Source organism: Schistocerca serialis, unplaced genomic scaffold (assembly GCF_023864345.2).
Source record: "Schistocerca serialis cubense isolate TAMUIC-IGC-003099 unplaced genomic scaffold, iqSchSeri2.2 HiC_scaffold_1393, whole genome shotgun sequence".
In the NCBI taxonomy this organism is placed as follows: domain Eukaryota; kingdom Metazoa; phylum Arthropoda; class Insecta; order Orthoptera; family Acrididae; genus Schistocerca; species Schistocerca serialis.
This window is the reverse complement of record NW_026047617.1, coordinates 21763020-21907198: the sequence shown is the minus strand read 5'-3', so window position 1 is coordinate 21907198 and position 144179 is coordinate 21763020.

Genomic DNA, 144179 nt, shown 5'->3' with positions numbered 1-144179 from the left:
TGCATCGGAAATAAATAGAAAAGGCACAATACCGACTTCAGTACAAGAAGACTGACCCTTATTATTGTCTATGATTTGAACCATTCCTGTGACACTAGTTATAGATTACGATGCTTCACTTCAGGTTTACTGTATCCCTCTGACCTTCTTATTGACGATGAAACACAGAAATTGCATCGCAATTAAATACAAAAGGCACAATGCTGACTTAAGTACAAGAAGACCAAATCATCTTAATGTCTATGTTTGAACAATTCCTGTGACACTAGTTATAGATTTCGATGCGTCACTTCAGGTTTACTGTATCCGTTGTACCTTCTTATTGACGAAGAAAGACAGAAATTGCATCGGAATTAAATAGAAAAGGCACAATGCCGACTTAAGTACAAGAAGACTGACCCATCCTACTGTCTATGTTTTGAACCATTCCTGTGACACTAGTTATAGATTCCGATGCCTCACTTCAGGATTACTGTATCCCTCCGACCTTCTTATTGTCGATGAAACACAGAAATAGCATCGGAATTAAATGTAAAAGGCACAATGCCGACTTAAGTACAAGAAGGCTGACTCTTCTAACTTTCTATGTTTTGAACCATTCCTGTGACACTAGTTATAGATTCCGTTTCTACACTTCAGGTTTACTGTATCCCACTGACCTTCTTATTGACGATGAAACACAGAAATTGCATCGGAATTAAATACAAAAGGCACAATGCCGACTTAAGTACCAGAAGACTGACTCTTCCTACTCTCTATGTTTTGAACCATTCCTGTGACACTAGTTATAGATTCCGATGCTTCACTTCAGTTTTACTGTATTCCTCTGACCTTCTTATTGACGATGAAACACAGAAATTGCATCGGAATTAAATAGAAAAGGCCCAATGCCGACTTAAGTACAAGAAGACTGACTCTTCCTACTCCCTATGTTTTGAACCGATCCTGTAACACTAGTTATAGATTCCGATGCTTCACTTTAGGTTTACTGTCTCCCTCTGAACATCTTATTGTCGATGAAACACAGAAATTGCATCGGAATTAAATACAAAAGGCACATTGCCGACTTAAGTACACGAAGACTGACTCTTCTTACTGTCTATGTTTTGAACCATTCCTGTGAACCTAGTTATAGATTCCGATGCTTCACTTCGGGTTGACTGTATCCCTTTGACCTTCTTATTCACGATGAAACACCGAAATTGCATCGGAATTAAATACAAAACGCATAATGCCGGCTTAAGTACAAGAAGACTGACTCTTCTTACTGACTATGTTTTGAACCATTCCTGTGACACTAGTTATAGATTCCGAATCTTCACCTCATACTTACCGTATCTCTCTGACCTTCTTATTGACGATGAAACACAGAAATTGCATCGGAATTAAATAGAAAAGGCACAATGCTGACTTAAGTAGAAGAAGACTGACTCATCCTACTGTCTATGTTTTGAACCATTCCTGTGACACTAGTTATAGATTCCGATGCTTCACTTCAGGTTTACTGTATCCCTCTGCCTTTCTTAGTGACGATGAAACACAGAAATTGCATCGGAATCAAATACAAAAGGCACAATGCCGACTTATGTACAAGAAGACTGATTCTTCCTACTGTCTATGTTTTGAACCATTCCTGTGACACTAGTTATAGATTCCGATGCTTCACTTCAGGTTTACTGTATCCCTTGGTCCTTCTTATTGAGGACAAAACACAGAAATGGCATCGGAATTAAACACAAAAGGCACAATGCCAACTTAAGTACAAGAAGACTGACTCTTCTTACCGTCTATGTTTTGAACAATTCCTGTGACACTAGTTATAGATTCCGATGCTTCACTTCAGATTTACTGTATCCCTTGGACCTTCTTATTGACGACGAAACACAGAAATTGCATCGGAATTAAATAGAAAAGGCACAATGCCGACTTAAGTACAAGAAGACTGACTCTTCTTACTGTCTATGTTTGAACCATTCCTGTGAACCTAGTTATAGATTCCGATGCTTCACTTCGGGTTGACTGTATCCCTTTGACCTTTTTATTGACGATGAAACACAGAAATTGCATCGGAATTAAATACAAAACGCACAATGCCGGCTTAAGTACAAGAAGACTGACTCTTCTTACTGTGTATGTCTTGAACCATTCCTGTGAACCTAGTTATAGATTCCGATGCTTCACTTCGGTTTTACTGTATCCCTTGGGCCTTCGTATTGACGATGAAGAAAAGAATTTGCATCGGTATTAAATACAAAACACACAATGCCGACATAAGTACAAGAAGAATGACTCTTCCTACTGTCCATGTTTGAACAATTCCTGTGACACTACTTATAGATTGCGATGCTTCACTGCAGGTTTACTCTATCCCTCTGACCTTCTTATTGACGATGAAACACCGAAAATGCATCGGAATTAAATACAAAAGGCACAATGCCGACTTAAATACAAGAAGACTGACCCTTCTTACTGTCTATCTTTTGAACCATTCCTGTGACACTAGTTATAGATTCCGATGCCTCACTTCAGATTTACTGAATCCCTCTGACCTTCTTATTGACGATGAAACACAGAAATTGCATCGGAATTAAATAGAAAAGGCACAATGCCGACTTAAGTACATGAAGACTGACTCTTCTTACTGTCTATGTTTTGAACTATTCCTGTGACACTAGTTATAGATTCCGACGTATCACTTCTGATTTACTGTATCCCTCTGACCTTCCTATTGATGATGAAACACAGAAATAGCATCGGAATTAAATTGAAAAGGCACAATGCCGACTTGAGTACAAGAAGACTGGCCCTTCTTTCTATCTATGTTTTGAACCATTCCTGTGACACTAGTTATAGATTCTGATGCTTCACCTCAGGTTTACTGTATCCCTTGGACCTTCTTATTGACGATGAACCACAAAAATTACATCGGAGTTAAATACAAAAGGCACAATGCTGACTTAAGTACAAGAAGACCGACTCATCTTAATGTCTATGTTTGAACAATTCCCGTGACACTAGTTATAGATTCCGATGCTTCACTTCAGGTTAACTGTATCCGTTGGACCTTCTTATTGACGAAGAAACACAGATTTTGCATCGGAATTAAATAGAAAAGGCACTATGCTGACTTAAGTACAAGAAGACTGACTCATCCTACTGTCTATGTTTTGAACCATTCCTGTGACACTAGTTATAGATTCCGATGCTTCACTTCAGGTATACTGTATCCCTCTGCCTTTCTTAGTGACGATGAAACACAGAAATTGCATCGGAATCAAATACAAAAGGCACAATGCCGACTTATGTACAAGAAGACTGATTCTTCTTACTGTCTATGTTTTGAACCATTCCTGTGACACTAGTTATAGATTCCGATGCTTCACTTCAGGGTTACTGTATCCCTTGGACCCTCTTATTGAGGACAAAACACAGAAATGGCATCGGAATTAAACACAAAAGGCACAATGCCGACTTAAGTACAAGAAGACTGACTCTTCTTACCGTCTATGCTTTGAACCATTCCTGTGACACTAGTTATAGATTCCGATGCTTCACTTCAGATTTACTGTATCCCTTGGACCTTCTTATTGACGACGAAACACGGAAATTGCATCGGAATTAAATAGAAAAGGCACAATGCCGACTTAAGTACAAGAAGACCGACTCTTCCTACTGTCTATGTTTTGAACCATTCCTGTTACACTAGTTATAGATTCCGATGCTTCACTTCCGGTTTACTGTATACCTCTGACCTTCTTATTGACGATGAAACACAGAAATTGCATTGGTATTAGATACAAAAAGCACAATGCCGACCTCAGTACAAGAGGACCGACTCTTCTTACTGTCTATGTTTTGAACCATTCGTGTGACACTAGTTATAGATTCCGATGTTTCACTTCTTGTTTACTGTATCCCTTGGACCTTCTTATTGACGACGAAACACAGAAATTGCAACGCAATTAAATAGAAAAGGCACAATGCCGACTTAAGTACAAGAAGACTGACTCTTCTCACTGTATATGTTTTGAACCATTCCTGTGACACTAGTTATAGATTCCGACGTTTCACTTCAGATATACTGTGTCCCTCTGACCTTCCTATTGATGATGCAACACAGAAATTGCATCGGAATTAAATTGAAAAGGCACAATGCCGACTTGAGTACAAGAAGACTGACTCTTCTTTCTGTCTATGTTTTGAACCATTCCTGTGACACTAGTTATAGATTCAGATGCTTCACTTCAGGTTTACTGTATCCCTTGGACCTTCTTATTGACGATGAGCCACAGAAAATACATCGGAGTTAAATACAAAAGGCACAATGCTGACTTAAGTACAAGAAGACCAAATCATCTTAATGTCTATGTTTGAACAATTCCTGTGACATTAGTTACAGATTCCGATGCGTCACTTAAGATTTACTGTATCCGTTGTACCTTCTTATTGACGAAGAAAGACAGAAATTGCATCGGAATTAAATAGAAAAGGCACAATGCCGACTTAAGTACAAGAAGACTGACTCATCCTACTGTCTATGTTTTGAACCATTCCTGTGACACTAGTTATAGATTCCGATGCCTCACTTCAGGTTTATTGTATCCCTCTGACCTTCTTATTGTCGATGAAACACAGAAATAGCATCGGAATTAAATGGAAACGGCACAATGCCGACTTAAGTACAAGAAGACTGACTCTTCTAACTTTCTATGTTTTGAACCATTCCTGTGACACTAGTTATAGATTCCGTTTCTACACTTCAGGTTTACTGTATCCCACTGACCTTCTTATTGACGATGAAACACAGAAATTGCATCGGAATTAAATACAAAAGGCACAATGCCGACTTAAGTACAAGAAGACTGACTCTTCCCACTCTCTATGTTTTGAACCATTCCTGTGACACTAGTTATAGATTCCGATGCTTCACTTCAGGTTTAGTGTATTCCTCTGACCTTCTTATTGACGATGAAACACAGAAATTGCATCGGAATTAAATAGAAAAGGCACAATGCCGACTTAAGTACAAGAAGACTGACTCTTCCTACTCTCTATGTTTTGAACCGATCCTGTAACACTAGTTATAGTTTCCGATGCTTCTCTTTAGGTTTACTGTATCCCTCTGAACTTCTTATTGTCGATGAAACACAGAAATTGCATCGGAATTAAATACAAAAGGCACATTGCCGACTTAAGTACACGAAGACTGACTCTTCTTACTGTCTATGTTTTGAACCATTCCTGTGAACCTAGTTATAGATTCCGATGCTTCACTTCGGGTTGACTGTATCCCTTTGACCTTCTTATTGACGATGAAACACAGAAATTGCATCGGAATTAAATACAAAACGCACAATGCCGGCTTAAGTACAAGAAGACTGACTCTTCCTACTGTCCATGTTTGAACAATTCCTGTGACACTACTTATAGATTGCGATGCTTCACTTCATGTTTACTCTATCCCTCTGACCTTCTTATTGACGATGAAACACCGAAAATGCATCGGAATTAATTACAAAAGGCACAATGCCGACTTAAGTACAAGAAGACTGACCCTTCTTACTGTCTATCTTTTGAACCATTCCTGTGACACTAGTTATAGATTCCGATGCCTCACTTCAGATTTACTGAATCCCTCTGACCTTCTTATTGACGATGAAACACAGAAATTGCATCGGAATTAAATAGAAAAGGCACAATGCCGACTTAAGTACATGAAGACTGACTCTTCTTACTGTCTATGTTTTGAACCATTCCTGTGACACTAGTTATAGATTCCGACGTATCACTTCAGATTTACTGTATCCCTCTGACCTTCCTATTGATGATGAAACACAGAAATTGCATCGGAATTAAATTGAAAAGGCACAATGCCGACTTGAGTACAAGAAGACTGGCCCTTCTTTCTATCTATGTTTTGAACCATTCCTGTGACACTAGTTATAGATTCTGATGCTTCACCTCAGGTTTACTGTATCCCTTGGACCTTCTTATTGACGATGAACCACAAAAATTACATCGGAGTTAAATACAAAAGGCACAATGCTGACTTAAGTACAAGAAGACCGACTCATCTTAATGTCTATGTTTGAACAATTCCCGTGACACTAGTTATAGACTCCGATGCTTCACTGCAGGTTAACTGTATCCGTTGGACCTTCTTATTGACGAAGAAACACAGAAATTGCATCGGAATTAAATAGAAAAGGCACAATGCTGACTTAAGTAGAAGAAGACTGACTCATCTTACTGTCTATGTTTTGAACCATTCCTGTGACACTAGTTATAGATTCCGATGCTTCACTTCAGGTTTACTGTATCCCTCTGCCTTTCTTAGTGACGATGAAACACAGAAATTGCATCGGAATCAAATACAAAAGGCACAATGCCGACTTATGTTCAAGAAGACTGATTCTTCTTACTGTCTATGTTTTGAACCATTCCTGTAACACTAGTTAAAGATTCCGATGCTTCACTTCAGGTTTACTGTATCCCTTGGACCTTCTTATTGAGGACAAAACACAGAAATGGCATCGGAATTAAACACAAAAGGCACAATGCCGACTTAAGTACAAGAAGACTGACTCTTCTTACCGTCTATGTTTTGAACCACTCCTGTGACACTAGTTATAGATTCCGATGCTTCACTTCAGATTTACTGTATCCCTTGGACCTTCTTATTGACGACGAAACACAGAAATTGCATCGGAATTAAATAGAAAAGGCACAATGCCGACTTAAGTACAAGAAGACTGACTCTTCTTACTGTACATGTTTTGAACCATTCCTGTGACACTAGTTATAGATTCCGACGTTTCACTTCAGATTTACTGTATCCCTCTGACCTTCCTATTGATGATGCAACACAGAAATTGCATCGGAATTAAATTGAAAAGGCACAATGCCGACTTGAGTACAAGCAGACTGACTCTTCATTCTGTCTATGTTTTGAACCATTCCTGTGATACTAGTTATAGATTCCGATGCTTCACTTCAGGTTTACTGTATCCCTTGGACCTTCTTATTGACGATGAGCCACAGAAATTACATCGGAGTTAAATGCAAAAGGCACAATGCTGACTTAAGTACAAGAAGACCAAATCATCTAAATGTCTATGTTTGAACAATTCCTGTGACACTAGTTATAGATTCCGATGCGTCACTTCAGGTTTACTGTATCCGTTGTACCTTCATATTGACGTAGAATGACAGAAATTGCATCGGAATTAAATAGAAAAGGCACAATGCCGACTTAAGTACAAGAAGGCTGACTCATCCTACTGTCTATGTTTTGAACCATTCCTGTGACACTAGTTATAGATTCCGATGCCTCACTTCAGGTTTACTGTATCCCTCTGACCTTCTTATTGTCGATGAAACACAGAAATAGCATCGGAATTAAATGGAAAAGGCACAATGCCGACTTAAGTACAAGAAGACTCACTCTTCTAACTTTCTATGTTTGAACCATTCCTGTGACACTAGTTATAGATTCCGTTTCTACACTTCAGGTTTACTGTATCCCACTGACCTTCTTATTGACGATGAAACACAGAAATTGCATCGGAATTAAATACAAAAGGCACAATGCCGACTTAAGTACAAGAAGACTGACTCTTCCCACTCTCTATGTTTTGAACCATTCCTGTGACACTAGTTATAGATTCCGATGCTTCACTTCAGGTTTACTGTATTCCTCTGACCTTCTTATTGACGATGAAACACAGAAATTGATCGGAATTAAATAGAAAAGGCACAATGCCGACTTAAGTACAAGAAGACTGATTCTTCCTACTCTCTATGTTTTGAACCGATCCTGTAACACTAGTTATAGATTCCGATGCTTCACTTTAGGTTTACTGTATCCCTCTGAACTACTTATTGTCGATGAAACACAGAAATTGCATCGGAATTAAATACAAAAGGCACATTGCCGACTTAAGTACACGAAGACTGACTCTTCTTACTGTCTATGTTTTGAACCATTCCTGTGAACCTAGTTATAGATTCCGATGCTTCACTTCGGGTTGACTGTATCCCTTTGACCTTCTTATTGACGATGAAACACAGAAATTGCATCGGAATTAAATACAAAACGCACAATGCCGGCTTAAGTACAAGAAGACTGACTCTTCTTACTGTGTATGTCTTGAACCATTCCTGTGAACCTAGTTATAGATTCCGATGCTTCACTTCGGGTTTACTGTATCCCTTGGGCCTTCGTATTGACGATGAAGAAAAGAATTTGCATCGGTATTAAATACAAAACACACAATGCCGACATAAGTACAAGAAGAATGACTCTTCCTACTGCCCATGTTTGAACAATTCCTGTGACACTACTTATAGATTGCGATGCTTCACTTCAGGTTTACTCTATCCCTCTGACCTTCTTATTGACGATGAAACAAAGAAATTGCATCGGAATTAAATAGAAAAGGCACAATTCCGACTTAAGTACATGAAGACTGACTCTTCTTACTGTCTATGTTTTGAACCATTCCTGTGACACTAGTTATAGATTCCGACGTATCACTTCAGATTTACTGTATCCCTCTGACCTTCCTATTGATGATGCAACACAGAAATTGCATCGGAATTAAATTGAAAAGGCACAATGCCGACTTGAGTACAAGAAGACTGGCCCTTCTTTCTATCTATGTTTTGAACCATTCCTGTGACACTAGTTATAGATTATGATGCTTCACCTCAGGTTTACTGTATCCCTTGGACCTTCTTATTGACGATGAACCACAAAAATTACATCGGAGTTAAATACAAAAGGCACAATGCTGACTTAAGTACAAGAAGACCGACTCATCTTAATGTCTATGTTTGAACAATTCCCGTGACACTAGTTATAGATTCCGATGCTTCACTTCAGGTTAACTGTATCCGTTGGACCTTCTTATTGACGAAGAAACACAGAAATTGCATCGGAATTAAATAGAAAAGGCACAATGCTGACTTAAGTACAAGAAGACTGACTCATCCTACTGTCTATGTTTTGAACCATTCCTGTGAATTAGTTATAGATTCCGATGCTTCACTTCAGGTTTACTGTATCCCTCTGCCTTTCTTAGTGACGATGAAACACAGAAATTGCATCGGAATCAAATACAAAAGGCACAATGCCGACTTATGTACAAGAAGACTGATTCTTCCTACTGTCTATGTTTTGAACCATTCCTGTGACACTAGTTATAGATTCCGATGCTTCACTTCAGGGTTACTGTATCCCTTGGACCCTCTTATTGACGACGAAACACGGAAATTGCATCGGAATTAAATAGAAAAGGCACAATGCCGACTTAAGTAAAAGAAGACCGACTCTTCCTACTGTCTATGTTTTGAACCATTCCTGTTACACTAGTTATAGATTCCGATGCTTCACTTCCGGTTTACTGTATACCTCTGACCTTCTTATTGACGATGAAACACAGAAATTGCATCGGAATTCAATTAAAAGGCACAATGCCGACTTAAGTACAAGAAGACTGACACTTCATACTGACTATGTTTTGAACCATTCCTGTGACACTAGTTATAGATTCCGATGCTTCACCTCATACTTACCGTATCTCTCTGACCTTCTTATTGACGATGAAACACAGAAATTGCATTGGTATTAGATACAAAAAGCACAATGCCGACCTCAGTACAAGAGGACCGACTCTTCTTACTGTCTATGTTTTGAACCATTCCTGTGACACTAGAAATAGATTCCGATGTTTCACTTCTTGTTTACTGTATCCCTTGGACCTTCTTATTGACGACGAAACACAGAAATTGCAACGCAATTAAATAGAAAAGGCACAATGCCGACTTAAGTACAAGAAGACTGACTCTTCTTACTGTATATGTTTTGAACCATTCCTGTGACACTAGTTATGGATTCCGACGTTTCACTTCAGATTTACTGTGTCCCTCTGACCTTCCTATTGATGATGCAACACAGAAATTGCATCGGAATTAAATTGAAAAGGCACAATGCCGACTTGAGTACAAGAAGACTGACTCTTCTTTCTGTCTATGTTTTGAACAATTCCTGTGACACAAGTTATAGATTCCGATGCTTCACTTCAGGTTTACTGTATCCCTTGGACCTTCTTATTGACGATGAGCCACAGAAATTACATCGGAGTTAAATACAAAAGGCACAATGCTGACTTAAGTACAAGAAGACCAAATCATCTTAATGTCTATGTTTGAACAATTCCTGTGACACTAGTTATAGATTCCGATGCGTCACTTCAGGTTTACTGTATCCGTTGTACTTTCTTATTGACGAAGAAAGACAGAAATTGCATCGGAATTAAATAGAAAATGCACAATGCCGACTTAAGTACAAGAAGAGTGACTCATCTTACTGTCTATGTTTTGAACCATTCCTGTGACACTAGTTATAGATTCCGATGCCTCACTTCAGGTTTACTGTATCCCTCTGACCTTCTTATTGTCGATGAAACACAGAAATAGCATCGGGATTAAATGGAAAAGGCACAATGCCGACTTAAGTACAAGAAGACTGACTCTTCTAACTTTCTATGTTTTCAACCATTCCTGTGACACTAGTTATAGATTCCGTTTCTACACTTCAGGTTTACTGTATCCCACTGACCTTCTTATTGACGATGAAACACAGAAATTGCATCGGAATTAAATACAAAAGGCACAATGCCGACTTAAATACAAGAAGACTGACTCTTCCCACTCTCTATGTTTTGAACCATTCCTGTGACACTAGTTATAGATTCCGATGCATCACTTCAGGTTTACTGTATTCCTCTGACCTTCTTATTGACGATGAAACACAGAAATTGCATCGGAATTAAATAGAAAAGGCACAATGCCGACTTAAGTACACGAAGACTGACTCTTCTTACTGTCTATGTTTTGAACCATTCCTGTGAACCTAGTTATAGATTCCGATGCTTCACTTCGGGTTGACTGTATCCCTTTGACCTTCTTATTGACGATGAAACACAGAAATTGCATCGGAATTAAATACAAAACGCACAATGCCGGCTTAAGTACAAGAAGACTGACTCTTCTTACTGTGTATGTCTTGAACCATTCCTGTGAACCTAGTTATAGATTCCGATGCTTAACTTCGGGTTTACTGTATCCCTTGGTCCTTCGTATTGACGATGAAGAAAAGAATTTGCATCGGTATTAAATACAAAACACACAATGCCGACATAAGTACAAGAAGACTGACTCTTCCTACTGTCCATGTTTGAACAATTCCTGTGACACTACTTATAGATTGCGATGCTTCACTTCAGGTTTACTCTATCCCTCTGACCTTCTTATTGACGATGAAACACCGAAAATGCATCGGAATTAAATACAAAAGGCACAATGCCGACTTAAGTACAAGAAGACTGACCCTTCTAACTGTCTATCTTTTGAACCATTCCTGTGACACTAGTTATAGATTCCGATGCCTCACTTCAGATTTACTGAATCCCTCTGACCTTCTTATTGACGATGAAACACAGAAATTGCATCGGAATTAAATAGAAAAGGCACAATGCCGACTTAAGTACATGAAGACTGACTCTTCTGACTGTCTATGTTTTGAACCATTCCTGTGACACTAGTTATAGATTCCGACGTATCACTTCAGATTTACTGTATCCCTCTGACCTTCCTATTGAGGATGAAACACAGAAATTGCATCGGAATTAAATTGAAAAGGCACAATGCCGACTTGAGTACAAGAAGACTGGCCCTTCTTTCTATCTATGTTTTGAACCATTCCTGTGACACTAGTTATAGATTCTGATGCTTCACCTCAGGTTTACTGTATCCCTTGGACCTTCTTATTGACGATGAACCACAAAAATTACATCGGAGTTAAATACAAAAGGCACAATGCTGACTTAAGTACAAGAAGACCGACTCATCTTAATGTCTATGTTTGAACAATTCCCGTGACACTAGTTATTGATTCCGATGCTTCACTTCAGGTTAACTGTATCCGTTGGACCTTCTTATTGACGAAGAAACACAGAAATTGCATCGGAACTAAATAGAAAAGGCACAATGCTGACTTAAGTACAAGAAGACTGACTCATCCTACTGTCTATGTTTTGAACCATTCCTGTGACACTAGTTATAGATTCCGATGCTTCACTTCAGGTTTACTGTATCCCTCTGCCTTTCTTAGTGACGCTGAAACACAGAAATTGCATCGGGAATAAATACAAAAGGCACAATGCCGACTTATGTACAAGAAGACTGATTCATCTTACTGTCTATATTTTGAACCATTCCTGTGACACTAGTTATAGATTCCGATGCCTCACTTCAGGTTTACTGTATCCCTCTGACCTTCTTATTGTCGATGAAACACAGAAATAGCATCGGAATTAAATGGAAAAGGCACAATGCCGACTTAAGTACAAGAAGACTCACTCTTCTAACTTTCTATGTTTGAACCATTCCTGTGACACTAGTTATAGATTCCGTTTCTACACTTCAGGTTTACTGTATCCCACTGACCTTCTTATTGACGATGAAACACAGAAATTGCATCGGAATTAAATACAAAAGGCACAATGCCGACTTAAGTACAAGAAGACTGACTCTTCCCACTCTCTATGTTTTGAACCATTCCTGTGACACTAGTTATAGATTCCGATGCTTCACTTCAGGTTTACTGTATTCCTCTGACCTTCTTATTGACGATGAAACACAGAAATTGATCGGAATTAAATAGAAAAGGCACAATGCCGACTTAAGTACAAGAAGACTGACTCTTCCTACTCTCTATGTTTTGAACCGATCCTGTAACACTAGTTATAGATTCCGATGCTTCACTTTAGGTTTACTGTATCCCTCTGAACTACTTATTGTCGATGAAACACAGAAATTGCATCGGAATTAAATACAAAAGGCACATTGCCGACTTAAGTACACGAAGACTGACTCTTCTTACTGTCTATGTTTTGAACCATTCCTGTGAACCTAGTTATAGATTCCGATGCTTCACTTCGGGTTGACTGTATCCCTTTGACCTTCTTATTGACGATGAAACACAGAAATTGCATCGGAATTAAATACAAAACGCACAATGCCGGCTTAAGTACAAGAAGACTGACTCTTCTTACTGTGTATGTCTTGAACCATTCCTGTGAACCTAGTTATAGATTCCGATGCTTCACTTCGGGTTTACTGTATCCCTTGGGCCTTCGTATTGACGATGAAGAAAAGAATTTGCATCGGTATTAAATACAAAACACACAATGCCGACATAAGTACAAGAAGAATGACTCTTCCTACTGCCCATGTTTGAACAATTCCTGTGACACTACTTATAGATTGCGATGCTTCACTTCAGGTTTACTCTATCCCTCTGACCTTCTTATTGACGATGAAACAAAGAAATTGCATCGGAATTAAATAGAAAAGGCACAATTCCGACTTAAGTACATGAAGACTGACTCTTCTTACTGTCTATGTTTTGAACCATTCCTGTGACACTAGTTATAGATTCCGACGTATCACTTCAGATTTACTGTATCCCTCTGACCTTCCTATTGATGATGCAACACAGAAATTGCATCGGAATTAAATTGAAAAGGCACAATGCCGACTTGAGTACAAGAAGACTGGCCCTTCTTTCTATCTATGTTTTGAACCATTCCTGTGACACTAGTTATAGATTATGATGCTTCACCTCAGGTTTACTGTATCCCTTGGACCTTCTTATTGACGATGAACCACAAAAATTACATCGGAGTTAAATACAAAAGGCACAATGCTGACTTAAGTACAAGAAGACCGACTCATCTTAATGTCTATGTTTGAACAATTCCCGTGACACTAGTTATAGATTCCGATGCTTCACTTCAGGTTAACTGTATCCGTTGGACCTTCTTATTGACGAAGAAACACAGAAATTGCATCGGAATTAAATAGAAAAGGCACAATGCTGACTTAAGTACAAGAAGACTGACTCATCCTACTGTCTATGTTTTGAACCATTCCTGTGAATTAGTTATAGATTCCGATGCTTCACTTCAGGTTTACTGTATCCCTCTGCCTTTCTTAGTGACGATGAAACACAGAAATTGCATCGGAATCAAATACAAAAGGCACAATGCCGACTTATGTACAAGAAGACTGATTCTTCCTACTGTCTATGTTTTGAACCATTCCTGTGACACTAGTTATAGATTCCGATGCTTCACTTCAGGGTTACTGTATCCCTTGGACCCTCTTATTGACGACGAAACACGGAAATTGCATCGGAATTAAATAGAAAAGGCACAATGCCGACTTAAGTAAAAGAAGACCGACTCTTCCTACTGTCTATGTTTTGAACCATTCCTGTTACACTAGTTATAGATTCCGATGCTTCACTTCCGGTTTACTGTATACCTCTGACCTTCTTATTGACGATGAAACACAGAAATTGCATCGGAATTCAATTAAAAGGCACAATGCCGACTTAAGTACAAGAAGACTGACACTTCATACTGACTATGTTTTGAACCATTCCTGTGACACTAGTTATAGATTCCGATGCTTCACCTCATACTTACCGTATCTCTCTGACCTTCTTATTGACGATGAAACACAGAAATTGCATTGGTATTAGATACAAAAAGCACAATGCCGACCTCAGTACAAGAGGACCGACTCTTCTTACTGTCTATGTTTTGAACCATTCCTGTGACACTAGAAATAGATTCCGATGTTTCACTTCTTGTTTACTGTATCCCTTGGACCTTCTTATTGACGACGAAACACAGAAATTGCAACGCAATTAAATAGAAAAGGCACAATGCCGACTTAAGTACAAGAAGACTGACTCTTCTTACTGTATATGTTTTGAACCATTCCTGTGACACTAGTTATGGATTCCGACGTTTCACTTCAGATTTACTGTGTCCCTCTGACCTTCCTATTGATGATGCAACACAGAAATTGCATCGGAATTAAATTGAAAAGGCACAATGCCGACTTGAGTACAAGAAGACTGACTCTTCTTTCTGTCTATGTTTTGAACAATTCCTGTGACACAAGTTATAGATTCCGATGCTTCACTTCAGGTTTACTGTATCCCTTGGACCTTCTTATTGACGATGAGCCACAGAAATTACATCGGAGTTAAATACAAAAGGCACAATGCTGACTTAAGTACAAGAAGACCAAATCATCTTAATGTCTATGTTTGAACAATTCCTGTGACACTAGTTATAGATTCCGATGCGTCACTTCAGGTTTACTGTATCCGTTGTACTTTCTTATTGACGAAGAAAGACAGAAATTGCATCGGAATTAAATAGAAAATGCACAATGCCGACTTAAGTACAAGAAGAGTGACTCATCTTACTGTCTATGTTTTGAACCATTCCTGTGACACTAGTTATAGATTCCGATGCCTCACTTCAGGTTTACTGTATCCCTCTGACCTTCTTATTGTCGATGAAACACAGAAATAGCATCGGGATTAAATGGAAAAGGCACAATGCCGACTTAGGTACAAGAAGACTGACTCTTCTAACTTTCTATGTTTTCAACCATTCCTGTGACACTAGTTATAGATTCCGTTTCTACACTTCAGGTTTACTGTATCCCACTGACCTTCTTATTGACGATGAAACACAGAAATTGCATCGGAATTAAATACAAAAGGCACAATGCCGACTTAAATACAAGAAGACTGACTCTTCCCACTCTCTATGTTTTGAACCATTCCTGTGACACTAGTTATAGATTCCGATGCATCACTTCAGGTTTACTGTATTCCTCTGACCTTCTTATTGACGATGAAACACAGAAATTGCATCGGAATTAAATAGAAAAGGCACAATGCCGACTTAAGTACACGAAGACTGACTCTTCTTACTGTCTATGTTTTGAACCATTCCTGTGAACCTAGTTATAGATTCCGATGCTTCACTTCGGGTTGACTGTATCCCTTTGACCTTCTTATTGACGATGAAACACAGAAATTGCATCGGAATTAAATACAAAACGCACAATGCCGGCTTAAGTACAAGAAGACTGACTCTTCTTACTGTGTATGTCTTGAACCATTCCTGTGAACCTAGTTATAGATTCCGATGCTTAACTTCGGGTTTACTGTATCCCTTGGTCCTTCGTATTGACGATGAAGAAAAGAATTTGCATCGGTATTAAATACAAAACACACAATGCCGACATAAGTACAAGAAGACTGACTCTTCCTACTGTCCATGTTTGAACAATTCCTGTGACACTACTTATAGATTGCGATGCTTCACTTCAGGTTTACTCTATCCCTCTGACCTTCTTATTGACGATGAAACACCGAAAATGCATCGGAATTAAATACAAAAGGCACAATGCCGACTTAAGTACAAGAAGACTGACCCTTCTAACTGTCTATCTTTTGAACCATTCCTGTGACACTAGTTATAGATTCCGATGCCTCACTTCAGATTTACTGAATCCCTCTGACCTTCTTATTGACGATGAAACACAGAAATTGCATCGGAATTAAATAGAAAAGGCACAATGCCGACTTAAGTACATGAAGACTGACTCTTCTGACTGTCTATGTTTTGAACCATTCCTGTGACACTAGTTATAGATTCCGACGTATCACTTCAGATTTACTGTATCCCTCTGACCTTCCTATTGAGGATGAAACACAGAAATTGCATCGGAATTAAATTGAAAAGGCACAATGCCGACTTGAGTACAAGAAGACTGGCCCTTCTTTCTATCTATGTTTTGAACCATTCCTGTGACACTAGTTATAGATTCTGATGCTTCACCTCAGGTTTACTGTATCCCTTGGACCTTCTTATTGACGATGAACCACAAAAATTACATCGGAGTTAAATACAAAAGGCACAATGCTGACTTAAGTACAAGAAGACCGACTCATCTTAATGTCTATGTTTGAACAATTCCCGTGACACTAGTTATTGATTCCGATGCTTCACTTCAGGTTAACTGTATCCGTTGGACCTTCTTATTGACGAAGAAACACAGAAATTGCATCGGAACTAAATAGAAAAGGCACAATGCTGACTTAAGTACAAGAAGACTGACTCATCCTACTGTCTATGTTTTGAACCATTCCTGTGACACTAGTTATAGATTCCGATGCTTCACTTCAGGTTTACTGTATCCCTCTGCCTTTCTTAGTGACGCTGAAACACAGAAATTGCATCGGGAATAAATACAAAAGGCACAATGCCGACTTATGTACAAGAAGACTGATTCATCTTACTGTCTATATTTTGAACCATTCCTGTGACACTAGTTATAGATTCCGATGCTTCACTTCAGGGTTACTGTATCCCTAGGACCCTCTTATTGAGGACAAAACACAGAAATGGCATCGGAATTAAACACAAAAGGCACAATGCCGACTTAAGTACAAGAAGACTGACTCTTCTTACCGTCTATATTTTGAACCATTCCTGTGACACTAGTTACAGATTCCGATGCCTCACTTCAGGTTTACTGTATCCCTTGGACAATCTTATTGACGATGAGCCACAGAAATTACATCGGAGTTAAATACAAAAGGCACAATGCTGACTTAAGTACAAGAAGACCAAATCATCTTAATGTCTATGTTTGAACAATTCCTGTGACACTAGTTATAGATTCCGATGCGTCACTTCAGGTTTACTGTATCCGTTGTACTTTCTTATTGACGAAGAAAGACAGAAATTGCATCGGAATTAAATAGAAAAGGCACAATGCCGACTTAAGTACAAGAAGAGTGACTCATCCTACTGTCTATGTTTTGAACCATTCCTGTGACACTAGTTATAGATTCCGATGCCTCACTTCAGGTTTACTGTATCCCTCTGACCTTCTTATTGTCGATGAAACACAGAAATAGCATCGGAATTAAATGGAAAAGGCACAATGCCGACTTAAGTACAAGAAGACTGACTCTTCTAACTTTCTATGTTTTGAACCATTCCTGTGACACTAGTTATAGATTCCGTTTCTACACTTCAGGTTTACTGTATCCCACTGACCTTCTTATTGACGATGAAACACAGAAATTGCATCGGAATTAAATACAAAAGGCACAATGCCGACTTAAATACAAGAAGACTGACTCTTCCCACTCTCTATGTTTTGAACCATTCCTGTGACACTAGTTATAGATTCCGATGCATCACTTCAGGTTTACTGTATTCCTCTGACCTTCTTATTGACGATAAAACACAGAAATTGCATCCGAATTAAATAGAAAAGGCACAATGCCGACTTAAGTACAAGAAGACTGACTCTTCCTACTCTCTATGTTTTGAACCGATCCCGTAACACTAGTTATAGATTCCGATGCTTCACTTTAGGTTTACTGTATCCCTCTGAACTTCTTATTGTCGATGAAACACAGAAATTGCATCGGAATTAAATACAAAAGGCACATTCCCGACTTAAGTACACGAAGACTGACTCTTCTTACTGTCTATGTTTTGAACCATTCCTGTGAACCTAGTTATAGATTCCGATGCTTCACTTCGGGTTGACTGTATCCGTTTGACCTTCTTATTGACGATGAAACACAGAAATTGCATCGGAATTAAATACAAAACGCACAATGCCGGCTTAAGTACAAGAAGACTGACTCTTCTTACTGTGTATGTCTTGAACCATTTCTGTGAACCTAGTTATAGATTCCGATGCTTAACTTCGGGTTTACTGTTTCCCTTGGTCCTTCGTATTGACGATGAAGAAAAGAATTTGCATCGGTATTAAATACAAAACACACAATGCCGACATAAGTACAAGAAGACTGACTCTTCCTACTGTCCATGTTTGAACAATTCCTGTGACACTACTTATAGATTGCGATGCTTCACTTCAGGTTTACTCTATCCCTCTGACCTTCTTATTGACGATGAAACACCGAAAATGCATCGGAATTAAATACAAAAGGCACAATGCCGACTTAAGTACAAGAAGACTGACCCTTCTAACTGTCTATCTTTTGAACCATTCCTGTGACACTAGTTATAAATTCCGATGCCTCACTTCAGATTTACTGAATCCCTCTGACCTTCTTATTGACGATGAAACACAGAAATTGCATCGGAATTAAATAGAAAAGGCACAATGCCGACTTAAGTACATGAAGACTGACTCTTCTTACTGTCTATGTTTTGAACCATTCCTGTGACACTAGTTATAGATTCCGACGTATCACTTCAGATTTACTGTATCCCTCTGACCTTCCTATTGAGGATGAAACACAGAAATTGCATCGGAATTAAATTGAAAAGGCACAATGCCGACTTGAGTACAAGAAGACTGGCCCTTCTTTCTATCTATGTTTTGAACCATTCCTGTGACACTAGTTATAGATTCTGATGCTTCACCTCAGGTTTACTGTATCCCTTGGACCTTCTTATTGACGATGAACCACAAAAATTACATCGGAGTTAAATACAAAAGGCACAATGCTGACTTAAGTACAAGAAGACCGACTCATCTTAATGTCTATGTTTGAACAATTCCCGTGACACTAGTTATAGATTCCGATGCTTCACTTCAGGTTAACTGTATCCGTTGGACCTTCTTATTGACGAAGAAACACAGAAATTGCATCGGAACTAAATAGAAAAGGCACAATGCTGACTTAAGTACAAGAAGACTGACTCATCCTACTGTCTATGTTTTGAACCATTCCTGTGACACTAGTTATAGATTCCGATGCTTCACTTCAGGTTTACTGTATCCCTCTGCCTTTCTTAGTGACGCTGAAACACAGAAATTGCATCGGGATCAAATACAAAAGGCACAATGCCGACTTATGTACAAGAAGACTGATTCTTCTTACTGTCTATGTTTTGAACCATTCCTGTGACACTAGTTATAGATTCCGATGCTTCACTTCAGGGTTACTGTATCCCTAGGACCCTCTTATTGAGGACAAAACACAGAAATGGCATCGGAATAAACACAAAAGGCACAATGCCGACTTAAGTACAAGAAGACTGACTCTTCTTACCGTCTATGTTTTGAACCATTCCTGTGACACTAGTTACAGATTCCGATGCCTCACTTCAGGTTTACTGTATCCCTCTGACCTTCTTATTGACGATGGAACACAGATATTGCATCGGAATTTAATAGAAAAGGCACAATGCCGACTTAAGTACAAGAAGGCTGACTCTTCCTACTGACTATGTTTTGAACCATTCCTGTGACACTAATTATAAATTCCGATGCTTGACTTCAGGTTTACGGTATCCATCTGACCTTCTTATTGACGATGAAACACAGGAATTGCATCGGAATTAAATAGAAAAGGTACAATGCCGACTTAAGTACAAGAAGACTGACTCTTCTTACTGACTATGTTTTGAACCATTCCTGTGACACTATTTATAGATTCCGATGCCTCACATCAGGTTTACTCTATCCCTTGGACCTTCTTATTGACGATGAAACACAGAAATTCCATCGGAATAAAATACAAAAATCACAATGCCGACTGAGGTACAAGCAGTATGACTCTTCCTACTGTCTATGTTTTGAACCATTCCTGTGACACTAGTTATAAATTACGATGCTTCACTTCAGGTGTACTGTATCCTTTGGACCTTCTTATTGACGATGAAACACAGAAATTACATCGGAATTAAATACAAAAGGCACAATGCCGACTTAATTACAAGTAGACTGACTCTTCTTACTGTCTATGTTTTGAACCAATCCTGTGACACTATTTATGGATTCTGATGGTTCACTTCAGGTTTACTGTATCCCTCTAACCTTCTTATTGACGATGAAACACAGAAAATGCATCGGAATTAAATACAAAAGGCACAATGCCGACTTAAGTACAAGAAGACGGACTCTTCTTTCTGACTATGTTTTGAACCATTGCTGTGACACTCGTTATAGATTCCGATGCCTCTCTTCAGGTTTACTGTATCCCTTGGACATTCTTATTGACGATGAAACACAGTAATTGCATCGGAATTTAATTGAAAAGGGCACAATGCCGACTTAAGTACAAGAAGACTGATCCTTCTTACTGTCTATGTTTTGAATCATTCCTGTTGCACTAGTTATAGATTCCGATGCTTCGCTTCAGGTTTACTGTATCCCTTGGACCTTCTTATTGACGATGAAACACAGTAATTGCATCCGAACTAAATACAAAATGCACAATGCCGACTTAAGTACAAGAAGACTGACTTCTCCTACTGTTTACGTTCGAACCATTCCTGAGATACTAGTTATAGAATCCCATGCCTCAATTCAGGTTTACTGTATCCCTTGGACCTTCTTATTGACGATGAAATACAGAAAGTGGATCTAAATTAAATAGAAAAGGCACAATTCCGACTTAAGTACAAGAAGACCGACTCTTCCTACTGTCTATGTTTTGAACCTTTCCAGTGACACTAGTTACAGATTATGATGCTTCACTCCAGGTATACTGTATCCCTCTGACCTTCTTATTGACGATGAAACACCGAAATTGCATCGGAATTAAATACAAAAGGTACAATGCCGACTTAAGTACAAGAAGACTGACTCATCCTACTGTCTATGTTTTGAACCACTCCTGTGGCACTAGTTATAGATTCCGTTGCTTCACTTCAGGTGTACTGTATCCCTCATACCATCTTATTGACGATGAAACACAGAATTTGCATCGGAATTAAATACAAAAGGCACAATGCCGACTTAAGTACAAGAAGACTGATTCTTCTTAATGTCTCTGTTTTGAACCATTCCTGTGACACAAGTTATAGATTCCGATGCTTTACTTCAGATTTACTGTATCCCTTGGACCTTCTTATTGACGACGAAACACAGAAATTGCGTCGGAATTAAATAGAAAAGGCACAATGCCGACTTAATTACAAGAAGACTGACTCTGCCTACTGTCTATGTTTTGAACCATTCCTGTTACACTAGTTATAGATTCCGATGCTTCACTTCAGGTTTACTGTATACCTCTGACCTTCTCATTGACGATGAAACACAGAAATTGCATCGGAATTAAATAGAAAAGGCTCAATGCCGACTTAAGTACAAGTAGACTGACTCTTCTTATTGACAATGTTTTGAACCATTCCTGTGACACTAGTTATAGATTGCGATGCTTCACATCAGGTTTACTGTATCCCTTGGACAATCTTATTGACGATGAAACACAGAAATTGCATCGGAATTAAATACAAAAGGCACAATGCCGACCTAAGTACAAGAAGCCTGACTCTTCTTACTGACTATGTTTTGAACCATTTCTGTGACACTAGTTACAGATTCCGATGCTTCACTTCAGGTTTACAGTATCCCTCTCACCATCTTATTGATGATGGAACACAGATATTGCATCGGAATTCAATAGAAAAGGCACAATGCCGACTTAAGTACAAGAAGACTGACTCTTCCTACTGACTATGTTTTGAACCATTCCTGTGACACTAGTTATAGACTCCGATGCTTCACTTCAGGTTTACTGTATTCATCTGACCTTCTTATTGACGATGAAACACAGCAATTGCATCGGAATTAAATAGAAAAGGCACAATGCCGACTTAAGTACAAGAAGACTGGCTCTTCATACTGTCTATGTTTTGAACCGATCCTGCGACACTAGTTATATCTTCCGATGATTCACTTAAGGTGTACTGTATCCATTGGACCTTGTTATTGACGATGAAACACCGAAATTGATTCGGAATTAAATACGAAAGGGACAATGCCGACTTAAGTACAAGAAGACTGACTCTTCCTACTGACTATGTTTTAAATAATTCCTGTGACACTAGTTACAGATTCCGATGCTTCACTTCGGGTTTACTGTACACCTCTGACCTTCTTATTGACGATGAAGCACGGTAATTGCATCGGAATTTAATTGAAAAGAGCACAATGCCGACTTAAGTACAAGAAGACTGACTCTTCTTACTCTCTATGTTTTGAACCATTCCTGTGACACTAGTTACAGATTCCGATGCTTCGCTTCAGGTTTACTGTATCCCTTGGACCTTCTTATTGACGATGAAACACAGTAATTGCATCTGAATTAAATACAAAATGCACAATGCCTTCTTAAGTACAAGAAGACTGACTCCTCCTACTGTTTACGTTTTGAACCATTCCTGAGACACTAGTTATAGAATCCGATGCTTCAATTCAGGTTTACTGTATCCCTTGGACCTTCTTATTGACGGTGCAATACAGAAAGTGCATCGGAATTAAATACAAAAGGCACAATGACGACTTGAGTACAAGAAGACTGATTCTTCTTAATGTCTCTGTTTGAACCATTCTTGTGACACAAGTTATAGATTCCGATGCTTCACTTCAGATTTACTGTATCCCTTGGACCTTCTTATTGACGAAGAAAGACAGAAATTGCATCGGAATTAAATAGAAAAGGCACAATGCCGACTTAATTACAAGAAGACTGACCTTGCCTACTGTCTATGTTTTGAACCATTCCTGTTACACTAGTTATAGATTCCGATGCTTCACTTCAGGTTTACTGTATATCTCTGACCTTGTTATTGACGATGAAACACAGAAATTGCATCGGAATTAAATAGAAAAGGCACAATGCCGACTTAATTACAAGTAGACTGACTCTGCCTACTGTCTATGTTTTGAACGATTCCTGTTACACTAGTTATAGATTCCGATGCTTCACTTCAGGTTTACTGTATACCTCTGACCTTCTTATTGACGATGAAACACAGAAATTGCATCGGAATTAAATAGAAAAGGCACAATGCCGACTTAAGTACAAGTAGACTGACTCTTCCTACTAACTATGTTTTGAACCATTCCTGTGACACTAGTTATAGACTCCGATGCTTCACTTCAGGTTTACTGTATTCATCTGACCTTCTTATTGACGATGAAACACAGCAATTGCATCGGAATTAAATAGAAAAGGCACAATGCCGACTTAAGTACAAGAAGGCTGACTCTTCATACTGTCTATGTTTTGAACCGATCCTGTGACACTAGTTATATCTTCCGATGCTTCACTTAAGGTGTACTGTATCCATTGGACCTTGTTATTGACGATGAAACACCGAAATTGATTCGGAATTATATACGAAAGGGGTAATGCCGACTTAAGTACAAGAAGACTGACTCTTCTTACTGTCTATGTTTTGAACCATTCCTGTGACACTAGTTATAGATTCCGATTCTTCACTTCAGGTGTACTGCATCCCTTGGACCATCTTATTGACGATGAAACACAGAAATTGCGTCGGAATTAAATAGAAAAGGCACAATGCCGACTTAAGTACAAGAAGACTGACTCTTCTTACTGACTATGCTTTGAACCATTCCTGTGACACTAGTTATTGATTCCGATGCCTCACTTCAGGTTTACTGTATCCCTTGGACCTTCTTATTGACGGTGAAACACAGAAATTACATCGGAATTAAATACAAAAGGCACAATGCCGCCTTAATTACAAGTAGACTGACTCTTCTTACTGTCTATGTTTTGAACCAATCCTGTGACGCTATTTATGGATTCTGATGCTTCACTTCAGGTCTACTGTATCCCTCTGACCTTCTTATTGACGATGAAACACAGATATTGCATCGGAATTAAATACAAAAGGCAAAATGCCGACTTAAGTACAAGAAGACTGACTCTTCAATCTGACTGTGTTTTGAACCATTGCTGTGATACTAGTTATAGATTCCGTTGCCTCTCTTCAGGTTTACTGTATACCTTGGACCTTCTTATCGACGATGAAACACAGAAATTGCATCGGAATTAAATACAAAAGGCACATTGCCGACTTAAGTACAAGTAGTCAGACTCGTCCTACTGTCTATGTTTTAAATAATTCCTGTGACACTAGTTGGAGATTCCGATGCTTCACTTCGGGTTTACTGTATACCTCTGACCTTCGTATTGACGATGAAGCACGGTAATTGCATCGGAATTTAACTGAAAAGAGCACAATGCCGACTTAAGTACAAGAAGACTGACTCTTCTTACTGACTATGCTTTGAACCATTCCTGTGACACTAGTTAATGATTCCGATGCCTCACTTCAGGTTTACTGTATCCCTTGAACCTTCTTATTGACGATAAAACACAGAAATTACATCGGAATTAAATACAAAAGGCACAATGCCGCCTTAATTACAAGTAGACTGACTCTTCTTACTGTCTATGTTTTGAACCATTCCTGTGACACTAGTTACAGATTCCGATGCTTCGCTTCAGGTTTACTGTATCCCTTGGTCCTTCTTATTGACGATGAAACACAGAAATTGCATCGGAATTAAATACAAAATGCACAATGCCGACTTAAGTACAAGAAGACTGACTCTTTCTACTGTTTATGTTTTGAACCATTCCTGTGACACTAGTTATAGAATCCGATGCTTCGTTTCAGGTTTACTGTATCCCTTGGACCTTCTTATTGACGATGAATTACAGAAGGTGCAACGGAATTGAATAGAAAATGCACAATTCCGACTTAAGTACAAGAAGACTCACTCTTTCTACTGTCTATGTTTTGAACCATTCCTGTGACACTAGTTACAGATTACGATGCATCACTTCTGGTATACTGTATCCCTCTGACCTTCCTATTGACGATGAAACACCGAAATTGCATCGGAATTAAATACAAAAGGCACAATGCCGACTTAAGTACTAGAAGACTGACTCACCCTACTGTCTATGTTTTGAACCATTCCTGTGACACTAGTTATAGATTTCGATGCATCACTTCAGGTTTACTGTATCCCTCTGACCTACTTATTGACGATGGAACACAGATATTGCATAGGAATTAAATAGAAAAGGCACAATGCCGACCTAAGTACAAGAAGACTGACTCTTCTTACTAACTATGTTTTGAACCATTCCTGTGACACTAGTTATAGATTCCGATGCTTGACGTCAGGTTTACTGTATCCCTCTGATCTTCTTATTGACGATGGAACACAGATATTGCATAGGAATTAAATAGAAAAGGCACAATGCCGACTTAAGTACAAGAAGACTGACTCTTCATACTGTCTATGTTTTGAACCGATCCTGTGACACTAGTTATAGCTTCCGATGCTTCACTTCAGGTGTACTGTATACATTGGACCTTCTTATTGGCGATGAAACACCGAAATTGATTCGGAATTATATACGAAAGGCACAATGCCGACTTAAGTACAAGAATACTGAATCTTCTAACTGTCTATGTTTTGAACCATTCCTGTGACACTAGTTATAGATTCCGATGCTTCACTTTAGGTGTACTGCATCCCTTGGACCATCTTATTGACGATGAAACACAGAAATTGCGTCGGAATTAGATGGAAAAGGCACAATGACGACTTAAGTACAAAAAGACTGACTCTTCTTACTGACTATGCTTTGAACCATTCTCATGCCACTAGTTATAGATTCCGATGCCTCACTTCAGGTTTACTGTATCCCTTGGTGCTTCGTATTGACGATGAAACACAGAAACTGCATCGGAATTAAATACAAAAGGCACAATACCGACTTAAGTACTAGTAGTCTGACTCTTCCAACTGTCTATGTTTTGAACCATTCCTGTGACACTAGTTATAGATTCCGATGCTTCACTTCAGGTTTACTGTATCAATCTGACCTCCTTATTGACGATGAAACACAGATATTGCATCGGAATTAAATACAGAGGGTACAATGCCGACTTAAGTACAAGAAGACTGACTCATCCAACTGTCTATGTTTTGAACCATTCCTGTGACACTAGTTATAGATTCCGATGCTTCACTTCAGGTTTACTGTATCCCTCTGACCTTCTTATTGACAATGAAACACAGAAATTGCATCGGAATTAAATGCAAAAGGCACAATGCCGACTCAAGTATAAGAAGTCTGACTCTTCCTTCTGTCTATGATTTGAACCATTCCTGTAACACTAGATATAGATTCCGATGCTTCCCTTTAGTTTTACTGTATCCCTCAGACCTTCTTATTGACGATGAAACACAGAAATTGCATCGGAATTAAATACAAAAGGCACAACGCCGACTTAAGTACAAGTAGACTGACTCTTCCTACTGTCTATGTTTAAACTATTCCTGTGATACTAGTTACAGATTCCGATGCTTCACTTCAGGTTTACTGTATCCCTTGGACCTTCTTATTGATGATGAAACACAGAAATTGCATCGGAATTAAATAGAAAAGGCACAATGCCGACTTAAGTACAAGAAGACTGACTCTTCTTACTGACTATGTTTTCAACCATTCCTGTGACACTAGTTACAGATTCCGATGTCTCACTTCAGGTTTACTGTATCCCTTGGACCTTCATATTGACGATGAAACACAGAAATTGCATCGGAATTAAATACAAAAGGCACAATGCCGACTTAGGTACAAAAAGACTGACTCTTCCTACTGTCTATGTTTTGAATCATTCCTGTGACACTAGTTATAGATTCTGATGCTCCACTTCAGGTTTACTGTATCCCTCTGACGATCTTATTGACGATGAAACACAGAAATTGCATCGGAATTAAAACAAAAGGCACAATGCCGACTTAAGTACAAGAAGAATGACTCTTCCCACAGTCTATGTTTTGAACCATTCCTGTGACACTAGTTATAGATTCCGATGCTCCACTTCAGGTTTCGTGTATCCCTCTGAACTTCTTATTGACGATGTAACACAGAAATTGCATCGGAATTAAATAGAAAAGGCACAATACTGACTAAAGTACAAGAAGACTGACTCTTCTTACTGGCTATGATTTGAACCATTCCTCTGACACTAGTTATAGATTCCGATGCTTCACTTCAGGTGTGCTGTATCCCTTGGACCTTCTTATTGACGATGAAACACAGAAATTGCATCGGAATTAAATAGAAAGGGCACAATGCTTGACTTAAGTACAAGAGGACTGACTCTTCTTACTGTTTATGATTTGAACCATTCCTGTGACACTAGTTATAGATTACGATGCTTCACTTCAGGTGTACTGTATCGCTTGAACCTTCTTATTGACGATAAAACACAGAAATTACATCGGAATTAAATACAAAAGGCACAATGCCGCCTTAATTACAAGTAGACTGACTCTTCTTACTGTCTATGTTTTGAACCAATCCTGTGACACTAGTTACGGATTCTGATGCTTCACTTCAGGTTTACTGTATCCCTCTGACCTTCTTATTGACGATGAAACACAGAATTTGCTTCGGAAGTATTTAGAAAAGGCACAATGCCGACTTAAGTACAAGAAGACTGACTCTTCTTACTGACTATGATTTGAACCATTCCTGTGACACTAGTAATAGATTGGAATGCTTCACTTCAGGTTTACTGTATCCCTTGGACCTTCGTATTGACTTTGAATCACAGCAATTGCATTGGAATTAAATACAAAATTCACAATGCCGACTTAAGTACAAGAAGACTGACTCTTCTTACTGACTATGTTTTGAACAATTCCTGTGACACTAGTTATAGGTTCCGATGCTTCACTTCAGGTTTACTGTATCCCTCTGACCTTCTTATTGACAATGTAACACAGAAATTGCATCGGAATTAAATAGAAAGGCACAATGCCGACTTAAGTACAAGAAGACTGACTCTTCTTACTGACTATGCATTGAACCATTCCTGTGACACTAGTTATTGATTCCGATGCCTCACTTCAGGTTTACTGTATCCCTTGGACCTTCTTATTGACGGTGAAACACAGAAATGGCATCGGAATTAAATAGAAAGGGCACAATGCTGACTTAAGTACAAGAGGACTGACTCTTCTTACTGTTTATGATTTGAACCATTCCTGTGACACTAGTTATAGATTACGATGCTTCACTTCAGGTGTACTGTATCCCTTGAACCTTCTTATTGACGATAAAACACAGAAATTACATCGGAATTAAATACAAAAGGCACAATGCCGCCTTAATTACAAGTAGACTGACTCTTCTTACTGTCTATGTTTTGAACCATTCCTGTGACACTAGTTACAGATTCCGATGCTTCGCTTCAGGTTTACTGTATCCCTTGGACCTTCTTATTGACGATGAAACACAGAAATTGCATCGGAATTAAATACAAAATGCACAATGCCGACTTAAGTACAAGAAGACTGACTCTTTCTACTGTTTATGTTTTGAACCAATCCTGTGACACTAGTTATAGAATCCGATGCTTCGTTTCAGGTTTACTGTATCCCTTGGACCTTCTTATTGACGATGAATTACAGAAGGTGCAAAGGAATTAAATAGAAAATGCACAATTCCGACTTAAGTACAAGAAGACTCACTCTTTCTACTGTCTATGTTTTGAACCATTCCTGTGACACTAGTTACAGATTACGATGCTTCACTTCTGGTATACTGTATCCCTCTGACCTTCCTATTGACGATGAAACACCGAAATTGCATCGGAATTAAATACAAAAGGCACAATGCCGACTTAAGTACAAGATGACTGACTCACCCTACTGTCTATGTTTTGAACCATTCCTGTGACACTAGTTATAGATTTCGATGCATCACTTCAGGTTTACTGTATCCCTCTGACCTTCTTATTGACGATGGAACACAGATATTGCATAGGAATTAAATAGGAAAGGCACAATGCCGACCTAAGTACAAGAAGACTGACTCTTCTTACTAACTATGTTTTGAACCATTCCTGTGACACTAGTTATAGATTCCGATGCTTGACTTCAGGTTTACTGTTTCCCTCTGACCTTCTTATTGACGATGGAACACAGATATTGCATAGGAATTAAATAGAAAAGGCACAATGCCGACTTAAGTACAAGAAGACTGACTCTTCATACTGTCTATGTCTTGAACCGATCCTGTGACACTAGTTATAGCTTCCGATGCTTCACTTCAGGTGTACTGTATACATTGGACCTTCTTATTGGCGATGAAACACCGAAATTGATTCGGAATTATATACGAAAGGCACAATGCCGACTTAGGTACAAGAATACTGAATCTTCTAACTGTCTATGTTTTGAACCATTCCTGTGACACTAGTTATAGATTCCGATGCTTCACTTTAGGTGTACTGCATCCCTGGGACCATCTTATTGACGATGAAACACAGAAATTGCGTCGGAATTAAATAGAAAAGGCACAATGACGACTTAAGTACAAAAAGACTGACTCTTCTTACTGACTATGCTTTGAACCATTCTCATGACACTAGTTATAGATTCCGATGCCTCACTTCAGGTTTACTGTATCCCTTGGTGCTTCGTATTGACGATGAAACACAGAAACTGCATCGGAATTAAATACAAAAGGCACAATGCCGACTTAAGTACTAGTAGTCTGACCCTTCCAACTGTCTATGTTTTGAACCATTCCTGTGACACTAGTTATAGATTCCGATGCTTCACTTCAGGTTTACTGTATCAATCTGACCTCCTTATTGACGATGAAACACAGATATTGCATCGGAATTAAATACAGAGGGTACAATGCCGACTTAAGTACAAGAAGACTGACTCATCCAACTGTCTATGTTTTGAACCATTCCTGTGACACTAGTTATAGATTCCGATGCTTCACTTCAGGTTTACTGTATCCCTCTGACCTTCTTATTGACAATGAAACACAGAAATTGCATCGGAATTAAATGCAAAAGGCACAATGCCGACTCAAGTATAAGAAGTCTGACTCTTCCTTCTGTCTATGATTTGAACCATTCCTGTAACACTAGATATAGATTCCGATGCTGCCCTTTAGTTTTACTGTATCCCTCAGACCTTCTTATTGACGATGAAACACAGAAATTGCATCGGAATTAAATACAAAAGGCACAACGCCGACTTAAGTACAAGTAGACTGACTCTTCCTACTGTCTATGTTTAAACTATTCCTGTGATACTAGTTACAGATTCCGATGCTTCACTTCAGGTTTACTGTGTCACTCTGACCTTCTTTTTGGCGATGAAACACAGAATTTGCATCGGAAGTACATAGAAAAGGCACAATGACGACTTAAGTACAAGAAGTCTTACTCTTCTTACTGACTATGTTTGAACCATTCCTGTGACACTAGTTATAGATTGCGATGCTTCACTTCAGGTTTACTGTATCCCTTGGACCATCTTATGGACGATGAAACACAGAAATTGCATCGGAATTAAAACAAAAGGCACAATGCCGACTTAAGTACAAGAAGAATGACTCTTCCCACAGTCTATGTTTTGAACCATTCCTGTGACACTAGTTATAGATTCCGATGCTCCACTTCAGGTTTCGTGTATCCCTCTGAACTTCTTATTGACGATGTAACACAGAAATTGCATCGGAATTAAATAGAAAAGGCACAATACTGACTAAAGTACAAGAAGACTGACTCTTCTTACTGGCTATGATTTGAACCATTCCTCTGACACTAGTTATAGATTCCGATGCTTCACTTCAGGTGTGCTGTATCCCTTGGACCTTCTTATTGACGATGAAACACAGAAATTGCATCGGAATTAAATAGAAAGGGCACAATGCTGACTTATGTACAAGATGGGTGACTCTTCTTACTGTTTATGATGTTAATTATTCTTGTGACACTAGTTATAGATTCCGATGCTTCACTTCAGGTGTACTGTATCCCTTGGACCTTCATATTGACTATGAACCACAGAAATTACATCGGAATTAAATACAAAAGGCACAATGCCGATTAACTAGAAGTAGACTGACTCTTCTTACTGTCTATGTTTTGAACCAATCCTGTGACACTAGTTACGGATTCTGATGCTTCACTTCAGGTTTACTGTATCCCTCTGACTTTCTTATTGACGATGAAACACAGAAATTGCATCGTAATTAAATACAAAAGGCACAATGCCGACTTCAGTACAAGAAGACTGACTCTTCCTAATGTCTATGTTTTGAACCATTCCTGTGACACTAGTTATAGATTCCGATGCTTCACTTCAGGATTACTGTATCCTCTGACCTTCTTATTGACGATGAAACACAGAATTTGCTTCGGAAGTATTTAGAAAAGGCACAATGCCGACTTAAGTACAAGAAGACTGACTCTTCTTACTGACTATGATTTGAATCATTCCTGTGACACTAGTAATAGATTGGAATGCTTCACTTCAGGTTTACTGTATCCCTTGGACCTTCGTATTGACTTTGAATCACAGCAATTGCATTGGAATTAAATACAAAATTCACAATGCCGACTTAAGTACAAGAAGACTGACTCTTCTTACTGACTATGTTTTGAACCATTCCTGTGACACTAGTTATAGGTTCCGATGCTTCACTTCAGGTTTACTGTATCCCTCTGACCTTCTTATTGACAATGTAACACAGAAATTGCATCGGAATTAAATAGAAAGGCACAATGCCGACTTAAGTACAAGAAGACTGACTCTTCTTACTGACTGTGTTTTGAACCATTCCTGTGACACAAGTTATAGACTCCGATGCTTCACCACAGGTTTACTGTATCCCTCTGACCTTCTTATTGACGATGAAATACAGAAATTGCATGGGAATTAAAAGCAAAAGGCACAATGCCGACTCAAGTACAAGAAGACTGACTCTTCCTACTGTCAATGATTTGAACCATTGCTGTGACACTAGTTATGGATTTCGATGCTTCACTTCAGGTTTACTGTATCCCTCTGACCTTCTTATTGACGATGAAACGGAGAAATTGCATCGGAATTAAATAGAAAGGCCACAATGCTGACTTAAGTACAAGAAGACTGACTCTTCTTACTGTTCATGATTTGAGCCATTCCTGTGACACTAGTTATAGATTCCGATGCTTCACTTCAGGTTTACTGTATCCCTTGGACCATCTTATTGACGATGAAACACAGAAATTGCATCGGAATTAAATACAAAATGCACAATGACGACTTAAGTACAAGAAGACAGACTCTTCTTACTTACTATATTTTGAACCATTCCTGTGACACTAGTTATAGATTCTGATGCTTCACTTCAGGTGTACTGCATCCCTTGGACCTTCTTATTGATGATGAAACACAGAAATTGCATCGGAATTAAATAGAAAAGGCACAATGCCGACTTAAGTACAAGAAGACTGACTCTTCTTACTGACTATGTTTTCAACCATTACTGTGACACTAGTTATAGATTACGATTTCTCACTTCAGGTTTACTGTATCCCTTGGACCTTCATATTGACGATGAAACACAGAAATTGCATCGGAATTAAATACAAAAGGCACAATGCCGACTTAGGTACAAAAAGACTGACTCTTCCTACTGTCTATGTTTTGAATCATTCCTGTGACACTAGTTATAGATTCTGATGCTCCACTTCAGGTTTACTGTATCCCTCTGACGATCGTATTGACCATGAAACACAGAAATTGCATCGGAATTAAAACAAAAGGCACAATGCCGACTTAAGTACAAGAAGAATGACTCTTCCCACAGTCTATGTTTTGAACCATTCCTGTGACACTAGTTATAGATTCCGATGCTCCACTTAAGGTTTCGTGTATCCCTCTGAACTTCTTATTGACGATGTAACTCAGAAATTGCATCGGAATTAAATAGAAAAGGCACAATACTGACTAAAGTACAAGAAGACTGACTCTTCTTACTGGCTATGATTTGAACCATTCCTCTGACACTAGTTATAGATTCCGATGCTTCACTTCAGGTGTGCTGTATCCCTTGGACCTTCCTATTGACGATGAAACACAGAAATTGCATCGGAGTTAAATAGAAAGGGCACAATGCTGACTTATGTACAAGATGGTTGACTCTTCTTACTGTTTATGATTTGAATTATTCTTGTGACACTAGTTATAGATTCCGATGCTTCACTTCAGGTGTACTGTATCCCTTGGACCTTCTTATTGACTATGAAACACAGAAATTACATCGGAATTAAATACAAAAGGCACAATGCCGATTAACTAGAAGTAGACTGACTCTTCTTACTGTCTATGTTTTGAACCAATCCTGTGACACTAGTTACGGATTCTGATGCTTTACTTCAGGTTTACTGTATCCCTCTGACTTTCTTATTAACGATGAAACACAGAAATTGCATCGTAATTAAATACAAAAGGCACAATGCCGACTTCAGTACAAGAAGACTGACTCTTCCTACTGTCTATGTATTGAACCATTCCTGTGTCACTAGTTATAGATTCCGATGCTTCACTTCAGGATTACTGTATCCCTCTGACCTTCTTATCGACGATGAAACACAGAATTTGCTTCGGAAGTATTTAGAAAAGGCACAATGCCGACTTAAGTACAAGAAGACTGACTCTTCTTACTGACTATGTTTTGAACCATTCCTGTGACACTAGTAATAGATTGCAATGCTTCACTTCAGGTTTACTGTATCCCTTGGACCTTCGTATTGAGTTTGAATCACAGCAATTGCATTGGAATTAAATACAAAATTCACAATGCCGACTTAAGTACAAGAAGACTGACTCTTCTTACTGACTATGTTTTGAACCATTCCTGTGACACTAGTTATAGGTTCCGATGCTTCACTTCAGGTTTACTGTATCCCTCTGACCTTCTTATTACAATGTAACACAGAAATTGCATCGGAATTAAATAGAAAGGCACAATGCCGACTTAAGTACAAGAAGACTGACTCTTCTTACTGACTATGTTTTGAACCATTCCTGTGACACAAGTTATAGACTCCGATGCTTCACCACAGGTTTACTGTATCCCTCTGACCTTCTTATTGACGATGAAATACAGAAATTGCATGGGAATTAAAAGCAAAAGGCACAATGCCGACTCAAGTACAAGAAGACTGACTCTTCCTACTGTCAATGATTTGAACCATTGCTGTGACACTAGTTATAGATTTCGATGCTTCACTTCAGGTTTACTGTATCCCTCTGACCTTCTTATTGACGATGAAACGGAGAAATTGCATCGGAATTAAATAGAAAGGCCACAATGCTTACTTAAGTACAAGAAGACTGACTCTTCTTACTGTTTATGATTTGAGCCATTCCTGTGACACTAGTTATAGATTCCAAAGCTTCCCTTCAGGTGTACTGTATCCCTTGGACCTTCTTATTGACGATGAAACACAGAAATTACATCGGAATTAAATACAAATGGCGCAATGCCGATTAACTACAAGTAGACTGACTCTTCTTACTGTCTATGTTTTGAACCAATCCTGTGACACTAGTTACGGATTCTGATGCTTCACTTCAGGTTTACTGTATCCCTCTGGCTTTCTTATTGACGATGAAACACAGAAATTGCATCGGAATTAAATACAAAAGGCACAATGCCGACTTAAGTTAAGAAGACTGACTCTTCCTACTGGCTATGCTTTGAACCATTCCTGTGACACTAGTTATAGATTCCGATGCTGCACTTCAGGTTTACTGTATCCCTCTGACCTTCTTATTGACGATGAAACACAGCATCTGCATCGGAAGTAAATAGAAAATTCACAATGCCGACTTAAGTACGAGAAGACTGACTCTTCTTACTGACTATCCTTTGAACCATTCCTGTGACACTAGTTATAGATTGCGATGCTTCACTTCAGGTTTACTGTATCCCTCATACCTTCTTATTGACGATGAAACACAGAAATTGCATGGAAATTAAATACAAAAGGCACAATGCCGACTTAAGTACAAGAAGACTGACTCTTTTTACTGACTATGTTTTGAACCATTCCTGTGACACTAGTTATAGATTCCGATGCTTCACTTCAGGTTTACTGTATCCCTCTGACCTTCTTATTGACGATGAAACACAGAAATTGCATCGGAATTAAATAGAAAATTCACAATGCCGACTTAAGTACAAGAAGACTGACTCTTCTTACTGTCTATGATTTGAACGATTCCTGTGACACTAGTTATAGATTCCGATGCTTCACTTCAGGTGTACTGTATCCTTTTGACCTTCTTATTGACGATGAAACCACAGAAATGGCATCGGAATCAAACAGAAAAGCACAATGCCGACTTAAGTACAAGAAGACTGACTCTTCCTGCTGTCTATACTTTGAACCATTCCTGTGAGACTAGTTATATAATCCGATGCTTCACTTCAGGTTTACTGTATCCCTCTGACCTTCTTATTGACGATGAAACACAGAAATTGCATTGGAATTAAATACAAAAGGCACAATGCCGACTTAAGTACAAGAAGACTGACTCTTCTTACTGACAATGTGTTGAACCATTCCTGTGACACAAGTTATAGACTCCGATGCTTCACTTCAGGTTTATTGTACCCCTCTGACCTTCTTATTGATGATGAAACACAGAAATAGCATCGGAATTAAATACAAAATGCACAATGCTGCCTTAAGTACAAGAAGACTGACTCTTCTTACTGTCAATGATTTAAACCATTCCTGTGGCACTAGTTATAGAATCCGTTGCTTCACGTAAGGTGTACTGTATCCCTTGGACCTTCTCATTGACGATGAAACACAGAAATTGCAGCGGAAATAAAGACAAAAGGCACATTGCCGACTTAAGTACAAGTAGACTTACTCTTTTTACTGTCTATGTTTTGAACCATACCTGTGAAACTAGTTATAGATTCTGATGCTTCATTTCAGGTTTACTGTATCCCTCTGACCTTCTTATTGACGATGAAGTACAGAAATTGCATGGGAATTAAAAGCAAAAGGCACAATGCCGACTCAAGTACAAAAAGACTGACTCTTCCTACTGCCTATGATTTGAACCATTGCTGTGACACTAGTTATAGATTCCGATGCTTCACTTCAGGTTTACTGTATCCCTCTGTCCTTCTTATTGACGTTGAAACGCAGAAATTGGATCGGAATTAAATAGAAAGGCCACAATGCTGACTTAAGTACAAGAAGACTGACTCTTCTTACTGTTTATGATTTGAACCATTCCTGTGACACTAGTTATAGATTCCGATGCTTCACTTCAGGTGTACTGTATCCCTTGGACCTTCTTATTGTCGATGAAACACAGAAATTACATCGGAATTAAATACAAATGGCACAATGCTGATTAACTACAAGTAGACTGACTCTTCTTACTGTCTATGTTTTGAACCAATCCTGTGACACCAGTTATGGATTCTGATGCTTCACTTCAGGTTTACTGTATCCCTCTGGCTTTCTTATTGACGATGAAACACAGAAATTGCATCGGAATTAAATACAAAATGCACAAAGCCGACTTAAGTTAAGAAGACTGACTCTTCCTACTGGCTATGTTTTGAACCATTCCTGTGACACTAGTTATAGATTCCGATGCTTCACTTCAGGTTTACTGTATCCCTCTGACCTTCTTATTGACAATGAAACACAGCATCTGCATCGGAAGTAAATAGAAAATTCACAATGCCGACTTAAGTACAAGAAGACTGACTCTTCTTACTGACTATCTTTTGAACCATTCCTGTGCCACTAGTTATAGATTGCGAAGCTTCACTTCAGGTTTACTGTATCCCTCATACCTTCTTATTGACGATGAAACACAGAAATTGCATCGGAATTAAATACAAAAGGCACAATGCCGACTTAAGTACAAGAAGACTGACTCTTCTTACTGACTATGTTTTGAACCATTCCTGTGACACTACTTACAGATTCCGATGCTTCACTTCAGGTTTACTGTATCCCTCTGACTTTCTTATTGACTATGAAACACAGAAATTGCATCGGAAATAAATAGAAAAGGCACAATATCGACTTAAGTACAAGTAGTCTGACTCTTCTTACTGACGACGTTTTGAACCATTCCTGTGACACTAGTTATGGACTCCGATCCTTCACTTCTGGTTTACTGTATCCCTCTGACCTTCTTATTGATGATGAAACACAGACATTTCATCGGAATTAAATAGAAAAGGCACATTGCCGACTTAAGTACAAGAAGACTGACTCTTCTTACTGTCTATGGTTTGAACCGCTCCTGTGACACTAGTTGTAGATTCCGATGCTTCACTTCAGGTTTACTGTATCCCTTGGACCTTCTTATTGACGATGAAACACCGAAATTGCATCGGAATTAAATACGAAAGGCACATTGCCGACATAAGTACAGGAAGACTGACTCTTCTTACTGACTATGTTTTGAACCATTCCTGTGACATCACTTATAGATTCCGATGTTTCACTTCAGGTTTACTGTATCCCTCTGACCTCCTTATTGACGATGAAACACAGGGATTGCATCGGAATTAAATAGAAAAGGCACAATGGCGACTTAAGTACAAGAAGACTGACTCTTCTTACTGTCTATGATTTGAACCATTCCTGTGACACTAGTTATAGATTCCGATGCTTCACTTCAGGTGTACTGTATCCCTCTGACCTTCTTATTGACGATGAAACACAGAAATGGCATCGGAATCAAATAGAAAAGGCACAATGCCGACGTAAGTACAAGAAGACTGACTCTTCCTGCTGTCTATAATTTGAACCATTCCTGTGAGACTAGTTATATATTCCGATGCCTAACTTCAGGTTTACTGTATCCCTCTGACCTTCTTATTGACGATGAAACACAGAAATTGCATCGAAATTATATACAAAAGGCACAATGCCGACTTAAGTACAAGATGACTGACTCTTCTTGCTGGCTATGCTTTGAACCATTCCTGTGACACAAGTTATAGACTCCGATGCTTCACTTCAGGTTTATTGTACCCCTCTGACCTTCTTATTGACTATGAAACACAGAAATTGCATCGGAATTAAATACAAAAAGCACAATGCTGCCTTAAGTACAAGAAGACTGACTCTTCTTACTGTCTATGATCTAAACCATTCCTGTGGCACTAGTTATAGAATCCGATGCTTCACTTCAGGTGTACTGTATCCCTTGGACCTTCTCATTGACGATGAAACACAGATAATGCATCGGAAATAAATACAAAAGGCACAATGCCGACTTAAGTACAAGTAGACTGACACTTTTTACTGTCTATGTTTTGAACCATACCTGTGACACTAGTTATAGATTCCGATGCTTCACTTCAGGTTTACTGTATCCCTCTGACCTTCTTATTGACGATGAAACACAGCATCTGCATCGGAAGTAAATAGAAATTTCACAATGCCGACTTAAGTACAAGAAGACTGACTCTTCTTACTGACTATCTTTGAACCATTCCTGTGACAGTAGTTATAGATTGCGATGCTTCACTTCAGGTTTACTGTATCCCTCGTACCTTTTTATTGACGACGAAACACAGAAATTGCATCGGAATTAAATACAAAAGGCACAATGCCGACTTAAGTACAAGAAGACTGACTCTTCTTACTGACTATGTTTTGAACCATTCCTGTGACACTACTTACAGATTCCGATGCTTCACTTCAGGTTTACTGTATCCCTCTGACTTTCTTATTGACAATGAAACACAGAAATTGCATCGGAAATAAATAGAAAAGGCACAATATCGACTTAAGTACAAGTAGTCTGACTCTTCTTACTGACGACGTTTTGAACCATTCCTGTGACACTAGTTATAGACTCCGATCTTTCACTTCTGGTTTACTGTATCCCTCTGACCATCTTATTGATGATGAAACACAGACATTTCATCGGAATTAAATAGAAAAGGCACATTGCCGACTTAAGTACAAGAAGATTGACTCTTCTAACTGTCTATGGTTTGAACCGCTCCTGTGACACTAGTTATAGATTCCGATGCTTCACTTCAGGTTTGCTGTATCCCTTGGACCTTTTTATTGACGATGAAACACCGAAATTGCATCGGAATTAAATACGAAAGGCACATTGCCGACATAAGTACAAGAAGACTGACTCTTCTTACTGACTATGTTTTGAACCATTCCTGTGACATCACTTATAGATTCCGATGCTTCACTTCAGGTTTACTGAATCCCTCTGACCTCCTTATTGACGATGAAACACAGGGATTGCATAGGAATTAAATAGAAAAGGCACAATGCCGACTTAAGTACAAGAAGACTGACTCTTCTTACTGTCTATGATTTGAACCATTCCTGTGACACTAGTTATAGATTCCGATGCTTCACTTCAGGTGTACTGTATCCCTCTGACCTTCTTATTGACGATGAAACACAGAAATGGCATCGGAATCAAATAGAAAAGGCACAATGCCGACTTAAGTACAAGAAGACTGACTCTTCCTGCTGTCTATAATTTGAACCATTCCTGTGAGACTAGTTATATATTCCGATGCCTCACTTCAGGTTTACTGTATCCCTCTGACCTTCTTATTGACGATGAAACACAGAAATTGCATCGAAATTATATACAAAAGGCACAATGCCGACTTAAGTACAAGATGACTGACTCTTCTTACTGGCTATGCTTTGAACCATTCCTGTGACACTAGTTATAGATTCCGATGCTTCACTTCAGGTTTACTGTATCCCTCTGACCATCTTATTGACGATGAAACACAGCATCCGCATCGGAAGTAAATAGAAAATTCACAATGCCGACTTATGTACAAGAAGACTGACTCTTCTTACTGACTATTTTTTGAACCATTCCTGTGACACTAGTAATAGATTGCGAAGCTTCACTTCAGGTTTACTGTATCCCTCATACCTTCTTATTGACGATGAAACACAGAAATTGCATCGGAATTAAATACAAAAGGCACAATGCCGACTTAAGTACAAGAAGACTGACTCTTCTAACTGACTATGTTTTGAACCATTCCTGTGACACAAGTTATAGACTCCGATGCTTCACTTCAGGTTTATTGTACCCCTCTGACCTTCTTATTGACTATGAAACACAGAAATTGCATCGGAATTAAATACAAAAAGCACAATGCTGCCTTAAGTACAAGAAGACTGACTCTTCTTACTGTCTATGATCTAAACCATTCCTGTGGCACTAGTTATAGAATCCGATGCTTCACTTCAGGTGTACTGTATCCCTTGGACCTTCTCATTGACGATGAAACACAGATAATGCATAGGAAATAAATACAAAAGGCACAATGCCGACTTAAGTACAAGTAGACTGACACTTTTTACTGTCTATGTTTTGAACCATACGCGTGACACTAGTTATAGATTCCGATGCTTCACTTCAGGTTTACTGTATCCCTCTAACCTTCTTATTGACGATGAAACACAGCATCTGCATCGGAAGTAAATAAAAAATTCACAATGCCGACTTAAGTACAAGAAGACTGACTCTTCTTACTGACTATCTTTGAACCATTCCTGTGACAGTAGTTATAGATTGCGATGCTTCACTTCAGGTTTACTGTATCCCTCGTACCTTTTTATTGACGACGAAACACAGAAATTGCATCGGAATTAAATACAAAAGGCACAATGCCGACTTAAGTACAAGAAGACTGACTCTTCTTACTGACTATGTTTTGAACCATTCCTGTGACACTACTTACAGATTCCGATGCTTCACTTCAGGTTTACTGTATCCCTCTGACCATCTTATTGACGATGAAACACAGCATCTGCATCGGAAGTAAATAGAAAATTCACACTGCCGACTTATGTACAAGAAGACTGACTCTTCTTACTGACTATTTTTTGAACCATTCCTGTGACACTAGTTATAGATTGCGAAGCTTCACTTCAGGTTTACTGTATCCCTCATACCTTATTATTGACGATGAAACACAGAAATTGCATCGGAATTAAATACAAAAGGCACAATGCCGACTTAAGTACAAGAAGACTGACTCTTCTTACTGACTATGTTTTGAACCATTCCTGTAACACAAGTTATAGACTCCGATGCTTCACTTCAGGTTTATTGAACCCCTCTGACCTTCTTATTGACTATGAAACACAGAAATTGCATCGGAATTAAATACAAAAAGCACAATGCTGCCTTAAGTACAAGAAGACTGACTCTTCTTACTGTCTATGATCTAAACCATTCCTGTGGCACTAGTTATAGAATCCGATGCTTCACTTCAGGTGTACTGTATCCCTTGGACCTTCTCATTGACGATGAAACACAGATAATGCATCGGAAATAAATACAAAAGGCACAATGCCGACTTAAGTACAAGTAGACTGACACTTTTTACTGTCTATGTTTTGAACCATACCTGTGACACTAGTTATAGATTCTGATGCTTCTTTTCAGGTTTACTGTATCCCTCTGACCTTCTTATTGACGATGAAACACAGTAATTGCATCGGAATTAAATACAAAAGGCACAATGCCGACTTAAGTACAAGAAGACTGACTCTTCCTACTGTCTATGTTTTGAACCATTCCTGTGACACTAGTTATAGATTCCGATGCTTCACTTCAGGTTTACTGTATCCCTCTGAATTTCTTATTGACGATGAAATACAGAAATTGCATGGGAATTAAAAGCAAAAGGCACAATGCCGACCCAAGTACAAGAAGACTGACTCTTCCTACTGTCTATGATTTGAACCATTGCTGTGACACTAGTTATAGATTCCGATGCTTCACTTAAGGTTTACTGTATCCCTCTGACCATCTTATTGACGATGAAACGCAGAAATTGCATCGGAATTAAATAGAAAGGCCACATTGCTGACTTAAGTACAAGAAGACTGACTCTTCTTACTGTTTATGATTTGAACCATTCCTGTGACACTAGTTATAGATTCCGATGCTTCACTTCAGGTGTACTGTATCCCTTGGACCCTCTTATTGACGATGAAACACAGAAATTACATCGGAATTAAATACAAATGGCACAATGCCGATTAACTACAAGTAGACTGACTCTTCTTACTGTCTATGTTTTGACCAATCCTGTGACACTAGTTATGGATTCTGATGCTTCACTTCAGGTTTACTGTATCCCTTTGGCTTTCTTATTGACGATGAAACACAGAAATTGCATCGGAATTAAATACAAAAGGCACAATGCCGACTTAAGTTAAGAAGACTGACTCTTCCTACTGGCTATGTTTTGAACCATTCCTGTGACACTAGTTATAGATTCCGATGCTTCACTTCAGGTTTACTGTATCCCTCTGACCTTCTTATTGACGATGAAACACAGCATCTGCATCGGAAGTAAATAGAAAATTCACAACGCCGACTTAAGTACAAGAAGACTGACTCTTCTTACTGACTATCTTTGAACCATTCCTGTGACAGTAGTTATAGATTGCGATGCTTCACTTCAGGTTTACTGTATCCCTCGTACCTTTTTATTGACGAAGAAACACAGAAATTGCATCGGAATTAAATACAAATGGCACAATGCCGACTTAAGTACAAGAAGACTGACTCTTCTTACTGACTATGTTTTGAACCATTCCTGTGACACTACTTACAGATTCCGATGCTTCACTTCAGGTTTACTGTATCCCTCTGACCTTCTTATTGACAATGAAACACAGAAATTGCATCGGAAATAAATAGAAAAGGCACAATATCGACTTAAGTACAAGTAGTCTGACTCTTCTTACTGACGACGTTTTGAACCATTCCTGTGACACTAGTTATAGACTCCGATCTTTCACTTCTGGTTTACTGTATCCCTCTGACCATCTTATTGATGATGAAACACAGACATTTCATCGGAATTAAATAGAAAAGGCACATTGCCGACTTAAGTACAAGAAGATTGACTCTTCTTACTGTCTATGGTTTGAACCGCTCCTGTGACACTAGTTATAGATTCCGATGCTTCACTTCAGGTTTGCTGTATCCCTTGGACCTTTTTATTGACGATGAAACACCGAAATTGCATCGGAATTAAATACGAAAGGCACATTGCCGACATAAGTACAAGAAGACTGACTCTTCTTACTGACTATGTTTTGAACCATTCCTGTGACATCACTTATAGATTCCGATGCTTCACTTCAGGTTTACTGTATCCCTCTGACCTCCTTATTGACGATGAAACACAGAAATTGCATCGGAATGAAATAGAAAAGGCACAATGCCGACTTAAGTACAAGAAGACTGACTCTTCTCACTGTCTATGATTTGAACCATTCCTGTGACACTAGTTATAGATTCCGATGCTTCACTTCAGGTTTACTGTATCCCTCTGACCTTCTTATTGACGATGAAACACAGAAATGGCATCGGAATCAAATAGAAAAGGCACGATGCCGACTTAAGTACAAGAAGACTGACTCTTCTTACTGACTATGTTTTGAACCATTTCTGTGACACTAGGTATAGATTCCGATGCTTCACTTCAGGTTTACTGAAACCCTCTGACCTTCTTCTTGACGATGAAACATAGAAATTGCATCGGAATTAAATACAAAAGGCACAATGCCGACTTAAGTACAAGAAGACTGACTCTTCCTGCTGTCTATATTTTGAACCATTCCTGTGAGACTAGTTACACATTCCGATGCTTCACTTCAGGTATACTGTATCCCTCTGACCTTCTTATTGACGATGAAACACAGAAATTGCATCGGAATTAAATACAAAAGGCACAATGCCGACTTAAGTACATGAAGACTGACTCTTCTTACTGACTATGTTATGAACCACTCCTGTGACACTAGTTATAGATTCCGATGCTTCACTTCAGGATTACTGTATCCCTCTGACCTTCTTATTGACGATGAAACACAGAAATTGCATCGGAATTAGATACAAAAAGCACAATGCCGACTTAAGTACAAGAGGAGTGACTCTTCTTACTGTCTATGTTTTGAAACATTCCTGTGACACTAGTTATAGATTCCGGTGCTTCAGTTCAGGTTTACTGTATCCCTCTGACCTTCTTATTGACGATGAAACACCGAAATTGCATAGGAAATAAATACGAAAGGCACAATGCCAACTTAAGTACAAGAAGACTGACTCTTCTTACTGACTTTGTTTGTACCATTCCTGTGACACCACTTATAGATTCCGATGCTTCACTTCAGGTTTACTGTATCCCTCCGACCTTCTTATTGACGATGAAACACAGAAATCGCATTGGAATTAAATAGAAAAGGCACAATGCCGACTTAAGTACGGTCGAAACGATTCCGCACTTACGTTTAGTGAAAAATACGTGCTTACGGAATATCGGACCAGGTTTGTGATTGGATTCAGGATTTCCTAGAAGAAAGAACACAACATGTCTTTCTTAACGGTTCAAAATCTGCAGATGTAGAGGTAATTTCGGGAGTACCGCAGGGAAGCGTGATAGGACCTTTATTGTTTACAATATACATAAATGACTTAGTTGACAACATCGGTAGCTCCGTGAGGCTATTTGCAGATGACACGGTTGTCTACAAGAAAGTAGCAACATCAGAAGTCTCGTACGTACTCCAGGAGGACCAGCAGGGGATTAATGCATGGTGCGACAGCTGGCAGCTTTCCCTAAACGTAGATAAATGTAAAATAATGCGCATACATAGGGGCAGAAATCCATTCCAGTACGATTATGCCATAGGTGGTAAATCATTGGAAGCGGTAACGACCGTAAAATACTTAGGAGTTACTATCCGGAGCGATCTGAAGTGGAATGATTACATAAAACAAATAGTGGGAAAAGCAGGCGCCAGGTTGAGATTCATAGGAAGAATTCTAAGAAAATGTGACTCATCGACGAAAGAAGTAGCTTACAACACGCTTGTTCGTCCGATTCTTGAGTATTGCTCATCAGTATGGGACCCTTACCAGGTTGGATTAATAGAAGAGATAGACATGATCCAGCGACAAGCAGCGCGATTCGTCATGGGGACATTTAGTTAGCGCGAGAGCGTTACGGAGATGCTGAACAAGTTCCAGTGGCGGACACTTCAAGAAAGGCGTTACGCAATACGGACAGGTTTATTATCGAAATTACGAGAGAGCACATTCCGGGAAGAGATGGGCAACATATTACTACCGCCCACATATATCTCGCGTAATGATCACAACGAAAAGATCCGAGAAATTAGAGCAAATACGGAGACTTACAAGCAGTCGTTCTTCCCACGCACAATTCGTGAACGGAACAGGGAAGGGGGGATCAGATAGTGGTACAATGAGTACCCTCCGCCACACACCGTAAGGTGGCTCGCGGAGTTTAGATGTAGATGTAGATGTAGATGAAGTACAACAAGACTGACTCTTCTTACTGTCTATGTTTTGAACCATTCCTGTGACACTAGTTATTGATTCCGATGCTTCACTTCAGGTGTACTGCATCCCTTGGACCTTCTTATTGACGATGAAACGCAGAAATTGCATCGGAATTAAATAGAAAGGCCACAATGCCGACTTAAGCACAACAAGACTGACTCTTCTTACTGTTTATGATTTGAACCATTCCTGTGACACTAGTTATAGATTCCGATGCTTCACTTCAGGTGTACTGTATCCCTTGGACCTTCTTATTGACGATGATACACAGAAGTTGCATCGGAATTAAATACAAAAGGACCAATGCCGATTTAAGTTAAGAAGACTGATCCTTCCTACTGGCTACGTTTTGAACCATTCCTGTGACACTAGTTATAGATTCCGATGCTTCACTTCAGGTTTACTGTATCCCTCTGACCTTCTTATTGACGATGAAACACAGCATCTGCATCGGAAGTAAATAGAAAATTCACAATGCCGACTTAAGTACAAGAAGACTGACTCTTCTTACTGACTATCTTTTGAACCATTCCTGTGACAGTAGTTATAGATTGCGATGCTTCACTTCAGGTTTACTGTATCCCTCGTACCTTTTTATTGACGACGAAACACAGAAATTGCATCGGAATTAAATACAAAAGGCACAATGCCGACTTAAGTACAAGAAGACTGACTCTTCTTACTGACTATGTTTTGAACCATTCCTGTGACACTACTTACAGATTCCGATGCTTCACTTCAGGTTTACTGTATCCCTCTGACTTTCGTATTGACAATGAAACACAGAAATTGCATCGGAAATAAATAGAAAAGGCATAATATCGACTTAAGTACAAGAAGTCTGACTCTTCTTACTGACGACGTTTTGAACCATTCCTGTGACACTAGTTATAGACTACGATGCTTCACTTCTGGTTTACTGTATCCCTCTGACCTTCTTATTGATGATGAAATACAGACATTTCATCGGAATTAAATAGAAAAGGCACATTGCCGACTTAAGTACAAGAAGACTGACTCTTCTTACTGTCTATGTTTTGAACCGATCCTGTGACACTAGTTATAGATTCCGATGCTTCACTTCAGGTTTACTGTATCCCTTGGACCTTCTTATTGACGATGAAACACCGAAATTGCATCGGAATTAAATACGAAAGGCACATTGCCGACATAAGTACAAGAAGACTGACTCTTCTTACTGACTATGTTATGAACCATTCCTGTGACATCACTTATAGATTCCGATGCTTCACTTCAGGTTTACTGTATCCCTCTGACCTCCTTACTGACGATGAAACACAGAAATTGCATCGGAATGAAATAGAAAAGGCACAATGCCGACTTAAGTACAAGAAGACTGACTCTTCTTACTGCCTATGATTTGAACCATTCCTGTGACACTAGTTATAGATTCCGATGCTTCACTTCAGGTGTACTGTATCCCTCTGACCTTTTTATTGACGACGAAACACAGAAATTGCATCGGAATTAAATACAAAAGGCACAATGCCGACTTAAGTACAAGAAGACTGACTCTTCTTACTGACTATGTTTTGAACCATTCCTGTGACACTACTTACAGATTCCGATGCTTCACTTCAGGTTTACTGTATCCCTCTGACTTTCGTATTGACAATGAAACACAGATATTGCATCGGAAATAAATAGAAAAGGCACAATATCGACTTAAGTACAAGAAGTCTGACTCTTCTTACTGACGACGTTATGAACCATTCCTGTGACACTAGTTATAGACTCCGATGCTTCACGTCTGGTTTACTGTATCCCTCTGACCTTCTTATTGATGATGAAATACAGACATTTCATCGGAATTAAATAGAAAAGGCACATTGCCGACTTAAGTACAAGAAGACTGACTCTTCTTACTGTCTATGTTTTGAACCGATCCTGTGACACTAGTTATAGATTCCGATGCTTCACTTCAGGTTTACTGTATCCCTTGGACCTTCTTATTGACGATGAAACACCGAAATTGCATCGGAATTAAATACGAAAGGCACATTGCCGACATAAGTACAAGAAGACTGACTCTTCTTACTGACTATGTTTTGAACCATTCCTGTGACATCACTTATAGATTCCGATGCTTCACTTCAGGTTTACTGTATCCCTCTGACCTCCTTATTGACGATGAAACACAGAAATTGCATCGGAATGAAATAGAAAAGGCACAATGCCGACTTAAGTACAAGAAGACTGACTCTTCTTACTGCCTATGATTTGAACCATTCCTGTGACACTAGTTATAGATTCCGATGCTTCACTTCAGGTGTACTGTATCCCTCTGACCTTCTTATTGACGATGAAACACAGAAATCGCATCGGAATTAAATAGAAAAGGCACAATGCCGCCTTAAGTACGGTTGAAACGATTCCGCACTTACGTTTAGTGAAAAAAATACGTGCTTACGGAATATCGGACCAGGTTTGTGATTGGATTCAGGATTTCCTAGAAGAAAGAACACAACATGTCTTTCTTAACGGTTCAAAATCTGCAGATGTAGAGGTAATTTCGGGAGTACCGCAGGGAAGCGTGATAGGACCTTTATTGTTTACAATATACATAAATGACTTAGTTGACAACATCGGTAGCTCCGTGAGGCTATTTGCAGATGACACGGTTGTCTACAAGAAAGTAGCAACATCAGAAGTCCCGTACGTACTCCAGGAGGACCTGCAGCGGATTAATGCATGGTGCGACAGCTGGCAGCTTTCCCTAAACGTAGATAAATGTAATATAATGCGCATACATAGGGGCAGAAATCCATTCCAGTACGATTATGCAATAGGTGGTAAATCATTGGAAGCGGTAACGCCCGTAAAATACTTAGGAGTTACTATCCGGAGAGATCTGAAGTGGAATGATTACATAAAACAAATAGTGGGAAAAGCAGGCGCCAGGTTGAGATTCATAGGAAGAATTCTAAGAAAATGTGACTCATCGACGAAAGAAGTAGCTTACAAAACGCTTGTTCGTCCGATTCTTGAGTATTGCTCATCAGTATGGGACCCTTACCAGGTTGGATTAATAGAAGAGATAGACATGATCCAGCGACAAGCAGCGCGATTCGTCATGGGGACATTTAGTCAGCGCGAGAGCGTTACGGAGATGCTGAACAAGTTCCAGGGGCGGACACTTCAAGAAAGGCGTTACGCAATACGGACAGGTTTATTATCGAAATTACGAGAGAGCACATTTCGGGAAGAGATGGGCAACATATTACTACCGCCCACATATATCTCGCGTAATGATCACAACGAAAAGATCCGAGAAATTAGAGCAAATACGGAGACTTACAAGCAGTCGTTCTTCCCACGCATAATTCGTGAACGGAACAGGGAAGGGGGGATCAGATAGTGGTACAATGAGTACCCTCCGCCACACACCGTAAGGTGGCTCGCGGAGTATAGATGTAGATGTAGATGTAGATGAAGTACAAGAAGACTGACTCTTCTTACTGTTTATGATTTGAACCATTCCTGTGACACTAGTTATAGATTCCGATGCTTCACTTCAGGTGTACTGTATCCCTTGGACCTTCTTATTGACGATGAAACACAGAAATTGCATCGGAATTAAATACAAAAGGCACAATGCCGACTTAAGTTAAGAAGACTGACTCTTCCTACTGGCTATGTTTTGAACCATTCCTGTGACACTAGTTATAGATTCCGATGCTTCACTTCAGGTTTACTGTATCCCTCTGACCTTCTTATTGACGATGAAACACAGCATCTGCATCGGAAGTAAATAGAAAATTCACAATGCCGACTTAAGTACAAGAAGACTGACTCTTCTTACTGACTATCTTTTGAACCATTCCTGTGACAGTAGTTATAGATTGCGATGCTTCACTTCAGGTTTGCTGTATACCTCGTACCTTTTTATTGACGACGAAACACAGAAATTGCATCGGAATTAAATACAAAAGGCACAATGCCGACTTAAGTACAAGAAGACTGACTCTTCTTACTGACTATGTTTTGAACCATTCCTGCGACACTACTTACAGATTCCTATGCTTCACTTCAGGTTTACTGTATCCCTCTGACTTTCGTATTGACAATGAAACACAGAAATTGCATCGGAAATGAATAGAAAAGGCACAATATCGACTTAAGTACAAGAAGTCTGACTCTTCTTACTGACGACGTTTTGAACCATTCCTGTGACACTAGTTATAGACTCCGATGCTTCACTTCTGGTTTACTGTATCCCTCTGACCTTCTTATTGATGATGAAATACAGACATTTCATCGGAATTAAATAGAAAAGGCACATTGCCGACTTAAGTACAAGAAGACTGACTCTTCTTACTGTCTATGTTTTGAACCGTTCCTGTGACACTAGTTATAGATTCCGATGCTTCACTTCAGGTTTACTGTATCCCTTGGACCTTCTTATTGACGATGAAACACCGAAATTGCATCGGAATTAAATACGAAAGGCACATTGCCGACATAAGTACAAGAAGACTGACTCTTCTTACTGACTATGCTTTGAACCATTCCTGTGACATCACTTATAGATTCCGATGCTTCACTTCTGGTTTACTGTATCCCTCTGACCTCCTTATTGACGATGAAACACAGAAATTGCATCGGAATGAAATAGAAAAGGCACAATGCCGACTTAAGTACAAGAAGTCTGACTCTTCTTACTGCCTATGATTTGAACCATTCCTGTGACACTAGTTATAGATTCCGATGCTTCACTTCAGGTGTACTGTATCCCCCTGACCTTCTTATTGACGATGAAACACAGAAATGGCATCGGAATCAAATAGAAAAGGCACGATGCCGACTTAAGTACAAGAAGACTGACTCTTCTTACTGACTATGTTTTGAACCATTTCTGTGACACTAGGTATAGATTCCGATGCTTCACTTCAGGTTTACTGTAACCCTCCGACCTTCTTCTTGACGATGAAACATAGAAATTGCATCGGAAATAAATACAAAAGGCACAATGCCGACTTAAGTACAAGAAGACTGACTCTTCCTGCTGTCTATATTTTAAACCATTCCTGTGAGACTAGTTATACATTCGATGCTTCACTTCAGGTATACTGTATCCCTCTGACCTTCTTATTGACGATGAAACACTGAAATTGCATCGGAATTAAATACAAAAGGCACAATGCCGACTTAAGTACATGAAGACTGACTCTTCTTACTGACTATGTTATGAACCACTCCTGTGACACTAGTTATAGATTCCGATGCTTCACTTCAGGATTACTGTATCCCTCTGACCTTCTTATTGACGATGAAACACAGAAATTGCATCGGAATTAGATACAAAAAGCACAATGCCGACTTAAGTACAAGAGGAGTGACTCTACTTACTGTCTATGTTTTGAAACATTCCTGTGACACTAGTTATAGATTCCGGTGCTTCAGTTCAGGTTTACTGTATCCCTCTGACCTTCTTATTGAAGATGAAACACCGAAATTGCATAGGAAATAAATACGAAAGGCACAATGCCAACTTAAGTACAAGAAGACTGACTCTTCTTACTGACTTTTTTTGTACCATTCCTGTGACACCACTTATAGATTCCGATGCTTCACTTCAGGTTTACTGTATCCCTTCAGACCTTCTTATTGACGATGAAACACAGAAATTGCATCGGAATTAAATAGAAAAGGCACAATGCCGACTTAAGTACGGTTGATACGATTCCGCACTTACGTTTAGTGAAAAAAATACGAGCTTACGGAATATCGGACCAGGTTTGTGATTGGATTCAGGATTTCCTAGAAGAAAGAACACAACATGTCTTTCTTAACGGTTCAAAATCTGCAGATGTAGAGGTAATTTCGGGAGTACCGCAGGGAAGCGTGATAGGACCTTTATTGTTTACAATATACATAAATGACTTAGTTGACAACATCGGTAGCTCCGTGAGGCTATTTGCAGATGACACGGTTGTCTACAAGAAAGTAGCAACATCAGAAGTCTCGTACGTACTCCAGGAGGACCTGCAGAGGATTAATGCATGGTGCGACAGCTGGCAGCTTTCCTTAAACGTAGATAAATGTAATATAATGCGCATACATAGGGGCAGAAATCCATTCCAGTACGATTATGCCATAGGTGGTAAATCATTGGAAGCGGTAACGACCGTAAAATACTTAGGAGTTACTATCCGAAGCGATCTGAAGTGGAATGATTACATAAAACAAATAGTGGGAAAAGCAGGCGCCAGGTTGAGATTCATAGGAAGAATTCTAAGAAAATGTGACTCATCGACGAAAGAAGTAGCTTACAAAACGCTTGTTCGTCCGATTCTTGAGTATTGCTCATCAGTATGGGACCCTTACCAGGTTGGATTAATAGAAGAGATAGACATGATCCAGCGACAAGCAGCGCGATTCGTCATGGGGACATTTAGTCAGCGCGAGAGCGTTACGGAGATGCTGAACAAGTTCCAGTGGCGGACACTTCAAGAAAGGCGTTACGCAATACGGACAGGTTTATTATCGAAATTACGAGAGAGCACATTCCGGGAAGAGATGGGCAACATATTACTACCGCCCACATATATCTCGCGTAATGATCACAACGAAAAGATCCGAGAAATTAGAGCAAATACGGAGACTTACAAGCAGTCGTTCTTCCCACGCACAATTCGTGAACGGAACAGGGAAGGGGGGATCAGATAGTGGTACAATGAGTACCCTCCGCCACACACCGTAAGGTGGCTCGCGGAGTATAGATGTAGATGAAGATGTAGATGAAGTACAAGAAGACTGACTCTTCTTACTGTCTATGTTTTGAACCATTCCTGTGACACTAGTTATTGATTCCGGTGCTTCACTTCAGATGTACTGCATCCCTTGGACCTTCTTATTGACGATGTAACACAGATATTGCATCGGAATGAAATAGAAAAGGCACAATGCCGACTTAAGCACAAGAAGACTGACTCTTCTTACTGACTATGCTTTGAACCATTCCTGTAACACTAGTTATAGATTCCGATGCCTCACTTCAGGTTTACTGTATACCTTGGACATTCTTATTGACGATGAAACACAGAAATTGCATCGGAATTAAATACAAAAGGCACAATGCCGACCTAAGTACAAGAAGACTGACTCTTCCTACTGTCTATGTTTTGAACCATTCCTGTGACACTTATTATATATTCCGATGCTTCACTTCAGGTTTACTGCATCCATCTGACCTACCTATTAACGATGAAAAACAGAAATTGCATCGGAATTAAATAGAAAAGGCACAATGTCGACTTAAGTACAAGAAGACTGACTCTTCCTACTGTCTCTGCTTTGAACCATTCGTGTGATACTATTTATAGATTCCGATGCTTCACTTTAGGTTTATTGTATCCCTCTGACCTTCTTATTGACGATGAAACACAGAAATTGCATCGGAATTAAATAAAAATGCACAATGCCGAATTAAGTACCAGAAACTGACTCTTCTTACTGAATATGTCTTGAACCATTCCTGTGACACTAGTTATGGATTCCGATGCTTCACTTCAGGTTTACTGTATCCCTCTGATCTTCTTATTGACGATGAAACACCGAAATTGCATCGGAATTAAATGCAAAAGGCACAATGCCGACTTAAGTACAAGATGACTGACTCTTCCTATTCTCTATGTTTTGAACCATTCCTGTGACACTAGATATAGATTCCGATGCTTCACTTCAGGTTTACTGTATCCCTTGGACCTTCTTATTGACGATGAAACACAGATATTGCATCGGAATTAAATACAAAAGGCACAATGCCGACTTATGTACAAGAAGACTGACTCTTCTTACTGTCTATGTTTTGAACCGATCCTGTGACACTGGTTATACATTCCGATGCTTCACTTCAAGTTTACTGTATATCTCTAACCTTCGTATTGACGATGAAACCTTAGAAATTGCATCGGAAATAAATACAAAATGCACAATGCCGACTCAAGTAGAAGAAGACTGACTCTTTCTACTGTCTTTGTTTTGAACGATTCCTCTGACACTAGTTATACATTCCGATGCTTCACTTCAGGTTTAATGTATCCCACTGACCTTCTTATTGACGATGAAACACAGACATTGCATCGGAATTAAATAGAAAAGGCACAATGCCGACTTAAGTACAAGAAGAGTGACTCTTCTTACTGACTATGTTTTGAACCATTTCTGTGACACTAGTTATAGATTCCGATGCTTCACTTTAGGTTTACTGTATCCCACTGACCTTCTTATTCACGATGAAACACAGAAATTGATTTCCGAATTAAATAAAAATGCACAATGCCGAATTAAGTACCAGAAGACTGACTCTTCTTACTGACTATGTTTTGAACCATTCCTGTGACACTAGTTATGGATTCCGATGCTTCACTTCATTGTTACTGTATCCCTCTGATCTTCTTATTGACGATGAAACACCGAAATTGCATCGGAATTAAATGCAAAAGGCACAATGCCGACTTAAGTGCAAGATGACTGACTCTTCCTATTCTCTATGTTTTGAACCATTCCTGTGACACTAGATATAGATTCCGATGATTCACTTCAGGTTTACTGTATCCCTCTGACCTTCTTATTGACGATGAAACACAGATATTGCATCGGAATTAAATACAAAAGGCACAATGCCGACTTATGTACAAGAAGACTGACTCATCTTACTGTCTATGTTTTGAACCATTCCTCTGACACTAGTTATAGATTCCGATGATTCACTTCAGGTTTACTGTATCCCTTGGACCTTCTTATTGACGACGAAACACAGAAATTGCATCGGAATTAAATAGAAGAGGCACAATGCCGACTTAAGGATAAGAAGACTGAGTCTTCCTACTGTCTGTGATTTGAACCATTCCTGTGACAATGGTTATAGATTCCGATGCTTCACTTTAGGATTATTGTATCCCTCTGACCTTCTTATTGACGATGAAACACAGATATGCATCGGAACTAAATATAAATGCACAATGCCGAATTAAGTACCAGAAGACTGACTCTTCTTACTGCCTATGTCTTGAACCATTCCTGTGACACTAGTTATGGATTCCGATGCTTCGCTTCAGGTTTACTGTATCCCTCTGATCTTCTTATTGACGATGAAACACCGAAATTGCATCGGAATTAAATGCAAAAGGCACAATGCCGACTTAAGTACAAGATGACTGACTCTTCCTATTCTCTATGTTTTGAACCATTCCTGTGACACTAGATATAGATTCCGATGCTTCACTTCAGGTTTACTGTAACCCTTGGACCTTCTTATTGACGATGAAACGCAGATATTGCATCGGAATTAAATACAAAAGGCACAATGCCGACTTATGTACAAGAAGACTGACTCTTCTTACTGTCTATGTTTTGAACCGATCCTGTGACACTAGTTATACATTCCGATGCTTCACTTCAAGTTTACTGTATACCTCTAACCTTCGTATTGACGATGAAACTCAGAAATTGCATCGGAAATAAATACTAAATGCACAATGCCGACTCAAGTAGAAGAAGACTGACTCTTTCTACTCTCTATGTTTTGAACGATTCCTCTGACACTAGTTATACATTCCGATGCTTCACTTCGGGTTTAATGTATCCCACTGACCTTCTTATTGACGATGAAACACAGACATTGCATCGGAATTAAATAGAAAAGGCACAATGCCGACTTAAGTAAAAGAAGAGTGACTCTTCTTACTGACTATGTTTTGAACCATTTCTGTGACACTAGTTATAGATTCCGATGCTTCACTTTAGGTATACTGTATCCCACTGACCTTCTTATTGACGATGAAACACAGAAATTGATTTCGGAATTAAATAAAAATGCACAATGCCGAATTAAGTACCAGAAGACTGACTCTTCTTACTGACTATGTTTTGAACCATTCCTGTGACACTAGTTATAGATTCCGATGTTTCACTTCTTGTTTACTGTATCCCTTGGACCTTCTTATTGACGACGAAACTCAGAAATTGCATCGGAAATAAATAGAAAAGGCACAATACCGACTTGAGTACAAGAAGACTGACCCTTATTATTGTCTATGATTTGAACCATTCCTGTGACACTAGTTATAGATTCCGATGCTTCACTTCAGGTTTACTGTATCCCTCTGACCTTCTTATTGACGATGAAACACAGATATTGCATCGGAATTAAATGCAAAAGGCACAATGCCGACTTAAGTACAAGATGACTGACTCTTCCTATTCTCTATGTTTTGAACCATTCCTGTGACAGTAGATACAGATTCCGATGCTTCACTTCAGGTTTACTGTATCCCTCTGACTTTCGTATTGACGATGAAACACAGATATTGCATCGGAATTAAATACAAAAGGCACAATGCCGACTTATGTACAAGAAGACTGACTCATCTTACTGTCTATGTTTTGAACCATTCCTCTGACACTAGTTATAGATTCCGATGCTTCACTTCAGGTTTACTGTATCCCTCCAACCTTCCTATTGAAGATGAAACACAGAAATTGCATCGGAATTAAATAGAAAAGGCACAATGCCGACTTATGTACAAGAAGACTTACTCTTCTTACTGTCTATGTTTTGAACCATTCCTGTGACACTAGTTATAGATTCCGATGCTTCACTTCAGGTTTACTGTATCCCTCTGACCTTCTTATTGACGATGAAACACTGAATTTGCATCGGAAGTAAATAGAATAGGCATAATGCCGAGTTAACTACAAGAAGACTGACTCTTCTTACAGACTATGATTTGAACCATTCCTGTGACACTAGTTATAGATTGCGATGCTTCACCTCAGGTTTACTGTATCCCTTGGACCTTCTTATTGACGATGAATCACAGAAATTGCATCGGAATAAAAATCTAAAGGCACAATGCCGACTTAAGTACAAGAAGACTGACGATTCTTACTGACTATGTTTTGAACCATTCCTGTGACACTAGTTATAGATTCCGATGCTTCACTTCAGGTTTACTGTATCCCTCTGACCTTCTTATTGACAATGAAACAGAGATATTGCATCGGAATTAAATTGAAAAGGCACAATGCCGACTTAAGTACAAGAACACTGACTCTTCTTACTGACTATGTTTTGAACCATTCCTGTGACACTAGTTATAGACTCCGATGCTTCGCTTCAGGTTTACTGTATCCCTCTGACCTTCTTATTGATGATGAAACGCGGAAATTGCATCGGAATTAAATACAAAAGGCACAATGCCGACCTAAGTACAAGAAGACTGACTCTTCCTAATGTCTATGTTTGAACCATTCCTGTCATACTAGTTATTGATTCCCATGCTTCACTTCAGGTTTACTGTATACCTCTGACCTTCGTATTGACGATGAAACACAGAAATTGCATCGGGATTAAATGCAAAATGCACAATGCCGACTCAAGTACAAGAAGACTGACTCTTCCTACTGTCTATGATTTGAACCATTCCTGTGACTCTAGTTATAGATTCCGATGCCTCATTTCAGGTTTACTGTATCCCTCTGACATTCCTATTGACGATGATACACAGAAATTGCATCGGAATTAAATAGAAAGGGCATAATGCTGACTTAAGTACAAGAAGACTGACCCTTCTTAATGTTTACGATTTGAACCATTCTTGTGACACTAGTTATAGATTGCGATGCTTCACTTCAGTTTTACTGTATCCCTTATACCTTCTTATTGACGATGAAACACAGAAATTGCATCGGAATTAAATACAAAAGGCACAATGCCGACTTAATAACAAGAAGACTCACTCTTCATACTGACTAGGTTGTGAACCATTCCTGTGGCACTAGTTATAGATTCCGATGCTTCACTTCAGGTATACTGTATCCCTCTGACCTTCTTATTGACAATGAAACACAGAAATTGCATCGGAATTAATTAGAAATGGCACAATGCCAACTTAAGTACAAGAAGACTGACTTTTCTTACTGACTACGTTTTGAACCATTCCTGTGACACTAGTTACAGACTCCGATGCTTCACTTCAGGTTTACTGTATTCCTTGGACCTTCTTATTGACGATGAAACACAGAAATTGCATCGGAATGAAATACGAAAAGCACAATGCCGACATAGGTACAAGAAGACTGATTCTTCTTACTGAATATGTTTTGAACCATTCCTGTGACACCACTTATACATTCCGATGCTTCACTTCAGGTTTACTGTATCCCTCTGACCTTCTTATTGACGATGAAACACAGAAATTGCATCGGAATTAAATTGAAAAGGCACAATGCCGACTTAAGTACAAGAAGACTGACTCTTCTTACTGACTATGTTTTGAACCATTCCCGTGACACTAGTTATTGATTCCGATTCTTCACTTCAGGTTTACTGTATCCCTTGGACCTTCTTATTGGCGATGAAACACAGAAATTGCATCGGAATTAAATACAAAATGCACAATGCCGACTTAAGTACAACTAGACTGACTCTTCCTACTGTCTATGTTTTGAACCATTCCTGTGACACTAGTTATAGATTACGATGATTCACTTCAGGTTCAATGTATTCCTCTGACCTTCTTATTGACGATGAAACACAGAAATTGGATAGGAATTACATAGAAAAGGCACAATGCCAACTTAAGTACCAGAAGAATGACTCTTCCTGCTGTCTAATTTTTGTACCATTCCTGTGACACTAGTTATAGATTCCGATGCTTCACTTCAGGTTAACTGTATCCCTCTGACCTTCTTATTGACAATGAAACAGAGATATTGCATCGGAATTAAATACAAATGCACAATGCGGACTTAAGTACAAGAAGACTGACTCTCCTTACTGACTATTTATTGAACCATTTCTGTGACACTAGTTATAGATTCCGATGCTTCACTTCAGGTTTACAGTATCCCTTGGACCTTCTTATTTACGATGAAACACAGAAATTGCATCGTAATTGAATAAAAAGGCGCAATGCCGAATTAAGCACAAGAAGACTGACTCTTCTTATTGACTATGTATTGAACCATTCCTGTGACACTAGTTATAGATTCCGATGCTTCACTTCATGTTTACTGTATTTCTCTGACCTTCTCATTGATGATGAAACACAGAAATTGCATCGGAATTAAATACAAAAGGCACAATGCCGACTTAAGTACAAGAAGACTGACTCTTCCTACTCTCTATGCTTTGAACCATTCCTGTGACACTAGTTATAGATTCCGATGCTTCACTTCAAGTGTACTGTATCCCTCTGACCTTCTTATTGACGATGAAACGAAGAAATTGCATCGGAATTAAATACAAAAGGCACAATGCCAACTTAAGTAAAAGAAGACTGACTCTTATTACTGTCTATGTATTGAACCATTCCTGTGACACTAGTTATAGATTCCGACGCTTCACTTCAGGTTTACTGTATCCCTTGGACCTTCTTATTGACGACGAAACACAGAAATTGCATCGGAATTAAGCAGAAAAGGCACATAGCCGAATTAAGTACAAGAAGACTGACACTTCTTGCTGACTATGTTTTGAACCATTCCTGTGACACTAGTTATAGATTCCGATGCTTCACTTCATGTTTACTGTATCCTTCTGACCTTCTAATTGACGATGCAACACAGAAATTGCATCGGAATTAAATACAAAAGGCACAATGCCGACTTAAGTACAAGAAGACTGACTCTTCCTACCGTCAATTTTTTGAACCATTCATGTGACACTAGTTATAGATTCCGATGCTTCACTTCAGGTTTACTGTATCCCTTGATGCTTCTTATTGACAATGAAACGCAGAAATTGCATCGGAATTAAATAGAAATGGCACAATGCCGACTTAAGTACAAGAAGACTGACTCTTCTTACTGAATATGTTTTGAACCATTCCGGTGAAACTAGTTATAGACTCCGATGCTTCACTTCAGGTTTACTGTATCCCTCTGACCTTCTTATTGATGATGAAACACAGAAATTGCTTCGGAATAAAACAGAAAAGGCACAATGCCGAATTAAGTACAAGAAGACTGACACTTCTTGCTGACTATGTTTTGAACCATTCCTGTGACACTAGTTATAGATTCCGATGCTTCACTTCATGTTTACTGTATCCCTCTGACCTTCTAATTGACGATGCAACACAGAAATTGCATCGGAATTAAATACAAAAGGCACAATGTCGACTTAAGTACAAGAAGACTTACTCTTCCTACTCTCTATGCTTTGAAATATATCTGTGACACTAGTTATAGATTCCGATGCTTCACTTCAGGTTGACTGTATCCCTCTGATCTTCTTATTGACGATGAAACGAAGAAACTGCTTCGGAATTAAATACAAAAGGCACAATGCCGTCTTAAGTACAAGAAGACTCACTCATATTACTGTCCATGTATTGACCCATTCTTGTGACACTAGTTGTAGATTCCGACGCTTCACTTCTAGTTTACTGTATCCCTTGGACCTTCTTATTGACGACGAAACACAGAAATTGCATCGGAATGAAATAGGAAAGGCACAAGGCTGACTTAAGTTCAAGAAGACTGACTCTTCCTACAGTCTATGTTTTGAACCATTCCTGTGACACTAGTTATAGATTCCGATGCTTCCCTTCAGGTTTACTGTATCCCTCTGACCTTCTTAATGACGATTAAACACAGAAATTGCATCGGAATTAGATACAAAAAGCACAATGCCGACTTAAGTACAAGAGTACTGACTCTTCTTAATGTCTATGTTTTGAAACAATCCTGTGACACTAGTTATAGATTCAGATGCTTCACTTCAGGTTTACAGTATCCCTTGGACCTTTTTATTGACGACGAGACACAGTAATTGCATCGGAATTAAATAGAAAAGGTACAATGCCGACTTAAGTACAAGAAGACTGACTCTTCTTACTGACTATGCTTTGAACCATTGCTGTGACACTAGTTATAGATTCCGATGCTTCACTTCAGGTTTACTGTATCCCTTGGACCTTCTTATTGACGATGAAACGCCGAAATTAAATCGGAATTAAATACGAAGGTCACAATGCCGACTTAAGTACAAGAACACTGACTCTACTTACTGACTTTCTTCGAACCATTCCTGTGACACCACTTATAGATTCCGATGCTTCACTTCAGGTTTACTGTATCCCTCTGACCTTCTTAGTGACGATAAAACACAGAAATTGCATCGGAATTAAATAGAAAAGTCAGAATGCCGACTTAAGTACAAGAAGACTGACTCTTATTACTGTCTATGGATTGGACCATTCCTGTGAGAATAGTTATATATTCCGACGCTTCACTTCAGGTTTCCTGTATCCCTTGTAACTTCTTATTGACGACGAAACACAGATATTGCATCGGAATTAAATAGAAAGTTCACAATGCCGACTTAAGTACAAGAAGACTGACTCTTCCTACCGTCTACGTTTTGAACCATTCCTGTGACACTAGTTATAGATTCCGATGCTTCACTTCAGGTTTACTGTATTCCTCTGATCTTCTTAGTGACGATGAAACACAGAAATTGCATCGGAATTAAATAGAAAAGGCACGATGCCGACTTATGTACAACAAGACTGACTCTTCTTACTGTCTTTGTTTTGAACCAGTCCTGTGACACTACTTATAGATTCCGATGCTTCACTTCATGTGGACTGCATCCCTTGGACCTTCTTATTGACGATGATACACAGAAATTGCATCGGAATTAAATAGAAAAGGCACAATGCCGACTTAAGTACAAGAAGACTGACTCTTTTTACTGACTATATTTTGAACCATTCCTGTGACACTAGTTATAGATTGCGATGCTTCACTTCAGGTTTACTGTATCCCTTATACCTTCTTATTGACGATGAAACACAGAAATTGGATCGGAATAAAATACAAAAGGCACAATGCCGACAAAAGTACAAGAAGACTTACTCTTCCTACTGACTATGTTTTGAACCATTCCTGTGACACTAGTTATAGATTCCGATGCCTCACTTCAGGTTTACTGTATCCCTCTGACCTTCATATTGACAATGAAACGCAGAAATTGCATCGGAATTAAATAGAAATGGCACAATGCCGACTAAAGTACAAGAAGACTGACTCTTCTTACTGAATATGTTTTGAGCCATTCCTGTGACACTAGTTACAGACTCCGATGCTTCACTTCAGGTTTACTGTATCCCTCTGACCTTCTTATTGATGATGAAACACAGAAATTGCGTCGGAATAAAACAGAAAAGGCACAATGCCGAATTAAGTACAAGAAGACTGACACTTCTTGTTGACTATGTTTTGAACCATTCCTGTGACACTAGTTATAGAATCCGATGCTTCACTTCATGTTTACTGTATCCCTCTGACCTTCTAATTGACGATGCAACACAGAAATTGCATCGGAATTAAATACAAAAGACACAATGCCGACTTAAGTACAAGAAGACTGACTCTTCCTACTCTCTATGCTTTGAACCATTCCTGTGACACTAGTTATAGATTCCGATGCTTCACTTCAGGTTTACTGTATCCCTCTGATCTTCTTATTGACGATGAAACGAAGAAACTGCTTCGGAATTAAATTCAAAAGGCACAATGCCGACTTAAGTACAAGAAGACTGACTCATATACTGTCTATGTATTGAACCATTCTTGTGACACTAGTTGTAGATTCCGACGCTTCACTTCTAGTTTACTGTATCCCTTGGACCTTCTTATTGACGACGAAACACAGAAATTGCATCGGAATTAAACAGAAAAGGCACAATGCTGACTTAAGTACTAGAAGACTGACTCTTCCTACAGTCTATGTTTTGAACCATTCCTGTGACACTAGTTATTGATTCCGATGCTTCCCTTCAGGTTTACTGTATCCCTCTGAACTTCTAATTGACGATAAAACACAGAAATTGCATCGGAATTAGATACAAAAAGCACAATGCCGACTTAAGTACAAGAGTACTGACTCTTCTTAATGTCTATGTTTTGAAACATTCCTGTGACACTAGTTATAGATTCCGATGCTTCACTTCAGGTTTACTGTATCCCTCTGACCTTCTTAGTGACGATGAAACACAGAAATTGCATAGGAATTAAATAGAAAAGGCACAATGCCGACCTAAGTACAAAAGACTGACTCTTCTTACTGACTATGTTTTGAACCATTCCTGTGACACTAGTTATAGATTCCGATGCTTCACTTCAGGTTTACTGTATCCCTCTGACCTTCTTATTGACGATGAAACGAAGAAATTGCATCGCAATTAAATACAAATGCACAATGCGGACTTAAGTACAAGAAGACTGACTCTCCTTACTGACTATGTATTGAACCATTTCTGTGACACTAGTTATAGATTCCGATGCTTCACTTCAGGTTTACTGTATCCCTTGGACCTTCTTATTGACGATGAAACACAGAAATTGCATCGTAATTAAATAAAAAGGCGCAATGCCGAATTAAGCACAAGAAGACTGACTCTTCTTATTGACTATGCTTTGAACCATTCCTGTGACACTAGTTATAAATTCCGATGCTTCACTTCATGTTTACTGTATTTCTCTGACCTTCTCATTGATGATGAAACACAGAAATTGCATCGGAATTAAATACAAAAGGCACAATGCCGACTTAAGTACAAGAAGACTGACTCTTCCTACTCTCTATGCTTTGAACCATTCCTGTGACACTAGTTATAGATTCCGATGCTTCACTTCAAGTGTACTGTATCCCTCTGACCTTCTTATTGACGATGAAACGAAGAAATTGCATCGGAATTAAATACAAAAGGCATAATGCCGACTTAAGTAAAAGAAGACTGACTCTAATTACTGTCTATTTATTGAACCATTCCTGTGACACTAGTTATAGATTCCGACGCTTCACTATCAGGTTTACTGTATCCCTTGGACCTTCTTATTGACGACGACACACAGAAATTGCATCGGAATTAAACAGAAAAGGCACAATGCCGAATTAAGTACAAGAAGACTGACACTTCTTGCTGACTATGTTTTGAACCATTCCTGTGACACTAGTTATAGATTCCGATGCTTCACTTCATGTTTACTGTATCCCTCTGACCTTCTAATTGACGATGCAACACAGAAATTGCATCGGAATTAAATACAAAAGGCACAATACCGACTTAAGTACAAGAAGACTGACTCTTCCTACCGTCAATTTTTTGAACGATTCATGTGACACTAGTTATAGATTCCGATGCTTCACTTCAGGTTTACTGTATCCCTTGATGCTTCTTATTGACAATGAAACGCAGAAATTGCATCGGAATTAAATAGAAATGGCACAATGCCGACTTAAGTACAAGAAGACTGACTCTTCTTACTGAATATGTTTTGAACCATTCCGGTGACACTAGTTATAGACTCCGATGCTTCACTTCAGGTTTACTGTATCCCTCTGACCTTCTTATTGATGATGAAACACAGAAATTGCATCGGAATTAAACAGAAAAGGCACAATGCCGAATTAAGTACAAGAAGACTGACACTTCTTGCTGACTATGTTTTGAACCATTCCTGTGACACTAGTTATAGGTTCCGATGCTTCACTTCATGTTTACTGTATCCCTCTGACCTTCTAATTGACGATGCAACACAGATATTGCATCGGAATTAAATACAAAAGGCACAATGCCGACTTAAGTACAAGAAGACTTACTCTTCCTACTCTCTATGCTTTGAACCATTCCTGTGACACTAGTTATGGATTCCGATGCTTCACTTCAGGTTTACTGTATCCCTCTGATCTTCTTATTGACGATGAAACGAAGAAACTGCTTCGGAATTAAATACAAAAGGCACAATGCCGACTTAAGTACAAGAAGACTGACTCATATTACTGTCTATGTATTGACCCATTCTTGTGACACTAGTTGTAGATTCCGACGCTTCACTTCTAGTTTACTGTATCCCTTGGACCTTCTTATTGACGACGAAACACAGAAATTGCAACGGAATGAAATAGGAAAGGCACAAGGCTGACATAAGTACAAGAAGACTGACTCTTCCTACAGTCTATGTTTTGAACCATTCCTGTGACACTAGTTATAGATTCCGATGCTTCCCTTCAGGTTTACTGTATCCCTCTGACCTTCTTATTGACGATTAAACACAGAAATTGCATCGGAATTAGATACAAAAAGCACAATGCCGACTTAAGTACAAGAGTACTGACTCTTCTTAATGTCTATGTTTTGAAACAATCCTGTGACACTAGTTATAGATTCAGATGCTTCACTTCAGATTTACTGTATCCCTTGGACCTTTTTATTGACGACGAAACACAGAATTTGCATCGGAATTAAATAGAAAAGGTAGAATGCCGACTTAAGTACAAGAAGACTGACTCTTCTTACTGACTATGTTTTGAACCATTGCTGTGACACTAGTTATAGATTCCGATGCTTCACTTCAGGTTCACTGTATCCCTTGGACCTTCTTATTGACGATGAAACACCGAAATTAAATCGGAATTAAATCCGAAGGACACAATGCCGACTTAAGTACAAGAACACTGACTCTACTTACTGACTTTGTTCGAACCATTCCTGTGACACCACTTATAGATTCCGACGCTTCACTTCAGGTTTACTGTATCCCTCTGACCTTCTTAGTGACGATGAAACACAGAAATATCATCGGAATTAAATAGAAAAGTCACAATGCCGACTTAAGTACAAGAGGACTGACTCTTATTACTGTCTATGGATTGGACCATTCCTGTGAGACTAGTTATATATTCCGACGCTTCACTTCAGGTTTCCTGTATCCCTTGGACCTTCTTATTGACGACGAAACACAGATATTGCATCGGAATTAAATAGAAAGTTCACAATGCCGACTTAAGTACAAGAAGACTGACTCTTCCTACCGTCTACGTTTTGAACCATTCCTGTGACACTAGTTATAGATTCCGATGCTTCACTTCAGGTTTACTGTATCCCTCTGATCTACTTAGTGACGATGAAACACAGAAATTGCATCGGAATTAAATAGAAAAGGCACGATGTTGACTTATGTACAACAAGACTGACTCTTCTTACTGTCTTTGTTTTGAACCAGTCCTGTGACACTACTTATAGATTCCGATGCTTCACGTCTTGTGGACTGCATCCCTTGGACCTTCTTATTGACGATGAAACACAGAAATTGCATCGGAATTAAATAGAAAAGGCACAATGCCGACTTAAGTACAAGAAGACTGCCTCTTTTTACTGACTATATTTTGAACCATTCCTGTGACACTAGTTATAGATTGCGATGCTTCACTTCAGGTTTACTGTATCCCTTATACCTTCCTATTGACGATGAAACACAGAAATTGGATCGGAATTAAATACAAAAGGCACAAAGCCGACAAAAGTACAAGAAGACTGACTCTTCCTACTGACTATGTTTTGAACCATTCCTGTGACACTAGTTATAGATTCCGATGCTTCACTTCATGTTTACAGTATCCCTCTGACCTTCTTATTGACGATGCAACACAGAAATTGCATCGGAATTAAATACAAAAGGCACAATGCCGACTTAAGTACAAGAAGACTGACTCTTCCTACTCTCTATGTTTGAACCATTCCTGTGACACTAGTTATAGATTCCGATGCTTCACTTGAGGTTTACTGTATCCCTCTGACCTTCTTATTGACGATGAAACGAAGAAACTGCTTCGGAATTAAATACAAAAGGCACAACGCCGACTTAAGTACAAGAAGACTGACTCATATTACTGTCTATGTATTGAACCATTCCTGTGACACTAGTTATAGATTCCGACGCTTCACTTCTAGTTTACTGTATCCCTTGGACCTTCTTATTGACGACGAAACACAGAAATTGCATCGGAATTAAATAGAAAAGGCACAATGCTGACTTAAGTACAAGAAGACTGACTCTTCCTACAGTCTATGTTTTGAACCATTCCTGTGACACTAGTTATAGATTCCGATGATTCCCTTCAGGTTTACTGTATCCCTCTGACCTTCTTATTGACGATTAAACACAGAAATTGCATCGGAATTAGTTACAAAAAGCACAATGCCGACTTAAGTACAACAGTACTGACTCTTCTTAATGGCTATGTTTTGAAACATTCCTGCGACACTAGTTATAGATTCCGATGCTTCACTTCAGGTTTACTGAATCCCTTGGACCTTCGTATTGACGACGAAACACAGAAATTGCATCGGAATAAATAGAAAAGGCACAATGCCGACTTAAGTACAAGAAGACTGACTCTTCTTACTGACTATGATTGAACCATTCCTGTGACACTAGTTATAGATTGTGATGCTTAACTTCAGGTTTACTGTATCCCTCATACCTTCTTATTGACGATGAAACACAGAACTTGCATCGGAATTAAATACAAAAGGCACAATGCCGACTTACATACAAGAAGACTGACTCTTCTGACTGACTATGTTTTAAAACATTCCTGTGACACTAGTTATAGATTACGATGCTTCACTTCAGGTTTACTGTATCCCTCTGACCTTCTTATTGACAATGAAACACAGAAATTGCATCGGAATTAAATAGAAATGGCACAATGCCGACTTAAGTACAAGAAGACTGACTCTTCTTACTGACTATGTTTTGAACCATTCCTGTGACACTAGTTATGGACTCCGATGCTTCACTTCAGGTTTACTGTATCCCTTATACCTTCTTATTGACGATGAAACGCAGAAATTGGATCGGAATTAAATACAAAAGGCACAATGCCGACTTAAGTACAGGAAGACTGACTCATATTACTGTCTATGTATTGAACCATTCTTGTGACACTAGTTGTAGACTCCGATGCTTCACTTCAGGTTTACTGTATCCCTCTGACCTTCTTATTGATGATGAAACACAGAAATTGCATCGGAATTAAACAGAAAAGGCACAATGCCGAATTAAGTACAAGAAGACTGACACTTCTTGTTGACTATGCTTTGAACCATTCCTGTGACACTAGTTATAGAATCCGATGCTTCACTTCATGTTTACTGTATCCCTCTGACCTTCTGATTAACGATGCAACACAGAAATTGCATCGGAATTAAATACAAAAGGCACAATGCCGACTTAAGTACAAGATGACAGACTCTTCCTACTCTCTATGCTTTGAACCATTCCTGTGACACTAGTTATAGATTCCGATGCTTCACTTCAGGTTTACTGTATCCCTCTGATCTTCTTATTGACGATGAAACGAAGAAACTGCTTCGGAATTAAATTCAAAAGGCACAATGCCGACTTAAGTACAAGAAGACTAACTCATATTACTGTCTATGTATTGAACCATTCTTGTGACACTAGTTGTAGATTCCGACGCTTCACTTCTAGTTTACTGTATCCCTCTGACCTTCTTAGTGACGATGAAACACAGAAATTGCATCGGAATTAAATAGAAAAGGCTCAATGCCGACTTAAGGACAAGAAGACTGACTCTTATTACTGTCTATGTATTGGACCATTCCTGTGAGACTAGTTATATATTCCGACGCATCACTTCAGGTTTACTGTATCCCTTGGACCTTCTTATTGACGACGAAACACAGATATTGCATCTGAATTAAATGGAAAATTCACAATGCCGACATAAGTACAAGAAGACTGACTCTTCCTACCGTCTATGTTTCGAACCATACCTGTGACACTAGTTATAGATTCCGATGCTTCACTTCAGGTATACTGTATCCCTCTGATCTTCTTAGTGACGATGAAACACAGAAATTGCATCGGAATTAAATAGAAATGCACAATGCCGACTTAAGTACAACAAGACTGACTCTTCTTACTGTCTTTGTTTTGAACCAGTCCTGTGACACTAGTTACAGATTCCGATGCTTCACTTCATGTGGACTGCATCCCTTGGACCTTCGTATTGACGATGAAACACAGAAATTGCATCGGAATTAAATAGAAAAGCACAATGCCGACATAAGTACAAGAAGACTGCCTCTTTTTATTGACTAAGCTTTGAACCATTCCTGTGACACTAGTTATAGATTCCGATGCCTCACTTCAGGTTTACTGTATCCCTTATACCTTCTTATTGACGATGAAACACAGAAATTCGATCGGAATTAAATACAAAAGGCACAATGCCGACAAAAGTACAAGAAGACTGACTCTTCCTACTGACTATGTTTTGAACCATTCCTGTGACACTAGTTATAGATTCCGATGCCTCACTTCAGGTTTACATAATCCCTCTGACCTTCTTATTGATGATGAAACACAGAAATTGCATAGGAATTAAATAGAAAAGGCTCAATGCCGACTTAAGTACAAGAAGACTGACTCTTATTACTGTCAATGTATTGGACCATTCCTGTGAGACTAGTTATATATTCCGACGCTTCACTTCAGGTTTACTGTATCCCTCTGACCTTCTTATTGACAATGAAACGCAGAAATTGCATCGGAATTAAATAGAAATGGCACAATGTCGACTTATGTAAAAGAAGACTGACTCTTCTTACTGAATATGTTTTGAACCATTCCTGTGACACTAGTTATAGACTCCGATGCTTCACTTCAGGTTTACTGTATCCCTCTGACCTTCTTATTGATGATGAAACACAGAAATTGCATTGGAATTAAATAGAAAAAGCACAATGCCGAATTAAGTACTAGAAGACTTACTCTTCTTATTGACTATGTTTTGAACCATTCCTGTGACACTAGTTGTAGATTCCGATGCTTCACTTCATGTTTACTGTATCCCTCTGACCTTCTTATTGACGATGCAACACAGAAATTGCATCGGAATTAAATACAAAAGGCACAATGCTGACTTAAGTACAAGAAGACTGACTCTTCCTACAGTCTATGTTTTGAACCATTCCTGTGACACTAGTTATAGCTTCCGATGATTCCCTTCAGGTTTACTGTATCCCTCTGACCTTCTTATTGACGATTAAACACAGAAATTGCATCGGAATTAGATACAAAAAGCACAATGCCGACTTAGGTACAACAGTACTGACTCTTCTTAATGGCTATGTTTTGAAACATTCCTGTGACACTAGTTATAGATTCCGATGCTTCACTTCAGGTTTGCTGTATCCCTTGGACCTTCGTATTGACGACGAAACACAGAAATTGCATCGGAATTAAATAGAAAAGGCACAATGCCGACTTAAGTACAAGAAGACTGACTCTTCTTACTGACTAAGTTTGAACCATTCCTGTGACACTAGTTATAGATTGTGATGCTTAACTTCAGATTTACTGTGTCCCTCATACATTCTTATTGACGATGAAACACAGAAATTGCATCGGAATTAAATACAAAAGGCGCAATGCCGACTTACGTACAAGAAGACTGACTCTTCTTACTGACTATGTTTTAAAACATTCCTGTGACACTAGTTATAAATTCCGATGCTTCACTTCAGGTTTACTGTATCCCTCTGACCATCTTATTGACAATGAAACATTGAAATTGCATCGGAATTAAATAGAAATGGCACAATGCCGACATAAGTACAAGAAGACTGACTCTTCTTACTGACTATGTTTTGAACCATTCCTGTGACACTAGTTATAGATTCCGATGGTTCACTTCATGTTTACTGTATCTCTCTGACCTTCTAATTGACGATGCAACACAGAAATTGCATCGGAATCAAATACAAAAGGCACAATGCCGACTTAAGTACAACAAGACTGACTCTTCCTACTCTCTATGCATTGAACCACTCCTGTGACACTAGTTATAGATTCCGATGCTTCACTTCAGGTTCACTGTATCCCTCTGACCTTCGTATTGACGATGAAACGAAGAAACTGCTTCGGAATTAAATACAAATGGCACAATGTCGACTTAAGTACAAGAAGACTGATTCATATTACTGTCTATGTATTGAACCATTCCTGTGACACTAGTTATAGATTCCGACGCTTCACTTCATGTTTACTGTATCTCTCTGACCTTCTAATTGACGATGCAACACAGAAATTGCATCGGAATCAAATACAAAAGGCACAATGCCGACTTAAGTACAACAAGACTGACTCTTCCTACTCTCTATGCATTGAACCACTCCTGTGACACTAGTTATAGATTCCGATGCTTCACTTCAGGTTCACTGTATCCCTCTGACCTTCGTATTGACGATGAAACGAAGAAACTGCTTCGGAATTAAATACAAATGGCACAATGTCGACTTAAGTACAAGAAGACTGATTCATATTACTGTCTATGTATTGAACCATTCCTGTGACACTAGTTATAGATTCCGACGCTTCACTTCTAGTTTACTGTATCCTTTGGACCTTCTTATTGACGACGAAACACAGAAATTGCATCGGAATTAAATAGAAAATGCACAATGCTGACTTAAGTACAAGAAGACTGACTCTTCCTACAGTCTATGTTTTGAACCATTCCTGTGACACTAGTTATAGATTCCGATGCTTCCCTACAGGTTTACTGTATCCATCTGACCTTCTTATTGACGATTAAACACAGAAATTGCATCGGAATTAGATACAAAAAGCACAATGCCGACTTAAGTACAAGGGTACTGACTCTTCTTAATGTCTATGTTTTGAAACATTCCTGTGACACTAGTTATAGATTCCGATGCTTCACTTCAGGTTTACTGTATCCCTTGGACCTTCTTATTGATGACGAAACACAGAAATTGCATCGGAATTAAATAGAAAAGGCACAATGCCGACTTAAGTACAAGTAGACTGACTCTTCTTACTGACTATGTTTTGAAACGTTCCTGTGACACTAGTTATAGATTCCGATGTTTCACTTCAGGTTTACTGTATCCCTCTGACGTTCTTATTGACAATGAAACACAGAAATTGCATCGGATTTAAATAGAAATGGCACAATGCCGACTTAAGTACAAGAATACTGACTCTTCTTACTGACTATGTTTTGAACCATTCCTGTGACACTAGTTATGGACTCCGATGCTTCACTTCAGGTTTACTGTATCCCTCTGACCTTCTTATTGATGATGAAACACAGAAATTGCATCGGAATTAAATAGAAAAGGCACAATGCCGACTTAAGTACAAGAAGACTGACTCTTCTTACTGTCTATGTTTTGAACCGATCCTGTAAATTTAGTTACAGATTCCGATGCTTCACTTCAGGTTTACTGTATCCCTTCGACCTTCTTATTGACGATGAAACACCAAAATTTCATCGGAATAAAATACGAAAGGCACAATGCCGACATAGGTACAAGAAGACTGACTCTTCCTACTGTCTATGATTTGAACTATTCCTGTGACACTAGTTATACATTCCGATGCTTCACTTCAGGTTTACTGAATCCCACTGACCTTCTTATTGACGATGAAACACGGAAATTGCATCGGAATTAAATATAAATGCACAATGCCGACTTAAGTACAAGCAGACTGACTCTTCTTACTGAATATGTTTGATCCATTCCTGTGACACCACTTATAGATTCCGATGCTTCACTTCAGGTTTACTGCCTCCCTTGGACCTTCTTATTGACGATGAAACACCAAAATTGCATCGGAATTAAATACGAAAGGCACAATGCCGACATAAGTACAAGAAGACTGACTCTTCTTACTGAATATGTTTTGATCCATTCCTGTGACACCACTTATAGATTCCGATGCTTCCTTTCAGGTTTACTGTATACCTCTGACCTTCTTATTGACGATGAAACACAGAAATTGCATCGGAATTAAACAGAAAAAGCAAAATGCCGACTTAAGTACAAAAAGACTGACTCTTCTTACTGTCTATGTTTTGAACCATTCCGGTGACACTAGTTATAGATTCCGATGCTTCACTTCATGTTTACTGTATCCCTCTGACCTTCTTATTGACAATGCAACGCAGAAATTGCATCGGAATTAAATACAAAAGGCGCAATGCCGACTTAAGTACAAGAAGACTGACTCTTCCTACTCTCTATGCTTTGAACCATTCCTGTGACACTAGTTATAGATTCCGATGCTTCACTTCAGGTTTACTGTATCCCTCTGACCTTCTTATTGACGATGAAACGAAGAAACTGCTTCGGAATTAAATACAAAAGGCACAATGCCGACTTAAGTAGAAGAAGACTGATTCATATTACCGTCTATGTATTGAACCATTCCTGTGACACTAGTTATAGATTCCTACGCATCACTTCTAGTTTACTGTATCCCTTGGACCTTCTTATTGACGATGAAACACAGAAATTGCATCGGAATTAAATACAAAAGGCACAATGCTGACTTAAGTACAAGAAGACTGACTCTTCTTACTGACTAAGTTTTGAAACATTCCTGTGTCACTAGTTATAGATTCCGATGCTTCACTTCAGGTTTACTGTATCCCTCTGACCTTCTTATTGACGATGAAACGAAGAAACTGCTTCGGAATTAAATACAAATGGCACAATGCCGACTTAAGTACAAGTAGACTGACTGTCTTTACTGACTATGTTTTGAAACATTCCTGTGACACTAGTTATAGATTCCGATGCTTCACTTCAGGTTTACTGTATCCCTCTGATCTTCTTACTGACAATGAAACTTAGAAATTGCATCGGAATTAAATAGAAATGGCACAATGCCGACTTAAGTACAAGTAGACTGACTCTTCTTACTGACTATGTTTTGAACCATTCCTGTGACATTAGTTATGGACTCCCATGCTTCACTTCAGGTTTACTGTATCCCTCTGACCTTCTTATTGATGATGAAACACAGAAATTGCATCTGAATTAAGTAGGAAAGGCACAATGCCGACTTAAGTACAAGAAGAATGACTGTTCTTACTGTCTATGTTTTGAACCGATCCTGTAACACTAGTTATAGATTCCGATGCTTCACTTCAGGTTTACTGTATCCCTTGGACCTTCTTATTGACGATGAAGCTCAAAAATTGCATCGGAATTAAATACAAAAGGCACAATGCCGACTTAAGTATATGTAGACTGACTCTTTTTACTGTCTATGTTTTGATCCATTCCTGTGACACTAGTTATAGATTCCGATGATTCACTTCATGTTTACTGTATCCCTTGGACCTTCTTATTGACGATGAAGCACAAAAATTGCATCGGAATTAAATACAAAAGGCACAATGCCGACTTAAGTATATGTAGACTGACTCTTTTTACTGTCTATGTTTTGATCCATTCCTGTGACACTAGTTATAGATTCCGATGATTCACTTCATGTTTACTGTATCCCTCTGACCTTCTTATTGACGATGAAACACAGAAATTGCATCGGAATTAAATAGAAAAGGCACAATGCCGACATAAGTACAAGAAGTATGACTCTTCCTGCTGCCTATGTTTTGAACCATTCCTGTGACACTAGTTATGGATTCCGATGCTTCACTTCAGGTTTCCTGTATACCTCTGTCCCTCTTATTGATGATGAAACACAGAAATTGTATCGGAAATAAATACAAAAGTCACAATGCCGACTTAAGTACAAGAAGACTGACTCTTCCTTCTGTAAATGATTTGAACTATTCCTGTGACACTAGTTATACATTCCGATGCTTCACTTCAGGTTTACTGTATCCCTTGGACCTTCTTATTGATGATGAAACACAGAAATTGCATCGGAATTAAATAGAAAAGGCACAATGCCGACTTAAGTACAAGAAGACTGACTCTTCTTACTGTCTATGTTTTGAACCGATCCTGTAACACTAGTTATAGATTCCGATGCTTCACTTCAGGTGTACTGCAATCCCTGGACCTTCTTGTTGACGATGAAACACAGAAATTGCATCGGAATTAAATACAAAAGCCACAATGCCGACCTAAGTACAAGAAAACTGACTCTTCTTACTGACTATGATTTGAACCATTCCTGTGACACTAGTTATAGATTATGATGCTTCAATTCAGGTTTACTGTATCCCTCGGACCTTCTTATTGACAATGAAACACAGAAATTGCATCGGAATTAAATAGAAATGGCACAATACCGACTTAAGTACAAGAAGACTGACTCTTCTTACTGACTATGTTTTGAACCATTCCTGTGACACTAGTTATAGACTCCGATGCTTCATTTCAGGATTACTGTATCCCTCTGACCTTCTTTTTGATGATGAAACACAGAAATTGCATCGGAATTAAATAGAAAAGGCGCAATGCCGACTTAAGTACAAGAAGACTGACTCTTCTTACTGTCTATGTTTTGAACCGATCCTGTGACACTAGTTATAGATTCCGATGCTTCACTTCAGGTTTACTGCATCCCTTGGACCTTCTTATTGACGATGAAACACCAAAATTGCTTCGGAATTAAATACGAAAGGCACAATGCCGACATAAGTACAAGAAGACTGACACTTCTTACGGAATATGTTTTGATCCATTCCTGTGACACCACTTATAGATTCCGATGCTTCCTTTCAGGTTTACTGTATACCTCTGACCTTCATATTGACGATGAAACACAGAAATTGCATCGGAATTAAACAGAAAAAGCAAAATGCCGACTTAAGAACAAAAAGACTGACTCTTCTTACTGTCTATGTTTTGAACCATTCCTGTGACACTAGTTATAGGTTCCGATGCTTCACTTCATGTTTACTGTATCCCTCTGACCTTCTTATTGACAATGCAACGCAGAAATTGCATCGGAATTAAATACAAAAGGCACAATGCCGACTTAAGTACAAGAAGACTGACTCTTCCTACTCTCTATGCTTTGAACCATTCCTGTGACACTAGTTATAGATTCCGATGCTTCACTTCAGGTTTACTGTATCCCTCTGACCTTCTTATTGACGATGAAACGAAGAAACTGCTTCGGAATTAAATACAAAAGGCACATTGCCGACTTAAGTAGAAGAAGACTGATTCATATAACCGTCTACGTATTGAACCATTCCTGTGACACTAGTTATAGATTCCTACGCTTCACTTCTAGTTTACTGTATCCCTTCGACCTTCTTATTGACGATGAAACACAGAAATTGCATCGGAATTAAATACAAAAGGCACAATGCTGACTTAAGTACATGAAGACTGACTCTTCTTACTGACTATGTTTTGAAACATTCCTGTGACACTAGTTATAGATTCCGATGCTTCACTTCAGGTTTACTGTATCCCTCTGACCTTCTTATTGACGATGAAACGAAGAAACTGCTTCGGAATTAAATACAAATGGCACAATGCCGACTTAAGTACAAGTAGACTGACTCTCTTTACTGACTATGTTTTGAAACATTCCTGTGACACTAGTTATAGATTCCGATGCTTCACTTCAGGTTTACTGTATCCCTCTGACCTTCTTACTGACAATGAAACACAGAAATTGCATCGGAATTAAATAGAAATGGCACAATGCCGACTTAAGTACAAGAAGACTGACTCTTCTTACTGACTATGTTTTGAACCATTCCTGTGACACTAGTTATGGACTCCGATGCTTCACTTCAGGTTTACTGTATCCCTCTGACCTTCTTTTTGATGATGAAACACAGAAATTGCATCGGAATTAAGTAGGAAAGGCACAATGCCGACTTAAGTACAAGAAGAATGACTCTTCTTACTGTCTATGTTTTGAACCGATCCTGTAACACTAGTTATAGATTCCGATGCTTCACTTCAGGTTTACTGTATCCCTTCGACCTTCTTATTGACGATGAAACACCAAATTTTCATCGGAATAAAATACGAAAGGCACAATGCCGACATAAGTACAAGAGGACTGACTCTTCTTATTGTCTATGTTTTGAACCATTCCTGTGACACTGGTTATAGATTCCAATGCTTCACTTCAGGTGTACTGCATCCCTCAGACCTTCTTATTGACGATGAAACACAGAAATCTCATCGGAATTAAATAGAAAAGGCACAATGCCGACTTAAGTACAAGATGACTGACTCTTCTTACTGACTATGTTTTGAACCATTCCTGTGACACTAGTTATTGATTCCGTTTCTTCACTTCAGGTTTACTGTATCCCTTGGACCTTCTTATTGACGATGAAGCACAAAAATTGCATCGGAATTAAATACAAAAGGCACAATGCCGACTTAAGTATATGTAGACTGACTCTTTTTACTGTCTATGTTTTGATCCATTCCTGTGACACTAGTTATAGATTCCGATGATTCACTTCATGTTTATTGTATCCCTCTGACCTTCTTATTGACGATGAAACACTGAAATTGCATCGGAATTAAATAGAAAAGGCACAATGCCGACATAAGTACAAGAAGAATGACTCTTCCTCCTGTCTATGTTTTGAACCATACCTGTGACACTAGTTATGGATTCCGATGCTTCACTTCAGGTTTCCTGTATCCCTCTGTCCCTCTTATTGATGATGAAACACAGAAATTGTATCGGAAATAAATACAAGTCACAATGCCGACTTAAGTACAAGAAGACTGACTCTTACTTCTGTCCATGATTTGAACTATTCCTGTGACACTAGTTATACAATCCGATGCTTCACCTCAGGTTTACTGTATCCCTTGGAACTTCTTATAGATGACGAAACACAGAAATTGCATCGGAATTAAATAGAAAAGGCACAATGCCGACTTAAGTACAAGTAGACTGACTCTTCTTACTGACTATGTTTTGAAACATTCCTGTGACACTAGTTATAGATTCCGATGCTTCACTTCAGGTTTACTGTATCCCTCTGACCTTCTTATTGACAATAAAATACAGAAATTGCATCGGAATTAAATAGAAATGGCACAATGCCGACTTAAGTACAAGAAGACTGACTCTTCTTACTGACTATGTTTTGAACCATTCCTGTGACACTAGTTATGGACTCCGATGCTTCACTTCAGGTTTACTGTATCCCTCTGACCTTCTTATTGATGATGAAACACAGAAATTGCATCGGAATAAAATAGAAAAGGCACAATGCCGACTTAAGTACAAGAAGACTGACTCTTCGTACTGTCTATGTTTTGAACCGATCCTGTAACACTAGTTATAGATTCCGAAGCTTCACTTCAGGTTTACTGTATCCCTTCGACCTTCTTATTGACGATGAAACACCAAAATTTAATCGGAATAAAATCCGAAAGGCACAATGCCGACATACGTACAAGAGGACTGACTCTTCTTACTGTCTATGTTTTGAACCATTCCTGTGACACTGGTTATAGATTCCAATGCTTCACTTCAGGTGTACTGCATCCCTTGGACCTTCTTATTGACGATGAAACACAGAAATTGCATCGGAATCAAATATAAAAGGCACAATGCCGACTTAAGTACAAGAAGACTGACTCTTCTTACTGACTATGTTTTGAACCATTCCTGTGACACTAGTTATTGATTCCGATTCTTCACTTCAGGTTTCCTCTATCCCTCTGTCCTTCTTATTGATGATGAAACACAGAAATTGTTTCGGAAATAAATACAAAAGTCACAATGCCGACTTAAGTACAAGAAGACTGACTCTTCCTACTGTCTATGATTTGAACTATTCCTGTGACACTAGTTATACATTCCGATGCTTCACTTCAGGTTTACTGTATCCCTCTGACCTTCTTATTGACGGTGAAACACGGAAATTCCATCGGAATTAAATATAAATGCACAATGCCGACTTAAGTACAAGCAGACTGACTCTTCTTACTGACTATGTTTTGAACCATTTCAGTGACACTAGTTATAGATTCCGCCGCTTCACTTCAGGTTTACTGTATCCCTTGGAAATTCTTATTGACAACGAAACACAGAAATTGCATCGGAATTAAATTGAAAAGGAACAATGCCGACTTAAGTACAAGAAGACTGACCCTTCTTACTGACTATGCTTTGAACCATTCCTGTGACACTAGTTATAGACTCCGATGCTTCATTTCAGGATTACTGTATCCCTCTGACCTTCTTTTTGATGATGAAACACAGAAATTGCATCGGAATTAAATAGAAAAGGCACAATGCCGACTTCAGTACAAGAAGATTGACTCTTCTTACTGTCTATGTTTTGAACCGATCCTGTGAGACTAGTTATAGATTCCGATGCTTCACTTCAGGTTTACTTCATCCCTTGGACCTAATTATTGACGATGAAACACCAAAATTGCATCGGAATTAAATACGAAAGGCACAATGCCGACATAAGTACAAGAAGACTTAATCTTCTTACTGAACATGATTTGATCCATTCCTGTGACACCACTTATAGATTCTGATGCTTCACTTCAGGTTTACTGTATCCCTCTGACGTTCTTATTGACGATGAAACACAGAAATTGCATCGGAATTAAATACAAAAGGCACAATGCCGACCTAAGTACAAGAAAACTGACTCTTCTTACTGACTATGATTTGAACCATTCCTGTGACACTAGTTATAGACTCCGATGCTTCATTTCAGGATTACTGTATCCCTCTGACCTTCTTTTTGATGATGAAGCACAGAAATTGCATCGGAATTAAATAGAAAAGGCGCAATGCCGACTTAAGTACAAGAAGACTGACTCTTCTTACTGACTATGTTTTGAAACAGTCCTGTGACACTAGTTATAGATTCCGATGCTTCACTTCAGGTTTACTGTATCCCTTGGACCTTCTTATTGACGACGAAACACAGAAATTGCATCGGAATTAAATAGAAAAGGCACAATGCCGACTTAAGTACAAGTAGACTGACTCTCTTTACTGACTATGTTTTGAATCATTCCTGTGACACTAGTAATTGATTGCGATGCTTCACTTCAGGTTTACTGAATCCCTCACACCTTCTTATTGACGATGAAACACAGAAATTGCATCGGAATTAAATAGAAAAGGCACAATGCCGACTTAAGTACAAGAAGACTGACTCTTCTTACTGACTATGTTTTGAACCATTCCTGTGACACTAGTTATGGACTCCGATGCTTCACTTCAGGTTTACTGTATCCCTGTGACCTTCTTATTGATGATGAAACACAGAAATTGCATCGGAATTAAGTAGGAAAGGCACAATGCCGACTTAAGTACAAGAAGAATGACTCTTCTTACTGTCTATGTTTTGAACCGATCCTGTAACACTAGTTATAGATTCCGATGCTTCACTTCAGGTTTACTGTATCCCTTCGACCTTCTTATTGACGATGAAACACCAAATTTTCATCGGAATAAAATACGAAAGGCACAATGCCGACATAAGTACAAGAGGACTGACTCTTCTTATTGTCTATGTTTTGAACCATTCCTGTGACACTGGTTATAGATTCCAATGCTTCACTTCAGGTGTACTGCATCCCTCAGACCTTCTTATTGACGATGAAACACAGAAATCTCATCGGAATTAAATAGAAAAGGCACAATGCCGACTTAAGTACAAGATGACTGACTCTTCTTACTGACTATGTTTTGAACCATTCCTGTGACACTAGTTATTGATTCCGTTTCTTCACTTCAGGTTTACTGTATCCCTTGGACCTTCTTATTGACGATGAAGCACAAAAATTGCATCGGAATTAAATACAAAAGGCACAATGCCGACTTAAGTATATGTAGACTGACTCTTTTTACTGTCTATGTTTTGATCCATTCCTGTGACACTAGTTATAGATTCCGATGATTCACTTCATGTTTATTGTATCCCTCTGACCTTCTTATTGACGATGAAACACTGAAATTGCATCGGAATTAAATAGAAAAGGCACAATGCCGACATAAGTACAAGAAGAATGACTCTTCCTCCTGTCTATGTTTTGAACCATACCTGTGACACTAGTTATGGATTCCGATGCTTCACTTCAGGTTTCCTGTATCCCTCTGTCCCTCTTATTGATGATGAAACACAGAAATTGTATCGGAAATAAATACAAGTCACAATGCCGACTTAAGTACAAGAAGACTGACTCTTCCTTCTGTCCATGATTTGAACTATTCCTGTGACACTAGTTATACAATCCGATGCTTCACCTCAGGTTTACTGTATCCCTTGGAACTTCTTATAGATGACGAAACACAGAAATTGCATCGGAATTAAATAGAAAAGGCACAATGCCGACTTAAGTACAAGTAGACTGACTCTTCTTACTGACTATGTTTTGAAACATTCCTGTGACACTAGTTATAGATTCCGATGCTTCACTTCAGGTTTACTGTATCCCTCTGACCTTCTTATTGACAATAAAATACAGAAATTGCATCGGAATTAAATAGAAATGGCACAATGCCGACTTAAGTACAAGAAGACTGACTCTTCTTACTGACTATGTTTTGAACCATTCCTGTGACACTAGTTATGGACTCCGATGCTTCACTTCAGGTTTACTGTATCCCTCTGACCTTCTTATTGATGATGAAACACAGAAATTGCATCGGAATAAAATAGAAAAGGCACAATGCCGACTTAAGTACAAGAAGACTGACTCTTCGTACTGTCTATGTTTTGAACCGATCCTGTAACACTAGTTATAGATTCCGAAGCTTCACTTCAGGTTTACTGTATCCCTTCGACCTTCTTATTGACGATGAAACACCAAAATTTAATCGGAATAAAATCCGAAAGGCACAATGCCGACATACGTACAAGAGGACTGACTCTTCTTACTGTCTATGTTTTGAACCATTCCTGTGACACTGGTTATAGATTCCAATGCTTCACTTCAGGTGTACTGCATCCCTTGGACCTTCTTATTGACGATGAAACACAGAAATTGCATCGGAATCAAATATAAAAGGCACAATGCCGACTTAAGTACAAGAAGACTGACTCTTCTTACTGACTATGTTTTGAACCATTCCTGTGACACTAGTTATTGATTCCGATTCTTCACTTCAGGTTTCCTCTATCCCTCTGTCCTTCTTATTGATGATGAAACACAGAAATTGTTTCGGAAATAAATACAAAAGTCACAATGCCGACTTAAGTACAAGAAGACTGACTCTTCCTACTGTCTATGATTTGAACTATTCCTGTGACACTAGTTATACATTCCGATGCTTCACTTCAGGTTTACTGTATCCCTCTGACCTTCTTATTGACGGTGAAACACGGAAATTCCATCGGAATTAAATATAAATGCACAATGCCGACTTAAGTACAAGCAGACTGACTCTTCTTACTGACTATGTTTTGAACCATTTCAGTGACACTAGTTATAGATTCCGCCGCTTCACTTCAGGTTTACTGTATCCCTTGGAAATTCTTATTGACAACGAAACACAGAAATTGCATCGGAATTAAATTGAAAAGGAACAATGCCGACTTAAGTACAAGAAGACTGACCCTTCTTACTGACTATGCTTTGAACCATTCCTGTGACACTAGTTATAGACTCCGATGCTTCATTTCAGGATTACTGTATCCCTCTGACCTTCTTTTTGATGATGAAACACAGAAATTGCATCGGAATTAAATAGAAAAGGCACAATGCCGACTTCAGTACAAGAAGATTGACTCTTCTTACTGTCTATGTTTTGAACCGATCCTGTGAGACTAGTTATAGATTCCGATGCTTCACTTCAGGTTTACTTCATCCCTTGGACCTAATTATTGACGATGAAACACCAAAATTGCATCGGAATTAAATACGAAAGGCACAATGCCGACATAAGTACAAGAAGACTTAATCTTCTTACTGAACATGATTTGATCCATTCCTGTGACACCACTTATAGATTCTGATGCTTCACTTCAGGTTTACTGTATCCCTCTGACGTTCTTATTGACGATGAAACACAGAAATTGCATCGGAATTAAATACAAAAGGCACAATGCCGACCTAAGTACAAGAAAACTGACTCTTCTTACTGACTATGATTTGAACCATTCCTGTGACACTAGTTATAGACTCCGATGCTTCATTTCAGGATTACTGTATCCCTCTGACCTTCTTTTTGATGATGAAGCACAGAAATTGCATCGGAATTAAATAGAAAAGGCGCAATGCCGACTTAAGTACAAGAAGACTGACTCTTCTTACTGACTATGTTTTGAAACAGTCCTGTGACACTAGTTATAGATTCCGATGCTTCACTTCAGGTTTACTGTATCCCTTGGACCTTCTTATTGACGACGAAACACAGAAATTGCATCGGAATTAAATAGAAAAGGCACAATGCCGACTTAAGTACAAGTAGACTGACTCTCTTTACTGACTATGTTTTGAATCATTCCTGTGACACTAGTTATTGATTGCGATGCTTCACTTCAGGTTTACTGAATCCCTCACACCTTCTTATTGACGATGAAACACAGAAATTGCATCGGAATTAAATAGAAAAGGCACAATGCCGACTTAAGTACAAGAAGACTGACTCTTCTTACTGACTATGTTTTGAACCATTCCTGTGACACTAGTTATGGACTCCGATGCTTCACTTCAGGTTTACTGTATCCCTGTGACCTTCTTATTGATGATGAAACACAGAAATTGCATCGGAATTAAGTAGGAAAGCCACAATGCCGACTTAAGTACAAGAAGACTGACTCTTCTTACTGTCTATGTTTTGAACCGATCCTGTAACACTAGTTATAGGTTCCGATGCTTCACTTCAGGTTTACTGTATCCCTTCGACCATCTTATTGACGATGAAACACCAAATTTTCATCGGAATAAAATACGAAAGGCACAATGCCGACATAAGTACAAGAGGACTGACTCTTCTTACTGTCTATGTTTTGAACCATTCCTGTGACACTAGTTATGGATTCCGATGCTTCACTTCAGGTTTCCTGTATCCCACTGTCCCTCTTATTGATGACGAAACACAGAAATTGTATCGGAAATAAATACAAAAGTCACAATGCCGACTTAAGTACAAGTAGACTGACTCTTCCTTCTGTCCATGATTTGAACTATTCCTGTGACACTAGTTATACATTCCGATGCTTCACTTCAGGTTTACTGTATCCCTCTGACCTTCTTATTGACGATGAAACACAGAAATTGCATCGGAATTAGATATAAATGCACAATGCCGACCTAAGTACAAGCAGATTGACTCTTCTTACTGACTATGTTTTGAACCATTTCTGTGACACTAGTAATAGATTCCGCCGCTTCACTTCAGGTTTACTGTATCCCTTGGACCTTCTTATTGACGACGAAACACAGAAATTGCATCGGAATTAAATAGAAAAGGCACAATGCTGACTTAAGTACAAGAAGACTGACCCTCCTTACTGACTATGCTTTGAACCATTCCTGTGACACTAGTTATAGATTCGGATGCTTCACTTCGGGTTTACTGTATACCTTGGACCTTCTTATTGACGATGAAAAAAAGAAATTGCATCGGAATTAAGTACGAAAGGCACATTCCGACTTAAGTACAAGAAGACTGACTCTACTTACTGACTTTGTTCGAACCATTCCTGTGCCACCACTTATAGATTCCGATGCTTCACTTCATGTTTACTGTATCCCTCTGACCTTCTTAGTGACGATGAAACACAGAAATTCCATCGCAATTAAATAGAAAAATCACAATGCCGACATAGGTACAAGAAGACTGACTCTTCTTACTCTCTTTGTCTTGAACCATTCCTGTGACACTAGTTATAGATTCCGATGCTTCACTTCATGTGGACTGCATCCCTTGGACCTTCTTATTGACGATGAAACACAGAAATTTCATCGGTATTAAATAGAAAAGGCACAATGCCGAATTAAGTACAATAAGACTGATTCTTCCTACTGACCATTCCTGTGACACTAGTTATAGATTGCGATGCTTCACTTCAGGTTTACTGTATCCCTTATACCTTCTTATTTACGATGAAACACAGAAATTGCATCTTCATTAAATACAAAAGGCACAATGCCGACCTAAGTACAAGAAAACTGACTCTTCTTACTGACTATGATTTGAACCATTCCTGTGACACTAGTTATAGATTCCGATGCTTCACTTCATGTTTACTGTATCCCTCGGACGTTCTTATTGACAATGAAACACAGAAATTGCATCGGAATTAAATAGAAATGGCACAATGCCTACTTAAATACAAGAAGAGTGACTCTTCTTACAGTCTATGTTTTGAACCATTCCTGTGACACTAATTATAGACTCCGATGCTTCATTTCAGGATTACTGTATCCCTCTGACCTTCTTTTTGATGACGAAACACAGAAATTGCTTCGGAATTAAATAGAAAAGGCACAATGCCGACTTAAGTACAAGAAGACTGACTCTTCTTACTGTCTATGTTTTGAACCGATCCTGTGCCACTAGTTATGGATTCCGATGCTTCACATCAGGTTTACTGCATCCCTTGGACCTTCTTATTGACGATGAAACACCAAAATTGCATCGGAATCAAATACGAAAGGCACAATGCCGACATAAGTACAAGAAGACTGACTCTTCCTACTGTCTATGTTTTGAACCCTTCCTGTGACACTAGTTACAGATTCAGATGATTCACTTCAGGTTTACTGTATCCCTCTGACCTTCTTATTGACGATGACACACAGAAATTGCATTGGAATTAAATAGAAAAGGCACAATGCCGACTTATGTACAAGAAGACTGACTATTCATACTGACTATGTTTTGAACCATTCCTGTGACACTAGTTATTGATTCCGATCCTTCACATCAGGTTTACTGTATCCCTTGGAAATTCTTATTGACGATGAAACACAAAAATTGCATCGGAATTAAATACAAAAGGCACAATGCCGACATAAGTATATGTAGACTGACACTTCCTACTGTCTATGTTTTGAACCATTCCTGTGACACTAGTTGTAGATTCTGATGCTTCACTTCAGGTTTACTGTATCCCTCTGACCTTCTTATTGACGATGAAACACAGAAATTGCATCGGAATTAGATACAAAAAGCACAATGCCGACTTAAGTACAAGAGGACTGACTCTTCTTACTGTCTATGATTTGAAACATTCCTGTGACACTAGTTATAGATTCCGATGCTTCACTTCAGGTTTACTGTATCCCTTGGACCTTCTTAATGACGACGAAACACAGAAATTGCATCGGAATGAAATAGAAAAGGCACAATGCCGACTGAAGTACAAGAAGACTGACTCTTCTTACTGAGTATGTTTTGAACCATTCCTGTGACACTAGTTATAGATTCCGATGCTTCACTTCAGGTTTACTGTATCCCTTGGACCTTCTTATTGACGATGAAACACCGAAATTGCATCGGAATTAAATACGAAATGCACAATGACGACTTAAGTACAAGAAGACTGACTCTTCTTACTGACTTTGTTCGAACCAATTCTGTGACACCACTTATAGATTCCGATGCTTCACTTCATGTTTACTGTATCCCTCTGACCTTCTTATTGACGATGAAACACAGAAATTGCATCGGAATTAAATACAAAAGGCACAACGCCGACTTAAGTACAAGAAGACTGACTCTTCCTACTCTCTATGCTTTGAACCATTCCTGTGACACTAGTTATAGATTCCGATGCTTCACTTCAGGTTTAATGTATCCCTCTGACCTTCTTATTAACGATGAAATACAGAAATTGCATCGGAATTAATTACAAAAGGCACAATGCCGACATAAGTACAAGAAGACTGACTCTTATTACTGTCTATGTATTGAACCATTCCTGTGACACTAGTTATAGATTCCGACGCTTCACTTCAACTTTACTGTATCCCTTGGACCTTCTTATTGATGACGAAACACAGAAATTGCATCGGAATTAAATAGAAAAGGCACAATGCCGACTTAAGTACAAGAAGACTGACTCTTCCTACTGTCTATGTTTTGAACCGGTCCTGTGACACTAGTTATAGATTCCGATGCTTCACGTCAGGTTTACTGTATCCCTCTGACCTCCTTATTGACAATGAAACACAGAAATTGCATCGGAATTAGATACAAAAAGCACAATGCCGACTTACGTACAAGAGGACCAACACTTCTTATTGTCTATGTTTTGAACCATTTCTGTGACACTAGTATATAGATTCCGCCGCTTCACTTCCGGTTTACTGTATCCCTTGGTCCTTCTTATTGACGATGAAACACAGAAATTGCATCGGAATTAAATAGAAAAGGCACAATGCCGACTTAAATACAAGAAGACTGTCCCTTCTTACTGACTGTGCTTTGAACCATTCCTGTGACACTAGTTATAGATTCCGATGCTTCACTTCAGGTTTACTGTATCCCTTGGACCTTCTTATTGACGATGAAAAAAAGAAATTGCATCAGAATTAAATACGAAAGGCACAATGCCGACTTAAGTACAAGAAGACTGACTCTACTTACTGACTTTGTTCGAACCATTCCTGTGCCACCACTTATAGATTCCGATGCTTCACTTCAGGTTTACTGTGTCCCTCTGACCTTCTTAGTGACGATGAAACACAGAAATTGCGTCGCAATTAAATAGAAAAATCACAATGCCGACATAAGTACAAGAAGACTGACTCTTCTTACTCTCTTTGTTTTGAACCATTCCTGTGACACTAGTTATAGATTCCGATGCTTCACTTCATGTGGACTGCATCCCTTGGACCTTCTTATTGACGATGAAACACAGAAATTGCATCGGAATCAAACAGAAAAGGCACAATGCCGACTTAAGTACAAGAAGACTGACTCTTCTTACTGACTATGTTTTGAACCATTCCTGTGACACTAGTTATAGATTGCGATGTTTCACTTCAGGTTTACTGTATCCCTTATACCTTCTTATTTACGATGAAACACAGAAATAGCATCGGAATTAAATACAAAAGGCACAATGCCGACTTAAGTACAAGAAAACTGACTCTTCTTACTGACTATGATTTGAACCATTCCTGTGACACTAATTATAGATTCCGATGCTTCACTTCAGGTTTACTGTATTCCTCGGACCTTCTTATTGACAATGGAACACAGAAATTGCATCGGAATTAAACAGAAATGGCACAATGCCGACTTAAGTACATGAAGACTGACTCTTCTTACTGTCTATGTTTTGAACCATTTCTGTGACACTAGTTATGGACTCCGATGCTTCATTTCAGGATTACTGTATCCCTCTGACCTTCTTTTTGATGATGAAACACAGAAATTGCATCGGAATTAAATAGAAAAGGCACAATGCCGACTTAAGTACAAGAAGACTGACTCTTCTTACTGTCTATGATTTGAACCGATCCTGTGACACTAGTTATAGATTCCGATGCTTCACTTTAGGTTTACTGCATCCCTTGGACCTTCTTATTGACGATGAAACACCAAAATTGCATCGGAATTAAATACGAAAGGGTCAATGCCTACATAAGTACAAGAAGACTGACTCTTCTTACTGAATATGTTTTGATCCATTCCTGTGACACCACTTATAGATTCCGATGCTTCACTTCAGGTTTACTGTATCCCTCTGATCTTCTTATTGACGATGAAACACAGAAATTGCATCGGAATTAAATAGAAAAAGCAAAATGCCGACTTAAGTACAAAAAGACTGACTCTTCTTATTGTCTATGTTTTGAACCATTCCTGTGACACTAGTTATAGATTCCGATGCTTCACTTCAGGTGTACTGCATCCCCTGTACCTTCTTATTGACGATGAAACACAGAAATTGCATTGGAATTAAATAGAAAAGGCACAATGCCGACCTATGTACAAGAAGACTGACTCTACTTACTGACTATGATTTGAACCATTCCTGTGACACTAGTTATTGATTCCGATCCTTCACATCAGGTTTACTGTATTCCTTGGAAATTCTTATTGACGATGAAACAAAAAAATTGCATCGGAATTAAATACAAAAGGCACAATGCCGACTAAAGTATATGTAGACTGACTCTTCCTACTGTCTATGTTTTGAACCATTCCTGTGACACTAGTTATAGATTCCGATGCTTCACTTCAGGTTTACTGTATCCCTCTGACCTTCTTATTGACGATGAAACACAGAAATTGCATCGGAATTAGATACAAAAAGCACAAAGCCGACTTAAGTACAAGAGTACTGACTCTTCTTACTGTCTATGATTTGAACCATTCCTGTGACACTAGTTATAGATTCCGATGCTTCACTTCATGTGGACTGCATCCCTTGGACCTTCTTATTGACGATGAAACACAGAAATTGCATCAGAATTAAATAGAAAAGGCACAATGCCGACTTAAGTACAAGAAGACTTACTCTTCTTACTGACTATGTTTTGAACCATTCCTGTGACACTAGTTATAGATTCCGATGCCTCACTTCAGGTTTACTGTATCCCTTGGACATTCATATTGACGATGAAACACCAAAATTGCATCGGAATCAAATACGAAAGGCACAATGCCGACATAAGTACAAGAAGACTGACTCCTCTTACTGAATATGTTTTGAACCATTCCTGTGACACTAGTTATAGATTCCGACGCTTCACTTCATGTTTACTGTATCCCTCTGACGTTCTTATTGACGATGAAACACAGAAAATGCATCGGAATGAAATACAAAAGGTACAAGGCCGACTTAAGTACAAGAAGACTGACTCTTCCTACTCTCTATGTTTTGAACCATTCCTGTGACACTAGTTACAGATTCTGATGCTTCACTTCAGGTTTAATGTATCCCTCTGACCTTCTTATTAACGATGAAACACAGAATTTGCATCGGAATTAAATACAAAAGGCACAATGCCGATATAAGTACAAGAAGACTGACTCTTATTACTGTCTATGTATTGAACCATTCCTGTGACACTAGTTATAGATTCCGACGCTTCACTTCAGGTTTACTGTATCCCTCTGACCTTCTTATTGACGATGAAACACAGAAAATGCATCGGAATTAAATACAAAAGGTACAACGCCGACTTAAGTACAAGAAGACTGACTCTTCCTACTCTCTATGTTTTGAACCATTCCTGTGACACTAGTTATAGATTCCGATGCTTCACTTCAGGTGTACTGTATCCCTTGGACCTTCTTATTGACGATGAAACACCGAAATTGCATCGGAATTAAATGCGAAAGGCACAATGCCGACTTATGGACAAGAAGACTGACTCTTCTTACTGACTTTGTTCGAACCAATCCTGTGACACCACTTATAGATCCCGATGCTTCACTTCAGGTTTACTGTATCCCTCTGACCTTCTTAGTGACGACGAAACACAGAAATTGCATCGGAATTAAATAGAAAAGGCACAATGCCGACTTACGTACAAGAAGACTGACTCTTCTTACTGTCTATGTTTTGAAACATTCCTGTGAAACTAGTTATAGATTCCGATGCTTCACTTCATGTGGACTGCATCCCTTGGACCTTCTTATTGACGATGAAACACAGAAATTGCATCGGAATTAAATTGAAAATGCACAATGCCGACTTCAGTGCAAGAATACTGACTCTTCTTACTGACTATGTTTTGAACCATTCCTGTGACACTAGTTATACATTCCGATGCTTCACTACAGTTTTACTGTATCCCTCTGACCTTCTTATTGACGATGAAACGCAGAAATTGCATCGGAATTAAATACAAAAGGCACAATGCCGACTTAGGTACAAGAAGATTGACTCTTCTTACAGTCTATGATTTTAACCATTCCTGTGACACTTGTTATAGATTCCGATGCTTCACTTCAGGTGTACTGTATCCCTCTGACCTTCTTGTTGACGATGAAACACAGAAATAGCATCGGAAATAAATACAAAAGGCACAATGCTGACTCAAGTACAAGAAGACAGACACTTCCTACTGTCTATGTTTTGAACCATTCCTGTGACACTAGTTATACATTCCGATGTTTCACTTCAGGTTTACTGTATCCCTGCTTCTTATTAACGATGAAACACAGAAATTGCATCCGAAGTAAATAAAAAGGCACAATGCCGAATTAAGTACAAGAAGACTGACTCTTCTTACTGACTATGATTTGAACCATTCCTGTGACACTAGTTATAGATTCCGATGCTTCAATTCACATTTACTGTATCCCTTGGACCTTCTTATTGACGACGAAACACAGAAATTGCATCGGAATTAAATAGAAAAAGCACAATGCCGACTTAGTACGAGAAGACTGACTCTACCTAATGTCTATGTTTTGAACCATTCCTGTGACACTGGTTATAGATTACGATGCTTCACTTTAGGTTTACTGTATCCCTCTGACCTTCTTATTGACGATGAAACACAGAAATTGCATCGGAATTAAATACAAAATGCACAATGCCGACATAAGTACAAGTAGACTGACTCTTCCTACTGTCTATGTTTTGAACCGTTCCTGTGACACTAGTTATACATTCCGATGCTTCACTTCAGGTATACTATATCCCTCTGACATTCTTATTGACGATGAAACACAGAAATTGCATCAGAATTAAATACAAAAGGCACAATGCCGACTTAAGTACAAGAAGACTGACTCATCTTACTGTCTATGATTTGAACCATTCCTGTGACACCGCTTATAGATTCCGATGCTTCACTTCAGGTTTACTGTATCCCTTGGACCTTCTTATTGACGATGAATCACAGAAATTGCATCGGAATTAAATAGAAAAGGCACAATGCTGACTTATGTACAAGAAGACAGACTCATCTTACTGTCTATGCTTTGAACCATTCCTCTGACACTAGTTATAGATTCCGATGCTTCTCTTCAGGTTTACTGTATCTCTCTGACCTTCTTATTGACGATGAAACACAGAAATTGCATCGGAATTAAATACAATAGGCACAATTCCGACTTAATTACAAGAAGACTGACTCTTCTTACTGTCTATGTTTTGAACCATTCCTCTGACACTAGTTATAGATTCCGATGCTTCACTTCAGGTTTACTGTATCCCTTGGACCTTCTTATTGACGATGAAACAAAGAAATTTCATCGGAATTAATTACAAAAGGCACAATTCCGACTTATGTACAAGAAGACTGACTCTTCTTACTGTCTATGTTTGAACAATTCCTGTGACACTAGTTATAGATTCCGATGCTTCACTCCAGGTTTACTGTATCCCTTGGACCATCTTATTGACGACGAAACACAGAAAATGCATCAGAATAAAATAGAAAAGGCACAATGCCGACTTCAGTACAAGAAGACTGACACTACCTAATGTCTATGTTTTGAACCATTCCTGTGACACTAGTTATAGATTCCGATGCTTCACTTCAGTTTTACTGTATCCCTCTGACCTTCTTATTGACGATGAAACACAGAAATTAGATCGGAATTAAATACAAAAGGCACAATGCCGACTTCAGTACATGGAGACTGACCCTTCTTACTGTCTATGCTGTGAACATTTCCTGTGAGACCAGTTTTAGATTCAGATACTTCACTATATGTTTACTGTATCCCTTGGACCTCCTTATTGACGATGAAACACAGAAATTGCATCGGAATTAAATACAAAACGCACATTGAAGACTTAAGTACAAGAAGACTGACTCTTCTTACTGTCTATATTTTAACCATTCCTGTGACACTAGTTTTAGATTTCGATGCTTCACTTCAGGTTTACTGTATCCCTCTGACCTTCGTATTGACGATGAAACACAGAAATTGCATCCGAATTAAATAGCAAAGGCACAATGCCGACTTAAGTACGAGAAGACTGACTCTTCTTACCGACTATATTTTGAACCATTTCTGTGACACTAGTTATTGATTCCGATGCTTAACTTCAGGTTTACTGTCTCACTTGGACCTTCTTATTGACGATGAAACACAGAAATTGCATCGGAATTAAATAAATAGGCACAATGTCGAATTAAGTACAAGAAGACTGACTCTTCTTACTGACGATGTTTTGAACCATTCCTGTGACCCTAGTTATGGATTGCGATGCTTCACTTCAGGTATTCTGTATCCCTTATACCTTCTTATTGACGATGAAACACAGAAATTGCATCGGAATTATATACAAAAGGCACAATGCCTACTTAAGTACAAGAAGACTGACTCTTCTTACTGACTATGCTTTGAACCATTCCTGTGACACTAGTTATAGATTCCGATGCTTCATTTCAGATTTACTGTATCACTCTGACCTTCTTATGGACAATGAAACACAGAAACTGCATTGGAATTAAATGGAAAAGGCACAATGCCGACTTAAGTACAAGAAGACTGACTCTTCTTACTGACTATGTTTTGAACCATTCCTGTGACACTAGATATAGATTCCGATGCATCACTTCAAGTTTACTGTATCCCTCTGACATTCTTATTGACGATGAAACACAGATATTACATCGGAAATAAATGCAAAATGCACAATGCCGACTCAAGTAGAAGAAGACTGACTCTTCCCACTGTCTATGTTTTGAACGATTCCTGTGACCCTAGTTATACATTCCGATGCTTCACTTCAGGTTTACTGTACCCCTCCGACCTTCTTATTGACAACGAAACACAGAAATTGCATCGGAATTAAATAGAAAAGGCACAATGCCGACTTAAGTACAAGAAAACTGACTCTTCTTACTGACTATGTTTTGAACCATTTCTGTGACACTAGTTATAGATTCCGACGCTTCACTTCAGGTTTACTGAATCCCTCTGACCTTCTAATTGACGATGAAACACAGAAATTGCATCGGAATTAGATACAAAAAGCACAATGCCGATTTAAGTACAAGAGGACTGACTCTTCTTACTGTCTATGTTTTGAAACATTCCTTTGACACTAGTTATTGATTACGATGCTTCACGTCAGGTTTACTGTATCCCTTGGACCTTCTTATTGACGACGAAATACAGAAATTGAATCGGAATTAAATAGAAAAGGCACAATGCCGACTTAAGTACAAGAAGACTGACCCTTCCTATTGTCTATGCTTTGAACCATTCCTGTGACACTAGTTATAGATTCCGATGCTTCACTTCAGGTTTACTGTATCCCTCTGACATTCTTATTGACGATGACACACAGAAATGGCATCGGAATTAAATAGAAAATGCACAATGCCGACTTAAGTACAAGAAGACTGACTCTTCTTACTGTCTATGTTTGAACATCTCCTGTGACACTAGTTATAGATTCCGATGCTTCACTCCAGGTTTGCTGTATCCCTTGCACCTTTTTATCGACGATGAAACACAGAAATTGCATCCAAATTAAATACAAAAGGCACAATGCCGACTTAAGTACAAGAAGACTGACTCTTCTTACTGTCTATGTTTTGAACCATTCCTGTGACACTAGTTATAGATTCCGATGCTTCACTTCAAGTTTACTGTAATCCTTGGACCTTCTTATTGACGATGAAACAAAGGAATTTTATCGGAATTAAATACAAAAGGCACAATTCCGACTTAAGTACAAGAAGACTGACTCTTCTTACTGTCAATGTTTGAACATCTCCTGTGACACTAGTTATAGATTCCGATGCTTCACTTCAGGTTTACTGTTTCCCTTGGACCCTCTTATCGACGATGAAGAACATAATTTGCATCGGAATTCAATACAAAATGCACAATGCCGACTTAAGTACAAGAAGACTGACTCATCTTACTGTCTACGTTTTGAACCATTCCTGTGACACTAGTTATAGATTCCGATACTTCACTTCAGATTTACTGTATCCCTTGGACCTTCTTATTGACGACGAAACACAGAAATTGCATCGGAATTAGATAGAAAAGGCACAATGCCGACTTAAGTACAAGAAGACTGCCTCTACCTAATGTCTATATTTCGAATCATTCCTGTGACGCTAGTTATAGATTCCGATGCTTCACTGCAGGTCTACTGTATCCCACAGACCTTGTTATTAACGATGAAACACAGATATTGCATCGGAAGTAAATAGAAAAGGCACAATGCCGACTTAAGTACAAGAAGACTGACTCTTCTTACTGACTATGTTTTGAACCTTTCCTCTGACACTAGTTATAGATTGCGATGCTTCACTTCAGGTTTACTGTATCCCATCGACCTTCTTATTGACGATGAATAACAGAAATTACATCGGAATTAAATTCAAAAGGCACAATGCCGACTTAAGTACAAGTTGACTGACTCTTCTTACTGTCTATGTTTTGAACCATTCCTGTGACACTAGTTATAGATTCTGATGCTTCGTTTCAGGTTTACTGTATCCCACAGACCTTCTTATTGTCGATGAAACACAGAAATTGCATCGGAATTAAATACAAAAGGCACAATGCCGACTTAAGTACAAGAAGACTGACTCTTCCTACTGTCTTTGGTTTGAACCATTCCTGTGACACTAGTTATAGATTCCGATGCTTCACTTCTGGTTTACTGTATCCCTCTGACCTTCTTATTGACAATGAAACACAGAAATTGCATCGGACTTAAATGCAAGCGGCACAAGGGCGACTCAAGTACGAGAAAAATGACTCTTCCTACTGTCTATGATTTGAACCATTCCTGTGACACTAGTTATAGATTCCGATGCTTCACTTCAGGTTTACAGTATTCCTCTGACCGCCTTATTGACGATGAAACACAGAAATTGCATCGGAATTAAATAGAAAGGGCACAATGCTGACCTAAGTACAAGAAGACTGACTCTTCTTACTGTTTATGATTTGAACCATTCCTGTGACACTAGTTATAGATACTGATGCTTCACTTCAGGTGTACTGTATTCCTTGGACCTTCTTACTGACGATGAAACACAGAAATTACATCGGAATTAAATACAAAAGGTACAATGGCGATTAACTACAAGTGGACTGACTCTTCTTACTGTCTATGTTTTGAACCATTCCTGTGACACTAGTTATAGATTCTGATGCTTCACTTCAGGTTTACTGTATCCCTCTGGCTTTCTTATTGACGATGAAACACAGATATTGCATCGGAATTAAATACAAAAGGCACAATGCCGACTGAAGTACAAGAAGACTGACTCTTCCTAGTGTCTATGTTTACAACCATTCCTGTGACACTAATTATAGATTCCGATGCTTCACTTCAGGTTTACTGTATCCCTCTGACCTTCTTATTGACGATGAAACACAGAATTTGCATCGCAAGTAAATAGAAAAGGCACAATGCCGACTTAAGTACAAGAAGACTGACTCTTCTTACTGACTATGTTTTGAACCAATCCTGTGACACTAGTTATAGATTGCGATGCTTCACTTCAGGTATACTGTATCCCTCTGACCTTCTTATGGACAATGAAACACAGAAATTGCATCGGAATTAAATAGAAAAGGCACAATGCCGACTTATGTACAAGAAGACTGACTCTTCTTACTGACTATGTTTTGAACCATTCCTGTGACACCACTTATAGATTCCGATGCCTCACTTCAGGTTTACTGTGTCCCTCTGACCTTCTTATTGACGATGAAACACAGAAATTACATCGGAATTAAATAGAAAAGGCACAATGTCGACTTAAGTACAAGAAGACCGACACTTCTTACTGTCTATGTTTTGAACCATTCCTGTGACACTAGTTATAGATTCCGATGCTTCACCTCAGGTGTTTTGCATCCCGTGGACCTTCTTATTGACGATGAAACACAGAAATTGCTTTGGAATTAAATAGAAAAGGCACAATGCCGACTTCAGTACAAGAAGACTGCCTCTTCTTACTGACTATATTTTGAACTATTCCTGTGACACTTGTTATTGATTCCGATTCTTCACTTCAGGATTACTGTATCCCTTGGACCTTCTTATTGAGGATGAAACACAAAAATTGCATCGGAATTAAATACAAAAGGCACGATGCCGACTTAAGTACATGTAGACTGACTCTTCCTACTGTCTATGTTTTGAACCATTCCTGTGACACTAGTTATAGATTCCGATGATTCACTGCAGGTTAACTGTATCCATCTGATCTTCTTATTGACGATGAAACACAGAATTTGCATCGGAACGAAATAGAAAAGGCACAAAGCCGACTTCAGTACAGGAAGACTGACTCTTCCCAATGTCTATGTTTTGAATCATTCCTGTGACACTAGTTATACATTCCGACGCTTCACTTCGGATTTACTGTATCCCTCTGACCTTCTAATTGACGATGAACCACAGAAATTGCATCGGAATTAAATAAAAAAGGAACAATGCCGACTTAAGTACAATAAGACTGACTCTTCCTGCTGTCTATGCTTTGTACCATTCCAGTGACACTAGATATAGATTCCGATGCTTCACTTCAGGTTTACTGTATCCCTCTGACCTTCGTATTGACGATGAAACACAGAATTTGCATCGGCATGAAATAGAAAAGGCACAATGCCGACTTCAGTACAGGAAGACTGACTCTTCCCAATGTCTATGTTTCGAATCATTCCTGTGACACTAGTTATACATTCCGATGCTTCACTTCAGGTTTACTGTATCCCTGTGACCTTCTTATTGACGATGAAACATAGAAATTGCATCGGAATTAAATACAAACGGCACAATGCCGACATAAGTACAAGAAGACTGACTCTTATTACTGTCTGTGCTTTGAACCATTCCTGTGACACTAGTTATAGATTCCGATGCTTCAATTCAGGTTTACTGTATTACTTTGACTTTCTTATTGACGACGAAGCACAGATATCGCATCGGAATTAAATTGAAAAGGCACAATGCCGACTTAAGTACAAGAAGACTGACTCTTCCTACTGTCTATGTTTTGAACCATTCCTATGACACTAGTTATAGATTCCGATGCATCACTTCAGGTCTACTGTATCCCTCTGACCTTCAAATTGACGATGAAACACAGAAATTGCATCGGAATTAAATAGAAACGGCACAATGCCGACTTAAGTACAAGGAGACTGACCCTTCCTATTGTCTATGTTTTGAACCATTGCTGTGACACTAGTTATAGATTCCGATGCTTCACTTCAGGTTTACTGTATCCCTCTGACCTTCTTATTGACGATGAAACACAGAAATTGCATCGGAATTAAATAGAAAAGGCACAATGCCGACTTAAGTACAAGAAGACTGACTCTTCTTACTGTCTATGTTTTGAACCATTCCTGTGACACTAGTTATAGATTCCGATGCGTCACTTCAGATATACTGTATCCCTTGGACCTTCTTATTGACGACGAAACATTGAAATTGCATCGGAATTAGATAGAAAAGGCACAATGTCGACTTAAGTACAAGAATACTGACTCTACCTAATGTCTATGATTTGAACCATTCCTGTGAGACTAGTTATAGATTCCGATGCTTCACTTCAGGTTTACTGTATCCCTTGGACCTTCTTATTGACGATGAAACAAAGAAATTTCATCGGAATTAATTACAAAAGCCACAATTCCGACTTAAGTACAAGAAGACTGACTGTTCTTACTGTCTATGTTTGAACAATTCCTGTGACACTAGTTATAGATTCCGATGCTTCACTCCAGGTTTACTGTATCCCTTGGACCATCTTATCGACGAAGAAAAAAAGAAATTGCATCGGAATTAAATACAAAAGGCACAATGCCGACTTAAGTACAAGAAGACAGACTCTTCTTACTGTCTATGTTTTGAACCATTGCTGTGACACTAGTTATAGATTCCGATGCTTCACTTCAGATTTACTGTATCCCTTGGACCATCTTATTGACGACGAAACACAGAAAATGCATCAGAATCAAATAGAAAAGGCACAATGCCGACTTAAGTACAAGAAGACTGACACTACCTAATGTCTATGTTTTGAACCATTCCTGTGACACTAGTTATAGAATCCCATGCTTCACTTCACTTTTACTGTATCCCTCTGACCTACTTATTGACGATGAAACACAGAAATTGCATCGGAATTAAATACAAAAGGCACAATGCCGACTTAAGTACATGGAGACTGACTCTTCTTACTGTCTATGCTGTGAACATTTCCTGTGAGACCAGTTTTAGATTCAGATACTTCACTATATGTTTACTGTATCCCTTGGACCTCCTTATTGACGATGAAACACAGAAATTGCATCGGAATTAAATACAAAAGGCACATTGAAGGCTTAAGTACAAGAAGACTGACTCTTCTTACTGTCTATATTTTAACCATTCCTGTGACACTAGTTATAGATTCCGATGCTTCACTTCAGGTTTACTGTATCCCTCTGACCTTCTTATTGACGATGAAACACAGAAATTGCATCCGAATTAAATAGCAAAGGCACAATGCCGACTTAAGTACGAGAAGACTGACTCTTCTTACTGACTATGTTTTGAACCATTTCTGTGACACTAGTTATTGATTCCGATGCTTCACTTCAGGTTTACTGTCTCACTTGGACCTTCTTATTGACGATGAAACACAGAAATTGCATCGGAATTAAATAAAAAGGCACAATGCCGAATTAAGTACAAGAAGACTGACTCTTCTTACTGACTATGTTTTGAACCATTCCTTTGACACTAGTTATAGATTCCGATGCTTCACTTCAGGTTTACTGTATACCTCTGACCTTCTTATTGACGATGAAACACAGTTAATTGCATCGGAATTAAATACAAAAGGCACAATGCAGACTTAAGTACAAGAAGATTGACTCTTCCTACTCTCTATGATTTGAACCATTTCTGTGACACTAGCTATAGATTCCGATGCTTCACTTCAGGTTTACTGTATCCCTCTGACCGTCTTATTGACGATGAAACACAGAATTTGCATCAGAAGTAAATAGAAAAGGCACAATGCCGACTTAAGAACAAGAAGACTCTCTTCTTTTTGACTATGTTTTGAACCATTCCTGTGACACTAGTTATGGATTGCGTTGCTTCACTTCAGGTATTCTCTATCCCTTATACCTTCTTATTGACGATGAAACACCGAAATTGCATCGGAATTATATACAAAAGGCACAATGCCTACTTAAGTACAAGAAGACTGACTCTTCTTACTGACTATGCTTTGAACCATTCCTGTGACACTAGTTATAGATTCCGATGCTTCACTTCAGATTTACTGTATCCCTCTGACCTTCTTATGGACAAAGAAACACAGAGATTGCATCGGAATTAAATGTAAAAGGCACAATGCCGACTTAAGTACAACAAGACTGACTCTTCTTACTGACTATGTTTTGAACCATTCCTGTGACACTAGTTATAGACTCCGATGCTTCACTTCAGGTTTACTGTATCCCTCTCACCAACTTATTGATGATGAAACACAGAAAATGCATCGGAATTAAATCGAAAAGGCACAATGCCGACTTAAGAACAAGAAGACTGACTCTTTCTACTGTCTAAGTTTTGAACCATTTCTGTGACACTAGTTATAGATTCCGACGCTTCACTTCAGGTTTACTGTATCCCTCTGACCTTCTTATTGACGATGAAACACAGAAATTGCATCGGATTTAAATACAAAAGGCACATTGCAGACTTAAGTACAAGAAGACTGACTCTTATTACTGTCTGTGCTTTGAACCATTCCTGTGACACTAGTTATAGATTCCGATGCTTGAATTCAGGTTTACTGTATCCCTTGGACCTTCTTATTGACGAAGAAACACAGATATTGCATCGTAATTAAATTGAAAAGGCACAATACCGACTTAAGTACAAGAAGACTGACACTACCTAATGTCTATGTTTTGAACCATTCCTGTGAGACTAGTTATAGATTCCGATGCTTCACTTCAGGTTTACTGTATCCCTCTGACCTTCTTAATGACGATGAAACACAGAAATTGCATCGGAATTAAATACAAAATGCACAATGCCTATTTCAGTACAAGTAGACCGACTCTTCCTACTTTCTATGTTTTGAACCATTCCTTTGACACTAGTTATACATTCCGATGCTTCACTTCAGGTTTACTGTATCCCTCTGACCTTGTTATTGACGATGAAACACAGAATTTGCATCGGAATTAAATACAAAAGGCACAATGCCGACTTCAGTACAAGAAGACTGACTCTTCTTACTGTCTATGTTTTGAAATATTCCTGTGACACTTGTTATAGATTCCGATGCTTCACTTCAGGTGTAGTGCTTCCCTTGGACCTTCTTATTGACGATGAAACACAGAAATTGCATCGGAATTAAAAAGAAAAGGCACAATGCCGACTTAAGTACAAGAAGACTGACTCTTCTTACTGACTATGTTTTGAACCATTCCTGTGACACTAGTTATTGATTCCGATTCTTCACTTCAGGTTTACAGTTTCCCTTGGAGGTTCTTATTGACGATGAAACAAAAAAATTGCATCGGAATTAAATACAAAAGGCACGATGCCGACTTAAGTACATGTAGACTGACTCTTCCTACTGTCTATGTTTTGAACCATTGCTGTGACACTAGTTATAGATTCAGATGATTCACTTCAGGTTTACTGTATCCCTCTGACCTTCTTATTGACGATGAAACACAGAAATTGCATCGGAATTAAATAGAAAAGGCTCAATGCCGACTTAAGTACAGGAAGACTGACTCTTCCTACTGTCTATGTTTTGAATCATTCCTGTGACACTAGTTATACATTCCGATGCTTCACTTCAGTTTTACTGTATCCGTCTGACCTTCTTATGGACGATGAAACACAGAAATTGCATCGGAATTATATAAAAAAGGCACAATGCCGAATTAAGTACAAGAAGACTGACTCTTCCTACAGTCTATGTTTTGAACCACTCCAGTGACACTAGATATAGATTCCGATGCTTCACTTAAGGTTTACTGTATCGCTCTGATCATCGTATTGACGATGAAACACAGAAATTGCATCGGAAATAAATACAAAATGCACAATGCCGACTCATGTAGAAGAAGACTGACTCTTCCTACTGTCTATGATTTCAACGATTCCTGTGACACTAGTTATACATTCCGATGCTTCACTTCAGGTTTACTGCATCCCTCTAACCTTCTTATTGACGACGCAACACAGAAATTGCATCGGAATTAAATAGAAAAGGCAAAAGGTCGACTTAAGTACAAGAAGACTGACTCTTCTTACTGACTACGTTTTGAACCATTTCTGTGACAGTAGTTATAGATGCCGATGCTTCACTTCAGGTTTACTGAATCCCTCTGACCTTCTTGTTGTCGATGAAACAACGAAATTGCATCGGAATTTAATAAAAATGCACAATGCCGAATTAAGTACCAGAGGACTGACTCTTCTTACTGAGTATGATTTGAACCATTCCTGTGACACTAGTTATGGATTCCGATGCTTCACTTCAGGTATACTGTATCTCTCTGACCTTCTTATTGAAGATTAAACACAGAAATTGAATCGGAATTAAATACAAAAGGCACAATGCCGACTTAAGTACAAGATGACTGACTCTACCTATTCTCTAAGCTTTGAACCATCCTGTAACACTAGTTATAGATTCCGATGCTTCACTTCAGGTTTACTGTATCCTTCTGTCCCTCTTATTGACGATGAAACACGGAAATTGCACCGGAATTAAATACAAAAGGCACATTGCCGACTTAAGTACAAGAGGACTGACTCTTATTACTGTCTATGTTTTGAACCATTCCTGTGACACTAGTTATTGATTCCGATTCTTCACTTTAGGTTTACTGTATCCCTTGGACCTTCTTATTGACGATGAAATACAAAAATTGCATCGGAATTAAATACAAAAGGCACGCTGCCGACTTAAGTACATGTAGACTGACTCTTCCTACTGTCTATGTTTTGAACCCTTCCTGTGACACTAGTTACAGATTCAGATGATTCACTTCAGGTTTACTGTATCCCTCTGACCTTCTTATTGACGATGGAACACAGAAATTGCATCGGAATTAAATAGAAAAGACACAATGCCGACTTAGGTACAGGAAGACTGACTCTTCCTACTGTCTATGTTTTGAACCATTCCTGTGACACTAGTTATAGATTCCGATGCTTCACTTCAGGTTTACTGTATCTCTGTGACCTTCTTATTGACGATGAAACACAGAAATTGCATCGGAATTAAATACAAAAGGCACATTGCCGACTTAAGTACAAGAAGACTGACTCTTATTACTGTCTATGTTTTGAACCATTCCTGTGACACTAGTTATAGATTCCGATGCTTCACTTCAGGTTTACTGTATCCCTTGGACCTTCTTATTGCGATGGAACACAGAAATTGCATCGGAATTAAATACAAAAGTCACAATGCCAACTTATGTACAAGAAGACTGAGTCATCTTACTGTCTATGTTTGGAAACTTTCCTCTGACACTAGTTATAGATTCCGATGCTTCAATTCAGGTTTACTGTATCCCTTGGACCTTCTTATTGGCGACGAAACACAGATATTGCATCGGAATTAAATTGAAAAGGCACAATGCCGACTTCAGTACAGGACGACTGACTCTTCTCACTGTCTATGTTTGAACATCTCCTGTGACACTAGTTATAGTTTCCGATGATTCACTCCAGGTTTACTGTATCCCTTGGACCTTCTTATTGACGATGAAACAAAGAAATTTCATCGGAATTAAATACGAAAGACACAATTTCGACTTGAGTACCAGAAGACTGACTCTTCTTACTGTCAATGCTTGAACATCTCCTGTGACACTAGTTATAGATTCCGATGCTTCACTCCAATGTTACTGTATCCCTTGGACCATCGTATCGACGATGAAAAACAGAAATTGCATCGGAATTAAATACAAAAGGCATATTGCCGACTTAAGTACAAGAAGACAGACTCTTATTACTGTCTATGTTTGAACCATTCCTGTGACACTAGTTATAGATTCAGATGCTTCACTTCAGATTTACTGTATCCCTTGGACCTTCTTATTGACGATGAAACACAGAAATTGCATCGGAATTAAATACAAAATGCACAATGCCGACTTAAGTACAAGTAGGCTGACTCTTCCTACTGTCTATGTTTTGATCCACTTCTGTGACACTAGTTATAGATTCTGATGCTTCACTTCAGGTTTACTGTTTCCCTCTGACCTTCTTATTGACAACGAAACACAGAAATTGCATCGGAATTAAATAGAAAAGGCACAATGCCGGCTTAAGTACAAGAAACTGACTCTTCTTACTGACTATGTTTTGAACCATTCCTGTGACACTAGTTATAGACTCCGATGCTTCACTTCAGGTTTACTGTATATCTCTGACCTTCTTATTGATGAGGAAACACAGAAATTGCATCGGAATTAAATAGGAAAGGCACAATGCTGACTTAAGTACAGGAAGACTGACTCTTCTTACTGTCTATGATTTGAACCATTCCTGTGACACTAGTTATATTTTCTGATGCTTCACTTCAGGTGTACTCTATCCCTTGGTCCTTCTTATTTACGATGAAACACAGAAATTTCATCGGAATGAAATACTAAAGGGACAATGCCGACTTAAGTACAAGAAGGCTGACTCTTCTTTCTGTCTATGATTTGAACCATTCTTGTGACACTAGTTATAGATTCCGATGCTTCACTTCAGGTTTACTGTATCCCGTGCACCTTCTTATTGACGATGTAACACAGAAATTGCATCGGAATTAAATACAAAAGGCACAATGCCGACTTACGTACAAGAAGACTGCCACTTCTTACTGTCGATGTTTTGAACCATTCCTGTGACACTAGTTATAGTTTCCGATGTTTCACTTTAGGTTTACTGTATCCCTCTGACCTTCTTATTGTCGATGAAACACAGAGATTGCATCGGAATTGAATACAAAATGCACAATGCCGACTTAAGTACAAGAAGACTGAGTCTCCTTACTGACTATGTTTTGAACCATTCCTGTGACACTAGTTATAGATTACGATGATTCACTTCAGGTTTACTATATTCCTTGGACCGTCTTGTTGACGATGAAACACAGTAATTGCATCGGATTTAAATACAAAAGGCACAATGCCGACTAAGGTACTAGTAGACTGACTCCTCTTACTGTCTATGTTTTGAACCATTCCAGTGACACTAGTTATAGATTCCGATGCTTCACTTCAGGCTTACTGTATCCCATGGACCTTCTTATTGACGATGAAATACAGAAATTGCATCGGAATTTAATAGAAAAGGCACAATGCCGACTTAAGTACAAGAAGACTGACTCTTCTTACTGACTATGTTTTGAACCATTCTTGTGACACTAGTTACTGATTCCGATGCTTCCCTTCAGGTTTACTGTATCCCTCTGACCTTCTTATTGACGATGAAACACAAAAATTGCATTGGAATTACATAGAAAAGGCACAATGCCGACTTAAGTGCAAGAGGTCTGACTCTTCCTACTGTCTATGTTTTGAACCATTCCTGTGACACTAGTTATAGATTCCGATGCTTCACCTCAGGTTCACTGTATCCCTCTGACCTTCTTATTGACGATGATACACAGAAATTGCATCGGAATTAAATAGAAAAGGCAAAATGCCGTCTTAAGTACAAGCATACTGAATCTTCTTAGTGTCTATGTTTTGAACCATTCCTGTGACCCTAGTTACAGATTCCGATGCTTCACTTCAGGTTTACTGTATCCCTTGGACCTTCTTATTGACGATGAAACACAGAGATTACATCGGAATTAAATACAAAAGGCACAATGCCGAATTAAGTACAAGAAGACTGACTCTTCTTACTGACTATGTTTTGAACCATTCCTGTGAAACTAGTTACTGATTCCGATGCTTCCCTTCAGGTTTACTGTATCCCTCTGACCTTATTATTGACGATGAAACACAGAAATTGCATTGGAATTAAATAGAAAAGGCACAATGCCGACTTAAGTGCAAGAAGTCTGACTCTTCTTACTGACTACGTTTTGAACCATTCCTGTGAAACTAGTTATAGATTCCGATGCTTCACTCCGGGTCTACTGTATCCCTTGGACCCACTTATTGACGATGAAACACAGAAATTGCATCTGAATTAAATACAAAATTCACAATGCTGACTTAAGTACAAGAAGACTGACTCTTCTTACTGACTATGTTTTGAACCATTCATGTGACACTAGTTATAGATTCCGATGCTTCACTTCAGGTTTACTCTATCCCTAGGACCCTCTTATTGACGATGAAACTCAGAAATTGCATCGGAACTAAATACAAAAGGCCCAATGCCGACTTAAGTACAAGAAGGATGACTCTTCCTACTGTCTATGTTTTGAACCATTCCTGTGACACTAGTTATAGATTTCGATGCTTCACCTCAGGTTCACTGTATCCCTCTGACCTTCTTATTGACGATGAAACACAGAAATTGCATCGGAATTATATAGAAAAGGCAAAATGCCGTCTTAAGTACAAGCATACTGAATCTTCTTAGTGTCTATGTTTTGAACCATTCCTGTGACGCTAGTTACAGATTCCGATGCTTCACTTCAGGTTTACTGTATCCCTTGGACCATCTTATTGACGATGAAACACAGAAATTGCATTGGAATTAAATACAAAAGGCACAATGCCGAATTAAGTACAAGAAGACTGACTCTTCTTACTGACTATTTTGAACCATTCCTGTGACACTAGTTATAGATTCCGATGATTCACTTCAGGTTTACTGTATCCCTCTGACCTACTTATTGACGATGAAACACAGAAATTGCATCGGAATTAAATACAAAAGTCACAATGCCAACTTAAGTACAAGAAGACTGACTCTTCTTACTGACTATGTTTGATCAATTCCTGTGACACTAGTTTTAGATTCCGATGCTTCACTTCAGGTTTACAGTATCCCTTGGACCTTTGTATTGACGACGAAACACAGAAATTGCATCGGAATTAAATACAAAAGGCACAATGCCGACTTAAGTACAAGAAGACTGACTCTTCTTACTGACTATGTTTTGAACCATTCCTGTGACACTAGTTATAGATTCCGATGCTTCACTTCAGGTTTACTCTATCCCTAGGCCCTTCTTATTGACGATGAAACACAGAAATTGCATCGGAACGAAATACAAAAGGCCCAATGCCGACTTAAGTACAAGAAGGATGACTCTTCCTACTGCCTATGTTTTGAACGATTCCTGTGACATTAGTTATAGATTCCGATGCTTCACTTCAGGTTTACTGTATCCTTTGGACCTTCTTATTGGCGACGAAATACAGAAATTGCATCGGAATTAAATAGAAAATCACAATGCCGACTTAAGTACAAGAAGACTGACTCTTCTTACTGCCTTTGTTTGAACCATTCCAGTGACACTAGTTATAGATTCCGATGCTCCACTTCAGGTTTACTGTATCCCTTGGACCTTCTTATTGACGATGAAACACAGAAATTGCTTCGGAATTAAATACAAATGGCACAATGCCGACTTAAGTACAAGAAGGCTGACTCTTCGTACTGACTGTTTTGAACCATCCCTGTGACACTAGTTATAGATTACGATGCTTCACTTCAGGTTTACTGTATCCCTCTGCCCTTCTTATTGACGATGAAACACAGAAATTGCATCGGAATTAAATACAAAAGGGACAATGCCGACTTAAGTACAAGAATACTGACTCTTCTTACTGTCTATGTTTTGAACCATTCTTGTGACACTAGTTTTAGATTCCGATGCTTCACTTCAGGTTTACTGTATCCCTCTGACCTACTTATTGACGATGAAACACAAAAATTGCATCGGGATTAAATACAAAAGGCACAATGCCTACTTAAGTACAGGAAGACTGACTCCTCTTACTGACTATGTTTTGATCAACTCCTGTGACACTAGTTTTAGATTCCGATGCTTCACTTCAGGTTTACTGTATCCCTTGGACCTTTGTATTGACGATGAAACACAGAAATTGCATCGGAATTAAATACAAAAGGCACAATGCCGACTTAGGTACAAGAAGACTGACTCTTCTTACTGACTATGTTTTGAACCATTCCTGTGACACTAGTTATAGATTCCGATGCTTCACTTCAGGTTTACTCTATCCCTAGGACCTTCTTATTGACGATGAAACACAGAAGTTGCATCGGAACTAAATACAAAAGGCCCAATGCCGACTTAAGTACAAGAAGGATGACTCTTCCTACTGCCTATGTTTTGAACGATTCCTGTGACATTAGTTATAGTTTCCGATGCTTCACTTCAGGTTTACTGTATCCTTTGGACCTTCTTATTGGCGACGAAATACAGAAATTGCATCGGAATTAAATAGAAAATCACAATGCCGACTTAAGTACAAGAAGACTGACTCTTCTTACTGCCTTTGCTTTGAACCATTCCTGTGACACTAGTTATAGATTCCGATGCTCCACTTCAGGTTTACTTTATCCCTTGGACCTTCTTATTGACGATGAAACACAGAAATTGCTTCGGAATTAAATACAAAAGACACAATGCCGACTTAAGTACAAGAAGACTGACTCTTCGTACTGACTGTTTTGAACCCTTCCTGTGACACTAGTTATAGATTACGATGCTTCACTTCAGGTTTACTGTATCAGTCTGACCTTCGTATTGACGATGAAACACAGAAATTGCATCGGAATTAAATACAAATGGGACAATGCCGACTTAAGTACAAGAAGACTGACTCTTCTTACTGTCTATGTTTTGAACCATTCTGGTGACACTAGTTATAGATTCCGATGCTTCACTTCAGGTTTACTGTATCCCTTGCACCTTCTTATTGACGATGTAACACAGAAATTGCATCGGACTTAAATACAAAAGGCACAATGCCGACTTAAGTACAAGAAGACTGACAATTCTTACTGTCTATGTTTTGAACCATTCCTGTGACACTAGTTATAGATTACGATGTTTCACTTTAGGTTTACTGTATCCCTCTGACCTTCTTATTGTCGAAGAAACACAGAAATTGCATCGGAATTAAATACAAAAGGCACATTGCCGACTTAAGTACAAGAAGACTGACTCTTCTTACTGACTATGTTTTGAACCATTCCTGTGACACTAGTTATAGATTACGATGAATCACTTCAGGTTAACTATATCCCTTGGACCGTCTTATTGACTATGAAACCCAGTAATTGCATCGGAATTAAATAGAAAAGGCACAATGCCGACTAAGGTACTAGAAGACTGACTCCTCTTACTGCCTATGATTTGAACCATTCCAGTGACACTAGTTATAGATTCCGATGATTCACTTCAGGCTTACTGTATCCAATGGACCTTCTTATTGACAATGGAATACAGAAATTGCATCGGAATTTAATAGAAAAGGCACAATGCCGACTTAAGTACAAGAAGACTGACTCTTCTTACTGTCTATGTTTTGAACCATTCCTGTGACGCTAGATACAGATTCCGATGCTTCACTTCAGGGTTACTGTATCCCTCTGACCTTCTTATTGACGATGAAACACAGAAATTGCATCGGAATGAAATAGAAAAGCACAATGGAGACTTAAGTATAAGAAGACTGATTCTTCCTACAGTCTATGTTTGAACCATTCCTGTGACACTAGTTATAGATTCGGATGCTTCACCTCAGGTACACTGTATCCTTTGGACCTTCTTATTGCCGACGAAATACAGAAATTGCATCGGAATAAAAACGCAAAGGCACAATGCCGACTAAAGTACAAGAAGACCGACTCTTCCTACTGTCTGAGTTTTGAACCATTCCTGTGACACTAGTTATAGATTCCGATGCTTCACCTCAGGTTCACTGTATCCCTCTGACCTTCTTATTGACGATGAAACACAGAAGTTGCATCGGAATTAAATAGAAAAGGCAAAATGCCGTCTTAAGTACAAGCATACTGAATCTTCTTAGTGTCTATGTTTTGAACCATTCCTGCGACGCTAGTTACAGATTCCGATGCTTCACTTCAGGTTTACTGTAGCCCTTGGACCTTCTTATTGACGATGAAACACAGAGATTGCATCGGAATTAAATACAAAAGGCACAATGCCGATTTAAGTACAAGAAGACTGACTCTTCTTACTGACTATGTTTTGAACCATTCCTGTGACACTAGATAGAGATTCCGATGCTTCCCTTCGGGTTTACTGTATCCCTCTGACCTTCTTATTGACGATGAAACACAGAAGTTGCATCGGAATTAAATAGAAAAGGCAAAATGCCGTCTTAAGTACAAGCATACTGAATCTTCTTAGTGTCTATGTTTTGAACCATTCCTGTGACGCTAGTTGTAGATTCCGATGCTTCACTTCAGGTTTACTGTATCCCTTGGACCTTCTTATTGACGATGAAACACAGAGATTGCATCGGAATTAAATACAAAAGGCACAATGCCGATTTAAGTACAAGAAGACTGACTCTTCTTACTGACTATGTTTTGAACCATTCATGTGACACTAGATAGAAATTCCGATGCTTCCCTTCGGGTTTACTGTATCCCTCTGACCTTCTTATTGACGATGAAACACAGAAATTGCATTGGAATTAAATAGGAAAGGCACAATGCCGACTTAAGTACAAGAAGTCTGACTCTTCTTACTGACTACTTTATTGAACTATTCCTGTGAAACTAGTTATAGATTCCGATGGTTCACATCAGGTTTACTGTATCCCTCTGACCTTCTTATTGACGATGAAACACAGAAATTGCATAGGATTTAAATAGAAAAGGCAAAATGCCGTCTTAAGTACAAGCATATTGAATCTTCTTAGTGTCTATGTTTTGAACCATTCCTGCGACGCTAGTTACAGATTCCGATGCTTCACTTCAGGTTTACTGTAGCCCTTGGACCTTCTTATTGACGATGAAACACAGAGATTGCATCGGAATTAAATACAAAAGGCACAATGCCGATTTAAGTACAAGAAGACTGACTCTTCTTACTGACTATGTTTTGAACCATTCCTGTGACACTAGATAGAGATTCCGATGCTTCCCTTCGGGTTTACTGTATCCCTCTGACCTTTTTATTGACGATGAAACACAGAAATTGCATTGGAATTAAATAGAAAAGGCACGATGCCGACTTAAGTACATGTAGACTGAATCTTCCTACTGTCTATGCTTTGAACCATTCCTGTGACACTAGTTATAGATTCCGATGCTTCATTCCATATTTACTGTATCCCTTCGATCATCTTATTGACGATGAAACGCAGATAGTGCATCGGAGTTAAATACAATAGGCACAATACCGACTTAAGTACAAGAAGACTGACTCTTCCTACTGTCTATGTTTTGAACCATTCCTGTGACACTAGTTATAGATTCCAATGCTTCACTTCAGGCTTACTGTATCCCTCTGACCTTCTTATTGACGATGAAACAAAGATATTGCATCGGAATTAAATAGAAATTGCACAATGCCGACTTAAGTACAAGAAGACTGACTCTTCTTACTGACTGTTCTGAACCATTCCTGTGACACTAGTTATAGATTCCGATGCTTCACTTCAGGTTTACCGTATCCCTCTGACCTTCTTATTGACGATGAAACACAGATATTGCATCGGATTTAAATAGAAAAGGCACAATGCCGACTTAAGTACAAGAGGACTGACTCTTCTTACTGTCTATGTTTTGAACCATTCCTGTGACACTAGTTATAGATTCCGATGCTTCACTTCAGGTTCACTGTATCCCTTGGACGTTCTTATTGTCGATGAAACGCAGAAATTGCATCGGAATTAAATACAAAAGGCACAATGCCGACTTAAGTACAAGAAGACTGACTGTTCTTACTGACTATGTTTTGAACCATTCCTGTGACACTAGTTATAGATTACGATGAATCACTTCAGGTTAACTATATCCCTTGGACCGTCTTGTTGACTATGAAACACAGTAATTGCATCGGAATTAAATAGAAATGGCACAATGCCGACTAAGGTACTAGAGGACTGACTCCTCTTACTGTCTATGTTTTGAACCATTCCAGTGACACTAGTTATAGATTCCGATGATTCACTTCAGGCTTACTGTATCCAATGGACCTTCTTATTGACAATGAAATACAGAAATTGCATCGGAATTTAATGGAAACGGCAGAATGCCGACTTAAGTACAAGAAGACTGACTCTTCCTACTGTCTATGTTTTGAATCATTCCTGTGACGCTAGATACAGATTCGTATGCTTCACTTCAGGGTTACTGTATCCCTCTGACCTTCTTATTGACGATGAAACACAGATATTGCATCGGATTTAAATAGAAAAGGCACAATGCCGACTTAAGTACAAGAGGACTGACTCATCTTACTGTCTATGTTTTGAACCATTCCTGTGACACTAGTTATAGATTCCGATGTTTCACTTCAGGTTTACTGTATCCTTTGGACCTTCTTATTGGCGACGAAATACAGAAATTGCATCGGAATAAAATAGCAAAGGCACAATGCCGACTTAAGTACAAGAAGACCGACTCTTCCTACTGTCTGAGTTTTGAACCATTCCTGTGACACTAGTTATAGATTCCGATGCTTCACCTCAGGTTCACTGTATCCCTCTGACCTTCTTATTGACGATGAAACACAGAAATTGCATCGGAATTAAGTAGAGAAGGCAAAATGCCGTCTTAAGTACAAGCATACTGAATCTTATTAGTGTCTATGTATTGAACCATTCCTGTGACACTAGATAGAGATTCCGATGCTTCCATTCGGGTTTACTGTATCAATCTGACCTTCTTATTGACGATGAAACACAGAAATTGCATTGGAATTAAATAGAAAAGGCACAATGCCGACTTAAGTACAAGAAGTCTGACTCTTCTTACTGACTACATTTTTGAACTATTCCTGTGAAACTAGTTATAGATTCCGATGCTTCACTTCAGGTTTACTGTATCCCTCTGACCTTCTTATTGACGATGAAACACAGAAATTGCATCGGATTTAAATAGAAAAGGCAAAATGCCGTCATAAGTACAAGCATACTGAATCTTCTTAGTGTCTATGTTTTGAACCATTCCTGTGACGCTAGTTACAGATTCCGATGCTTCACTTCAGGTTTACTGTATCCCTTGGACCTTCTTATTGACGATGAAACACAGAGATTGCATCGGAATTAAATACAAAAGGCACAATGCCGATTTAAGTACAAGAAGACTGACTCTTCTTACTGACTATGTTTTGAACCAATCCTGTGACACTAGATAGAGATTCCGATGCTTCCCTTCGGGTTTACTGTATCCCTCTGACCTTCTTATTGACGATGAAACACAGAAATTGCATTGGAATTAAATAGAAAAGGCACGCTGCCGACTTAAGTACATGTAGACCGAATGTTCTTACTGTCTATGTTTTGAACTATTCCTGTGACACTAGTTATAGATTCGGATGTTTCATTCCATATTTACTGTATCCCTTCGATCATCTTATTGACGATGAAACGCACATAGTGCATCGGAGTTAAATACAATAGGCACAATACCGACTTAAGTACAAGAAGACTGACTCTTCTTACTGTCTATGTTTTTAACCACTCCTGTGACACTAGTTATAGATTCCAATGCTTCACTTCAGGCTTACTGTATCCCTCTGACCTTCTTTTTGACGATGAAACACAGAAATTGCATCGGAATTAAATACAAAAGGCACAATGCCGATTTAAGTACAAGAAGACTGACTCTTCTTACTGACTATGTTTTGAACCAATCCTGTGACACTAGATAGAGAGTCCGATGCTTCCCTTCGGGTTTACAGTATCCCTCTGACCTTCTTATTGACGATGAAACACAGAAATTGCATTGGAAGTAAATAGAAAAGGCACGATGCCGACTTAAGTACATGTATACTGAATCTTCTTACTGTCTACGTTTTGAACCATTCCTGTGACACTAGTTATAGATTCCGATCTTTCATTCCATATTTACTGTATCCCTTCGATCATCTTTTTGACGATGAAACGCACATAGTGCATCGGAGTTAAATACAATAGGCACAATACCGACTTAAGTACGAGAAGACTGACTCTTCTTACTGTCTATGTTTTGAACCATTCCTGTGACACTAGTTATAGATTCCAATGCTTCACTTCAGGCTTACTGTATCCCTCTGACCTTATTTTTGACGATGAAACACAGAAATTGCATCGGAATTAAGTACAAAAGGCACAATGATGACTTAAGTACAAAAAGACTGACTCTTCTTATTGACTGTTTTGAACCATTCCTGTGACACCTGTTATAGATTCCGAAGCTTCACTTCAGGTTTACTGTATCTCTCTGAGTTTCTTATTGACGATGAAACACAGAACTTATATCGGAATTAAATACAAAAGGCACAATGCGGGCTTAAGTACAAGAAGACTGACCCTTCTTACTGACTGTTCTGAACCATTCCTGTGACACTAGTTATAAATTCCGATGCTTCACTTCAGGTTTACTGTATCCCTCTGACCTTCTTATTGACGATGAAACACAGATATTGCATCGGATTTAAATAGAAAAGGCACAATGCCGACTTAAGTACAAGAGGACTGACTCTTCTTACTGTCTATGTTTTGAACCATTCCTGTGACACTAGTTATAGATTCCGATGCTTCACTTCAGGTTCACTGTATCCCTTGGACGTTCATATTGTCGATGAACCGCAGAAATTGCATTGGAATTAAATACAAAAGGCACAATGCCGACTTAAGTACAAGAAGACTGACTCTTCTTACTGACTATGTTTTGAACCATTCCTGTGACACTAGTTATAGATTACGATGAATCACTTAAGGTTTACTATATCCCTTTGACCGTCTTATTGACGATGAAACACAGTAATGGCATCGGAATTAAATGGACAAGGCACAATGCCGACTAAGGTACTAGAAGACTGACTCCGCCTACTGTCTATGTTTTGAACCATTCCAGTGACACTAGTTATAGATTCCGATGGTTCACTTCACGCTTACTGTATCCAATGGACCTTCTTATTGACGATGAAATACAGAAATTGCATCGGAATTTAATAGAAAAGGCACAATGCCGACTTAAGTACAAGAAGACTGACTCTTCTTACTGTCTATGTTTTGAACCATTCCTGTGACGCTAGTTACAGATTCCGATGCTTCACTTCAGGGTTTCAGGATCCCTCTGACCTTATTATTGACGATGAAACACAGAAGTTGCATAGGAATTAAATAGAAAAGGCAAAATGCCGTCTTAAGTACAAGCATACTGAATCTTCTTAGTGTCTATGCTTTGAACCATTCCTGTGACGCTAGTTACAGATTCCGATGCTTCACTTCAGGTTTACTGTATCCCTTGGACCTTCTTATTGACGATGAAACACAGAGATTGCATGGGAATTAAATACAAAAGGCACAATGCCGATTTAAGTACAAGAAGACTGACTCTTCTTACTGACTGTGTTTTGAACCATTCCTGTGACACTAGTTAGAGATTCCGATGCTTCACTTCAGGGTTACTGTATCCCTCTGACCTTATTTTTGACGATGAAACACAGAAATTGCATCGGAATTAAGTACAAAAGGCACAATGATGACTTAAGTACAAAATGACTGACTCTTCTTACTGACTGTTTTGAACCATTCCTGTGACACCAGTTATAGATTCCGAAGCTTCACTTCAGGTTTACTGTATCTCTCTGAGTTTCTTATTGACGATGAAACACAGAACTTGTATCGGAATTAAATACAAAAGGCACAATGCGGGCTTAAGTACAAGAAGACTGACTCTTCTTACTGACTGTTCTGAACCATTCCTGTGACACTAGTTATAGATTCCGATGCTTCACTTCAGGTTTACTGTATCCCTCTGACCTTCTTATTGACGATGAAACACAGATATTGCATCGGATTTAAATAGAAAAGGCACAATGCCGACTTAAGTACAAGAGGACTGACTCTTCTTACTGTCTATGTTTTGAACCATTCCTGTGACACTAGTTATAGATTCCGATGCTTCACTTCAGATTCACTGTATCCCTTGGACGTTCTTATTGTCGATGAAACGCAGAAATTGCATCGGAATTAAATACAAAGGGCACAATGCCGACTTAAGTACAAGAAGACTGACTCTTCTTACTGACTATGTTTTGAACCATTCCTGTGACACTAGTTATAGATTACGATGAATCACTTAAGGTTTACTATATCCCTTAGACCGTCTTATTGACGATGAAACACAGTAATGGCATCGGAATTAAATGGACAAGGCACAATGCCGACAAAGGTACTAGAAGACTGACTCCGCTTACTGTCTATGTTTTGAACCATTCCAGTGACACTAGTTATAGATTCCGATGGTTCACTTCACGCTTACTGTATCCAATGGACCTTCTTATTGACGATGAAATACAGAAATTGCATCGGAATTTAATAGAAAAGGCACAATGCCGACTTAAGTACAAGAAGACTGACTCTTCTTACTGTCTAAGTTTTGAACCATTCCTGTGACGCTAGTTACAGATTCCGATGCTTCACTTCAGGGTTTCAGGATCCCTCTGACCTTATTATTGACGATGAAACACAGAAGTTGCATCGGAATTAAATAGAAAAGGCAAAATGCCGTCTTAAGTACAAGCATACTGAATCTTCTTAGTGACTATGCTTTGAACCATTCCTGTGACGCTAGTTACAGATTCCGATGCTTCACTTCAGGTTTACTGTATCCCTTGGACCTTCTTATTGACGATGAAACACAGAGATTGCATCGGAATTAAATACAAAAGGCACAATGCCGATTTAAGTACAAGAAGACTGACTCTTCTTACTGACTGTGTTTTGAACCATTCCTGTGACACTAGTTAGAGATTCCGATGCTTCACTTCAGGTTTACTGTATCCCTCTGATCTTCTTATTGACGATGAAACACAGAAATTGCATTGGAATTAAATAGAAAAATCACAATGCCGACTTAAGTACAAGAAGTCTGACTCTTCTTACTGACTTCTTTTTGAACCATTCCTGTGAAACTAGTTATAGATTCCGATGCTTCACTTCAGGTTTACTGTATCCCTCTGACCTTCTCATTGACGATGAAACACAGAAATTGCATCGGAAATAAATACAAAAGGCACGATGCCGACTTAAGTACATGTAGACTGAATCATCCTACTGTCTATGTTTTGAACCATTCCTGTGACACTAGTTATAGATTCCGATGCTTCATTCCAGATTTACTGTATCCCTTCGATCATTTTATTGACGATGAAACGCAGATAGTGCATCATAGTTAAATACAAGAGGCACAATACCGACTTAAGTACAAGTAGACTGACTCTTCCTACTGTCTATGTTTTGAACCATTCCTGTGACACTAGTTATAGATTCCGATGCTTCACTTCAGGTTTACTGTATCCCTCTGACCTTCTTTTTGACGATGAAACAAAGAAATTGCATCGGAATTAAATACAAAAGGCACAATGCCGACTTAAGTACAAGAAGACTGACTCTTCTTACTGACTATGTTTTGAACCATTCTTCTGACACTAGTTACAGATTCCGATGCTTCACTTCAGGTTTACTGTATCCCTCTGACCTTCTTTTTGACGATGAAACACAGAAATTGCATCGGAATTAAATACAAAAGGCACAATGCCGTCTTAAGTACAAAAAGACTGACTCTTCTTACTGACTGTTTTGAACCATTCCTGTGACACTAGTTATAGATTCCGAAGCTTCACTTCAGGTTTACTGTATCTCTCTGACTTTCTTATTGACGATGAATCACAGAACTTGTATCGGAATTAAATACAAAAGGCACAATGCCAACTTAAGTACAAGAAGACTGACTCTTCTTACTAACTGTTTTGAACCATTCCTGTGACACTAGTTATAGATTCCGATGCTTCACTTCAGGTTTACTGTATCCCTCTGACCTTCTTATTGACGATGAAACAAAGATATTGCATCGGAATTAAATAGAAATTGCACAATGCCGACTTAAGTACAAGAAGACTGACTCTTCTTACTCACTGTTCTGAACCATTCCTGTGACACTAGTTATAGATTCCGATGCTTCACTTCAGGTTTACTGTATCCCTCTGACCTTCTTATTGACGATGAAACACAGATATTGCATCGAATTTAAATAGAAAAGACACAATGCCGACTTAAGTACAAGAGGACTGACTCTTCTTACTGTCTATGTTTTGAACCATTCCTGTGATACTAGTTATAGATTCCGATGCTTCACTTGAGGTTCACTGTATCCCTTGGACGTTCTTATTGACGATGAAACACAGAAATTGCATCGGAATTAAATAGAAACGGCACAATGCCCACTTAAGTACAAGAAGACTGACTCTTCTTACTGACTATGCTTTGAACCATTCCTGTGACACTAGTTATAGATTCCGATGCTTCACTTCAGGTTTACTGTATCCCTCTCACCTTCTTATTCGTGATGAAACATAAATTGCATCGGAATTAAATACATAATGCACAATGCCGACTTAAGTACAAGAAGACTGACTCTTCTTACTGACTGTTTTGAACCATTCCTGTGACACTAGTTATAGATTCCGATGCATCACTTCAGGTTTCACTGTATCCTTCTGACCTTCTTATTGACGATAAAACACAGAAATTGCATCGGAATTAAGTACAAAAGGCACAATGCCAACTTAAGTACAAGAAGACTGACTCTTCTTACTGACTATGATTTGAACCATTCCTGTGAAACCAGTTATAGATTCCGATACTTCTCTTCAGGTTTACTGTATCCCTTGGACCTTCTTATTGACGATGAAATACAGAAATTGCATCGGAATTAAATAGAAAAGGCACAACGCCGACTTAAGTACAAAAAGACTGACTCTTCTTACTGTCTATGTTTTGAACCATTCCTGTGACGCTAGTTACAGATTCCGATGGTTCACTTCAGGGTTACTGTATCCCTCTGACCTTCTTATTTACGATGAAACACAGAAATTGCATCGGCATTAAATAGAAAAGGCACAATGCAGACTTAAGTACAAGAAGACTGACTCTTCCTACTGTCTATGTTTTGAACCATTCCTGTGTCACTAGTTATAGATTCCGATGCTTCACTTCAGGTTTACTGTATCCTTTGGACGTTCTTATTAACGATGATACACAGAAGTTGTATCGGAATTAAATAGAAAAGGCACAATGCCGTCTTAAGTACAAGAAGACTGACTCTCCTTTTTGTCTATGTTGTGAACCATTCCTGTGACACTAGTTATAAATTCCGATGCTTCACTTCAGGTTTACTGTATCCCTTGGACCTTCTTATTGACGATGAAACACAGAAATTGCATCGGAATTAAATACAAAAGGCACAATGCCGACTTAAGTACAAGAAGACTGACTCTTCGTACTGACTATGTTTTGAACCATTCCTGTTACACTTGTTATAGATTCCGATGCTTCACTCCAGGTTTACTATATCCCTTGGACCTTCTTATTGACGATGAAACACAGAACTTGCATCGGAATTAAATACATAAGGCACAATGCCGACTTAAGTACAAGAAGACTGACTCTTCTTACTGACTATGCTTTGAACCATTCCTCTGACACTAGTTATAGATTCCGATGCTTCACTTCAGGTTTACTGTATCCCACTCACCTTCTTATTCGCGATGAAACATAAATTGAATCGCAATTAAATACATAATGCACAATGCCGACTTAAGTACAAGAAGACTGACTCATCTTACTGACTGTTTTGAACCATTCCTGTGACACTAGTTATAGATTCCGAAGCTTCACTTCAGGTTTCACTGTATCCCTCTGACCTTTCTATTGACGATGAAACACAGAAATTGCATCGGAATTAAATACAAAAGGCACAATGCTAACTTAAGTACAAGAAGACTGACTCTTCTTACTGACTATGATTTCAACCATTCCTGTGAAACCAGTTATAGATTCCGATGCTTCTCTTCAGGTTTACTGTATCCCTTGTACCTTCTTATTGACGATGAAATACAGATATTGCATCGGAATTAAATAGAAATTGCACAATGTCGACGTAAGTACAAGAAGACTGACTCTTCTTACTGACTATGTGTTGAACCACTCCTGTGACACTAGTTAGAGATTCCAAAGCTTCACTTCAGATTCACTGTATGCCTTGGACCTTCTTGTTGACGATGAAACACCGAAATTGCATCGGATTTAAATACAAAAGGCACAATGCCGACTTAAGTACAAGAAGACTGACTCTTCTTTTTGTCTACGTTGTGAACCATTCCTGTGACACTAGTTATAAATTCCGATGCTTCACTTCAGGTTTACTGTATCCCTCTCACCTTCTTATTCACGATGAAACATGAATTGCATCGGAACTAAATACATAATGCACAATGCCGACTTAAGTACAAGAAGACTGACTCTTCTTACTGACTGTTTTGAACCATTCCTGTGACACTAGTTATAGATTCCGAAGCTTCACTTCAGGTTTCACTGTATCCCTTGGACCTTCTTATCGACGATGAAACACCGAAATTGCATCGGAATTAAATACAAAAGGCACAATGCCGACTTAAGTAAAAGAAGACTGACTCTTCTTACTGTCTATGTTTTGAACCATTCCTGTGACGCTAGTTACAGATTCCGATGGTTGACTTCAAGGTTACTGTATCCCTCTGACCTTCTTATTGACGAAGAAACACAGAAATTGCATCGGAATTAAATACAAAAGGCACAATGCCGACTTAAGTACAAGAAGACTGACTCTTCCTACTGTCTATGATTTGAACCATTCTTGTGACACTAGTTATAGATTCCGATGCTTCAATTAAGGTTTACTGTATCCCTCTGACCTTCTTATTGACGATGAAACGCAGAAATTGCATCGGAATTAAATAGAAATTGCACAATGCCGACGTAAGTACAAGAGGACTGACCCTTCTTACTGACTATGTTTTGAACCATTCCTGTGACACTAGTTAGAGATTCCGATGCTTCACTTCAGGTTTACTGTATCCCTCTGACCTTCTTATTGGCGATGAAACAGAAATTGCATCGGAATTAAATACAAAATGCACAATGCCGACTTAAGTACAAGAAGACTGACTCTTCTTACTTACTGAATTGAACCATTCCTGTGACACTAGTTATTGATCACAATGCATCACTTCAGGTTTCACTGTATCCCTCTGAGCTTCTTATTGACGATGAAACACAGAAATTGCATCGGAATTAAATACAAAAGGCACAATGCCAACTTAAGTACAAGAAGACTGACTCTACTTACTGACTATGATTTGAACCATTCCTGTGAAACCAGTTATAGATTCCGATGCTTCTCTTCGGGTTTACTGTATCCCTTGTACCTTCTTATTGACGATGAAATACAGATATTGCATCGGAATTAAATAGAAATTTCACAATGCCGACGTAAGTACAAGAAGACTGACTCTTCTTACTGACTATGTGTTGAACCACTCCTGTGACACTAGTTAGAGATTCCAAAGCATCGCTTCAGGTTCACTGTATGCCTTGGACCCTCGTATTGACGATGAAACACCGAAATTGCATCGGAATTAAATACAAAAGGCACAATGCCGACTTAAGTACAAGAAGACTGACTCTTGTTACTGACTGTTTTGAACCATTCCTGTGACACTAGTTATAGATTCCGATGCTTCACTTCAGGTTTCACTGTATCCCTCTGACCTTCTTATTGACGATGAAACACAGAAATTGCATCGGAATTAAATACAAAAGGCACAATGCCAACTTAAATACAAGAAGACTGTTTCTTCTTACTGACTATAATTTGAACCATTCCTGTGAAACCAGTTATAGATTCCGATGCTTCTCTTCAGGTTTACTGTATCCCTTGTACCTTCTTATTGACGATGAAATACAGATATTGCATCGGAATTAAATAGAAATTGCACAATGCCGACGTAAGTACAAGAAGACTGACTCTTCTTACTGACTATGTTTTGAACCATACCTGTGACACTAGTTATAGATTCCGATGCTTCACTTCAGGTTTACTGAATCCCTCTCACCATCTTATTCGCGATGAAACATAAATTGCATCGGAATTAAATACATAATGCACAATGCCGACTTAAGTACAAGAAGACTGACTCTTCTTACTGACTGTTTTGAACCATTCCTGTGACACTAGTTATAGATTCCGAAGCTTCACTTCAGGTTTCACTGTATCCCTCTGACCTTCTTATTGACGATGAAACACAGAAATTGCATCGGCATTAAATAGAAAAGGCACAATGCAGACTTAAGTACAAGAAGACTGACTCTTCCTACTGTCTATGTTTTGAACCATTCCTGTGTCACTAGTTATAGATTCCGATGCTTCACTTCAGGTTTACTGTATCCCTTGGACGTTCTTATTAACGATGATACACAGAAGTTGTATCGGAATTAAATAGAAAAGGCACAATGCCGTCTTAAGTACAAGAAGACTGACTCTCCTTTTTGTCTATGTTGTGAACCATTCCTGTGACACTAGTTATAAAATCCGATGCTTCACTTCAGGTTTACTGTATCCCTTGGACCTTCTTATTGACGATGAAACACAGAAATTGCATCGGAATTAAATACAAAAGGCACAATGCCGACTTAAGTACAAGAAGACTGACTCTTCGTACTGACTATGTTTTGAACCATTCCTGTTACACTTGTTATAGATTCCGATGCTTCACTCCAGGTTTACTATATCCCTTGGACCTTCTTATTGACGATGAAACACAGAACTTGCATCGGAATTAAATACATAAGGCACAATGCCGACTTAAGTACAAGAAGACTGACTCTTCTTACTGACTATGCTTTGAACCATTCCTCTGACACTAGTTATAGATTCCGATGCTTCACTTCAGGTTTACTGTATCCCACTCACCTTCTTATTCGCGATGAAACATAAATTGCATCGCAATTAAATACATAATGCACAATGCCGACTTAAGTACAAGAAGACTGACTCATCTTACTGACTGTTTTGAACCATTCCTGTGACACTAGTTATAGATTCCGAAGCTTCACTTCAGGTTTCACTGTATCCCTCTGACCTTTTTATTGACGATGAAACACAGAAATTGCATCGGAATTAAATACAAAAGGCACAATGCTAACTTAAGTACAAGAAGACTGACTCTTCTTACTGACTATGATTTCAACCATTCCTGTGAAACCAGTTATAGATTCCGATGCTTCTCTTCAGGTTTACTGTATCCCTTGTACCTTCTTATTGACGATGAAATACAGATATTGCATCGGAATTAAATAGAAATTGCACAATGTCGACGTAAGTACAAGAAGACTGACTCTTCTTACTGACTATGTGTTGAACCACTCCTGTGACACTAGTTAGAGATTCCAAAGCTTCACTTCAGATTCACTGTATGCCTTGGACCTTCTTGTTGACGATGAAACACCGAAATTGCATCGGATATAAATACAAAAGGCACAATGCCAACTTAAGTACAAGAAGACTGACTCTTCTTTTTGTCTACGTTGTGAACCATTCCTGTGACACTAGTTATAAATTCCGATGCTTCACTTCAGGTTTACTGTATCCCTCTCACCTTCTTATTCGCGATGAAACATGAATTGCATCGGAACTAAATAAATAATGCACAATGCCGACTTAAGTACAAGAAGACTGACTCTTCTTACTGACTGTTTTGAACCATTCCTGTGACACTAGTTATAGATTCCGAAGCTTCACTTCAGGTTTCACTGTATCCCTTGGACCTTCTTATTGACGATGAAACACCGAAATTGCATCGGAATTAAATACAAAAGGCACAATGCCGACTTAAGTAAAAGAAGACTGACTCTTCTTACTGTCTATGTTTTGAACCATTCCTGTGACGCTAGTTACAGATTCCGATGGTTGACTTCAAGGTTACTGTATCCCTCTGACCTTCTTATTGACGAAGAAACACAGAAATTGCATCGGAATTAAATACAAAAGGCACAATGCCGACTTAAGTACAAGAAGACTGACTCTTCCTACTGTCTATGATTTGAACCATTCTTGTGACACTAGTTATAGATTCCGATGCTTCACTTAAGGTTTACTGTATCCCTCTGACCTTCTTATTGACGATGAAACGCAGAAATTGCATCGGAATTAAATAGAAATTGCACAATGCCGACGTAAGTACAAGAGGACTGACCCTTCTTACTGACTATGTTTTGAACCATTCCTGTGACACTAGTTAGAGATTCCGATGCTTCACTTCAGGTTTACTGTATCCCTCTGACCTTCTTATTGGCGATGAAACAGAAATTGCATCGGAATTAAATACAAAATGCACAATGCCGACTTACGTACAAGAAGACTGACTCTTCTTACTTACTGAATTGAACCATTCCTGTGACACTAGTTATTGATCACGATGCATCACTTCAGGTTTCACTGTATCCCTCTGAGCTTCTTATTGACGATGAAACACAGAAATTGCATCGGAATTAAATACAAAAGGCACAATGCCAACTTAAGAACAAGAAGACTGACTCTACTTACTGACTATGATTTGAACCATTCCTGTGAAACCAGTTATAGATTCCGATGCCTCTCTTCGGGTTTACTGTATCCCTTGTACCTTCTTATTGACGATGAAATACAGATATTGCATCGGAATTAAATAGAAATTTCACAATGCCGACGTAAGTACAAGAAGACTGACTCTTCTTACTGACTATGTGTTGAACCACTCCTGTGACACTAGTTAGAGATTCCAAAGCATCGCTTCAGGTTCACTGTATGCCTTGGACCCTCGTATTGACGATGAAACACCGAAATTGCATCGGAATTAAATACAAAAGGCACAATGCCGACTTAAGAACAAGAAGACTGACTCTTGTTACTGACAATGTTTTGAACCAATCCTGTAACACTAGTTATAGATTCCGATGCTTAACTTCAGGTTTACTGTATCCCTCTGAACTTCTTATTCGCGATGAAACATAAATTGCATCGGAACTAAATACATGATGCACAATGCCGACTTAAGTACAAGAAGACTGACTCTTCTTACTGACTGTTTTGAACCATTCCTGTGACACTAGTTATAGATTCCGATGCTTCACTTCAGGTTTCACTGTATCCCTCTGACCTTCTTATTGACGATGAAACACAGAAATTGCATCGGAATTAAATACAAAAGGCACAATGCCAACTTAAGTACAAGAAGACTGTTTCTTCTTACTGACTATAATTTGAACCATTCCTGTGAAACCAGTTATAGATTCCGATGCTTCTCTTCAGGTTTACTGTATCCCTTGTACCTTCTTATTGACGATGAAATACAGATATTGCATCGGAATTAAATAGAAATTGCACAATGCCGACGTAAGTACAAGAAGACTGACTCTTCTTACTGACTATGTTTTGAACCATTCCTGTGACACTAGTTATAGATTCCGATGCTTCACTTCAGGTTTACTGAATCCCTCTCACCTTCTTATTCGCGATGAAACATAAATTGCATCGGAATTAAATACATAATGCACAATGCCGACTTAAGTACAAGAAGACTGACTCTTCTTACTGACTGTTTTGAACCATTCCTGTGACACTAGTTATAGATTCTGAAGCTTGACTTCAGGTTTCACAGTATCCCTCTGACCTTCTTATTGACGATGAAACACAGAAATTGCATCGGAATTAAATACAAAAGGCACTATGCCAACTTAAGTACAAGAAGACTGAATCTTCTTACTGACTATGATTTGAACCATTCCTGTGAAACCAGTTATAGATTCCGATGCTTCTCTTCAGGTTTACTGTATCCCTTGTACCTTCTTATTGGCGATGAAACAGAAATTGCATCGGAATTAAATACAAAATGCACAATGCCGACTTAAGTACAAGAAGACTGACTCTTCTTACTGACTGTTTTGCACCATTCCTGTGACACTAGTTACAGATTCCGATGCTTCACTTCAGGTTAACTGTATAGCTCTGACTTTCTTATTGACGATAAATCACAGAAATTGTATCGGAATTAAATACAAAATTCACAATGCCGACTTAAGTTTAAGAAGACTGACTCTTGTTTTTGTCTATGTTTTGAACCATTTCTGTGACACTAGTTATAAATTCCGATGCTTCACTCTAGGTTTACTGTATCCCTTGGACCTTCTTATTGTCGATGAAACACAGAAATTGCATCGGAATTAAATACAAAAGGCACAAATCCGACTTACGTACAAAAAGACTGACCCTTCTTACTGTCTATGATTTGAACCATTCCTGTGACACTTGTTAACGATTCAGATACTTCTCTTAAGGTTTACTGTATCCCTCTGACCTTCTTATTGACGATGAATCACAGATATTGCATCGGAATTATGTTGAAATTGCACAATGCCGACTTAAGTACAGGAAGACTGACTCTTTTTACTGACTATGTTTTGAACCATTCCTCTGACACTAGTTATATATTCCGATGCTTCACTTCAGGTTTACTGTATTCCTTGGACCTTCTTATTGACAATGAAACACAGAAATTGCATCGGAATTAAATAGATAAGGCACAATGCCGACTTAAGTACAAGAAGACTGACTCTTCTCACTGTCTATGTTTTGAACTACTCCTGTGACGCTAGTTACAGATTCCGATGCTTCACTTCGGATTTACTGTATCCCTCTGACCTTCCTATTGACGAAGAAACACAGAAATTGCATCGGAATTAAATAGAAAAGGCACAATGCCCACATAAGTACATGGAGACTGACTCTTCTTACTGTCTATGTTTTGAACCATTCCTGTGACACTAGTTATAAATTCCGTTGCTTCACTTCAGGTTTACTGTATCCCTTGGACGTTCTTATTGACGATGAAACACAGATATTGCATCGGAATTAAATACAAAAGGCACAATGCCGACTTAAGTACAAGAAGACTGAATCTTCCTACTGAATATGTTTTGAACGATACCTGTGACATTAGTTATAGATTCCGACGCTTCACTTCAGGTTTACTGTATCCTTTGGACCTTCTTATTGGCGACGAACTACAGAAATTGCGTCGAATTTAAATAGAAAAGGCACAATGCCGACTTAAGTACAAGAAGACTGACTCTTCTTACTGTCTATGTTTTGAACCATTCCTGTGACACTAGTTATAAATTCCGATGCTTCACTTCAGGTTTACTGTATCCCTTGGACCTTCTTATTGACGATGAAACACAGAAATTGCATCGGAACATAAATACCAAAGGCACAATACCGACTTAAGTACAATAAGACTGACCCTGCTTACTGTCTATGATTTGAACGATTCCTGTGACACTAGTTACAGATTCCGATGCTTCACTTCAGGTTTACTGTATCCCTCTGACCTTCTTAATGACGATGAAACACAGTAATTGCATCGGAATTAATTTGATAAGGGCATAATGCCGACCTAAGTACAAGAAGACTGACTCTTCTTACTGACTATGTTTTGAACCATTCCTGTGACACTAGTTACAGATTCCGATGCTTCACTTCAGGTTTACTGTATCCCTCTGACCTTCTTATTGACGATGAAACACAGTAATTGCATCGGAATTAACTTGAAATGGGCATAATGCCGACTCAAGTACAAGAAGACTGACTCTTCTTACTGACTTTGTTTTGAATCATTCCCTTGACACTAGTTATACAATCCGATGCTTCACTTCTGTTTTACTGTATCCCTTGGACCTTCTAATTGACGATGAAACACAGATATTGAATCGGAATTAAATACAAAAGACGCAATGACGACTTAAGTACAAGAAGAGTGACTCTTCTTACTGACTGTTTTGAGCCATTCCTGTGACAATAGTTATAGATTCCGATGCTTCACTTCAGGTTTACTGTATCCCTCTGACCATCTTATTGACGTTGAAACACAGAAATTGCATCGGAATTAAATACAAAAGGCACAATGCCGACTTAAGTACAAGAAGACTGACACTTCTTACTGTCTATGTTTTGAAACATTCCTGTGACACTAGTTATAGATTCCGATGCTTCACTTCAGGTTTACTGTATCCCTTGCACCTTCTTATTGACGATGAAACACAGAAATTGCATCGGAATTAAATACAAAAGGCACAATGCCGACGTAAGTACAAGAAGACTGACACTTCTTACTGTCTACGTTTTGAACCATTCCTGTGACACTAGTTATAGATTCCGATGCTTCACTTCAGGTTTACTGTATCCCTCTGACCTTCTTATTGACGATGAAACACAGAAATTGCATCGGAATTAAATACAATAGGCACAATGCCGACTAAAGTACGAGACGACTGACTCTTCGTACTGGCTATGATTTGAACCATTCCTGTGACACTAGTTATAGATTACGATTATTCACTTCAGGTTTGCTGTATCCCTCTGACAATCTTTTTGACGATGAAACACTGAAATTGCATCGGAGTTAAATAGAAAACGCACAATGCCGACTTAAGTACAAGAAGACAGACTCCTCTTACTGTCTATGTTTTGAACCATTCCTGTGACACTAGTTATAGATTCCGATGCTCCACATCAGGTTTACTGTATCCCTTGGACCTTCTTATTGACGATGAAACACAGAAATTGCAACGAAATTAAATAGAAAAGACACAATGCCGGCTTAAGTATAAGAAGACTGACTCTTCTTACTGTCTCTGATTTGAACCATTCCTGTGACATTAGTTACAGATTCCGATGCCTCACTTCAGGGTTACTGTATCCCTCTGACCTTCTTATTGACGATGAAACACAGAAATTGCATCGGAATTAAATATAAAAGGCACAATGCCGACTAAAGTACAAGAAGACTGACTCTTCCCACTGTCTATGTTTTGAACCGTTCCTGTGACACTAGTTATAGATTCCGATGCTTCACTTCAGGTTTACTGTATCCCTCTGACCATCTTTTTGACGATGAAACACAGAAATTGCATCGGAATTAAATACAAAAGGCAAAATGCTGACTTAAGTACAAGAAGACCGACTCTTCGTACTGACTATGTTTTGAACCATTCCTGTGACACTAGTTATAGATTCCGATGATTCACTTCAGGTTTACTGTATCCCTTGGACCTTCTTATTGACGATGAATCACGGAAATTGCATCGGAAATAAATAGAAAAGACACAATGCCAACTTAAGTACAAGAAGACTGACTCTTCTTACTGACTATGTTTGGAACCATTCCTGTGACACTAGTTATAGATTCCGATGCTTCAGTTCAGGTTTACTGTATCCCTCTGACCTTCTTATTGACGATGAAACACAGATATTGCATCGGAATTAAATAGAATAGGCATAATGCCGACATAAGTACAAGAAGACAGACTCTTCTTACTGACTATGTTTTGAACCATTCCTGTGACACTAGTTATAGATTCCGATGCTTCACTTCAGGTTTACCGTATCCCTTTGACCTTCTTATTGACGACGAAACACAAAAATTGCATCGGAATTAAATAGAAAAGGCACAATGCCGACTTAAGTACAAGAAGACTGACTCTTCTTACTGACTATGTTTTGCACCATTCCTGCGACACTAGTTATACATTCCGATGCTTCACTTCAGGTTTACTCTATCCCTAGGACCTTCTTATTGACGATGAAACACAGAAATTGCATCGGAACTAAATACAAAGGGCACAATGCCGACTTAGGTACAAGAAGACTGACTCTTCTTACCGACTATGTTTTGAACCATTCCTCTCACACTAGTTGTACATTCCGATGCTTCACTTCAGGTTTACTGTATCCCTCTGACCTTCTTATTGACGATGAAACACAGAAATTGCATCAGAATTAAATAGAAAAGGCACAATGCCGACTTAAGTACAAGAAGACTGACTCTTCTTACTGTCTATGTTTTGAACCATTCCTGTGACACTAGTTTTAGATTCCGATGCTTCACTTCAGGTTTACTGTATTCCTTGGACCTTCTTATTGACGATGAAACACAGAAATTGCATCGGAATTAAATAGATAAGGCACAATGCCGACTAAAGTACAAGAAGACTGACTCTTCCCACTGTCTATGTTTTGAACCGTTCCTGTGACACTAGTTATAGATTCCGATGCTTCACTTCAGGTTTACTGTATCCCTCTGACCATCTTTTTGACGATGAAACACAGAAATTGCATCGGAATTAAATACAAAAGGCAAAATGCTGACTTAAGTACAAGAAGACCGACTCTTCGTACTGACTATGTTTTGAACCATTCCTGTGACACTAGTTATAGATTCCGATGATTCACTTCAGGTTTACTGTATCCCTTGGACCTTCTTATTGACGATGAATCACGGAAATTGCATCGGAAATAAATAGAAAAGGCACAATGCCAACTTAAGTACAAGAAGACTGACTCTTCTTACTGACTATGTTTGGAACCATTCCTGTGACACTAGTTATAGATTCCGATGCTTCAGTTCAGGTTTACTGTATCCCTCTGACCTTCTTATTGACGATGAAACACAGATATTGCATCGGAATTAAATAGAATAGGCATAATGCCGACATAAGTACAAGAAGACAGACTCTTCTTACTGACTATGTTTTGAACCATTCCTGTGACACTAGTTATAGATTCCGATGCTTCACTTCAGGTTTACCGTATCCCTCTGACCTTCTTATTGACGACGAAACACAAAAATTGCATCGGAATTAAATAGAAAAGGCACAATGCCGACTTAAGTACTGAAGACTGACTCTTCTTACTGACTATGTTTTGCACCATTCCTGCGACACTAGTTATACATTCCGATGCTTCACTTCAGGTTTACTCTATCCCTAGGACCTTCTTATTGACGATGAAACACAGAAATTGCATCGGAACTAAATACAAAGGGCACAATGCCGACTTAGGTACAAGAAGACTGACTCTTCTTACCGACTATGTTTTGAACCATTCCTCTCACACTAGTTGTACATTCCGATGCTTCACTTCAGGTTTACTGTATCCCTCTGACCTTCTTATTGACGATGAAACACAGAAATTGCATCAGAATTAAATAGAAAAGGCACAATGCCAACTTAAGTACAAGAAGACTGACTCTTCTTACTGTCTATGTTTTGAACCATTCCTGTGACACTAGTTTTAGATTCCGATGCTTCACTTCAGGTTTACTGTATTCCTTGGACCTTCTTATTGACGATGAAACACAGAAATTGCATCGGAATTAAATAGATAAGGCACAATGCCGACTTAAGTACAAGAAGACTGACTCTTCTTACTGTCTATGTTTTGAACCATTCCTGTGACGCTAGTTACAGATTCCGATGCTTCACTTCGGATTTACTGTATCCCTTTGACCTTCCTATTGACGATGAAACACAGAAATTGCATCGGAATTTAATAGAAAAGGCACAATGCCGACTTAAGTACATGAAAACTGACTCTTCCTACTGTCTATGATTTGAACCAATCCTGTGACACTAGTTATAGATTCCGATGCTTCACTTCAGGTTCACTGTATCCCTTGGACGTTCTTATTGGCGATGAAACACAGAAATTGCATCGAAATTAAATTGAAAAGGCACAATGCCGACTTAAGTTCAATAAGACTGACTCTTCTTACTGACTATGTTTTGAACTATTCCTGTAACGCTAGTTACGGATTCGGATGCTTCACTTCAGGTTTACTGTATCCCTTGGACGTTCTTATTGACGATGAAACACAGATATTGCATCGGAATTAAATACAAAAGGCACAATGCCGACTTAAGTACAAGAAGACTGACTCTTCTTACTGTCTATGTTTTGAGCCATTCCTGTGACACTAGTTATAAATTCAGATGCTTCACTTCAGGTTTACTGTATCCCTTGGAACTTCTTACTGACGTTGAAACACAGAAATTGCATCGGAATTAAATACAAAAGGCACGATGCCGTCTTAAGTACAATGAGACTGACCCTTCTTACTCTCTATGTTTTGATCCACTCCTGTGACACTAGTTATCGATTCCTATGCTTCACATCAGGTTTACTGTATCCCTCTGACCTTCTTATTGACGATGAAACACAGTAATTGCATCAGAATTAAATTGAAAAGGGCATAATGCCGACTTAAGTACAAGAAGACTGACTCTTCTTACTGACTATGTTTTGAACCATTCCTGTGACACTAGATATACATTCCGATGCTTCACTTCTGTTTTACTGTATCCCTCTAACCTTCTTATTGACGATGAAACACAGAAATTGCATCGGAGTTAAATAGAAAAGGCACAATGCCGACTAAAGTACAAGAAGACTGACTCTTCCCACTGTCTATGTTTTGAACCGTTCCTGTGACACTAGTTATAGATTCCGATGCTTCACTTCAGGTTTACTGTATCCCTCTAACCTTCTTATTGACGATGACACACAGAAATTGCATCGGAGTTAAATAGAAAAGGCACAATGCCGACTAAAGTACAAGAAGACTGACTCTTCCCACTGTCTATGTTTTGAACCGTTCCTGTGACACTAGTTATAGATTCCGATGCTTCACTTCAGATTTACTGTATCCATCTGACCTTCTTATTGACGATGAAACACAGAAATTGCATCGGAATTAAATACGAAAATCACAATACCGACTTATGTACAAGAAGACTGACCCTTCTTACTGTCTATGTTTTGAAATATTCCTGTGACACTAGTTATAGATTCCGATGCTTCACTTCAGGTTTACCGTATCCCTCTGACCTTCTTATTGACGATGAAACACAGAAATTTCATCGGAATTAAGTAGAAAAGGCACAATGCCGACTTAAGTACACGCAGACTGACTCTTCTTACTGTCTATGTTTTGAACCATTCCTGTGACACTAGTTATAGATTCCGATGCTTCACTTCAGGTTTACTGTATCCCTTGGACCTTCTTATTGACGATGAAACACAGAAATTGCATCGGAATTAAATAGAAAAGTCACAATGCCGACTTAAGTACAAGAAGACTGACTCTTCCTACTGTCTATGTTTTGAACCAATCCTGTGACACTAGTTATAGATTCCGAAGGGCTCCCTTCAGGTTCATTGTATCCCTTGGACGTTCTTATTGACGATGAAACACAGAAATTGCATTGTAATTAAATAGAAAAGGCAGAATGCCGACTTAAGTACAATAAGACTGACTCTTCTTACTGACTATGTTTTGAACCATTCCTGTGACGCTAGTTACAGATTCCGATGCTTCACTTCATGTTTGCTGTATCCCTTGGACCTTCTTATTCACGATGAAACACAGATATTGCATCGATGTTAAAAACAAAAGGCACAATGCCGACTGAAGTACAAGAAGACTGACTCTTCTTACTGACTATGATGTGAACCATTCCTGTGACACTAGTTACAGGTTCCGATGGTTCACTTCAGGTTTACTGTATCTCTCTGTCCTTCTTATTGACGATGAAATACATTAATTGCATCGGAATTAAATTGAAAAGGGCTTAATGCCGACTTAAGTACATGAAGAATGACTCTTCCTACTGTCTATGTTTTGAACCAATCCTGTGACACTAGTTATAGATTCCGATGCTTCACTTCAGGTTTACTGTATTCCTCTGACATTCTTATCGGCGATGAAACAGAAATTGCATCGGAATTAAACACAAAAGGCACAAGGCAGACATAAGTACATGTAAACTGACTCTTCCTACTGTCTATGATTTGAAACATTCCTGTGACACTAGTTATAGATTCCTATACTTCGTTTCAGGTTTACTATATCCCTTGGACCTTCTTATTGACGATGAAACACAGAATGTGCATCGGAATTAAATAGAAAATGCACAATGCTGAATTAAGTACAAGAAGAATGACTCTTCCCACTGTCTATGTTTTGAACCATTCCTGTGACACTAGTTATAGATTCCGATGCTTCACTTCAGGTTTACTGTATCCCTCTGACCTTCTTATGGACGATGAAACACATAAATTGCATCGGAATTAAATACGAAAAGCACAATGCCGACTTATGTACAAGAAGACTGACCCTTCTTACTGTCTATGTTTTGAAACATTCCTGTGACACTAGTTATAGATTCCGATGCTTCACTTAAGGTTTACTGTATCCCTCTGACCTTCTTATTGACGATGAAACACAGATATTGCATCGGAAACAAATGCAAAACGCACCTTGCCGACTTAGGTACATGACGACTGACTCTTCTTTTTGTCTATGTTTTGAACCATTCCTGTGACACTGGTTATAGATTCCGATGCTCCACTTCAGGTTTTGCTATACCCCTTGGACCTTCTTATTTACGATGAAACACAGAAATTGCATCGGAATTAGATAGAATAGCACAATGCCGACTTAAGTACAAGAAGACTGACTCCTCTTACTGTCTATGTTTTGAACCATTCCTGTGACGCTAGTTACAGATTCCGATGCTTCACTTCAGGTTTACTGTATCCCTTGGACCTTCTTATTGACGATGAAACACAGACATCGCATCGGAATTAAATACAAAAGGCACAATGCCGACTTAAGTACAAGAAGACTGATTCTTCTTCTGACTATATTTTGAACCATTCCTGTGACACTAGTTAGAGATTCCGATGCTTCACTTCAGGTTTACTGTATCCCTCTGACCTTCTTATTGACGATGAAGCACAGAAATTGCATCAGAATTAAATAGAAAAGCACAATGCCGACTTAAGTACATGAAGATTGACTCTTCCTACTGTCTATGTTTTGAACCAATCCTGTGACACTGGTTATAGATTCGGATGCTTCACTTCAGGTTCACTGTATCCCTTGGACGTTCTTATTGTCGATGAAACACAGAAATTGCATCGTAATTAAATAGAAAAGGCACAATTCCGACTTACGTACAATAAGACTGACTCTTCTTACTGACTATGTTTTGAACCATTCCTGTGACGCTAGTTACAGATTCCGATGCTTCACTTCAGGTTTACTGTATCCCTTGGACCTTCTTATTGACGATGAAACACAGATATTGCATCGGAATTAAGTACAAAAGGCACAATGCCGACTTAAGTACAAGAAGACTGACTCTTCTTACCGACTATGTTTTGAACCATTCCTGTGACACTAGTTAGAGATTCCGATGCTTCACTTCATGTTTACTGTATCCCTCTGACCTTCTTATTGGCGATGAAACACAGTAATTGCATCGGAATTAAATTGAAAAGGGCATAATGCCGACTTAAGTACAAGTAGACTGACTCTTCTTACTCTCTATGTTTGAACCATTCCTGTTACACTAGTTATAGATTCCAAAGCTTCACTTTAGGTTTACTGTATCCCTTGGACCTTCTTATTGACGATGAAACACAATTATTGCATCGGAAATAAATACAAAAGGCACAAGGCCGACTTAAGTACATGTAGACTGACTCATCCTACTGTCTATGATTTGAAACATTCCTGTGACACTAGTTATAGATTCCGATACTTCATTTCAGGTTTACTGTATCCCTTGGACCTTCTTATTGACGATGAAACACAGAATGTGCAGCGGAATTAAATAGAAAAGGCACAATTCGGACTTAAGTACAAGAAGACCGACTCTTCCCACTGGCTATGCTTTGAACCATTCCGGTAACACTAGTTATAGATTCCGATGCTTCACTTCTTGTTTACTGTATCCCTCTGACCTTCTTATTGACGATGAAACACAGAAATTGCATCGGTATTAAATACAAAAGGCACAATGCCGACTTAAGTACAAGAAGACTGACTCTTCCAACTGTCTATGTTTTGAACCATTCCTGTGACACTAGTTATAGATTCCGATGCTACACTTCAGGTTTACTGTATCCCTCTGACCTAATTATTGACGATGAATCAGAGAAATTGCATCGGAATAAAATACAAAAGGCACAATGCCGACTTAAGTACAAGATGACTGACTCTTCCTACTGACTGATATGAAACTTTCCTGTGTCACTAGTTATAGATTCCGATGCTTCACTTCATGTTTGCTGTATCCCTCTGACCTTCTTCTTGACGTTGAAACACAGAAATTGCATCGGAGTTAAATACAAATGGAACAATGCCGACTTAAGTACAAGAAGACTGACTCACCTTACTGTCTATGTTTTGAACCATTCCTGTGACACAAGATATAGATTCCGATGCTTCACTTCAGGTTTACTGTATCTCTTGGACCTTCTTATTAACGATGAAACACAGAAATTGCATCGGAATTAAATAGAAAATGCACAATGCCGACTTAAGTACAAGAAGACTGACTCATCTTGCTGCCTATGTTTTGAACCATTTCTGTGGCGGAAGTTACAGATTCCGATGCTTCACTTAAGGTTTACTGTATCCCTCTGACCTTCTTATTGGCGATGAAATACTGAAATTGCATCGGAATGAAATAGAAAAAGCACAATGCCGACTTAAGTACAAGAAGACTGACTCTTCTCACTGACTATGATTTGAACCATTCCTGTGACACTAGTTATAGATTCCGATGCTTCACTTAAGTTTTACTGTATCCCTCTGACCTTCTTATTGACGATGAGACACAGAAATGGCATCGGAATTAAATACAAAAGGTACAATGCCGACTTAAGTACAATAAGACTGACTCTTCGTACTGACTATGTTTTGGACCATTCCTGTGACTCTAGTTATAGGTTCCTATGCTTAACTTCAGGTTTACTGTATCCCTCTTACCTTCTTATTGATGATGAAACACGGAAATTGCATCGGAATTAAAGAGAAAAGGCACAATGCCGACTTAAGTACAAGAAGACTGACTCTTCCCACTGGCTATGCTTTGAACCATTCCGGTAACACTAGTTATAGATTCCGATGCTTCACTTCGGGTTTACTGTATCCCTCTGACCGTCTTATTGACGATGAAAGACAGAAATTGCATCGAAATTAAATAGGAAAGGCACAATGACGACTTAAGTTCATGAAGATTGACTCTTCCTACTGTCTATGCTTTGAACCAAACTGTGACACTAGTTATAGATTCGGAAGCTTCACTTCAGGTTCACTGTATCCCTTGGACGTTCTTATTGACGATGAATCACAGAAATTGCATCGTAATTAAATATAAAAGGCACAATGCCGACTTAAGTACAGTAAGACTGACTCTTCTTACTGACTATGTTTTGAACCATTCCTGTGACGCTAGTTACAGATTCCGATGCTTCACTTCAGGTTTACTGTATCCCTTGGACCTTCTTATTAACGATGAAACACAGATATTGCATCGGAATTAAATACAAAAGGCACATTGCCGACTTAAGTACAAGAAGACTGACTCTTCTTACTGACTATATTTTGAACCATTCCTGTGACACTAGTTAGAGATTCCGATGCTTCACTTCAGGTTTACTGTATCCCTCTGACCTACTTATTGACGATGAAACACAGAAATTGCATCGGAATTAAATACAAAAGGCACAATGCCGAATTCAGTACAAGAAGACTGACCTTTCTTACAGTCTATGGTATGATCCACTCCTGAGAAACTAGTTATAGATTCCGATGCTTCACTTCAGGCTTACTGTATCCGTTGGACCTTCTTATTGACGATGAAACACAGAAATTGCATCGGTATTAAATACAAAAGGCACAATGCCGACTTAAGTACAAGAAGACTGACTCTTCCTACTGTCTATGATTTGAACCATTCCTGTGACACTAGTTATTGATTCCGATGGTACACTTCAGGTTTACTGTATCCCTCTGACCTTACTATTGACGATGAATTACAGAAATTGCATCGGAATTAAATATAAAAGGCACAATGCCGACTTAAGTACAAGATGACTGACTCTTCCTACTGACTGTTTTGATCCTTTCCTGTGACACTTATTATAGATTCCGATGCTTCACGTCATGTTTACTGTATCCCTCTGACCATCATCTTGACGTTGAAACACAGAAATTGCATCGGAATTAAATACAAATGGAACAATGCCGACTTAAGTACAAGAAGACTGACTCACCTTACTGTCTATGTTTTGAACCATTCCTGTGACACAATATATAGATTCCGATGCTTCACTTCAGGTTTACTGTATCTCTTGGACCTTCTTATTAACGATGAAACACAGAAATTGCATCGGAATCAAATAGAAAATGCACAATGCCGACTCAAAAACAAGAAGACTGACTCATCTTACTCTCTATGTTTTGAACCATTCCTGTGACGCAAGTCACAGATTCCGATGCTTCACTTAAGGTTTACTGCATCCCTCAGACATTCTTATTGACGATGAAACACAGAAATGGCACCGAATTAAATACAAAAGGCACAATGCCGACTTAAGTACAATGAGACTGACTCTTCGTACTGACTTTGTTTTGGACCATTCCTGTGACACTAGTTATAGATTCCAATGCTTAACTTCAGGTATACTGTATCCCTCTTACCTTCTTATTGACGATGAAACACGGAAATTGCATCGGAATTAAATAGAAAAGGCACAATGCCGACTTATGTACAAGAAGACTGACTCTTCTTACTGTCTATGTTTTGAACCATTCCTGTGACGCTAGTTACAGATTCCGTTGCTTCACTTCAGGTTGACTGTATCCCTTGGACCTTCTTATTGACGATGAAACACAGATATTGCATCGGAATTAAATACAAAATGCACAATGCCGACGTAAGTACAAGAAGACTGACTCTTCTTACTGACTATGTTTTGAACACTTCCTCTGACACTACTTAGAGATTCCGATGCTTCACTTCTGGTTTACTGGTACCCTCTCACCTTCAAATTGACGATGAAACACAGTAATTGCATCGGAATTAAATTGAAAATGGCACAATGCCGACTTCAGTACAAGAAGACTGTCTCTTCTTACTGTCTATGTTTTGAACCATTCCTGTGACGCTAGTTACAGATTCCGATGCTTCACTTCGGGTTTACTGTATCCCTCTGCCCTTCTTATTGACGATTAAACACAGAAATTGCATCGGAATTAAATAGAAAAGGCACAATGCCGACTTAAGTACATGAAGATTGACTCTTCCTACTGTCTATGCTTTGAACCAATCCTGTGACACTAGTTATAGATTCGGATGCTTCACTTCAGGTTCACTGTATCCCTTGGACGTTCTTATTGACGATGAAACACAGAAATTGCATCGTAATTAAATAGAAAAGGCACAATGCCGACTTAAGTACAAAAAGACTGACACTTCTTACTGACTATGTTTTGAACCATTCCTGTGACGCTAGTTACAGATTCCGATGCTTCACTTCAGGTTTACTGTATCCCTTGGACCTTCTTATTGACGATGAAACACAGTAATTGCATCGGAATTAAATATAAAAGGCACAATGCCGAATTAAGTACAAGAAGACTGACTCTTCTTACTGACTATATTTTAAACCATTCCTGTGACACTAGTTAGAGATTCCGATGATTCACTTCAGGCTTACTGTATCCCTCTGACCTTCTTATTGACGATGAATCACAGTAATTGCATCGGAATTAAATTGAAAAGGGCATAATGCCGACTTAAGTACAAGTAGACTGACTCTTCTTACTCCATATATTTGAACCATTCCTGTGACACTAGATTAGATTCCGATGCTTCACTTCAGGTTTACTTTATCGCTCTGACCTTCTTATTGGCGATGAAACAGAAATTGCATCGGAATTAAATACAAAAGGCACAAGGCCCACTTAAGTATATGTAGACTGACTCTTCCCACTGTCTATGTTTTGAAACATTCCTGTGACACTAGTTATAGATTCTGATACTTCATTTCAGGTTAACTGTATCCCTTGGACATTCTTGTTGATGATGAAACACAGAATGTGCATCGGAATTAAATAGAAAAGGCACAATGCTGACTTAAGTACAAGAAGACTGACTCTTCCCACTGTCTATGTTTTGAACCATTCCTGTGACACTAGTTATAGATTCCGATGCTTCACTTCAGGTTTACTGTATCCCTCTGACCTTCTTATTGACGATGAAACACAGAAATTGCATCGGTATTAAATACAAAAGGGACAATGCCGACTTAAGTACAAGAAGACTGACTCTTCCTACTGTCTATGTTTTGAACCATTCCTGTGACACTAGTTATAGATTCCGATGCTACACTTCAGGTTTACTGTATCCCTCTGACCTTACTATTGGCGATGAATCACAGAAATTGCATCGGAATTAAATACAAATGGAACAATGCCGACTTAAGTACAAGAAGACTGACTCACCTTACTGTCTACGTTTTGAACCATTCCTGTGACACAAGATATAGATTCCGATGCTTCACTTCAGGTTTACTGTATCTCTTGGACCTTCTTATTAACGATGAAACACAGAAATTGCATCGGAATTACATAAAAATGCACAATGCCGACTTAAGTACAAGAAGACTGACTCATCTTACTCTCTATGTTTTGAGCCATTCCTGTTACGCAAGTCACAGATTCCGATGCTTCACGTCAGGTTTACTGAATCCCTCTGACCTTCTTATTGGCGATGAAACACTGAAATTGGATCGGAATTAAAATAAAAAAACACAATGCCGACTTAAGTACAAGAAGACTGACTCTTCTCACTGACTATGATTTGAACCATTCCTGTGACACTAGTTATAGATTCCGATGCTTCACTTAAGGTTTACTGCATCCCTCTGACATTCTTATTGACGATGAATCACAGAAATGGCACGGAATTAAATACAAAATGCACAATGCCGACTTAAGTACAATAAGACTGACTCTTCGTACTGACTATGTTATGGACCATTCCTGTGACACTAGTTATAGATTCCTATGCTTAACTTCATGTTTACTGTATCCCTCTTACCTTCTTATTGACGATGAAACACGGAAATTGCATCGGAATTAAATAGAAAAGGCACAATGCCGACTTAAGTACAAGAAGACTGACTCTTCTCACTGACTATGATTTGAACCATTCCTGTGACACTAGTTATAGATTCCGATGCTTCACTTAAGTTTTACTGTATCCCTCTGACCTTCTTATTGACGATGAGACACAGAAATGGCATCGGAATTAAATACAAAAGTTACAATGCCGACTTAAGTACAATAAGACTGACTCTTCGTACTGACTATGTTTTGGACCATTCCTGTGACTCTAGTTATAGATTCCTATGCTTAACTTCAGGTTTACTGTATCCCTCTTACCTTCTTATTGATGATGAAACACGGAAATTGCATAGGAATTAAAGAGAAAAGGCACAATGCCGACTTAAGTACAAGAAGACTGACTCTTCCCACTGGCTATGCTTTGAACCATTCCGGTAACACTAGTTATGGATTCCGATGCTTCACATCGGGTTTACTGTATCCCTCTGACCGTCTTATTGACGATGAAAGACAGAAATTGCATCGAAATTAAATAGAAAAGGCACAATGACGACTTAAGTTCATGAAGATTGACTCTTCCTACTGTCTATGCTTTGAACCAAACTGTGACACTAGTTATAGATTCGGAAGCTTCACTTCAGGTTCACTGTATCCCTTGGACGTTCTTATTGACGATGAATCACAGAAATTGCATCGTAATTAAATATAAAAGGCACAATGCCGACTTAAGTACAGTAAGACTGACTCTTCTTACTGACTATGTTTTGAACCATTCCTGTGACGCTAGTTACAGATTCCGATGCTTCACTTCAGGTTTACTGTATCCCTTGGACCTTCTTATTAACGATGAAACACAGATATTGCATCGGAATTAAATACAAAAGGCACATTGCCGACTTAAGTACAAGAAGACTGACTCTTCTTACTGACTATGTTTTGAACCATTCCTGTGACACTAGTTATAGATTCCGATGCTTCACTTCAGGTTTACTGTATCCCTCTGACCATCTTATTGGCGATGAAACAGAAATTGCATCGGAATTAAATTCAAAAGGCACAAGGCCCACTTAAGTATATGTAGACAGACTCTTCCTACTGTCTATGTTTTGAAACATTCCTGTGACACTAGTTAATGATTCTGATACTTCATTTCAGGTTTACTGTATCCCTTGGACCTTTTTATTGATGATGAAACACAGAATGTGCATCGGAATTAAATAGAAAAGGCACAATGCTGACTTAAGTACAAGAAGACTGACTCTTCCCACTGTCTATGTTTTGAACCATTCCTGTGACACTAGTTATAGATTCCGATGCTTCACTTCAGGTTTACTGTATCCCTCTGACCTTCTTATTGACGATGAAACACAGAAATTGCATCGGAATTAAATACAAAAGGCACAATGCCGAATTCAGTACAAGAAGACTGACCTTTCTTACAGTCTATGGTATGATCCACTCCTGAGAAACTAGTTATAGATTCCGATGCTTCACTTCAGGCTTACTGTATCCGTTGGACCTTCTTATTGACGATGAAACACAGAAATTGCATCGGTATTAAATACAAAAGGCACAATGCCGACTTAAGTACAAGAAGACTGACTCTTCCTACTGTCTATGATTTGAACCATTCCTGTGACACTAGTTATAGATTCCGATGGTACACTTCAGGTTTACTGTATCCCTCTGACCTTACTATTGACGATGAATTACAGAAATTGCATCGGAATTAAATACAAAAGGCACAATGCCGACTTAAGTACAAGATGACTGACTCTTCCTACTGACTGTTTTGAAACTTTCCTGTGACACTTATTATAGATTCCGATGCTTCACGTCATGTTTACTGTATCCCTCTGACCATCATCTTGACGTTGAAACACAGAAATTGCATCGGAATTAAATACAAATGGAACAATGCCGACTTAAGTACAAGAAGACTGACTCACCTTACTGTCTATGTTTTGAACCATTCCTGTGACACAATATATAGATTCCGATGCTTCACTTCAGGTTTACTGTATCTCTTGGACCTTCTTATTAACGATGAAACACAGAAATTGCATCGGAATCAAATAGAAAATGCACAATGCCGACTCAAGTACAAGAAGACTGACTCATCTTACTCTCTATGTTTTGAACCATTCCTGTGACGCAAGTCACAGATTCCGATGCTTCACTTAAGGTTTACTGCATCCCTCAGACTTTCTTATTGACGATGAAACACAGAAATGGCACCGAATTAAATACAAAAGGCACAATGCCGACTTAAGTACAATGAGACTGACTCTTCGTACTGACTATGTTTTGGACCATTCCTGTGACACTAGTTATAGATTCCAATGCTTAACTTCAGGTATACTGTATCCCTCTTACCTTCTTATTGACGATGAAACACGGAAATTGCATCGGAATTAAATAGAAAAGGCACAATGCCGACTTATGTACAAGAAGACTGACTCTTCTTACTGTCTATGTTTTGAACCATTCCTGTGACGCTAGTTACAGATTCCGATGCTTCACTTCAGGTTGACTGTATCCCTTGGACCTTCTTATTGACGATGAAACACAGATATTGCATCGGAATTAAATACAAAATGCACAATGCCGACGTAAGTACAAGAACACTGACTCTTCTTACTGACTATGTTTTGAACACTTCCTCTGACACTACTTAGAGATTCCGATGCTTCACTTCTGGTTTACTGGTACCCTCTCACCTTCAAATTGACGATGAAACACAGTAATTGCATCGGAATTAAATTGAAAATGGCACAATGCCGACTTAAGTACAAGAAGACTGTCTCTTCTTACTGTCTATGTTTTGAACCATTCCTGTGACGCTAGTTACAGATTCCGATGCTTCACTTCGGGTTTACTGTATCCCTCTGCCCTTCTTATTGACGATTAAACACAGAAATTGCATCGGAATTAAATAGAAAAGGCACAATGCCGACTTAAGTACATGAGGATTGACTCTTCCTACTGTCTATGCTTTGAACCAATCCTGTGACACTAGTTATAGATTCGGATGCTTCACTTCAGGTTCACTGTATCCCTTGGACGTTCTTATTGACGATGAAACACAGAAATTGCATCGTAATTAAATAGAAAAGGCACAATGCCGACTTAAGTACAAAAAGACTGACACTTCTTACTGACTATGTTTTGAACCATTCCTGTGACGCTAGTTACAGATTCCGATGCTTCACTTCAGGTTTACTGTATCCCTTGGACCTTCTTATTGACGATGAAACACAGTAATTGCATCGGAATTAAATACAAAAGGCACAATGCCGAATTAAGTACAAGAAGACTGACTCTTCTTACTGACTATATTTTAAACCATTCCTGTGACACTAGTTAGAGATTCCGATGATTCACTTCAGGCTTACTGTATCCCTCTGACCTTCTTATTGACGATGAATCACAGTAATTGCATCGGAATTAAATTGAAAAGGGCATAATGCCGACTTAAGTTCAAGTAGACTGACTCTTCTTACTCCCTATATTTGAACCATTCCTGTGACACTAGATTAGATTCCGATGCTTCACTTCAGGTTTACTTTATCCCTCTGACCTTCTTATTGGCGATGAAACAGAAATTGCATCGGAATTAAATACAAAAGGCACAAGGCCCACTTAAGTATATGTAAACTGACTCTTCCTACTGTCTATGTTTTGAAACATTCCTGTGACACTAGTTATAGATTCTGATACTTCATTTCAGGTTTACTGTATCCCTTGGACATTCTTGTTGATGATGAAACACAGAATGTGCATCGGAATTAAATAGAAAAGGCACAATGCTGACTTAAGTACAAGAAGACTGACTCTTCCCACTGTCTATGTTTTGAACCATTCCTGTGACACTAGTTATAGATTCCG